The 108,542-nt window shown below is 40.0% G+C and overlaps 4 protein-coding genes across 12 annotated transcripts in view; all 4 read left to right on the top strand.

The window, feature by feature from the left end:
• Positions 1–429: 429 nt before the first annotated feature.
• Positions 430–10,215, top strand: FXN (frataxin). The gene is made up of 5 exons (XM_027634751.1): positions 430–450; positions 1,591–1,673; positions 3,010–3,130; positions 6,522–6,619; positions 9,607–10,215. The coding sequence occupies exons 1-5, from the start codon at positions 445–447 to the stop codon at positions 9,758–9,760; spliced, it is 462 nt and encodes a 153-aa protein (XP_027490552.1). The 5' UTR covers positions 430–444; the 3' UTR covers positions 9,761–10,215.
• A 17,958-nt stretch (positions 10,216–28,173) lies between these two features.
• Positions 28,174–81,456, top strand: TJP2 (tight junction protein 2). 4 transcript variants are annotated; one of them, XM_027634767.1, is made up of 23 exons: positions 28,174–28,294; positions 57,829–57,882; positions 59,796–59,920; positions 62,038–62,140; positions 62,603–63,182; positions 65,292–65,395; positions 65,557–65,710; positions 66,734–66,842; positions 66,949–67,088; positions 67,594–67,660; positions 68,825–68,975; positions 70,309–70,417; positions 71,094–71,304; positions 72,757–72,944; positions 73,988–74,083; positions 74,192–74,271; positions 74,754–74,964; positions 75,369–75,469; positions 75,840–76,052; positions 76,375–76,485; positions 78,251–78,589; positions 78,812–78,897; positions 80,534–81,456. In XM_027634767.1, exons 2-23 carry the CDS (start codon positions 57,838–57,840, stop codon positions 80,703–80,705), a joined length of 3,495 nt encoding a protein of 1,164 aa, XP_027490568.1. In that variant the 5' UTR covers positions 28,174–28,294; positions 57,829–57,837; the 3' UTR covers positions 80,706–81,456. The 4 variants fall into 4 exon arrangements, with proteins under 4 accessions (XP_027490568.1, XP_027490567.1, XP_027490566.1 ...); XM_027634766.1 differs by lacking the exon at positions 28,174–28,294 and adding an exon at positions 35,850–36,038; XM_027634765.1 differs by lacking the exon at positions 28,174–28,294 and adding an exon at positions 53,905–54,003.
• A 6,279-nt stretch (positions 81,457–87,735) lies between these two features.
• LOC113943336 (interferon alpha-2-like) lies at positions 87,736–91,036 on the top strand. The gene is made up of 2 exons (XM_027634962.1): positions 87,736–89,125; positions 90,656–91,036. Exon 1 carries the CDS (start codon positions 88,429–88,431, stop codon positions 89,122–89,124), a length of 696 nt encoding a protein of 231 aa, XP_027490763.1. The 5' UTR covers positions 87,736–88,428; the 3' UTR covers position 89,125; positions 90,656–91,036.
• Positions 91,037–98,904: 7,868 nt separating this feature from the next.
• Positions 98,905–108,542, top strand: part of HACD4 (3-hydroxyacyl-CoA dehydratase 4) — a 22,867-nt gene continuing 13,229 nt past the window's right edge. For 3 of the 6 annotated variants that reach the window (XM_027635208.1, XM_027635209.1, XM_027635205.1), the window contains exon 1: positions 98,905–99,001. Coding sequence is in view for 1 of the 6 variants with exons in the window: in XM_027635210.1 (XP_027491011.1) it covers positions 108,316–108,325 (10 nt within the window). In the remaining 5 variants the exon portion in view is untranslated. Of the gene's footprint in view, positions 99,002–106,842; positions 106,858–106,882; positions 108,326–108,484; positions 108,513–108,542 lie in introns of those variants that run through there. The other 3 variants (XM_027635206.1, XM_027635210.1, XM_027635207.1) reach the window with 3 other exon arrangements.

Raw genomic sequence — 108,542 nt, 5'->3', positions numbered from 1 at the left:
CACGGTGAGACAGGAGCAGGCGGGCGGGGGCGGCGAGGCGCGGCCTGCGGGGGCGGGCGGGGCGGTCGCGGCCGAGCACCCGCTAGGGCGGGGGACAGGGAGCAGAGGGAGTCTGGCGGCGATTCCCGGTCTGGCCGCCGACTCCGAGCAGGTTGTTGTGAGCTCGCGGCTGCGCCGGGCCCCCCGCGGCCGACCGGTAGGGCGGCGCGTCCTCTCTCCCTCCCTCTCTCCTTCCCTCCTTTCTTGTCCCTTTCTCGTGCCGTCCCTCCGCCAGGACCTGTCAGCCCGGGAGCTGTTTCACTGCCCTGCAGCCCCTTGCCAGTCGCAGCAGACGCGCTGTCCGCCCCGACAGCCACGGGCCGTGCGCTGGAGGCCATGCTGGCTATGAGCCGGCACCGCGGCTGGCAGCCCCCAGCCACGAACCGAGGGTGAGAACACACACTGATGGAGGTGGAGCCGCTCAGCCTGGACAGAACCTGAACATATTCCTGGGCTTGTAGCTTTTGATTCTAAGTGTGTGTTAAAGAATGCTGAAGGGTACAGTCAGAAACGTAGGCACCGCCGTGTTTTTTGTCGACCTGTAGCGTTGTCACGCTGTTCTCCGTCCTTTCTGTACGTGTCATGGTTTTGGATAACAGACAGTTCATCTGTAGTGCCTGCGGATAGGTGTCAAACCCCATGGAGAGAGATGGGTCTGTGTTTTGCTCTCCTGTGCTTGAAGAGGGGCTGTCATAGTTCCCTTTCAAATGTCACTTGCTTTTCAGCTCAGTCTGTTAGTTTTCACAACCTTGCACAAGTACACAAAAAGCAATCAATAATGCTCTTTTACCGTTTATTCAAGCGGTCGGCTCTGGTTAAGAAGAAAATGGCAAGTGTGCTGTCTTTCTTTCTTGGTGGATAGAATACGTGCTTCTGCTAGTATGTCTAGTCTGGGGATCAGCTTTATCATTATCCATGTATTGCATCCCCATTTTGCTGTCTTGTCTGATATTGCTAGTACGTTGATACAGCTTTTCCGTAACTTTGCTTTGGTTTTTAAGGCACTTTTTTTTTTCCCCATACCAAGAGAAATTAGAAGCTAAACTGCTTGTTTCACAGAGAGCTCTGAAATGTGAAGTAGTTTTGGCTCTTTTGTACATAAGTATTCAGTGGCTCTATTTTATATCAGTTTAATATGTTCGTAGCTTCCAAAAGAGGGATGCAAGTTGTTGATATTGCAGTGTTTGAGTGGTGGATGCTTGTGAAAATCTGGACCTAAACCAGTTGTCTGAAGTTATTCAGTATTTCTGTGGTAGACCAATAGAAAAGAAAGCAGTTCTCTTTCCTAGTTCACTTTGCTATCAGTCAAAGGATGGGGTTTTTTCATTAGGTTGTATGAGAAAGACAAGAGTGTCCTAGATTGCTTCAGTCACCCAAGGACTAAAGCTGCATAATTCTTTCCATAATAGCTCTGTGATTTAGAATATGAACATTTTACTTGAGGATGGAAAAGACTTCAAGGATCTATTTAATTTATGTGATAAATACGTAATTTCTAATTCTTCATGTTTTAACTTCTAATTGCATTTTACTTTTGCTTACTTTCAACAGCACTTACAGTATTCTTCAGATGTGAAGAGCAGGACTGTTCGGTTCATGAATTTGAGAAGTGCAGGAACTCTGAGTGACACAAGGTAAAATGTATTTTGAGATACTCATATGAAAATATCATTTATGTATTTTAAAATTACTTATATACATGTTAAGACTACCAGGCTAATGCTGATGTGATTTAAAGGACAACTACAGTTTTATCTAAAAGCATTTTGTGTGAATTTGGGAAGTCACTTAGGAAATAATTCATGTACCTAAACGTGGGTGTCTAGCACAATTTCATGTATGTCAGGGGGTATGAAGTTTCTTCTGATACTGAGAGGGTGTGACACAGCATCTGTCAAAGGCTTCTCCCCTTCTAATGCAGCAGCTGGAGACGCAGTGAAGGATTGTGTGGGTGTCTAAAGTGGCTCTTGCCATTAAGTGCCTGAACTGCATCTTGAACCAGTACATGAATCCTGCCTGATCCTAAGGCTTTCCATTGTCCATGTCCCAAGACGTTTTTGTGGTGTCTCTCACATAAGTGGCAGAGTATATTTCAGTAACTGGCTCACAAGACACTTTTTTAGAAAACATTGTTGTGTATTATCAACTGATCTATATTAGATACTCAGTCCATGTAACTGTTGTATTGCCATACCCATTAGCAAGAACTGAGATTATTTTACTGAATTGTCTGTTGGTAGAGATACCCACCTACACACTTATTTTAAAGTTGACACTAATACAAATGGAAAAACTTATGTGATTTAATTACACTTGGTTAATTAAACTGATCTAGACTTTTTTCCACTAAAGAGGATGACAGAAGCAGTCTCACAGGTACTTACATACACCTTATATAATGGCTACAAGGATGCTTTGAGACTCTCTGAAGAAGACTTTAATTGTATGTATTAGTTCAGAAGCACACTTTAAATAGCATCTAATTACTAGGCTGTGTTGGTAATTCCAGTTGAGAAAGCAAGTGCTGTACATAAACATGGCATGTGATATTGATGTTTCTTAACTCCTTATAGCTTCAGCAAGTTTTGTAGAGCCAAATGACATATTTCTAAGCAGGAGGTGGTTTTGTCTCTGTTTGTAGAGTTCAAAACAAAGTAATCCTTGCACAAGGTCCATTTATGAAAATGCCTTTTTTGGAAATCTGTCTCACCTTACTAAAACAGGGATTAGTATATCTAAGGAAAGAAGTATATTTTCCTCAGTTAAGAGGAAAAAATTTCAAAATTCCACCGCCAGTTATAAGGTGCACTGTTATCTATATCACCTTAAGAAAAATTACTACTTGTTTTATACAGTCATTTCATGGTTACTGTTTCATCCAAGGTCATGGTCTTGGTATGTTTTTATTAAAGGGAAAATGGTGTCTTCCATGCTTTTCCTCCTAATTACGGGCTTCTATGTCATTTGTAGCTCTTTAGATGAGACCACTTATGAAAAACTGGCTGAAGAAACACTGGACTCCTTAGCAGATTTCTTTGAGGACCTGACAGATAAGCCTTTTACTCCAGAAGATTATGATGTCTCTTTAGGGGTAAGTTTTAAACATTATATTGCCACTGTAATTGTTGTTGGTTGATTTTTGTTGGTTTTTTTTTATTAGAAAGAGATTAGATTTAGATTAGTCACCTTAGTGCTGACACTTAAAATACAATTAGTACTTACAGCTTGATTGTTAAAATATGGCTCCTTTTACTGACTGGGGCAACAATTCTGGTAAAAAGCAACACATACTGTTGTATGATTTGAGGATTTAAAATGTTTCATATATAGGGAAAGGCATAATATAGAATAAGTGAACACAAGAGGAGGTGGAAACTGGTTTCTAATTTCTATAGACAGTAGACTATAAATTTTTCTAAACAGGCATAGACATCTGACATAGCAATGAGTTCCCTTCTGGCGAATACTAGGACAAGCCTACATGGCATAGTACATTTACATAATGTGTAACTGTTAGAGCAGTTTCTTTGATTGCCCCGAATACTGAGAAGTAGCATTTGTCTTGACCAAATAGAGTATGTTTGTCTTAGCTTTACTGATGACAGCCTATGGTGGAGAGAAGCAACAAGATAATGCAGTGTTGGGGTAAGTGGTTGCAGAAGAGAGACCAGAGCGTAAATGGGGAGAAGGCTGCTGTCACAGGAGACATTGGGTGGCTGCTGTCCTGATAACTGGAGACTTCAGTAGGTCAGCCACCCAAATTCTTTTACAGAAATGATGGACTCAGATTAGAAATGTCTATTTTATTTGTATAGGGAATTTTTTAGTTTTTATATGAGTTCAGTTCCTGAAGTGGTTTGTGTTTGTGTGTTACAGCCCTCAACATAACTTGGAGAAGTCATTACACTGCTGTCTGTAACACACGTCTTTGATTACTACATTTTTTTGAGGTCACATAACTACTACTCCTTCTTTATGTCTTACCACAAGGAGATGGCTTTCTACTGGCCCTATCAGTTAAAGTCTTATGCTCAAGGTCGTTGAAGCAGGTGGTTTGGATTGCACTGTGCAAAATAGGAAACCAAATAATTTTGAACTTGCTTCTATGTAGCTTTGTCATCGTAATGTTCTTTTTTTGTTTCTGATAACTAGGATATAAAATAACATATTGTTAGTAGCATTCTGTTTAGCAAATACTGTTTGTTGCTTTAAGTATGTAGCTAATGTTACAGCTAATTGCTTTCCTGGTAAAAAGTATTTTTTAACCACTACTCTTCAGTATGTTTTAGGATATCAGCACCTATTAGCATGATGTAAAGAGCTTAGGGCAAAAATTAGTAAAAAGATTAAAATTTGCCTATTTAATAGACACCTCATTAAGGTGAAGGTGATGAGTCATTTTATGTAATAATTTTTTTCTCCATCCACTGTATGGTGGATTTTGTTTGACATTGACTCATTGTGAGGTTAAAAAGGTAATATTTTTACATGGTAATTTTTACCAGTGGTCCTTTGTTGCATAGACTGTTTAATGCAATTAATAATGTGCTGTCGTTTCTGTTAAGAGCAGAAGTTTTAAGTGGTCCCAGCTTGTAATTCCAAACAAACAAGACTGTTGCTACAGGAAGCCACAAGGTGGCAATCGTGATAAAGGTCTGTTGTGCCTGTCCATTATGGTGAACTTGATTTCTTCATGTCCAGGGGGAAAAAATCTCTTTCAAAGAATATTCTTGTTACCAAGAACATTCACTCAGGAGTACAAAACACATACAGCAATATTTCTTAACATATGGTAAAAGTATCTTGCAATTTAAGTTATTAAAAATTCAAATTGTATTTTCTAGTATTTCAGAAGTATTGAAAAATGTATGGGAAAATGTTTTCAACACAACAGTAGAAGTTAACCTTTGTTTATTTTGCAATGACAGAGCAACAGTACTCTCTAAGAGCTGACACACAATGTAGTCAGTACTATAAATTTTTGTTAACTCTTTGAAAACCTATTTAATTAGAGTGTTTCTGTAGCATAAAGGATACTATCATGGTGAATACTTAATATGGCACTAAAGAACACATAGAAGAATAGTGAAACCTGTATATAGCTACTCAGGCTTAATCCTTCATCCTCCTCTTATTGTGCTGTATCTCTACAACTCTGAGACCCCTGAGATATGGAAAAGTTTAAATTCTGACAGCCAAAGAAATAGCTTGTTCACATCCTTCTCTGCAGAATACTGATATCCAATAAATAAACTGGAAGGACAACCTGATGGCAGTATGAACCAGGAGAGCCTTTTATTTTTGTTGTACTGATCACAGCCATAAATCACTTAACAAGCAGAGAAGCAGCCTGTTCTCAGATTCCGAGAGTATTGTTTTGTGGCTGGTGATCCTTGAGATAAGTTAGAAACCAGTAACACTGAGTTACTTTGTGGGAGAAGGAAACTTTGAGCTGCTGCCTGTGCTACAGAGTAGCAGGCAGTAGATACTCTTATATGAAAATATTTTTTTCCCTCATAGTAAGTACTTACACATAGCAAATAGTCCTAGCAGTTGACTGTAGCTCTAGCAGTATCTTCTTACTAAAGCATGAAAAGCATGATTCCCTTAAAGAAGCTTTATTGTGCTGTGGGGCCTGAAGCATTTTAGACACTGCAAATTAAATATGACTAGGCTATTATCTAAATCATCACACTCCATTCTGTAGAAATGTTTCCCTTTTCAACTAGAGTAATTCAGACAATCTGTAAATTAACTGTAGTCCAAGTAGTGTTGTTTTTTTACTTTTAAAGTTGGAACAGAAAATATTTTTCTCAGTTGGGAGAAATGTGAATCAATGTTGTCAGTAAGAAATGTGAGCAAGGAAGAGAAAAGAAATGCTCACTAGGATAATGGTCTAAAGGTGGAATAACTAAAACAAAACCGGAAGACCTCATGGAGTTTAGAATTGGAACATTTTTGAGGTATGAATCAGAATTACTGAGAAAAAATTGTGTTTATTCCCTGCGAAACTGTTACAGTTACTTAAGAAAAGTAAGGTAAAATTACATGGCTCTGAAATCCTGCAATGACACATAAAGCTTCCTGACTTGTAACCACACCAGTTCTGCATTGTTCATGAATAGAAAAAAGTTGTTATTGGATGATGTTTTAATTGTTGCAAAATGAACTAATGGTCCTTTCAAGATGCCAAGTCAAAGCCCAAGAGTGTCATTTACGTAGTGCTGTTGTGAATGGTACAAACTAAAATCAAACTGACCAGACAGTTTAAAATGTAGATCAGACTCAAAGATATGCAGCTTGTGCTAGGTATTAAGACAAGTTATGAATACCTAATGATCATTTTTCCAAGCTATTACTGTTTAGGAAATAGTTGAGAATGTGATACAGATATGTTAAATTTCTGCCACTGCAGATGAAGTAATTGTTCTCAAATTAACAGAATGCAAATATTTATTTCTCACTTTTCTTTATCTTTTAAGAGTGGAGTACTAACAGTTAAATTAGGTGGTGACATGGGAACATATGTTATCAATAAGCAAACACCAAACCGTCAGATTTGGCTGTCCTCACCCACTAGGTAAGTTATGTGCTAGTTATGAACGTAATGTCTGCAGACTGAGTGGAAATGTACTTCCTTGTTTTTATAGCATGGCATGGATCATGTCATATCCTTTTCATAAGTAATCCTTTAGGTCTGTATATTCTCAAAACATGATATAATCTAGATGTTCAATTGTGATTTGCTGTAGAGGTTTGGGGTGCACTGCAGTACACTGACATACCTAAATTAATGCAGGAAATGTGTAATGCAGAATTTTCATAGACTGTTCCGGTCCTAAACCACTGTCTACAGGACTATAACCTACTTACAGAAAAAATACACAGCAATGATTAAAAAAGCCCAAACAAACAAAGCTTCTGTTGGAAAAAGACTGATGATGATGTTATGATCTAAACCTTTCTTTGTATTTAAACAGGGTGGCTCCTTCCCTTTTAAGCTTGAGGGATTTCCTGCTTTATATGTTTGTACTCACACTGTTTGTTTTTGTCAAGCATCTGCACTTCAAGGGAGCCCTAGCTAGCTGCTTCCTCTGGCCTTCTCTAACGCTGTGCTTTGATCCGTTCCAGGTTTTCTGATTGGTTTCAGCATGGAGGGCAACCAGATAAGTGAGAAAACATTGTAGCTGTGTCATCCACCCACCCCCCCCCCAAGTTTTTATTCTTTGCCACTATCCCTGGAAAAGAACTGAGGGAGTTGGTCAGTGTTACTGGTGAAGGAAGCAGTTTATAAGATTTTTGTATCACTAACACAAAGGTTTCAGTATTTATGAAAAACGAAATTCAGATAATTTCTGTCTGTTTGGAGCCAGCTCTAGTTGATCTAATACTGATGTGCTCCAGCATATGGAATATGGAGTGTTTGAAAAACTTTTCCTTTTTTTTTTTGTTTGTTTGTCTGTTTGTTTGTTGTGGGTTTTGGGAGTTTTCGTTCTGTGTGTATGGTTTTGTTTGTTTTGATTGCTCCAGTAGTGAATAAAAATACACAAGAGACCTACTTGAAAAGTCTCTGATGGTATTTTTCACCATGATGAAAAATTATTCACCTAAAAACATTAAGTTTTGTACTCTGTTAGCTGATATTATGGTAAACAGTGGTATTTCCTGAAATATGATGCTATATGTTCACTTGCTTCCTCACTTCTGAAAGGCAACTCCAGCAAATACTGTATGATCTGGACTGACATCCTCCCAGCTGCAATATGCTGGGAAGTGAAAGAAGCAAATGTTGCTGTCAGTAATCACTTGCATTGAAGGTTTTGGGGCATTTGTACAGTAAATGTTGTTCTTGAGTCTTTAAGAACATATCCCAAGGGAGACGAATTCTTAAGATGTGTAAGAGATGTTTTCTTGGAATTTTTTTTTAACCTTCTGTTTGGTATTGTGCATCTACACATCAAAGTAAAAAGTTTACTTAGTTGACAATTACAAATAAGAGCTGTGAGGGGATGTGTGCAACCTGCCAGCAGTGTGACTACAGTAATTTCATGTAGCTCCTTTGACTGAAAAGACTTTTCAAACTTATATAGTATCATCTTAATGTGATATTTTAATTCTTCTCTCTTACTGTTTAAAAGGGTATGCAGATTTTCCATAAGAAATACATTTAGTCTGTATTTAATTTAGTAGGCATTTCATAGAGTTCACAGGATCTTTGCCTTAATTATTAATTTTAAATTTAAAAGTCACATTTGTACAGCATTTTGGAGGTTCAGAGAACTATGGAGGTGTTTCATATGCTACCAGTATCACCAATATTTACTGCATAACATTTAAAACCATTTCAGATAACGTACATATTTCTTTGTTATTGATTAAATGGTCTGTCTTAGGCTGAGTTTCATGGATAACTGGATCCCATTCTGTCATTCTCTAGGTACAGGACAGTATAAACATACGCTTGTACCACAAAGGCTAAGAAATGAGAAATGCACGGTAAAGTAACTGGAGCACATAATCTTGATTCCAAACAGTTACCAGTTCTGATACAGCCAGGGAGATTTCAATGAAAGTGATTTCGATTTGTGCTTCTGTTTATGACTTCTCATACTGTGATTAGTGGTTGGAAAGTTCTTCATTTGGCTCTTGGGAGTAATTCAGAATATTGAGGTTCAGGGTAGTGTTTATGTTTGTAGAGAATCTGCAGGTTGTTCTCATATATATATATATATATATAGGATAGTCTGTTTTCTGCCAGACCTTGTATGTTGACTGTCTGAGTTCAAGGACATATTATTGTACAAGATATGTTTATCATCTGGTTTATTCCAGATGAAGCTTTCATTCCTATTTTCTTGGTTTCGTTGACATTAACAGTAGTGAGTACCTTTCAGTCATTGTCCTATTTCACATGTGGAGAATTGGGTGGATAGAAAGGTCTGGAATGGAATGCAGCTGTTCAAGTTTCTTTCTTGATACTTAATGTAGGCCTGAAAAAATCAAGCCAGCAACAATATGATAAAACAGAAGAAAATAGCATTTTAGGTACAAGTCTGCCACATGCCAATATATTTGCTTTCAGCTGGTAAATTATTTTGTTACATCTAAAAAGAAAGTGAAAATGGTGATCTTTGTTCTGCTGTGGTTAGAATATCTGCATGTGACTGGAGCAGAAACTAATCAGTGGCATTAATTCAGCATTATAAATATCCCTTGTGATATTTGTGTGCAAGAAAGTCATTTGAATGAGGGAAGAAGGGGGTAAAGGAAGAAATTGTGGGGAAATCAGTGCCAAAAGCAAGAAAGGAAAGAGGTTGTCTCCACTGGGAGTGACTGATGTATCTTGTCACCTTTCACGTATATCTGTTTGATGGCTCAGTAGTTCCTGACATACCTGGCATTTTCTGCTTTACTTCCCCAGACTGTCCACCAGTCATTCCCAATGCTGTCTGTTCCTTTTCCCGGGCACTCTCTGGCATACATTATAAATACAGGTTTCCAGCAAGTCTTCTTGAATAATCTGTATTTACACAGTGTATGATGTTTTTGGTTTTGTTATTTTTCTAGTGGGCCCAAGCGCTATGACTGGACTGGACGGAATTGGGTGTATTCTCATGACCGAGTATCCCTTCATGAACTACTATCAAAAGAATTTTCAACAGCATTAAAAACTAAATTGGATTTATCCTGTTTAATATATTCTGGGAAAGAAGATACTTGATGACATTCTACCTCATGGAAGTTTAAAGACTATAACATCAAGCAAAGCCCTTTCTTGGTTTCTCAAGTACAAGAGCTTAATTTTGTTGGGTTTTTTGGCATCAGTATGTTGTGCAACAAAAATGAAAATAATATATTTTTGGTCTAGTGTTCAGTCTTTCAGTTTCTGTACTGCTGTTTGAATATGTGTCCATGTAGTACAGGTGGTTGAGGTCACCCTTCCTTGTCACTTCATTCCTTGCTTTCTCTTTGCAGAAGTAAGTCATAAATTCTTACTGTCTGTAGTCTTGTTTGGATATACGGACTGACCCACCTGGTGACTTCCAACCAGCACACAAACACTAAACTTCTTTTGGTGAAACATTCACCAAAACCAAGAAATGCCTGTAAGTTGCATTGGCATAAGTTGTGGTACTGTGAATGCATTGCATTAAAATTTGTGTCTATTTCAAGTAACACATCACAGTCAAATTGAACATGTCATAATACATGTAATGACATTTTTTTCTCTTAGTATTGCAGAACTTGCTATTTTCTCCAAATTCTAAATTCTACTTTGTTTCATATTAGGATTTTTTTTGTTTTGAGCTAACCTTTAAATTACTTAGAGGTCTATGTGGTGTAACAGTTCGTTTGGATACATTCGTTTGGAATAAAGACAAGTGCCAGAAATATTCAAACACACAAAATATCTTTTATTACAGTGAGAATAATAATAATAGTAATCAACTTAGCAAGAGGAATCAAAAACTAAAAAAAAAAGGAATACAAAATAACTACCTTATCGGGTGACATTAAAACAAATACTACGAACAGCATTTAATACAGTATTAACTAGTGAAAAAAGAGGGGGTTAAAGGGATACCAAAAAAGGGATCTTAACATAATATTATGGATAACTATTAACACAATATTGGTTAGTAAAAAGGGAAATTAAAGGGAAATATTATGAACATAAAAGAGGAATTAAAGGGAAACTAAAGGGATATTAAAAAGTTTGTTCTCTCAGTTGCTTCCTATTAATAAACTCTGCTTACCCACACAGACAGGCCAGGGCTGTCAGGATCTGCAGCAGCTGGTTGGTACCCATGCTTAGTGGGCATCCCCGTGGAGCAACACAGTCTCGGTGGTAGGATGAGTATTGCTCAGCTCAGCAGCCCCGACACCCCATTTTTATCAGTTCCACATTACACTATGTAGGGCCAGTACACAGTATAAGGTGATGCCTGAATGGCAGCCAAACACTGCCTAATCATTACCTAATGGCAACAGTCTGTGCATGCCGTACCTGTGGGGCAAGGGGCCAGCGACCCCTGCCCACATAATCTTCCTCCCATCATCATCTTTCTCACCCCTATGTATGACCTCTACCATTGTGTTTCAAGGGTAGATGTATCTGTCTTGCAATATGTAGCAAAACCAAAGAAGAACTCAGCTCTGATAACAGGGGATATCATGCTGACTTGCTAAAAAGCACAATGGACCTTACAATTAGCTTGTGCCATTAAGTTACATTGTACCATACTCTAGCTGGTTTCACATCCTAATATGATTTCTTTCTCACTCCTCTATGCTCCATTGATCATCCAGTTCAAAAGTAGCCCCCTTACATGTGGCTGAATGTATCTTATGGAACTGGAAAGGCCAGTATGTGATATATGGGCAGCAATATATCTGCAAATGTTTCATTCTGTCACTGTGCATTTCTGTTTTTCTACCTTTATGTTCTTCAAAGAGTAAAAATGCATACCATTTTTTTTAGTTGAGCAAAATTAAGATCGTGGTAGCAAAAATTTGAGCTAATTTTGTTCTGTTGCATTTCTTTAGTAAGTGGTCTTAGATTATCTTTTTATCACCATGATACAGGGCTCCCCTTGGCACTGTGCTGAGGCAGAAATTTCTTAGAACCGAATATGGTATTTAGGCTGATGAAGCTGTCTTCATCAGTCTGTTAAAAATGTGAAGGAAATAAATCATATACTCCAGATCTTAAAACAAAAACATTCAAAAGAAATCATAAACTGCAAGAACACTTCATCATTTGCACTATTATATTATTACCACTTCTGTGTTTTAATTGCCTATAAAATGGAAGGACAAAGTGTTGACTAATGCATGAGGAAACAATTGCACCGTATTCGGGTAAATTGTATGAGATTTTCAGTGCAAGCTGTTTTCTTTTGGTTCCTCTGATGCTGTGGTTAGTTTTGAATGATTCTCTGGCTAGCTTTAACAGGTAGGATTGATTTTGTCACCGAAAAGCAATAGCTATAAATACTGTCACCCATTATTTTCCTTTAGAGTATAAGCATTGTTACCTGCTATTTCCCACTGCTAAATAGAGTACGATTTCACTGGAAGTAGCTCTTGGTTAATTGTGCATGCTGTTTGCATGTTTTTCAGTCAAAGCAAATTTCAGCTTTACTGGATGAGGTAAATACAATGACTCTCAACTCTCATAAGTAGAAGAGTAAAAGATGGTCCTTTTTAAAAAAAAAGCAAAGGAAAGGTAAAAACAGAAGATTTTTTGCTATTCTGAATTTAGAACACTGAAAATAGGGAAATATGGGGGATTTCATGTGTTTACTTTTATAGTATTAAGATCAATCTCCTGGTAGTTCAGATAGCCATTTAAACACATTTGTGTAGATGCTGATGACTGGATATTTGAATTGAGGATACTTCCTCCTGGTTATTTCTTTGCCTGCTCACATTTAATTAGCTTGTGTAATTATTTTTTTCCAATTGACTTTTCCAAAAATTATTTTCTTAAGTAATTTGCGTGCAACATCATCACCAACGTACCTCTGATTTATATTTGGAGGTTCATTCTCCATTCCCTTATATCTCATGCAAATGTTTTTACCAAAATAAAGTTGCACATAGAATCCTTAATTCATTACGTAAAGGTGTGAATTGAGGATGTAATGATAAGGCTAAAGACCACAGACATGCATATTGGTTTGAATTCTTTCTTAAAACACTGGAAAGGTTCTGTGCAAATTTGGCCCGTCAGGGTGGATTCTGTAGGAGCACTTCAGGTTTCACAGTTGACATGCCTTGCCCTTCATCTGTAATACTACTGCTATTTATGCAAACAGTTTCCTGGTTTTAGGTATGTGGGTAACAAATGGATTTAATCTTAACTGGTGAAGATAAATATCGTCAGCACATTAGAATGAGTTTTATCTTGGTGTATAAAATGAATCATAGGATGTGACTCATTTTTTGCTTTAATACTTGCATCAAATTGTAAGTAAGGACAAAGACTCCCATGAACTGTCACACTTGGACAGTGGAGGCACAGAATGATCTCTGATCATAATGTCAGACCTTGCCTATTGCCCCAAGACAAATAATGCTTCCATACTATTTTTTACTTCTGTAACTTACTAGAATAAGAAAATTGTTGTATGGTTCCCCACCTGACATCATGTTAATAGTTTCTTGCCTCACCTCTCCCAAAAGTAGCCGAAGGAAAATCTTTTCATACAGACCATGAACAGACAGTATCAATAACAACCATTGTGTTATGGGCATTACTTTTTTCCCACAAGACTGTTGCTCCATCATCAGTGAAGGAGAGCATACAGGCTGCTCTGGAAAGATGACTATTGGCATCTGTAGCTTTACTGGATGCACAAGCTCAGCACAGAAACTGCAGTGTGTTGTTCTTTTAGCTATATAAGAGTTTTCACCAACAGCTAATCTGATTATTGGTTTTTTTCTGCTTTTGGCGTGCTGTCTGCAAGACCTAGCATGTCTGGACTTCATTTAAAATTCATTGCTTCCTCTCTGCCGAGGAATTCTTTGGAAGTCTCAGTTCATTCATGTAGTCAAGCTTCCAGCAATTGCATACAGTCTGTATTCGTTGAGAAATGCCACATTTGGTTGCCAGGAGTTATGTGCCTAAATGTTTGTGTGGTGTTTGTTGATTCCTTTCCACTTATGGTAGTTTTTAAGAAAATGTTGCCTCTTCCCTGCAAGACTGTTCTTTGTGATAAAATCACTCCATCTTATTTCCTAAAAATTCCCAGTGTCTTTTGGCAGCCTCAAAAAATGGGAAAAAGACCTGTACTGAAGAGGAGTTAGCAGAATAAGAGAAAGGAGGGTTGCAGGGAGCTTTGTGTTTGATTTCTTTTAGCTTCTGGTTAATGGTTGAACTCTGTGATTGTGCTAACCAGCTCTGTAATGTGTGGGAGTCCTGGGAAGGAAGGCGGAGGCTTGTCAAAATACCTGGAAGAGCATTCAAAATAGAAAAGGAAGCATGGGAGGGGCAGAAGCAGAGGCTATCAGGAAGAGATTAACCTTGCCCAAGGGCTGATGTCATTGGCAGGGCAAGGAGAGACTAGGGGCAAGCTGCTTCATGTCCTGGCCCCTTAGGGAATGAATGGTGTTTTAAATTTACTCCACACCACTACTTATAATTGTAACCAATCAAACATTCCAGTCCATTTTGCTATTGACTTGCTGTTTAGTTTTTTTTTTTTAATTCCTCTTTAAAGGTAAGAAGAAATTGACTGGAGTTACATCTATCCCAAATTGTCTTTTATGTAAATTGTACTGTTGGCAGTTGTAGAACAAAGATAAGGTTAATGGCCTATACTGAGGGAGATGATCAATGGAGACTGCTTTGCTGGGGGGTAGAATAAACAGAGCTATGAACAATAGAAGTTTTTTACACAGTTACTAATTACAAACTTTTTTTGGAGTTCAGGTTAAGGAAAGACAGACAAGTTTAGAAAAGGAAACAACAGATGTTTAGAACAAGCCATATAATGTTGCTGCCCTCTCCAGTTTGCTGAATTGATTTAGGAATTGTTTGTGTCATGGTAGTTATGTGATCAATACTCAGTTGCAATGAGTAATTTTGTAAGCATTGTTACTTTCCAGATGTAGACTCTTCTGCTAGCCATGAATGTTCTCTACTGTTATACTAAAAAAAAAAAAAAAACAGTAATATATTAAATGTGACAATAGTCTTACTCCGTTTAACAAGGATTTTAGAAGCGTTAACCTAACATCCACTGTTACAAAGGTAGCTTCAGAAAAAGGAAGACATTTGGAGAACTAACAGATGAAGTTTTTAAACATTCATTAATGAAACAAGACACCCAGCACTGTGTAAACCAAGTGATCTGACACATACCTGGAAGTAAGACTAAATTTCCACTCCTTGTGCCTAGATTCTGCCTGAATGCAATATTGTATTACGTACTCATCTCTGAGCCTGTCACTGACTGAAAACATCAAGTTAATGAATTAGCCCTGAATTAGTCTTCCGGCCCCTCTCCCCCCACGTGATTTTTGCTGTTTGGGGCTTTTAGATTGAGAGAGTCACTTGAAGACTGCTCTATGCACATACATGTTAATTATTAACTATATCTACAAGCAGGCTTTTTTCATACAATGTCTGAATGCAGTTTCATATTTGCTGTCAATAAAACAGGCTCTTTCAGTGCCTCCTTCCGAAGTCCAGAAGCTGCATGACGAATACTGTTTGCCTTCGTTATCTAACTTTCTGTATGAGGCATACTGCATTAAGTACACTTATTAGGAAGAAATTTATCTGAATTAGAAACGCTGTGGGAATCCAAAATATTTAGGATCTGTTGAAAAATCATCTGCCCTTTCTCACCCACAACTAACAAGAAGTCAGAAAACTTGTAAGTAGATTCTGTTTCACAGGCCTGAAGCCAGGGATTGCACTGTTTAATTTTAGAGGGGCTTGCAAGGGGTTTAACTGTCTGCCAGATAAGAGAGCAGATAAGGAATTCCTGGTGACTTTAGTGCTTTACAATGCAGAAGAAATACGACTCCAAAGAATCCTGCCAGGGCTGTTTGGTCTTGTCTTTTTCATCTCAGCTGCAGGACAGCACTGATGCTGGAAAGCTGATACCTGTGGAATGCCAGCCTGAAGTGCAGTTCCTTTTGGTATGTTACAGTTTCAGGAACATATTGATAGAACTGTAGTAACACGAGGTGTTCCGGCCTGGAACTGGAGCTGCTCTGCCTTCTGCTAACCTTGGGTGTTTCAGCTGAGAGTGATGATATGAACACAGAGCTCTGCCGAATACACCATTTAAACGGCGCGCAGCTCTTCTCTGATAAAAAGGGCAGGGAGAAACAGATTGAGAGGCAGTGTGGAACACTGCACCATGGCGTCTCAGAGGTCTTCCCGTTAGAAAGGTTCAGATGGGCAGTGATTCCAAGTTCCAAACAAAACATTGATGTAAACGGAAAACACATCCAGGTTCTAGGCTGGGTGACGGTGCACCTCGCCGGCGGCAGCGGCGACGGGGCTCCGCTGGGCCCGCCCGCAGGTCGGTTCTGTGCCCCGGGCCCGTCCCAGGACCTCCTCGGGCAGAGCCGGAGACCAGACCCGGGGGGCACAGCCGGGGTCTCCTCCCGAGAAACGTGACAGGCAGGGAAAAGCCGGGGGGCGGGGCAGGCTGGCCGCGGTGACTCAGCGGCGCGGAGCACCGGGCTGCGACCGGTATTTCCTGTTCCCTCGCCGCCGCCGCGGGTGTCGGTGTGTGCGGGCGTGGGCCGGGGGCAGCCGGGCGAAGGTTCCCCGGCACTGGGTGGCGGCGGCCGCAGGTGGGGCCCCGCCCAAGGAGGGAGCGCGTTTCCCGCCCCGTCCGGCTGCCGCCGCTCCTCCCCCGCCGTGCCCTGCTCTCCCCATCCCTGCCCTCCCCTCCCCACCTGGGTGCGAGGCCGGTGCCCCCGCCCGTGTCCCGCAGGAGATCGCCCGACTCGGCGGGAGCGCTCACAGCGGCCCCGGCCCCATACCCGGCCCCGCACGCGGACTCGGCGCCCCCGTCGCTGCCCGCTCCGGGGCGGCGGGGCAGGGCGGAGGGCAGGGTGAGCCGCAGTCCCAGCGCCGGGCCGCCTCTGGGACCTCTGCTCCCGCTGCCGGACGCCCTCCGCGAGCAGGCGAGTATCCCCGCGGGATATCCCCGCCCCGACCCCGCGCACCGCACCGCTCCCCTCCGCCCGAGCAGGTGCGGTGCCCCTCGGCACCCCTTGCCCTCGCCGCCACTGCTTCCGCTCCCCTCCCCGGCGGCCGCGCTGCAGGCACGGGCTGCGCAGCTTCTCCCTCCCGCTCCTTTGTGTGCTTTTGGTTGTATCTCCCCCTCGCCTCAGCTCCTCGGGCGTGCTTTGCCGCCTTCGTCCGCGGGGGCTGAGGCGAGGGCTGCGCCCACCACCCCGAGGGGGCTCTCGTGGTCCGGCGCCGCTCTCGCCGCGCACCTGGGCGGCGCAAACAGCCGGGCTTGGGCCGGGGATCGGCTTTCCCCTAACGGGATTAAGCGGCTCTCGGTGACTTTTTCCGTGTTAAGTACTTTCTGGGAGAGTGCGATACTACGTGGAAAGTGGAAGAGATGTCACCGGCGAGTCGGGGCGTTTGTTTACCCGGGTTTTTCTCCGCGGGGGGGGGGCGGATCCCCCGGCCAGCGCACGCCCCCGCCGTCGGGGGCTTGGGCTGCCTTTGTTGGCACAGAGAATTCCTGAAATCTTTAAGTTGGCACATCCCGAGTGGATTCCAGCCGTGCCTTGGGCTTTGGCTAACTGGGTCAGGGGAAGTTTCAAGTTAACAGGGAACTGTGAAACAAAGGAACAGGCAGTTCCAAGAGCCAAATGCTTGATTGCCCTGTTAAAGTGCCTTGGCATCGGCCGTGTTTGCAGTGCTGGAGCCCAGGTACGTTAGATTTGCATCCTGGAGTGCCAAGGTCGATCTACCACTGGCATGCGCTTGCTTTAGTAGATAACTCTGCCCTTACTTTCCCCCTGCTTGGAACCTGTTTCTTCTGCATATTTTTTCCATCAGGAGAAAGTACATCCTGTCTGAACATACTTGTGTAAAAGTCATATAACAAATCAGAAAACTTTGTTGCCTCCGATGTTCTTGGTAGTTATTTATTTAGACGGAACCTCTGAATTATCTGCTCCTTAGCTTCGATTTTAAAAGTGATGTCATATCGCACAGCTAGGATGATACTCAAAAGCTCTTGGCCCCATAGCTATGCTCCATCAGGGGCTCCAAAGGTCTGTTATGTTTTGACCTTTGGATGTAATTATCAAGGTTACATTGTTTGCAACAAACTTACTTACCTTTTCTTTTGTTCAGCAAAGTTTCAGTTTAAAGGTTTAGAACTGTGATTCAGCTATAGTTCAGAGAAAATAATAGAGAAACCATCACGTGCTGAGACTGATAAAATTGCTTCTTTCATTTATGAATCATTCATAGTCTAAGGGCCTACCTGTAAGCTCTTCCAAACTGTGATCCTTGTCAGGATCCGTGAGTCCTGACATGGCAAGAATCAGGTACTGGAAGGCATAGGAAGTTCGCTTGTGTGAATTAATACTCATTGATAGATTAGGCTGCTTGAAGAGACTTTTAAATGTTTTGCATGTCGTAGGAATGTGTGTGCCAATTAGACATGGTCAATAAGATTTATACTTAGTGTAATGTTATTATGAGGGTTATGAAGGCTGTCATCAGGCTTCTGAGCAAGCTTTCTGCATGTATTTGACTTTTAGGTCAGTTTACTGTTATAACTGCTTCCAGACTGTTTGTTACATGCAAACATCATCTTAAGCCCTAAACATTGTATTTAAGTAGTAGCAGTGACTCCTTTTCCCTTTGCAAAGGTATATCACTTGGATTGGAGAAACTGTCTAATTGTGTTCTGCTACTGCCCTGTATCACTGTCAGTAACTGCTGAGGTGCTCAGTGCCACTACACTGGGGTTTTGTGAGACTAAAACTGAGTATTAAGAATTGTGCAGTGGGGTTAGGGTGATCCCAATGCTTTTCATGAACTATAATCTCAACATAGCTCTTCAGAATGAAGCATCAAAGTAATTAAGTGTCTGATACTTTTTTGATTGCTTAATCCCCCCTTTCCTGGTTCAGTGTCTTCTAAGGACAACCAGGAAATCTTTCTTAGTGATTAAAACAATGTTTAGGCAGTAGCATGGTTCACAAAATGGAATGTGTCATACCTTTTTAAAATCTAGATGCTTAAAAGCATCAGAAAGTTCCTGAATCATAGTAATCCTCAACTGGGGAATGGCCTAATATTTCAGGACTACTTCAAAGCTGCATTTAATTTAGAGCAAATACAGGTGATAGTGTTTGTGTGTGTGTTTTAACAGTTACCAACCCGTCTGTCAACGGAACTTCCTTGTAGGGTAGAGGAAGTTTCTTGTTACAAGACTTTGCTTTTAATTGTTGAAATAACAGTATATATGTGCTCGAGGACAGTGTAGCTTTTGTCATGCCATGGCTGTGTCAGTTTCATCCTATTGTAGTAATCCTGGAACCGGTCATTCTAATGAATGGGGAAACAAAGCACTGACATGTTTGAACAGCTACAAGCCGTTGAGGTTTGAGATTTTTAAGTCAGGTTTATTTTTAAACAGGTATGAAAATACTCATTGCTGGGAAAAAATTAATTCATTAAAGCTGATCCTTGATATCAGTTGCATAAAGCCTGTGGATCTTAATCCCAAATTTCTGTGAACTGTGGAAGGCTTTTCAAAAATGACGTAATCTATTTATAAAACAAACATTTATAGCAATAAGTACATAGGGAATAATTTTGTCGTCTGATATGTGGGTCTCGGCATATGAAGAATGTTTGCAAATGGTGTGCTACCTGCAAAGACTGAAGCACCGACGGGGGTATGACTGGTTTTGCATGGCCATGCTGGTATACATGCACCAGTACATGTCGTCTCTCAGAGTCAAAGATTCTGTTTCAGTAGTCCTGTGACCAAGTGTTCCAAGTTCATTGGGAGTCCCCAGAGAAATTAAACTTGGGTTTAATTTCTACAGCTTTCTCTCCTAGATGCTTTTGTCAAAATAGAGCCTGGGGCTCTTTTCTCAATTATCTGAACCTATTCTCTTCCTCAGAGAGAGCAGCGCTGTGTTGGATCCTTATGTCTTCTCCCTTTAAAAGTGTGCTGGTCCCCAGAGGCTTTGGAGCCTTGCATTGCTCTTTATGGTCTTTTACCAGTACTAGGGTTATCCTGGTCCCACCTCAGAAAATAAATTTTTTCCCCGAGTATGTAAATTATGATTTAGAACCTGCTGCAGTTATGTGGGTTGTTTTTCTTTTTTTGTTTGTTTGGGTTTTTCTTTGTTTGGTTTTGGTTTGGTTTAATTTTGATTTGTTGTTTGTTTGGGCTTTTTACCAGACAAATCTGAGGGCTAAGGCTATTTTTCACCTAAATATTACCTAATTTAAACAGGTACTGACTGCAGTATAGTAATTAAACAGCTACATGCAGCAGCAAAGTACACTCAGGTCATTTAATAACTTAAACTATTAATGTTTGGGTTGGTTTTGAGTTGTTTTGTTATTGGGGTTTTCTTTTGTTTTCTTTTAAAGCAGATGATTGCTTTTTGAAAGTGCATGTTGCTAGGGGATATTGTAATTTTCTGTTTCAAATGAGAATGCAGACTGTGTCAACTCCTTTCTGTTCAGTGTAAGATGGCCCTTGCAGTTGTGAATGTATTTAGGATGTTTATGACCCAAGCTTAGTAATAGCAGAGTGAGCTGTGGGAGCTCTGGTTTGATATCTGGTACAGCATCTGCTCTGGTGTGTATTCATCAGCTGCAGGCTTTGTTTTTAGGAAACATGAGCTACCCAAGTCTCCATGAATTTAGGTCAGCATTGTCATTGTGCATCTGAGTGTTGGAACCTCAGATAACCATAGCTGCTAATCTAGGAAGAAAATGAAACTCATTAGTGCTCTCTTTTCACATGAATAACGTGAAAATGACAGACAAAAGTACTGCACAGTAAAATGGTAGGGCAATAGGAAGTGTGCAAGGCAAAATATAAAGTCCTTTCGTTCTGATTTTTTCCAATGCCTGCTCCCTTTTCAAGCTTTTGTCTCTGCCTTTGTTTTATACCAGCAATCCAGAACTGCTATTGAGAAATTTCTTTTTATTTCTTAAAGGTATGCAATTATCTGGGGTGTGGTTTAGATACGTAGGAAGCATCAGATTTAGGATGTCCAGATAGATGTGGGTATGTTTTCATTGAACTAGGCATGAGTTCAGATATTTTGGGCCACTGTGGCTTTTTCCTAAGACTTGCTCAATGATACCTCTCCCAAAAGCATTGTGTTGTCATAAGTCTCTTACACATAACTATTTTTGAAACATCAGTGTTATACTGATAAACTGAGACTTACCTCAACAATGTGCAGCTTCATCAAAACCAAGGTTTACATTTTGGTTGAAGCTATTTGTTATTTGCTTTGCCTTGTTAGATTTTGGTTGATTTTTTAGACATTAGAGAAAACCCATTAAATCTCCCCTGCATGTCATTCCTAACAACAAGGCTATCTGTAGTCTGGCTTGCACTCTCTATTGAACATCTGCTTCATCATCTAGCTCTGCTTTATAGCCAGAAGATTTGACTACTGGTGTCTCTAGCCTCCTTAGCACAACTTTGTATAAGCTGATTCTGAGAATCTCCAGGAACATATGGACTGTTCAGGAAACGGGTGATCTCTAAGGAGGGGCTAAAACCAACTGCAACCCATGATGCTGTGTAAAAGAAGTTTCCAGGTCCTTCTCTTTCCGAGAAACTACTGCCCCCCACACTCCCAGTCTGATTTTCAACGCTCCTTTACCTGATCAAGCTTTACATGTGCGCTGGCTGTATTTCAAGCTATTTCTTAGCTATGTGGCCCAAACAAAACACATGTGTGTTCTGGAAGTTTAAAAATTATCTGTCATAGTTATTCTTGTCACCTGAGCAACAGCATGTAGGAAGAGACCCTTGTTTCTTTGCTGTCTTCATAATAGAATCCTTTGATCTGTAGCCTTCCACAGATTTTTGTTGAGAGATGAGAAAGAACAGGATTTTGTTACTTTCCCAAGATGGAAAGTAATTTGTGGCTGTGTTGGGCAATGGTTGTCTCTTTTGAGGTTGGGTCTGAAGACACTGAAGATGTGATCATGCTTCTGTCATCAGTTTACATGATGTTCTACATCTAATTAAGGGAGTATGACTGTTTTCATTCTGTTAAGGATTAGAGCAAAAGGAAGCTTTTGCTTTGATCTCATAAATGTTTCTTTAGTGGAGAAAAAAGCTCTGTCATTCTTTCCCCATTCCCAGAAATATGCTGTAGTTTCCAAGCCATCACTTGTGTGTTCCCAGTTAGGAAAACTATTTTCCTTCCAAAAAAATTTGGTTTCTGTTCTTCCTGGAAAAATACAAAAACAGAAAAGGGGGGAGTGGATGATAACTCCCCAGCAGGAAACAATGTGGGAAGGTATGTTTTAGACCTTTTGTTTGCTCTGCAAAAGCCATCCTTCACTAACAATGCATGTACTAGCAACTTTGAATTTCTGTTTCCAAATAAAGTTGAAGGAAGTTGATAAACTGTGAGTCAGTCTTACTCCCTCTAGATACCTGGAGATTTCATGCACCGTTTAACCGAAAGCAGTACTTCGGAGTAACTTGTGCTTATTACGTGTGCTTGGCTTCTCTGTGTACAAGACTAGTCATGGGGCTCCTTTTCTAGTCGGAATTAATTGCCTTTGCCCAAAGAGACAAAAGATGGACCAGAACTGCACTAGAAGCTTTTTAGACTTTGCATAAGACTGGCTTTGAAAAGTACTTCGGGGAAGTTTTTGTAAGAACTGTTTCTTAGATCTATAAGGGGAAAGTTTAGAGTTTAAAAAGTGTTAAGGGAAGAGGATGGATAGAAAAAAGTACCAAAACTTCATAGGAGAAAGTGTGGTAATACTGAAGTTCCTAACAAAGCCAGCTTTGAGGGAAGATTGGATTTTATCAAAACATTTCTGCTTTTAAGTAAAACAGAATATTGTCATGGAGTGCTACAGTCCAAAGGTTCTTAAAAACTGGAATTGTTAAAAACTACTCACTTCTTGTCTTTTCCTTGTCAGTGCTGCCTTTATGTTGGAGCTGCCAAAGCTATCAGAAGTCAGGATGCATGCAAGCTTAATGACTTTTGCTGTGCTTGCAGGCTTCTAGTAGTATTCTGCTTTCCTACGCTTCTTAATTCTTTGCATACAGATGTTTAAATAGTTAAGTGGGGTTTTTTTTGACCTGGAGAAGTAATTCTTTGCTTAATTTAATTCATGTGGTTTTAATATATTATTTCTCTTAACACATCAAAAATTTCAGACTACATACTTCTTATCAGCATGCAACTAGGTAGGTGAAAACTAATTTTTTAATTCTGACAGTTGTAGTGGTACTCCCTGAATCTAAAAGATGCTTGATTTTATTTTGCTCTTCTGAGATCAGTCCCATAGATTACTATTTAGTAGTAACTTGAGAGAGTTCAGTGTGTGCATGTGTGAATATAACCTCCAAGTGTCAGTGAATATTAAACACCATATATGGGTAATGCAGGATTGTAAGTAACATAGGATCTGGAAATAGTTACACAAATCTTGTTGCTAAGAGCTGAATATTTTACAGTAAAGAAATGAAAATTAGCAGTTTTCATCTTGGCTTCTAAATAAGTAGCATGTGATATGAAGTCACCCCAGCAGAAATACAGACATGGCTAATAATACTGGAATAACTAAAATGCACAGTTTACAGATGGAGTTGTGGCTCAAGGCTCCAATCTTCCTGTGACATCTGCTCTTTCTACATTTTATCTCTATTACTGCGTAAGTGCATAATATATATATATGTAAGTATATATATAAGCATTCATTTCTTACTATCTAAGAAGCATTACAACAACATTTCCTTAGTTTTGCAATCAAGTACATCCCTGAACATTGCAATTTGACAGTACTATAGCGTTTCCGATATGTCACTGATACTTCTTTCAACATGTACATCTGTCTCCACCTTTGTAGTTCATACCTGAGGTCTTTGGCACACACAGGTACTTACCTCATTGCTAGAACAATCTTGGCATGAGAAGTGGCTTCTGGCATCATAATGTCAATCTCTAGCTTTCTTAATTCTGCACAAGCCACGTAAGGAAGGGTTTCTGCATGCCTTTTCTGAGTATATGAGATAAATCCCTTGTGACACTTCCAATGTACAGAGCTTTTTTGGTGAGAAAAGTTAAGGCAAAAGCTATTTTCATCTGTCACTGTCTCAAATAGTCCCAAGTTTTCTGTGCAGATCTCCTTTATTCTCTGGATGGATTTGACAGAGAAGTTACCTAGTGCTCCATTAGCAGTTGAAAGATTATAGACAGCAGAGATTTAGCAAAGGATTAGTCAATTGGAGAGTGTGCATTATCCGGCCAGGCTTAGAACTGTGATTGTCTCTTCAATCATTTTCATTAGTGTCTTATTCAAAGATCGAATTACGTAACAATGACGTTTTGCAGAATCTGGTACGAGTTTTTCTTTGGTTTCTCTCTCTCCCTTGCAAACTGTCCTGGGAGAAGGGGAAGAGCATTATGTTTATGCTTCAAACTTGCAGCATGTTTTAAAAAGCAGCAATTCAGATAGGTGAAGAGACATGACTTCAGTTGCAGCGTCTGCGTTCGGATGATAACTTAGCGTGGTGGAACCCATGAGAAAGGCAGGATGCGGTACAAGAAATACATAACTATTTTAGAAGCAGCAATAGGTATTACTCCCCTTAACAAGAGGGAACTACTTCCTGAAGGTAGACATGCAAATCTGTGGCAACATCCAGGGTAAGTGTTAAAAAGCAATCAGTGTGTAACAATGGGAAAAACTCCTCATCTTGAATCACGCATTTTTAAAACTTGTAATCAGAAAGAGAAGAGTTATTCATAGAATAGGTAATCTTTTTTTGTAATTTCCAAGTTCTATACCTTCAGCAGTTGTGGTTAAAGATTTCATTAGAGATTTCTGTGTACTACCAGTCTTTAGCTAGTAGAATAAGTAGGAGAGGGTGCTATTTCTAAATCAGGTGTTTGCTGAAGAATAGAAAGTATAAACATGTGTATACTCATCAGAACAAAAATGAAATGGTTATTTTGTATTTATTACTTGCACTTTATATCATGTGTGTATGTGTGTGTTCCCCCTCCTCCATTTAAAAATATGCGTTTTAATTTTTGTCCATCAAAGAACATGCGGGAAGAAGATTTTCTTCTCTAAAATGGGAGAAGAAAAACACTTTTTTCTGTGTGTGCAACTTCTCTGCTAAGAAGCAGGAGTTCATCATGCTTAGGAATACTGTTTCCCTACAAGACAGTTTTTCTGATTTTGTTAAAAACAATCTGGAGGGCTTTCTTGTACCACACAACTTGAGTACTAGGCTTTGCAAAAATCTTTCTGTTCATAAGTGTTTCTGCCAAAAACTTACATTGTGTGGAAAATGGGATTGTCATTCTCTCCCACCTGCCACTGTATGAGTAGCATGTCATGGACATGGAACGTGTGGTGGATGGAAGGGTGTCTTCACAGTCTTTCTAATCTGTTTTATTTTTATAATACAATAGAATGCTGTCACCTTGTTTCAGACATGGAAGAGGAGTAAAAAATGTGAGAGCCTTTTGTTCAAGACCATGTAGTATATTTCTACTGGTTTGGAATAGTTCTGTGTAAGCAAGACTTTAAAATAAAACTTGGGTGTATAACTGTGACTGGCTGTAACTGAATTCAAATTTATCCTGTAATTTTTCCACAAAAGTGCTTTCTTTAATGGTGGTAGCAATAGTAAAAACAACTAAACTGCTGTATACCACATGATTTTTATAGGTTTTTTTTCAGATCTATCACCAAAATCACAAAAACTAGTCTAGAAAATATATCGATGCAAATGGTTTTCTGCCTTTTATCAGTACAAGTATATTTCAAGTTGGTCCCAAATTTCAGGAGTAGTGTAATGAGGCCTTTTTGTTAAACATCTACCCATTTAAAGGGGTTCTCAGTACAGTGTATTTTGACACAGGACAGTGGAGTGTCCTAGACTGTGACTTCCTTTGATTGTTCCATGTCAATCTCTTTGAATTTTGCAGCCACTTTTTATATCTTAATAAAATAGTACATGTTTGCTCATGATATTTTGAGAAGCTGCTTTGAAAAGTAATGATACGTTCTTGAAGAATTCCTCATAGTTTTGAAGAAGGTTGTTTTGTCCAGAGTAACAGATTGAACCAAGCCCTCTAAAAATGAAACTTGTTCACTCTAATGTCCATTATTTTTTCTTTTGTAATTGTAACTGCTTGGCTTTGATCTACTACTGAGTGTTAGTCAGTATCAAAGTCCAAAATACACTACCCTGTTAAAATTTGTTTTTATTTCCAGCACTCTTAATCAGACATCTCCCTACTTTCAGGGAGAGGTTTAGTTAATGTGATTGTTGTACACACTTGGAATTTCAGGCTGGTTAAGATGTATTTGGATTATGTTTGGATTTGCCATTCCAACAGTTTCAGAAAAGCAGAAAAGCTGTCACTGAACTGTAATAGGGATCCCTTTTATGTTTTCATCAGTTTATCACTCAGCTTTTAGAGGTACTCTGTCACATTCATATAAAAAAATACGCTTTAAAAGTGTGTGTTTGTGTGTGTATGTGTTAATAGGAAAAAAATGTAACATAATGAAACACTTTCCAAAACCTAATAATGAATATAGAGTTATATAGAATCCTTATCTGTCAACTCCTCACTGCACAAATTCAGGTGCACAATTAAACATTCTCTTTATTTTTCTTAATCATATTTTAAAATTAAAAAAAGCATTACAGTATGATGCTACCTCCAGCGCCATTGCTTGAAAGTTGTAAAAATTCTGCTTAAAAACTCAGACTAAGGTGGAAAAGAAAACAGGAAAGGCAAATACGTTATTTTGCTAAGATATTAATTTACATTTTAATATCAAAGATGTTACAAAGGTAAGTTTGATTTTTATAACTTTTGGCATCTTCACATAGACAGAAAATTATGACAGCATTGATAGTTGGCTTAGCTTGCTTGTGTGACTTTTCTGGAGGCTCCAGAATAGTATTTTGTGCAGAGCCTGGAACAATAAAGCTGATGTCTGTTCATAATGCACAGCATAGCCTATGTTGCTCTTCAGTCATCACATAAACTCATATTAAGCATCTTTTTGTTCTGTGATTTCCAAAATCATGCCTTGATTTAAAAGTAGTTTACTTTTACTTTTAGAAAGATGCTTTTATGCTGGAAGAGTAAGGAGAGTGGGGAAAATCACCTTCTACTTTCGCAGAGTGATGTCTGGCAGGTGCTTTCATTGTTGCAGTTTTTAAAAAGTTAACCTGAGACCAAATGTATTCTTAAAAATATCCTAGAAGTGTTAAGTTTGCTTTTTTGAACCTGTGTCCTCCTTACATTTGTGCTAAAGGTGGATGCCACACACAAGACACATCAACACTTAGTGTAGACTTGGAGACAGTTGGAGAAGTTCTGCAGAATTCTTTCAGTGTCTTTCTTATGGCTCTCCTGCTCTCTAGAAATGGCTAGTGGAATATTAACCAGAATGAAAAATATCTGTACATTAAAGGGGGGGAAAAACCCCCCAAACAACCAAACAAACACAAACCTGTTAAAACTATGGCTAATATACTTTCCTAGGGAAGTCTGGTTATATCCTTCTTAGAAGATGGAACACTTTGGAAAAATGTTCTTTGAGAGAGAGGAATGAAAATTGTCAAGTTGTGGGTTGGTTTTCTTAAAAAAAAAAAAAAAAAAGCCATCAACAAACCCTAACCACTGCGTTCTGTTTCTATTCCTGTCAAAAGTTCCTCCTTCATCTTAGTTAAACCATTCATTTTCTGTTTTCCTACACAGGATAATCAAGGACTAGGACAAGGGGTCAAGGAGAGGAAGACTGGATCCCTGTGATAGGGGTGCTGAATGGAAGCTAATGTGCTATTTGTGCTCAAGAGGGGTAGCTAAAACCTGTTGATCAAGGGAAGTAGGATAGAAAATGACAATGGGAATTGTTTCTTTCCTATCATTTTGCAACTGAAGTTGTTACCAAGTGGTGTCACTGGAGTGCATGTAGCCCATCGTTACTGAGGTTTTGCTCCAGATATAATGCTGTTACTAGCTTCACTTTGTACAGTCTTGTGCAAGCTAAGCAATCAGACTAAACCTAAATTGAAACAAAAAGCCAGATGGCTTGTGGAGAGGACCTGTGCAACACAGTGACTATATGCAGGTGCCTGTCTGTACCCTATTAGGTTGGGTTGCTTTGCGTGCACGCTTGCATGGATGCCTGCTGAGGGACAGTCCGAACTGAAGTTTGTAGTCTTGCTGCAAGTGTAACTATTGCTGAGCATCTCCGTTTTCCAAGCACTGTTTCTACTTGAATGCCAGGGAAGCTAAAGCATATCAAACTAATGAGGGAAGTATATTTTATATCCTCTTTGTCTCTAGGACTTCAGTGTTCCAGGCTTCGTAGTCACGCTTATGTGGTTGTGACTTAAATGAAACTTTGTTTTTCAGGGAGGAAACTACTGCACTGCCATCTCCTTGTGCGTGGGACTGGGAGCATAACTGTACATCAAGCCCAAAGCATCACACAACAAGTAGACAGAGACACTCAAAAACCATCATTCCTCCCAAGGTACTAGTCTAGTTGCATCAGTTAGAGTTGGCCATTAGTTTAAAATTATGTATTCTTGTCATATGCTAGCTAAAATGTATATTCTTTAAGCTATGTTTTCACAAGGTTTAAAGAAACTATACTTACTGGAGTAATACAATGAAGTCAGAACTAGTTATTTTGGATTCCCAAAGCAATTTAAAATGATTACATACACATTCTCTTGATAATGCACAACAGGCCTTCAGAAGAAGAGAGGCTTCTGCAATGAACCCTATTCTGTTAAAGTTATGCAAATAATAATGTACAGGCCTGTACTAGCTCAATTCTTAGCTAAACATTGGTAAAGAATTGATTTAATATATGAAGATTCAGCAAATATAAATATTTTGCATGGACTTGGGGATAAATAAATTACTTTAAGCACGGAGGGTAATATTAATGGGGATTGCTCAGTGACTCAGTCCTGGGAAATAGAATAGCCACACACAGGGAGAGTTGTTTTGCTGCATATTTTCTTATAGTACATCATTAAGGTAAATATACTCCTTTTGGCATATTAACCTTGCTTTTGAAACCTTTTTTCAAGTGCTTCTAAAAGGAGTATAAAAAGCATCCTTAGCGTTATGTGTCAATTGAACATGCTTGGCTTGTTTTTGTAAGTCATTAACAGATTACAATTTTAAGAGGAAAAAGTTGTTATGCCGATGTGTTCCAAAACTGTAATTGACTTATCTTTCAGTTTTGAGATGAACAGCTATTGCTGCTTTAGTTATTTACTTGGAAATGTGGATATTAGTTGTCCTGTCTTTCTAATATGTGACATACTTAACCAAAGCTAGTCATCTGTTCAGTGCTCTGGGAGTGAGGAAACTATGATATCAGCGACGCATAGCTAGGCAGGAATGTCTCAACTGAGGTCTCCAGCAGACTCTAATATGTTCCTTAAAATAAAAACTTTCGAGGATATGGTATGGAAACCTTACACCAGGGAACATGGATAGTTGCAAGTTCAACTCGTAGCAAAAGAAACTCCAGAACCATGTATCCATGAGATCAAGATACCTTAAAAGATGCATCCAGCCATCTTGTCTGTGAATTCCTAGGAGTTGTAGAACTGGCAAGTGAATGCCTGGGATGGCTGTGTCCATGTGCTTTCTCCAGGATGACAGCTCTCACTGTTCTCCCTTAGACTCTTGCCAGCTCACTTCAGTCATTCCTGAAAAACAGTACCCAAAAGTGGGCATGGTACCCTAGCTGGGACCTTGCTGTTACTGAACAGGGAAGCAGAGCTGCTTTGTTTCTTAATAAGCTCGTCAGCAGGACGCTTGCCAGTAAAAATAGGACGGGGAGGGGCAGATCTTTGAAGCATAGTTTTAGTGCTCTAGAGATCTAACTTGGCTGAAGAACTGCTGTCTGGAACTTTGTTTTTTAAATTAACCCCTGTATCAGAAAAAGTAACACATTTTTGCATGTTTTGCATCTTGTGCATTCCGTTTATTCATTTGCTTGTTTTTAATAAGCATAATGATCTCCATGAGAATGGGATCTTTGTTTTCTTCATTGCTTTGTCTTAATTAATTTAAGCCATCACAGTTGATTACCGTTGTAGAGTTTTTGATGTTGTAGGGTTTGACTTCTAGTGAGGGAAGGCAGATAAATTGCTAAAAGCAGAGGATTGTTTCACAGCCTTGTCAGGAGCAGTCAAGAAACATGGAGAAGGGAAGAAGGAAATGAGATGTAAGCAAAATCAGTGTTCAACCAGAATGTGCTCAGTGTGCCTGCTGTTAAAAATGAACAAGCTGGGGCTAGGGAAGTGATTTCCTTTCAAGTGTTGATACACACTTTTTTATGGTGTTTGAGGAGAAAAACCGTACACATTTGTGTGGTTTGGATATGTTTAAACTACACTGTTATTTCATTCTTTAGAATAACAGTACTAGCTTTTGTAGCTTCTTAAACTGATAGAGATCGAAGTGCTTATGCCAAAGAAAGTTGCTTTAAATTGCACAGTCTGTAGAAGAAGGGAGTGGTGGGTATTAAGGTAAAGTCACTGTTAAGTCCCTGTTCTACTCCTTAGCAGTGGGTCAAACTATTTCATTTGCTTGCTGTACCAGTGTAATTTTCAAGGCACTCCAGTGTAGTTTAAAACATTGCGCAGATGAAAATGTGCTTAGAGCAAGCAGGCTGTATTTCTTATTCTCCCAGCTGTGATTTTTATTAACTGTTATCAAACACTTCTGCATATTCTCATGCTGCTTTATCTACACCGTGAAATCTGCTATACATCTGTATTTTCCAATTGGCATATTCTTTGCAAATAAAGTAGCAATAAGCAAAACAAGCAGTCTTCTGGGTTTTAGCAGAATAAATTTGTAATGTATGAGATCTAGTAGAACTGTGACTAATACCTCAAACTTGTTGAGGAAAAATATACTATATTACTGTATTTCGTGCTGTTCGTATCTCTAGTGTTGTTCCTAGTTGTTCAGCATTTTTAACAGTGTTTCAAATTTTTTATGAACTTGAAATTGAGTTTATGATTGACTTAGAACAGTGCTGCTTCTTGCTCTGAATCATTATCTACATGTTTTAAATTTTGTTGATCTGGAGTGTGTAGGTAAATCTGTATGTCTAGGTTTAAAAAATATCTGTTATCTAGAGAACATCAAAATAGGTGGCCCAGTGAGTGACAAAAGATTTTCTGCTGTTTATTACCCCCTCAAAGATCTGTATGAAGTGTGAGATGCTGTTTATGTTGGACTCTGTGTTTCTTCCAGAGACATCTGTCTTTTCTAAAATAACAGCCTTAGAATTGCTGCTTTGAAACCTGGGAAGTGTGTATAGCTGTTCATCCTTACACTAGACCAGAGATGGCCAACAGACCAGATCCTGCAGCTGCATGCCAAAATCTTTACATTTCATAATCACAAGCTGTACTTTGGAAGTGGAGACAAGGGGCAGGATAATGATTGCATCATGCTGCATTACACTGGCACTTGAGTCATGCAGCAACCTCACAATGACAGGCTAATACAGGCGGAAGGAGACCTCAAGTGGTTTCTAGTGCAATCTTGTGCCCAAAACAGGGTCAGCTGTGAGATCAGAACAAGTTGCATGGAGCTTTACCCAGCTGGGGTTTGAAAACCTCCAAGAACACAGACTGTAGAGCTTCTCTGCAGTGGGTCCGTGATTTGTCTGTCCTCATGAGGAAAATTTTTTCTTCTTATATACATCTGAACCTGTTTTGTTTGAACCTTTGCCCATTGTCTCCTATCTGCTTTGCACCACTGAAGAGAACCTGGCTGCATCTCTTCAATCTCCTCCCATCAGCACCAACAGGCTGCTGTTGAATATCTTAAAGCCATCCTTCCTTCAGGCTAACAAACCCAGCTGCCCACACTTCCTCTTGCAGGGTTAGTGCTTCAGCCCCCACCATCTTGGTGACCCTCTGTTGGACTTACTTCTACACATGCTAGCAAGTGCTAAGATAGTATTCATGGCATTTCCTCTCCAGTCCGCCCAGGACAGAGATTAAGATTACTGTGCCATACATGTGACAATGCCAGTGTAGAGCTATGTGTTTGAACCATATGTAGCTCCTGAGCAGTTTGAGAGTCAGAGGTCAGCTACCTACACATCCTCTAATCCTGAAGGTTGAATCTGTTAGGGCCCAGCTTACTATATAAAGAAGCGGATGTAATTGGATTTATGAATCATTTAAGTAGGACTGGGCTGACTGATTTGTGTGATTTTGCAGGCTGATGACAAATGGCAGTCTAAAGAGATTGCCGGGAAGGGGGAAAGGCTGTTTGGCAACATGGTATTTTTAGAAACTTCTACAGTGCCTCTCATCACAGGATCATGAACACTTGCTTAAAAACAAAAGCAAACCTGATACCTCTGTTCAGACAGTTCAACAACTGGACTACCACCCTATATCCCAGTATCTGGGAACTGAAATCAGTTCCCAGCTGTTAAGGGGGTTGCCTGTGTTTGCCATGCTGTCCAGCAGCACTACCAAGTATTGAACTTAAACATTTAAAGGACAGAAAAATAATTGATTGTCAGAGGGGCAGGTTAAAAGGCTTGATGGTGGAGATGAGGCGGAGAGAACCTGAATCACAACATGGTAAGAAATCTTGGTGGCTGCAGGCATGTTGCTGAATACCCTTACTTGGTTGGCAGGAGTAACTGTGAGAGGCAACTGCTTGTTTTAATTTTGCATTCTGTAGCATAGTATTAAATGGGCGTTCCCTCTGTGGATGCTGGAAGGAGCACAACTGCTTCATTCACAGTAGCATTAGATAATTTATGGAATATGTCCTAGGTTTTGCATGACTCAGGCTACAGCAAGTGATCTCTCTAAATTAGTGCTACATGGACCATGGATTCAATCTGATTGTAGGCAAACAATGTCTGCCTTGATTACTTAAACTGAAAATCAACGGAAAATGTGTTCACTGCAAGTTATTTGCATGTTTTTCTTAAAGTTAATACCAATTAACCTTTGCATTAATTTTAAAATTTCTGCATGCTTACATAACATTTCATGAAATCCTCTGCACATGATACTGCTTTGTACAGTTATTGCAAGTGCAGAACAGCTAGTCCTAAACACTGCAGAGGACAGAGCTGCACATCTATAGCCCAGCTCATGCAATTTTGCTATGGTGCTTGTACCCAGCCTTTACTCTTCATGATGCAGTATCCCTTCCAGGACTGACTACAACTGGACCTTCACCTTCCATTTCAAAAGGAGACTAAAGAGTGAAACATGCATGCAGCAATGCCTCCAAACACTCAAAGTGTTCAGGGACCTGCATAGATAGATCAGACCATTTGTCTGGAGCTCCTGCCCCTCTTCTGACTGTTCTGCTGTCCCAGAAGAATTTTGGCTAGGTATTCTGTATCCACATTTAGGGGTCTTGTGGTGTTTAAGAAAAGCTGAGACAGGAGAGGTTATATCTAATTATATATTTAATAATGTGCTTCTTTGAGCTGCAGTTTAGGGGTTTGGTTTTGTTTTCCTTTGGATTACATGGGAAGAGAATGGAGATGCTGTCCTCCTGTGGAGTACCTGCTTGGTGAAATGAGTGCTTTGAGCACCTGTTCTCCCTTTTCCTGCCACAGGAGATGGGAACTTGAGCTGCCGGAGAAGTTTCTGCAGCTCCCATCACTGTTTACACTGATATCTTGTACCCTTACATTTTTTGTTTAATTGGTATCATCCTACCCTCATAAGGCCTACCTGCATAACCACCCTGGGAGGACATCTTGGTCAAACAGCAGGCCTGAAAAGTCTGAAAGTTTGTTCTCTGTGGTTGAATTGAAGTATACATGACTTGGAAATTGTTACTTCATTGTTACTTACATCAGTCCATAGCATCAGTCCATAGCATCTGGGCTCTTGGCCAAGCTCTAGTGTAAGCATGAGCACTAGAGGCCACTTAGTGCTCACATTTGAAGGCTGATATTGGAGGATTTATTAATTGCGGCAGATTAGCTGTTTGGTTTGGGAAGAGAAATAAGAAAGCAGGAAAGGATATCTGTCCTCTCCTCTTACAAGTGAGAAATTTTGTGGATAAACATGGGAAATATTTTGATAAGCCCACATGGATTATTTTTCATTTGTTATTGCAGGAAACTAAATGGAGACAAACTAAATGGAGGCCCTTCCCAGATGGTGATTCATGATAAGGGACTGAAAACCAGCCTATCTTGCTTGCATAACTGGAGTCAGTTCCTGCATCTCTGTTAGACTTACCTCAGGCTAGCTAAGTGTGTTTACCTTGGTTGCTGCCCTACATCTTGGGGAAGTATAGCCTCTATTAGTAATAATACCTTGTGGCTTTGATAAAGTCACAGAACATGCCAAAAGGAGGCTTTAGGTCAAGCCATAGGTTTTGTGTGGAAAAAGAAATAATCTTCCTTGGCCTTGTATGGGATAGGTAGACCCTTAGATTGCCCTGCCTGGCACTGCCTGCACTCCTCAAGAGGTAGTGTTTCGTGGGGGAATCAAGTGCTTTTGATTCAAATCAAATTGATGGACAAATCAATCTTTGGCTTCTCTCAGAGCCTGTGTGGAAGGAAGCAGCTGCAGGACGCTGGTACAATACTTTATGCTGCTACAAACTCGATATATGCGTTAAGAGACTGCAGTCACAGGGATCTGATGGCTTCTCCTGTCCCTGTTCTACCTCATGTCTGACAAACTCTCTTTTTGAAAAAGTATATTGCCATCCAGTTTAAAACAAAAGTTTTTCTTGTGTCTAAAACTACCTAGTTGTCAGCAGCAAAATCATGTTTTCATTGCGTCTTTTCAACAAATACTGGACAGTGAATTTCTCTGCTGATGCTGTGATGGAATATCCTATGATGACGTTGCCAGCCAGTGCTAGCTCTTTGGAAAGTTGCCTCCAGTTTGCACAGGTGTACAGAAGTGCGCATTGGTGTGGAGAGTGACAGCTGTTTGGCCTTGCCATGCTGTGTCTCATGGAGAAATTCTTGGTGTCGGATGCTATTGCAGGATCCTTTGTGTGCAAGGAGCCTGGCCCCCTATGTTTCATTTTTCCAGGTTGTCATATACCAGAGTGCTAGTGTTGCAGAAAAAGTTGTATGGTATCAGTCACTTGTAAAACTAACTGAAAGGAAGGACCAGATGAAAGAACAAAGTTCACAATTTGGCATTTGTCTGCCTTTTTCTCTCTTCAAATTTGAGGGTAGGCTAAACAAAGAAACAGGCTGTTTGCATTCTTTTTTTTTTTTTTAACTGTTGTTTTAAGAAAGCTCTTCCCTTACAGTTTGTCCTCATTCTAGTTTCTTCCTTCCAAGAGTTGATTCAAGTATTGCCTCATCCACCCAAAATAGCATAAATCCAGGAAGACGGCAGCACTGGGAAAGAAGTCTTTATTTCCGAATACAAGTGTGGTTCAATTTTTGCCCATCTACTCCTCCTTAGGGCTTTTAGTGACCACGCATTTCTACAAGCTCTTGAGAACAGCTACCTCAAATACGTGGGTTTTTTAGCATATGTAATTATAGCCCCAAATTCAGGCAATTTGACCTCTGAATTAGTAGCAGCTGTTTTGAGTGTCAAGACTGATGTGGAGGGGCTGTTACATGGTGATAAAGAAACCTAACCAAAGGCTGCAGACTTGAGGAATCCATCAGCTGTGATGGGGCCTTCACATTCACGACCTCCTAAAAACACAAAGACAGGAAACGTGGATGTTGCTGGTGCGTGTCTATTTGACAGAGCAGTGCTGTGGATACTGCCCAAAAGCCTCATGTCAGAAATGCTGAGCGGGCTTGGGCCACGTGCCCCATCGCTCCCGTTTATCCTGTGACAGGCGTCAGCTATTGGCCACTGCCAAGGGCAGGAACACAAGAAATATTTTTGTAAATGGAGAATAACAATTCTTTTCTTCCCAGGGAGAATGAAAATGTTTCTTCGCCTCCCCGGGGCGTTTGCAGGCATGATTGGCTGGCGGCGGGGGCGGCCGGGCCCCGGCAGGACAAAGTCTCTCTGTGGCGGGCTCCTCAGAGCCGGCTTTGTCCTACTGGGCTCCTGCTGCCCCGCAGGGCTCCGTCGCAGCCCCTCGCCAGCGGCCTGGCCTGTTCTCTCGGGAGGCGGAGGCGGGAAAAGCATTCCCGAGGCTACCGGGACTGACCGCCAGCCCCCGGGGCCGGCGATGTTACCATGGGAGCGAGGCAGGGCTCCACCGGGAGCGGTCCGCGGGAGCCCGCGGTGGGGGCGATGCAGGTCGGTAGCGTCCCGTCACACACCGCGCTCCTCCGCTGGCCGGGGTCGCCCTCCGGCACCCCCTGTCCCGGCCGTGCCCGCCGGGGGGGCAGTGGGAGGGCACCTGCGGCGCGGTACGAGGGGCGCGAGTAACATCGACGCACAGGGGTGTTTCCAACCCGCGTAACTCACCTGCGGCCGCGGCGACACCACCGAGCCTCGCCGGGACCGACCGCCCTTTGGGCGGAGAAGCCGCGCGTGTGAGCCGGGGGAGGACCCGCTTAGTGTGGGCTCCGCGTTTGGTCCGCGCTTTCCACCGGCTCGGGCTGGCCGAGACAATGCTGGAGCCGAGCGCGGGGGAATCCTGTGGGTTTTTTCAGTTAAATGGGAGCGGGAGGCAGCCTGGCCTCCGCAGTGCTGACCGGTTCCCGCGGCGCCGGAAGGCGACACGTAGCTTTGTATTTTGAATGCTGGCAAATCAGTATTTTAACCGAAAATACTCCGGTTTCTATGGAGGAACAAACTCCCGAGTTTGATAAAGAAAGTCCCCTTCTCCCTCGCCCTGGCCCTGGCTTTTTTCTTTTCTTTTTATAGTGTCAGATGCTGAACTTGAGTAATCAATGTCGCTATGAAGCGCCTAGGAGTACCACAGCATCTGTCAGAAGTGGAGGGACGTGTGGTGTGCGTGCCAGCATGCAGGAAACTGAATTTATCTGTAGTCATTTCCCCCACCCCCTCTAAAATGTGGATGTGGCATAAATACAACTTATTTATGCCTCGTACTTTGTTCTGATGCTTGTAGAATAATTAGTATTCCAGATATCCTCTTTGTGTATGAAATCTGTGTTCATATTAGCCAATGTCCCATACTGTATGTGTTAGTGGTATTTATTGGCCATCAGTGAACTACCAGTTGATTCTTTTATGCAATTATTTCCAGAGTGTGTGTGTTTGCGTTGGTTTTTGTTGTTGTTGGGTTTTGTTTGGGTTTTTTTGATTTTGTTGTTGTTGTTGTTGTTGGATGGTTTGGGTTTTGTTTGTTATTGCTTTTGTTTGTGTGTTTGTTAGGGGTTTTTTTTAACCACGAAGGTTGTGCAATTGGTCTAGGTAACTGTCTCACTCCCTCACCTGTACTATCCCAATGTATTTGACACTTCCCTTGCTGCAGTAGGTGTAATCACTTACTGATGGCTCTGGTGAGAGAAATAGAAATACCCGTAATAATGTGTCGATGACTTGCCTTACAGGGGTTTCTTGGGTATGAGGTTTACATGTGTTGACCTGAGATGGAAGGAAAGTCTGACTTGTGCACGTTTGAGGTACCGTAGTTACAGAGCCTGTATCTACAGACGTATTCTTGACATGGCTGTTGCTTAAATACTTCATTTAAACAAAATTATGGTCGGTATGGAATGGTTCCTGAAGTAAGACACCTTGCAGTGTATTTCAACAAATGTTGAGATATACTGCTAGACCATGCTGTCTCCTTCCATTTTTCTCAAATAGCAACATTTTTTCTACTTGCTTTTATCAATATTGATGGAATCCTTTTGAAGTTAATGACAGCGTTCTGTTGGCTTGATAAAAAGTGTGGGTTGTCGGGCCTCAACTGAGTATATGGGGTTTCTTCAAACTGTTTTAGGTACTGCCTTTCCTGTAAAGAAATAAGAATTAAATGGTTTGGATAAAGCTTCTTTTTGTTTCACAGCTGTGAGTCCATGCAGTATTGAAGTAGGTTGTGTTGGCTCTCAATTCAGTGCCAGCTTCTCTGTCAGCAAAAAGAGAGCTTTGGCTGATCTTTCCTTCTGCCTGTTGTGTGAGACTGTGAGAAAGCTCATGTTTCTTACGTGGACTGAACTTAAGTAGGGAGACATTGTTGGTGTAGCTACTGCAGTGATTATATTCCTTATAATAGAGTTACTAATAAGGCCAAAATTCCATTTCTTTTATAAAGACAACTACTCATTAATTTGTAATAAGAGACAGAAAAATAATCTGGAGAGGTACTACGGCTATGATTTCTAGTTTCCTCTTCATTTTTCCTAATGAAGCTGTGCAAACAATATGAAGTTTATAACTGTACTAGGAATTCTGTTTTTTACAGCTTGTAATTATTAGGACAATGAGACAAATGAGGATTCAACTGACATTGGAAACATTTTTGGAGTCTTTTTTATAACAGAAAGTGGTAAGTTGCAGTATTTTCTTAGGAAGCTGACCTCATTGATACTGCAGGAATCTTTTTTGAATGACCTGAACGGTACATGATTTATGAGGCAAATAGTATAGCATAATTCATGACTATGTTAAAATTGCAAATGAACTTAAAATAACTTTGTTTTTTAAAACCGTATTTGGAATGTACTGTTGACTAAAAGACTGAGGAGAAAAAACTCCAGGCCCAATTAGGTAGGAGATAAGATAAGAAAGCAGAAGTTTTAATGAGCCTCCAGGCTCCGGGAATACAAAAGCGTTGTGCCAGAAAGGTGGATAATTTCCTTTCCTTTTTCAAAAACTTCCTCTACTGTGTCTCTTCATACAATAGTGTCATCAATGTATTGTATGTGTTGTGGAGCCTTACCCTTCTCTAGTGTAGCCTGAATCAGTCCATGGCAAATGGTGGGACTGTGTTTCCACCTCTGGGGCGGTCAGTTCCAGGTGTCCTGCACACCTCTCCATGTAAAAGCGAACTGCAGCCTGCACTCTGCTGCTGAGGGGATGGAGAAGAACACATTTGCAATATCGATGGTGGCATACCACTTCACTGCCTTGGACTCCAGTTTGTACTGGGGCTCCAACATGTCTGGCACAGCGGCACTCAGCAGCAGGGTAACTTCATTCAAGCCGCAATAGTCCACAGTCAGTCTCCATCCTCCATCAGATTTACATACAGGCCAGATGGGCTATTGAAGGGTGAGTGGGTCTTGCTGACCACCCCTTGGCTCTCCAGCTCTCACATCATTTTATGGATGGGATCACTGTGTCTCGGTTTGTTCGGTACTGTCATCTATGCACTAAATAAAGAACTTACCAAGAATTTTGTGTGATCTGTGCTGATAGGACAGATGCGTATTGCAAATATCAGCCTTAAGGCAGAATTATGTTCCTGAATGCATATTAACTGAAGTGTACAGTGTAAACCAATGTGTACATGCAATTATTCTCGATGCTGTGTAAGAATAAAGCATCAACTAACTTACTAAATAGCAGGAAAGATGCCTTCATGAACCCTTCGGGCATCTCTATCCCGCAACCTCATAAACAGTAAAGAAGAAAATGCTCCTTCAAGACCTGCAATACTAGCAGTTAACTAAGCAGGCAGATGATCATCAACAGCTTTCCAGATGTTTGTCTTGCATTGTGCCCCATTATATAATCAGAGAGCAATATCTTTTTACATATTCAGGTGGTGTACTCTCTAGATCTGATTAACGATACTGCATGAGTGTTTCATAACTGAATTTTTGATGGTTCTTGTTAAAAAACTCACACAATATAAAAAAAAAAACTTGAAAAAAAAACCCCAGCTCTGATCTACGGCATCCTGATACAACTACAAGAAATGATACACCTATCCATTACTAATGTAGTTATTTCTTTAATAAGTATGTGCTTAGACTGCGTATCTTTCTCTTGCACGTGCATGCCTATTCTGTGATGAGAAAGCATTTCTCTTATGAATGCTCACCCCTTATGATTCTTAGTATGAAGTTTTTGGAGAGAATGCAAGATGTCCAACTAGACTGTCATTCTAGGCTCCACAAACAAAGCTGTGAGAGGCAAACTGTTGGCCTTTGAACTGAGCAGCTTGCTGCCAGGCTCGGTATTTGACACTAATTGCTATTCTTCCTATGTTCCAGCACTTGCAAAAATCTACTGGATAATGTGGGTTTCTTCTAAGTAGCCGTGGCTGAGGATTCTTCTGTCCAGCCAGTGTTTCATAAGCTTTTTGAAGAGCTGTAGACAGGATGAAAAACAACTTATATTTTTGATTTATTTTCCTAAGTAATTTTTATTCCAGAAATAAAAATTGGTCAGTGGTTTTGGTTATTCTATTCATGGAGTTGATACATTATTAAGGCAATTGAAGTGACAGTAGCATAGCTAATTGGTAGCATGTGTGTGCATGCTCCTCAGATGATGCCATCAGAACTCCTGTTTCTGTGTAGATCTGTACTTGCATAGTTTTGTCTATGGGCTAAGTAATGATTGCAGTTTGGCTGTAAATTTTTATTTTCTAGCACTTAAAGATGATTCCTTGAAGTCTTGCAGTTTAGCATCAAAGTGTTTCTGACTCAGTACTTTGGCCGGAGCTCCCTTTCGGTTGCTGACAGCTGACAAATACTTGTATGTGCTTTACCTAAGTATGATTGTGTACAGCAGGTCAGGTTGCAAAAAACCCTGGTGTCGGACTTTTAAAGACAGTGTTGGTTGCAGACAGACGGCTACTGACATTTCCAACATTTGCTATAAACTGAGCTCCCCTTTGGCAGTTGTTCTTCCCTAGCTGTTTGTGTGCAATGCCAAGTGCACCCGAAAGATTTAAGGATAAGTTAAAATGGGGGAAGAAGGCGGAGAGATCTTCAGTCATGTGCCTCATGACACATTTTTCAAGCTACTGGTAGAAGGTGAGAAGCCCTGTGCCAGAGTACTGTTGATATATGTGTCTTGGCTGTACCTTCAGTGTATGTGAAATATTTGTGTGGATGTCTTCAGTATGTTTTGTCATTTTCTGTGTGCCTTTTTGCTTGGCAGGTTATTATGATGCCTTTTTAATTTTAACGTTGCTATGGTGTTAAACTATAGAATTTAATTCATTAAATTTTGTCTGTTAACCTCTCTGCCTATTTTTATAATTTGACCTAATTTTGAGTTCCTTTTTCAAGCTTTCTTTTCCTGCTTTACCTTATAGAAGCCAGCAGATAAGTTCCTGATGTCTTCTGCAGCAATAAGGATGAACTGTAACTCTTGGATCACAAATTATTTGAAAAAAGGATTAAATTTTTCTTACCTTTTTTAAAGCTTGTCTTTCTATAGGCAGGTACATTACTTCATTTTATTTCAGATTGGAAACAAGCAAAAAACTTCATTATGGTTGTTTCTGCTTTGTGTGTCAGAAGGTTCTTGAAGCGTATAATGCTCTTTCATGTGGCTCAGACCACAAGAAGAAAACTGTCTGTTCCAGATGTGAATTGAGAATGAACTTTTAGTTGCTACCAAAGTGAGCTTTGCTTGGGATGGTAATTTAATGGAAACATTTCTAAATCTTAATGATTCTAAGCTGTTTAGTTTAATTTAGCATATGCAAAAGGATTCTCTTGTTTTTCTTTCTTAGTTCTTTTCAAAGCCTCATGTGGTTTCTGAAAGTAGCAAAAGGATGAATAAAACTTGTTCTATTGCTGAGCTTGTTCTGGTTGGCTTATTCTTTGTGTGTTCAGCTTGCAGTTCAGTGGAAATGGCACTATTTTATAGGCATGTGTCAGTTTAGTTTCATTTAATGGTTGGAGTGAAGCCTGAAGTTCCTTATGTTGATGTTACATGAATGTGAAGTGTTGACTTGGTAGAAATATTGCATCAAGGGCTCTAGTTTGAAATTGTTCTGCTGGCATCCTTTCAAGTGAAGAAAGAATGGTTGCAGATAAACTCAGATTAGTGCTTTAGGAATGAACCAGCCACGTGAAAGTTACTATCTTCACACGAAAGAAAACGGGAGCTGACTTCACCCCTCTGCCCCTTGTGTTGATTTATTGCTTATTGGATGACTGCTGCCATTAACATTACTGGTAGGAATAATTTCTACATAAATTGGCGTGGGTGTTTGAAAAGTTTCTCATAACAATGTGTTCAGATGTTAGCAAAGTCATGCATACCATGTGCATAACTGCATGGTGTACTTTGAGTTCACATCCAGCCTTGCAAAAGGATTGAGGAGAAGGAATGGAAAATACTTGAATTTTACCATTCTCATCTGCCCTTCTATTGTTTTCTTACCTCAAAGTGTTTTATCAGTATCAGGTACGTGGTGAATTTTAGTGTAACACTACTTTACGTTGGATTACAGATTGCTGATGTCCCAGAAAAATTCAGAGCTGTGGGGAGCCTATATGCTTTTTTTTTGTTTGAAAAAAACCAAAAAGGCCTTTGAAGCCTTGAGGAGGAAACTGTTCTGAGCAAAGTGATTCTGAATGTGTTTTACTGAAGTAGGTGCTTAATCCACTGTCTCATGGTATCTGAGATGTTGGGAGGGACTGGATGATAATTTGTTTGTTTCCTCTTCTTATAAATGTACTGTGAGGAGTATCAGTGTAAGACTTACAGACCTAAACCCTTCAAATGCAATCCCCAGATTTGCATTTGCATCTGTGCATGACACTGTATGGATGACAGAAAAATTACTAAACTCTCTTTTGCAACAGATTCTGTTTTCATTTTAAAAACAGGGTGCAAGACACATAAACTTTAGGAGTGAACATCAGCAATGCTCTCTGGCATGACTGAGTAGGCTGTTGAGACATCTTGAGAGGGAGAGGTGATTTGCTTAAGACCTTGAAGGCAGGATTGTGGTGGGAGAAGGAAAGGAATGCAGAGAGGTATGACTAGTGTGACTAGAAAACAGTGAAGAGGTGGCTAATAAATCGAGCTGTTTGTTGTGGCACATATCAGAATGATGCTGAATGTATAGCTTAAAACATTAATTTTATAGAGTTTTAGTATCTTTTGAATTGTCAATTTTCAATTTTTTTTAACAGAAAGTTGAATTACGTTATTACTGTTATGGACATTTAAATGCCTTTGAAGCTTTTCTTTATCTAACTTGTGTATCAGTGTGACCTTTTGTTTGACATTTGTGTTCTGTGAGGTTTGTGATACGGCATTGGTAGTTGTATGAAATGCACTGTATTGTGTGAATTTTATGGGGTTTTAGTCTTAGATGTGGTCAAATGTACCACTAAATTTTAAGCATTACACAGAACTCTATTCAGGTTTATTTCCTTCAGCCAAGAAAAGAAAGCTAATGTGACAGTATGTAATCTTACTACCACAGAAATGCTCAACTCAAAGTAAAATGCTTCCAAGAATATGTGATATCATTCTTCTTTTAGTAGAGTTAGAACAAAGGCTACTAGAAACCTTAACAGGGAAAGACAATCTGGCTTGGGATGAACCTTGGAAACTGACAATTGGATCATTGTGTGCATAGTCTCGCATTATGACTGGATGATTAAATATAAATGCTGACCTGATTGGATTTTATCCCAGTTATGAATTGGCTTTTCAAAAAACAGTTGCAGGAAGCTGTAGACAGGTACCCAGCTTGTTTATGTCGGATTCCAAAGCTACAGGTGTTGAATAACAAATAGAATAGCAGAAGTGTATTTTCTCACCAGCAATCTCTTGATGCTGGAGTCAGTCGTTTGTACTACTTGGTTTGCTATTTGAATTATGGGTGCAGAAAGACGAAGCATTCAAAAACAGTAGCAGTACAAGGTGTACCACTGAAGTTGAATGAAATTATAGTTAGAGCTTTGGACCATGCAATGCATATGGTGCTTTGGGGTTTTTTTCTTTCAATTTTTATTTTTTAAGATGCCACAAGAGTAAAAGCTATGCTTTGGCCGCAGGGAAAACTAATAAAAATATAAAGTTAAGTGTGAAATAAAATAAGTGCACCCACCATTCCTGAAGTGCCTCGTTTCATGAATTTTTTATTCTAGCTTAATGAAACTTATTATGCACACTTACTGAGTTTAATGTACCTCATCATCAAATCCTGATACTGCAAGTACACAAGAACAAACTTTTTTTTGATTATGCCAAGGAAAAACGGTCCTCTTGAACTTAGTTGTTGCACAATCTCCTGTAGCACTTTGATTCTCACACTTAATTTGTGTGGGGATCTCAAGGAGCAGGAGGTGCAGAAACAGTGTCACTGTAAAGAAATGTGTTAAGTTTACAGTTAAAGTGCATGAGGGTGGCTAAGTCAGAGATAGCCTTTAAAACTAGTGTTGACTAGGTGAACTGAAAGTCCAGTGTCTCTTCAGTAGTGTTACCCTCTAGTAGTGTGTACAAAAAAACCCCTTACTGCTGCCATAGTCTGTGTGACAAGGTGAAAGTCTAGAAAAGTTCAGAAAACAAAACAGCAAATAAACTCTTCATTTTCAGTGTGTCTATACGTATGCAACATAGGCAAGTATAACTGGTCCTTCATCCTTTTACCTGGATTAATTTTGATCTTCAACCTGAAATCGGTTGGCTTCCAGGTTTTTATCTCCTGAAGCCATGCTGAGCTTTTGCGAGACTGGGCATATGCTGTGCCCCAGGAGGTGAGATTTGTTCTTTTCTTTAGAACCCCTTCAACACCTGTTGGAGAGAAAATTGACATTCTCCACTGGACTGGTGCTGTATGTCCCAGAACACATCTAGGAAAAACAGCTGCTGGCTATCCTCTGTGAAGCAATTTGTGAAAAGTAAGAAATCTTTGATGATTTCTAGCAACTGTTAGTTGCTAGAATGTTCTCAAGAGAAACTGTTTTCTAAAATATAAAATTGTTTTAATGGGGGGTCAGGGAAATGGGATGTGTGTTGTCGGTAGTTTGTTTTTTTTCTGAAATGGCAGTTTTGTATTTCAGTTAAAGCTGTTCACTCACAAATTTTGAAGAATTGATTACTTCCTATTGGGGGAGCACTGGAACAATTTTACCAGGGCAATCACAGAACTGTTGTTGGGCAAAAGATAGTGAAGAGAACTTAATCCTGAAATAGATCTAAGCTGAATTTTTATGAGTTTCAGGTTATTGGTAGGTAAGACCTCAGAATCTTGCAGCTGTGTTTTGAATACAATCAGTTTCTTTTTTTCCCGTCCTCATCTTGAACAGGCTTTTGTTTCATTCGTGATGAGATATTGTACTGGTTTGCAATGATGCATATGTATACATATAAGCCCAGTAGAACTCAGCTGTAACAAGTGTAAACTACTCTGCTCGTGTCTTCCACGTTGTTACAGAAAAGTTTAGAAGTTTTGCACGTGTACTTTTACTTGGTATAACACATGAAGGTTATAAATTGATGCTGAGTTAGTGTTCTGAATTTATCACACCCTGCTGGGTAAATACTGCTTTTTGCCCTTTTCACCATCACCCCCCTACCCCCCACTTCCATCCGCAATCCTGATCATGGTAAATGAAGACCTCCTCCTGACAACGTCACAGCAGTTCAGGTGGCTGCTTTTGTATTAACCCGCTTCCACAATAAGTGGAGAGGGAATGGGCAGTTTTTAAAAGTATAGTTGTTCAATAAGCATTGTTTTAAAAAGCCACCACAAAACCCTTAGTAATTTTTGCATACTCAATCAAAATGATTAACTGTTGCTCTTGATCTCTCATGAGATCACATGTACTGTGAAATACAAGCGAATAAGTTTTAGTAAGTACCTCTGTGTGTGTGTCACTTGACTTTACTGGTGTAAGGAGACATTAATCTTCTATGTCAGAAAAATCAGGACCTTAAAGGACCTCATAGTTCTTTCTGAAAGCGTAAACTGCTTAAGTTCAGGTTAAAAGTAGTTTGGAAGAAAGTTTCACTCTGAAAATGTAAATATAATTCTGCTTTTTACTGTTAAGTTCTAAATTGTAGCATTGCTAATTTTCAGGTACCTATTTTCATGATGTTTTGGTGTCTCTGTTGAGTAATGTGCATGATTTGTTTTGGAGTACCAGATTTTCTCTAGAACATAAAACTGCTTGGGGAATATGTTTATTTCCTTTGTATAAACAGTGCAGTTAATTCACCACATCATCTAATGTGCTGAAAAGGCACTTAATGAAACTGGAATCACTAAAAATACAACCACAGTCTGTTTGATGATAGGATATGTGCTTGAGATGAAAGGAACAAAACAAGAAGAACCTAACACCTTGTTTTAACATCAAAGTTTCTGTCATCCTTAGTATGAAAAGAAAGTTTTGGAATAGGATTTTGTCATAATGAGAATTCTGGGATTTTTTTTTTAACTTATACAAACTATTTCTATAAAAATCACTCAAATGCCAACCCTTTTGAGGAATAAATAAATGAACATGTTGTGTATCATGGAGCCCAGTTCTCCAGCAGGAGTGGCCAGCGGCGGTGTTCCTGGAGCCGGGGAGAATTCCCTGACCCCCTCTCCCCTGCCGGGCGGGCCTGTGCGCGGCGGCGCATCGCCCCCTGGCGGCGCGCCGGGCACTACCGTGTGCCCAGGGGCGGGAGGGGCCGAGAGACAGCAGCGCTGTGGGATCCTTCTGGAATACTAATTCCTGCTTGGTTTGGTGGTGCCTGCTCTGTACTTTGACGTGCCCTGCAAATTCAGCAGGAGATGGCAACGCAGTTCCTAGTGCTTGTACGCCTTTATAATATGCAGCATGAGGCAGTGAGGGAGAAGTAGGCTTGCTTTCTGTTCATCAGTGCCACTGGGACAGATATATTCAGTGTGTATATATGTATATAAAAAATATCTTTTTATCATAGAAAATAGAATATCCTGAGTTGGATGGACCCACAAGGGTCATCAAAGTCCAACTCCTGGCCCTGCACAGAACTATCCCAAAGAGCCACACTGTGTGCCTGATAATATCATCCAAATGCTTCTTGAACTCTGTCAGGCTTGGTGCTGCGACCATTTCCCTGGGAAGGCTGTTCCAGTGCCCAACCACCCTCTGGGTGAAGAACCTTCTTCTGATATCCAACCTAAACCTCCCTTGATACAACTTCAGGCTGTTCCCTTGGGTTCTCTCACTGGTCACCACAAAAAAGAGATCAGTGCCTGCCCCTCCTCCATCCCTCATGAGGAAGCTGTAGCGTGTGATGAGGTCTCCCCTCGGTCTTCCTTCTCTCCAGGCTGAACAGACCAAGTGACTTCAGCTGCTCCTTGTACATCTTCCCCTCCAGACTCTTCGCCATCCTCGTTGCTGTTCTTTAGATGGTCTCTAATACATTGATATTTTTCTTATACTGTGATGCCAAAAACTGCACACAGGACCTGAGATGAGGCTGCACCATTGCAGAGCAGAGCAGAGCAGAACAATCAACTAGTGTATTTTCTCATAGTCTTAAGTACACTTAAAGCTACTCAGGAACTTTCATTTTACTGTCTTTTCCATTCAAAGTTTTTTAGTTTGTTCCTTTATTTTCCTGCTCCTGACTGGGTGGCCAGTCCCAAAGAGTGGTGGTGAATTGGGTTAAAGCTGGCTGGTTACTGGTTACAAGTTGTGTTCCCCATGGCTCAGTACTGGGCCCAGTCCTTTTTAATATGCTACTTAGTGATCTGGACAACAGTAAGTTGGGCAGGAGCGTTGATCTGCTGGCGGGCAGGAAGGCTCTGCAGAGGCACCTGGACAGGCTGGACCCATGGGCTGAGGCCAATGGTATGAGGTTCAATAAGACAAAGTGTCGGGTTCTGCCTTTGGGTCACAACAACTCCCTGCAGAGCTACAGGCTTGGGGCAGAGTGGCTATAAAGCTGCCTGGTGGGAAAGGACCTGGGAGTACTGGTTAACTGCAGCTGAATATGAGCCAGCAGTGCCCAGGTGGCCAAGAAGGCCAATGGCATCCTGGCTTGTATCAGAAATAGTGTGGCCAGCAGAACTAGGGCAGTGATCATCGCCGTGTCCTTGGCAGTGATCATCGCCATGTCCTTGCCACTGGTGAGGCCTCACTGCAGATTTTGTTTTGGGCCCCTCACAACAAGAAAAACGTGGAGGCTCTGGATCATGTTCACAGAAGGGCAACAAAGCTGGTGAAGTGTCAGGAGCACAAGTCCTATGAGGAATGGCTGAGGGAGCTGGAGTTGTTTAGCCTGGAATAAAGGAGGCCTCAGGGGAGGCCTTGGTGCCATCTACAACTACCTGAAAGGAGGTTTTAGCCAGGTGGGGTTCAGTCTCTTCTCCCATGTAGAATGTGACAGGACATGAAAAAATGGCCTCAAGTTGTGCAAGGGGAGATTTAGATTGGATATTAGGAAAAATTTCTTCATAGAAAGGGTTACCAAGCGTTAGAACAGGTTGCCAAGGGTGATTGAGTCACCGTCCCTGGAAGTATCTAAAAGCCATGTAGATGTGGCACTCAGGAATATAATTTAGTGGAGAACCTGACACTATTAGGTTAACAGCTGGACTCAATGATATTGGAGACCATTTCCAACTTGAATGATGCTATGATTTAAAAACATAAAATCTGGTTTTCCTATCCTTGTATATTCTTAAAAGTGAAGCTTCATCTGCTGCCTGAGTTGATCTTATATGCAGAGTTTTAGTCTTCATTTTGCTATCTTTCTTGGCCTGTCAGTTCAGCTCACAGAAATGGCAAGAGAGTAATTTAGTGAGGAAAAAATAAGAATGTTTTTGTTGCTTTAGAAAGTTGTTTTGGCTTGCTTTTAAGAGCTAAATGGCAGAATTTGCAGAATGAGTCAAGGGGCTGCATAAAACTGAGGAAGAGTGTGGAAGTTGTTATGGTCAGAAAGAATTTGTTTAGTTGATACAACTGAAGCTGTACCCAGCCTACAAGGTGGTGTGTTTGGGAAGAAAAACCTGCATAGCCACAGATGAAAAGAGGTGTTGATCTTCCGAGAACCTTCCAAAGGTGCTTGCTTCTGGAAGCAAGGAAACCTTAATGAGTTTGAGAAGAAGTAAGCCCATAGAAAGCAAGCAAGCAAACAAGTTTAAAATACCACCCACCTTGCATTTTTATAGGCTATTTTAAGGTGAATTGTGACTTGAGCTCAAAATGTTTTAAGAAAATCCTGATTCTCCCTTTTCTTCTTTTGAAAATGATTGTCCTGTCTTCTGAAAATCTTTGATATAATTGGTAAATGTTTGGCTTTAAATATATAGGAAATACAGAGTTTTCCTAGATGGTATTTTACTGGCTTAACAGAAAAAAAAAAATCCTTGAAAAACAGTTGCTTTTTTTTTTCTTCCCCAAAGAGTCTAGTGTATGCATTACTCAGATATTCATATGTACAGCTTCCCCAGTTTTCTTTAATATAGAGTCAAAACAAAACAAATAAAACTATCCAGAGACTATGTGCTTTATGCTGTAATCCAGCAAAAGGATGCCTTATGCCTCATTCTTTACTGGCTTCTTTTCATTGTCCTAGTTAGTACCTTTCTATTTTTGAATTGCAGAAAAAATAGATATTGCAGAACTCAAAACCCATGCCTCTATTTTGATGTGGATTTTTTTCCTGTGCCTAGGCAAATTTCTGCAAAAATTCTCTCAGGTGGGGATGCTGTTTCATCACTGTGAATCATTTGAAGAATGCTAGTGCAAGGACTGCTGTTATGGACATATTGTCATATCCTTCGTTACGCTTAAGCATTGTTTGGCATTTGCTGTGAGCTGGAGTATGTGATATATTTTGCATTATAAAGCACACAACTTGTCAAAAGCTGCAGATTAGTGTAGATCTCTGTGTGTGCAACCGTTTTACATATCCTTTGGCTTATTAAACAATTTTTGTGCACTGAATGATCTGAGGTGTTATGCTGTGAATGTACAGGGCTACAATGTATCAGGCTGCAATGCAAATGAGACCTAGATGTGTTTGTCAGTTAATATTCTCAACAGTGCTGTTGCCGTTCATCTCCTCAATTCTGGATAAGAGCGGATTCTAGTTCAGATTGCAGTCTGGAAGGCATTTGTTGTGTCATAGTGCTACAAGAGGTAGAAATGAATGCAGGCTCTGCCACCCCAGAATTTTTCCTCATTTGTTAGCTGGCTAAAACTCCCACAGTGGGAGAAGGTTGACTCCTGTTTTCCTGTTACAGGGGCTGTTTCGGTGCAAGGCTTGTGTTTGCCAGACATAATCTGTATTTGCTTCCTTGCACAACACAGTTCAGTGGATAGGCTACTTGACTTGACATCAAGAAGCCAAAATTATGCTCTGGCTCTGCAGCTGACAGCTTTGGCACTGCGTGTTTATTAAGACAGTATAGTTTTGCTAACTGAAGCAAAATTTGTAGTGAAATATTGCTGAGGACAGTGTCAAGTAATGACTGTGGGCCTTGTTGTCATGATGGATTCATACTCTTCCTGAAAGAAGTAAAATAAAAAGAAGTAAAACAAAAAAACAACATTATTGTTTAGTGAATACTTCTCATTTGATATTTTTAAAAGTTTTCATGAAAATTAAGAAGTAAAGATTAGTCTGTGAATGCCCGAATAGGCTTGTTGTACTTTATGCAACATTCGCCAATACTGTTTTAGATAGAATTTACAAATTATAGCAAGTGAATGATGTAACTTTTAAGTGAAATATGGTTAAGAGAAGCTTTTAACATCATCACTTCTTTTACATGAAAAATGGTTTGTTTTTCTGTGTAATGACATTCAAATTATCAAAGTTTTAGAAATGTTATGCTCAATTTATATTTTCTTTAGGTTTTTTTAGGCAGCCTTTCAGATTATTGTTTCTACATGCATTTTGGGAAAAATGTTTCTCACACAAGGTCTGATAATACACAGAATCACAAAATGGTTTAGGTTGGAAGGGACCTTAAAGATAATTTAATTAGAATCTCCCTGCCATAGGCAGGAACACCTTCCACTAGACCAGTTTGCTGATGAATATGCTTGTTACCTTGCTAGTAGGACAAAGGTATTTAGCTAATATTTGCTCTTACTGAGTGATTTGTGTGAAAACAAAGGTTTTATAATGTAGCTGGTAATTCTTGATTAGAGGGAAGGGCAAGAAATGATTGTCTGCACGGCTCATTTTTATGTGAATTTTTCTTCTCCTTAAAAGGCTACCATTCCAGTGCAGAGGTATACTTACTTGTACAGTATGTGACTTTTTTTTCCAACTTCCTGCATCCTAATAGTATAAACCATCTTGATGTTAACAACCATTTTGATTTTACTGCAGTGCGAAAGTAGAAATGATGATCTCCTAACATGAAACTGTCCCTTATGTTTCTCTTTCAACCCTGGGAGGTAAAAAAAAAGGAGCTTCTCCCTTGCAATTATATGTTACTTCTAGTGGGTATCTTTTGCAAACCATTTTTTATCACTTCTCTTTCTTTAGTCTGATCCATTCATCATTCTGGGAACCTGTTTCTATGGGAGGATCTGTTGCTCTTCTGGGAGTTGCTGTATTGGTACAGGCTATGGCCCACATCTGAAAAAGAGGAAGTGTGGACCTTCATGCCACACACTGATGTGCAGATTGCATCTCATTTCACTGGGTCTCTACTGTCTACAGAGGGCATTTCTTCTGAGTCATCCAGAAATTGAAGTGGATCAGGATCTTTGAATGCCTGTAGATATAGGGCCATCCTTTTTTGTTTGTCATAATTGCCTTTATGCAGGCAGGTGACATGTGAGAACAGTTTCTGAATCTTCTGATAGCGTACCTGGTATTTTAGATCAGGCATGCTGATGATGTCTTCTTGATGCAGCTTTGCCTTCACCTGGCTGCTCCTATCAGTGGCTAGGAAAGCTTCTGCCCTCCATCTTTACAGGTGGGTGGCTTTCAGTTAAGCTTGAAGTTCTTGATCATCTTCAGTGTAGGAGTCTGTCTTTAGGGAAAACCTAGACTCAGCTTTCAAGGTCTTTGTGCCTAAGTCCATAGTAGCAGATGAAGGGGGATGGGGAGTAGGGGTGGGGCTGCAGGGACAGAAGGAATTCTTTTGTGTGTCACTTCCATAATGGAGCCAAGAAGACCATTTTAGGTTTTCTTTCTGCTTACTTGGACTGCCTTGTGTAGATTATGTGTGAGGATACACTCTTTTTCTTCACTGTCTGGAGAGGAAGAGATCAAAATAGATAGTACTAGGTGTAAAACTTTTTCTCCTAGGTGAGTGGAGAGATGCAGCCTTCTGCTGTAAGGTTTTGTTGCAGCGTTCTGAGGTTACTCTGTTGAGTTTTCTGGGGGCTCTGTTTTTCTTTTCACAGTCCCAGTTTATAGAACAGATCATCATGCTTAGTTTTCAATTTATCTTTACTCACATGATTCACAAACATTTTATTGTCAGGATTGACTCCCACCAAGAAACAGAGTGTGTATTTGTCATTAGAGTTGAGCTTGCTTTCAAAAAGAGTTTCAGTTTTAAATGTCTGTGGATAATAAATGCCAAATAGATGTGATATGTGATAGGGTTGTAATTGGGTCTTGTGCTAAGGGTGAAGATAGGAAGAAAGTTTCCTTTAGCCTTTTTAAAGAGGCACACAGGTAAGGTGAAAAGACAGTGTCTGGGACAAAGCTTGTTTGTTACTTAAAAAATTGATTCCATCTCACTTTAAAAGAGTAAAATACCCACATGCAAAAGCTGTCATCTTTCTGCTAAGTCTTTAGTCTCTTCACAGCTCCTGTTCTGACTATGCAAGAAAATTTGCAGGAACATTCCTAGACTTCTTGATTACTTTTTAAAATTTCTTTCAGAAAAACTTCCTTTTGAGTTTTGGTGGATTCAATCCATTTGTCTTTCTCATTATCTTCTTTTAGAGAAAAATTTTGATAGTCCAAAACAAATAAAAAAGAGCACATGCTGTTATAACCACTGTAGCTCACAGACAGTGTTCCACCATTTTTGTTCTCTGTGTCATCACAGTCTTTTTTTGGTGATATTTCTGTGTTTGGAGTGCTGTTAAAGCTTTGTTAGGGCAAGGAGAAGGAGAGCAGGAAAGCTAGGGAGATAGGGCTAGAGAAGTCTCAAAGATGTCCTTACATTTGTTTCTTCTTCCTGCCCTTTTTGTAAAAATAAATAAATAAAAAACAGTTTTGGAAGCAATGAATGTGAGTCTATTAAGAGGAATGAGTTTGTTCTTTAGAAATGTTGATGGAGAATCTAAACTATTTTTACCAAACTCTAATTAAACAGTGTCAAACTACTCACATCCACACGTGCTGTGGAATTGGGAAGCCAAGCCGCAGTCAGAGACTGGTGTCAGTGTGCTTCCCCTGGATTCCCTATTGTTCACTCTTGGCAGCTCAGTGCTGAAGGTACCTCTGTTCATCCTAGTTCTGCTGGCTAGTGCAGAGATGGGGTCACAGTCAAAATACAGGATACTGAATTCAGACATCAACACGTGCTGCCCCCACCTTCCCCCCCAAAAAAACCCCAAACACCTTCATATTTTTCACCGCTCTCTGAATTCATACTCTTCAGCAGTTAAAATTGTTCTACTAGTGAAAAATGCCATCTATGGACAGGGGTTTTGGTTAGCATTGTGTACCGGAACTTGGTGTGTGTTCTTATCTGTTCACTGCCTATGAAACTTACATAAAGTCTAGGGGAAAAGTTCACTTGAGGCTTAAATTTCACAGCATTCATGCAGCATAAATGGGAGTGATAGCTTGACCTATTTTCCAATAAAGTAACCTAGCTGTTTGGCTGTATGATTAGCCTATCATTCTTACATGTATCTTACTAAATGTTTGAGGGAAAACAGAGTGTCTGTTATTTGCAGCTATTATAATTTTGTCTCTGTTTCTCTTTTGGCTTGATGGAGCCAAGTCCACAGTTCTGCAAAAACTGTAAAATATTATAGTCAACATATGAATTTTCAAATAATCTGCACTGTGCTTCTTAAGCCGTTTTTGCTTTTAAGTTTAAATTAGATTCATGGTGGGTGAACCCATATGCTTAGAAGAAGAATAAGTTGCTGCATAGTGATCTATTTCTGACACTTAATTTAAAAACAAACAAGCAAACAAAACATTACCGCATTGCATTTTCCTGGGATCTCTTAAAGTAAGAGTTAGTTAAACTCACGGTAGATTTCCCTGATGTGGTTTTGATGTGTTTCTGTGTGAAACTGACGGCAGGATTTGTTCGAGTATGTAGGCCACTATTGTATTAGAATTACATAACCGTGTTGAGTGGTGAAAACAGATGAAAAGACGGGGATGTACGGCATTCCCTCACAGATTATATCCTGCAACAATGAAGACAGCTCAAGCTCTGCAGCGAATGTGGTCACATGCAGTCAAAAAGTTGGGGATTTTGAAAGGGCACGTGAGTTGCTTTTTGTTGCATCTTGCTCTAGGTCTTTTATTCCCCTCCTCTCCTCGTATATCCCTCCCCACTCCAACTCACTTTTATAGCCAGACAACTTTTGTGACAGGTTTTCTGGTTTTCTTCTTCTTTCAGCATGAATGAAATTGTCTTCAGTGATCTCTCAGTAGCAAGTAATTGCATAAGTCTGATGAATGTCAGTGAGAACTGCAGCAGCTGCCTGTTTTCAGCATACAGGCGATTTTAGCACTTTGACTAGCTTCCTGCCAAAGATTCTGTTAAGCAGTCTATTTTGGGTATGTAGAAAGCACCTGTCATTTTAGTATATGAGCATTAGGCAGATTTAAGCAAATCCCGACTACAGTGTTCTAATTAGAAATGGACTGACTTTAGTCACTAATGAATTAAGACTAGCTAATTACAGTAACTTGAATCTACTGCAGGTAGTCTGTTGTCTGTGTCAAACCTGGGTAGATTTGTAAAACAGTTACTATTAGTAGCTGGAGGTGGGGTTCTTAACCATTTTGCCTGCCTTTCTCTCTCCAGTGTTTTGGTGTGCTATCTTACAGTGAAACTGCGATCCTGTAAGGGATGCACAAGCTGCTCAGGATCCCTTTGTGTTTCCTTACAGATGAAGTATGAAGAAATTGGCAAGGTGATGGAGGCTTTTCATAACTCATCACTTGATGCATTCAGAGAAGAATTACATTATAAAATGTGGAGTACAGGAATTTTGCAATTGGGGTGGAGACTTAGATACTAGTTTTGCTCAAGTCCCCCACTGATGATTTATAACATTTGTAGTCTCTCCCTCCCTCTCAGTCTTCTCTTTTCCAGTTATCTGCCGGTATGGGTTAACATCGTGACATAATGTTAAGAGATTATTGTTTAGAGATTTGAGGAGTACAGATGTGGTTTTGCCTTACGGGCTTCCAAGGTGACCATTCAGGTCTGTGTTACAGAGCCTGCATAGATTTATCAGTATGGCAGAACTAGTGTTGTTTTGGTTATTATGTACAAAATCAGCTTTGCAAGTACATAGTGTGCCTTCCTTCCCTAATCTAGGATACAGCAAATGGGAGACAGTTTTCCGAGGAGCAGTTTCTAAAAATGGATTACTTTAACAAATACTTAGCAAATTTAAAAGTGAATTATTTAATTATCTTTTGTTTAATTTTCAGTAACAGTTTCCAGCTAAAATCCCCAAAATTTACACAGAATGTACCTGAAACAGTCACTGATACTAAGAGGAACTTTTTCTAGGTACAAATGAGATGATATTATAGGCTCAACATCTTGTAAGACCTTAACTATATTGTCTGTAGGCAGTAGTTTTTCTTTCATTCTTACTACTTATTTTTTTAACAGGATACCATGAGACTTATTTGTCAGAGCAAAGTAAAGTTATCCTTGTTAGTTTATGGTGCTTTGATTTACTGCACAATACATCTCTCCAGTTGTGCACAAGGTTTTACTTGTGCCACTGCTCATGGGAGGCTGAGTTTTTCTGGAAGGAAATTCCTGTAAATTTCCAGTTTCATACCCTTAAATCCATCCCTGATATCTTTACTGTGCTTTCCCCCTTTACTGAATAACAGTCAGTTCTCAGGCCTTTCTTTGTCCCCATGAGTGGTAACCTCTCATCAGCTGCATTCTGCCTGCCTTGCTCTTGTGCCTTCTCAGAGCTGGGCTCAGTATTCTTGGCTGGGAGGTAGAGTTGGTAAGAGCTGTATACAGTGCAAACTGAACTTTAGCGATGTTCTTGTTACACATGCAAGTTGCTGAGGCCTTTTTTTGTGGAGGAAGGTTTTCCATCTCCCCTCCTTCTTCAAAATTTGAACCAACCTGCTTGTCCTTCAAATTTTACCCATTGTTTGATACTGACTTTCATTTCTAAAACTTTGTTCAGTGAAGTCAGCTGAAATTTAAATGTCTCGGAGGCCCTTCTTTAGCACAGACTGGTTTTTTGCAGAGCTCGAAAATACTGTATAGAAAAGCAGGACAGCAACAGTATAGCCAAGGGTCAGTACTAGGTAAACTGTTTACACATTTTCCTACCTACCAGACAAGCAAGTATGGTTGCTTCTATTTACGGCAACATCACAGCAGTTCAGGAAAAGTGCTTACTTAAGGAGGAATTTTTTACTTATAGAAAGGATTCTCTGTGTAAGGGAGTACATGTAGTGAGACAGTTCAATTTCAGATATTTGAAGGTTAAGACATATCAGCTGGTTAAATGGGAATATCAGATAAAACAATTTCACTGTGTGATTCAGCATGTTCAACGCTGACTCTAAGACACATGTTTTATTACTAATAGTTATGAGCACATTCTTGTCTGACCTAGACAAGTCAAAATTTAGAAATAATTACTTGTATGTATTATTTTTGATATAAACCATCCTCTCCTACATCTATTTTTAATTTCTTTTTTTTCTAAATTAGACCCCAGAGGTTCTGAAAACTGTAAAACATTGTTCATTTTCTGGCAGAACAGTGGAAATTTAACACTGCTCAGTGTTGTAAAATTCCTGGTAAAAATGCTGAATGTTTTGCATATTCCCTCAGGATCTTTGAGCAGGACTTTTTTTTAATTTTGTTTTTCAATACAGTGAATATACCATGGAAAATGTCAATCTGGTTGCTCTTTGGGGTGCTCAGAATCGATTGGAACAACACATCAAGGATTTTTTTTCATACGAGAAATAACATCCATAGCTTGCTAAATTGTTGTGTGCTGCCAGAAGACTTACTCTGGAAATACAGGGGATGCCTTAAAGTACAGGCATACCCTTCTTTTGTCACTTCTCTGTCTATTGTTTTGGAGTTCATTTGTCAGTAACCCCTACTAGGCCCTTAAAAAGACCATTAAGTCTAAACTAAGCTTTTGTCTGAACTTCCATTTTCTGAGCTTCACAAGAGGGAAGACCACTTTTAGCAGTAAAAACAAATAAAACTTATGGCTTGAGTATGTGGATACAGTACTTATGCAGTGCCTGGAGTTTTCTTCTGCAATGGATGCTTCGTATTTTGAAGTGTTTGCACTGTGTCAAATGTTGTGGCTCATTTTTCTCCTGGTTTTACAGGGCAGGCACTGAAGGCTGTGTACTATATGGTGCATCACAGCTGGCTGATTATTCTGTATTATATTTTAAGCTGTGTTGGAAAGGTTTAAGGTTGTATCATGTAAGATAAACTGATCGGTTCATGATCATTTTTAACTGGAAATGTGGAAAAAACACTGAGAAGCATCACAGAACTATATAGTATCCTATTGTACATACTATACATGTACTACATAGTTATACACTGTGTTTTCCTGTAAAATTTAATTTCTTGATGGGAATCTAGATACTTAGTTATGTAATTCATAATGGACAAAACATTTTGTTAAATCCACATGAACAAAAAACAAAAGATCTGAAGTCTAGTTCGTTATGAAAACCTCGGTTTCAAGTGCTAAAAGCGCTGCACAGTTGGATGGAGAGGTCTTCCATAAGTATTCTGTGTTATTTGAATCAGGGCTATAGAACAATAGTTGGTCTGAATTAAATGCTTTTGCTGAATAAGGCTTTTCTAGAAAATCAGAATGAACTGTTAAATCAGTGAAACGTGAAGGGATTCTACCACCCTGGACATATTAATGTTTTTTGCCTTTTTAAAGAAAAATCATCAGTAATTGAAATACATAGATTTCATACTAATTCTACTAAAGTATTAGAATATGCATATTTTTTTAAACATGTGTTTTAGTGGGGTATTTTACATTTTCATTTAGATAGTAAAACACACAGCATAAAACTAATTGGTTTCTGTGTGCACCAGGCCCCAGGCATGGAAGAGCTGATATGGGAACAGTACACTGTGACCTTACAAAAGGTGAGTGAGTGCCTGTTACATTTTTAGTTTTCAAGTATTCGAGCACTGGTTTAATGTAAATATGTTTTGCAGTAGATGTTATTAGCATATCTGAGTATAGAATAGGATTAATTCATTGTCCAACTCAGATAAGTTTTTTATTTGAAAGCTTAGTTGCTAGTTATTCCTACAATAGTTTAACTCTTTAGTGTTTAAAGAGTAAATTCAATTAACAATTAACAATTTAAGTGCTGTATTTGCTGCTGTTAGGTCTTTCTAATGACAGTGTATTATACCAGGTGATCAGGCACATAGCTAAATTTATTATTGAATAGCCTTAGAAATAAAGCAGATGGTTTTGCCAAGGAGTTTGTGGTTAGTGTCCAAGCTTTTTAATTATCACTGAACTGATTTTATTTTTGTAATATACTCTTATATCTACCAGCGTAGAATCTAGTGCAAAACCTCTGTCATTAAAATTTCTAAAATACCTGAACTATCAGTGTCACACAATCTCTAGCCCTTAGTAACTAGACTGCCACACCATGGTACAGGGTGTGCTCTTTGGCTTTGGTGGGAGTGGTCTTCGCAGCTGTTCTGCTGATCTGGGTTCAGTTAGAAGCCTTTACTGAGCAGCCTGGGTTTTTTTGTATGTTCTGCAATGAACTGAACTCGACAGCCCAATGTAAAATAGCGATCTTTTCTACACAACCTGTTTCATGTGCTGCATTGTTGAGAAAGGGTTGCTTTTCAGATTACAGAGGTAGACAGGAGAAACATTGAAGATCTTAGTTCCTGTAACCTTCAGCTTTTCAGATCTCAGATATCGTGTAAATGAGCATTACTTCTTTATCACAAAGGCAGACTTACGGTATGAGATGACAAAGGCCTATTGGACTTGCTGCATCAGCCACTACATTGAATTTTACCGTTATTTTGAATCAGTAATGTTTTGGTATGAAGCATCAAACTGCTTCCTGTAAAACTAAGGTGCAGCAAGTGAAATGCTGTTTAAAAAGAAAAACACATTGCTTTTTTTTCTCCTCAGAGAGTAAACTACTTAATAACATTAATGGAACTTGAACTGACATATGATGAATAACCCATGCTGAGTGTGAGCTGGGAAAAAGCACTTTATCTGGTGTATTATTTTGCCACTACATTCAGTGTAGTGGTAAATTTGTTTAAATGTAACATAATGGGTCATTTTTAGTAATATGAGGTATATGTTAAATAGCTGATAAAATTAAACCTGTGTGGTTTTGTGCATACCTTCTTGTCTGCAGTTCAGTTATGCTGACGGTTCTCAGGTCTAGCTGTCCTGTGAAGTATTTCTTTGATTTTATTAATGCCATCTTAGGACTTTTATGAATCTGTTATTTCTATGGTGACAAGTTTGACATAATTTACATATTTAAAATAGTGATTGTGATAGAGGATAATTAGATAGATGGTACAAGTTCACTACTTGATTTTTGTAATCGGCCATGATCTTGTTTAGTTTGATCAATGAGTAAGTAGTTCTTACAAACTAGTTAGCAATCGTAATGAAGATGAGATCCTGAAAAAGCTATTCCACTTTCCCAAGCATCACTTGCAAAACATATTTACCTAAAGATAAATTTGGTATGAATAAACATTAGGATGGTGAAGCAAAATGCAGGCAAAGTTAAATGAGTCCTTTATTTAATTACCAACCATCATAAGGTTATAAATTGAGGAACTTACTGTGTTGTTACATGGATTTGTAAACCCATTCTTTTTTAAATCTAGAGGTGCTGTGTATTTCTGCAACTCTCTGCATGCAACTATTATATTTTGAAAAATATCTAGTTACAGTGCCATCACAGGAACATTGATGTTACTTGTCTTTCTCCTTGTCAAAATTCCTGTCACTGGATTTGAGTTTTGTTGTATTTCATTTTGTTGTGAAGGACTCAAAACGAGGATTTGGAATTGCAGTTTCTGGCGGCAGAGATAACCCTCATTTTGAAAATGGTGAAACATCGATAGTCATTTCAGATGTTCTCCCAGGTGGCCCAGCAGATGGATTACTTCAGTAAGCACTTTCTTTTTCTCTATCTGATATTTTGAGAGGCATGGCTGCAGTATACATAAAACCTTCAGACAGGCTTCATTGAAATCTTGGTAATTTAATCCACTGTTTACTATTTGGCAAGAAATTAAATTTCAGTGGTGTTGAAAAGTTTTTAACAGTTAAGTATGTTTCTTTTACAATTAGATTTCTTTTGAAGAAATGGTAGAAATACTTAGTATCTTAAAACATCCTTCTTGTTCTTCCTCTAGCAAACACATTTAGTGATCTATCATTAGTTTCCAAGAATGCCTTAAGCCAGCCCAAAGAAGGTTTGCTAAATATTTATTTTTTATTTGAAAGAAAAATAGGTGGAAATAAAGTGTTTATGTAGTCCTTCTGATAACTTCATCCTTGGTGAGGCAGCATTTATCATGGACAAGTGATTTAAATCTGTAGGCTGAGAGTTTTTTACCCACCTGATCAGTTTGTCATCCTTTGACCTGAAATACCTGATGAGGACTAGACAACTTGGAACAATGCCAAAGTTGTGTAGTAATTAAAAAATGTAGATTTTGTCCATTTCACCAAACATTAATTTTTGGTTAGGAAATGAAATGTCTGACGTGGAAGTTGTTACTGAGTACTGAATAAAAGGATTACTGTGAAGCAAGTAATAAACCATTCTTAACATAAATTTATAAAACCTACATTTTACAGCAGTGATCCCTGCACAACACCACTGTCATACATCCTGTTCCATAATCGCTTGTGATTTGGGAATAAAATCATGTCCACAAATTATGTAAGATCATAGGTACATTGATGATGGCAAGGCAATAACAAGCAGTGTGGGCACATTCAGACAAGACACATTCCAAAGGAAACTGTATGCAAAGCCGTTCCTCCAATAAATCAAGAAATTTAACCTTCAGAATGTTTGGGAATTACAATCCTGAGATCTTTTTTAGGATAAAATGGGTGTGAATAGATGGACTTCTTGATATAATGTTACAACAATAAGTTCAATACTGTCTTTGCATGTATGGATTGTGAAGAGAGCTATTTTAATTCTCACATAAAGCCTGGATGAAACTAGTGCTGGAATATAGCATGCTGTCTGGCATACTCACTCAGTAAAAGGAATTAGAGGGATGTGAAAAGGGGCACAAAAATCATTTAGGAGTTAGAGTGCCTTACAAATAGAGGCTTAGATTTATAATCTTCTTATTGAAAAAGAAGATTGTGATGTGATTTGATTATAATGAAGAGAAAATAGTTGGTATCAAAGATTTTTTTATCTATCAGAAAGCTGCAGAGTAACCAGTAATTGGTTGAGCTAATACTCTGAGTATAAGGTTAGTAACTGAGTAGTCACCAGAATAAACTAATATGAGGAGTGGTAAATTGGGATTTTTTTAATCTCTTGCATTTTTTTGTACTGAACTGCCTTTATGAAATTTATGAGTTTTATTTAATCAGTGTTGTGGGGCTATTTCATGGGGGTGACTGAGTTAAGTCTTACTGGCCTGTTTGACATGCAGGAGGTCTGAATAGTCAAGTTAGTAATCTCTGTCAGCCTGTGTTTTAGGAAAGGGAGGACTTCCTGTGTATTATAGTGTTGTTGGTTTCTTTTCCCCCAGTCATCTTTCTACAGAGTAGATGGGACCTGAACACCAGTCTTCCAGAAACTGTACTATAGTTGTACTTGTCAATATTAGACAAAATAATGGTATGGCTGCAGCACATTGAAACTCTTGTAAAATGTTGGTGTGAAAGAAGTCTAGCATGATGTGTGGGAAAAGTAGGAGCTCTGAAAAAAGCTGAAATAAAAAAGTTTTAATAGTCATCACAAATGTTGTTTAAAAAACAATATGGCGAGGTACTTAAGCTCGACATAGTATATGTACAAAAATACACAGTGTTGCTCTAAGTCTAATTTTTAAACATACCAAAAGCTGCTTCTACTATTCAGATATTGTAATTTTTGTGTAACAAATGCAGGTTTTAAGCAGAACTCCCTGTTAAACTGAATAAAATCCATAGGTTCCCTCTGAAAAAAAAAAAAATTTTGTGGTGTTTTCATGACAACTCCTCTTAAATCCTTTTTTTTTTTTTTTAATCCCTCCTTCTGCTTCCAGAGAAAATGACCGAGTGGTCATTGTTAATGGGACTCCAATGGAAAATGTTCTACATTCTTTTGCAGTTCAACAGCTTAGAAAAAGTGGAAAAGTGGCCACCATTGTAAGTAAATTACAGATGTATTCACTCTACTGTAGTATGTATGTGTGTAACCAGTTAAAACTTGGGGTTTCTTCTATGGAGTGTACCATAAAGTCATAAAGCAAAGCAATCCTTTCCCCAATAGAATGTACAGAGTAAAAAAAACAAAGACATAGTTTCTACAGGTGAAACAGATGGAAGTTAACCAACATCACAAAGTTATCTTGATGAAAAACTGGGAATACAATGTATGTCTTCTGTGTTTATTTTACTGAGTAATAAGTGGTAGTTGGATAAAACAAAAGTTACGTGAGGCAAATGATATTCTGCGTACACAGATCTTGTCCAGTAGAACATAATTCTTTTTTTTCCTTATTTTTCCCCCCAACCTCTGTTTGAAACATGAAGAATATTCATCTCTTGAATTTCACATGTTGGCCTTTGAAGGGATTTTGTTTATTTGTTTTGTATTGTACTGAACAGGTAGTGAAAAGACCAAGGAAAGTGCAGGCTGCGGCATTGAAGAGAAGCCCCTCCATTGACTATGAGGACAGAGCTTTAGATGTAATGGATGACCATGCAGAATTTGATGGCAAAAGTGCTCGAAGTGGCTATAGTGAGAGAAGCTGGCACAGTGGTAATGGAGGGCGCAGCCAAAGCTGGGGAAACAGCCTGGATCAGGGCTATAGAGATGAGCAAGACAGAGGGCGTAACCGAAGCAGAGATCGTGACAGGGAATGCAGCTACAGCCGTGATCGAAGTCATGGTAGGAGCATTGACAGGAGCTTGGATCGAGACTATAGAAGAGATCGAAGCAGGGGAAGGAGCATCGACAGGGATGGTGTCTATGAGCGGGAGTACCGAGGAGACTACAGCCCACCTAATTATAGTCATGAATCTCAACCTGATCCTCGATATGGGAGGGAAGTGAGGAGTCGAAGTCGGGATAGACTTCATTCGCGAAGTCCTTCGCCTGAAATACATCACCAGCAGGAGTACCTAGGACCACAGGATCCAAATGCACCCATCAGTGTTCTCTTAACAAAAGGCAGACATAATGAAGGTAGGTATAGTAGGGGAGGAGAGGAACTGACTTTCCAATACAGCTTGACTTGTAATACGGCACAGTTTTTGATGGGGGAAGGAGAAGAGCTGAATTACTTTCTGCTTTTACAGGTTAAATGTTGCGTTTTCTAACTGGTGGCTTAGATTCTTTCATTCTTCCTAGTTGATTTGGGGTGTTTTTTCCCCCAGCTCCTCAGAGTTCACCTTTGAACAAAGAGCCTGTTCACCCACATAATTTCAGTCTTTTCAAGCCACTGTGTCCTTGGTTTTCCATTTTCTCTGCCCTTTTCTTCTGGTGGAAAATATGAATCTGATCATGAGTCAGATTACACTTGGCACATCTTCAAAAGGATTAGCTACAAAGGGTGAAGATGAGACTCTGACTTTAATAATAAGGATTGTTTGGTTCTGGTTGTTAAAAAATACTGAAACAGCAACAGCTGAAACAGCCTCTCTTTGCTGAGTACTGGAGTGTGTAAATGAAAGCCAAAAGCCTGACCTTTTGTGCACTGTAAAATAAAGATTTGTGCTATAAAGAGTATCTGAGATTAGGCTGTGCATTCTCTTCTGTTTGGGGTTTTTTCAAGGGGGTGTGGTGGTTTGTTTCTGGGGGTTTTTGGTGTGGTTGCTGGGTTTTTTTCTAATTTGCCCTGTTATGATTTGTAAGAATTTTCTGCTAATGTAAATTCTGTACGCTTGAGTTAACATCTTTTTTTCATTGACTTTGGCAAGGATCCTTTTCCCTCCTTCCCCTTTTTTCCCTGCGTATAAAGTTTCCACTTGTAAAGATAATGCAGATACATACACAAATAAGGAGAAATTAAGGGTGCCTTTGTTAACTTTTATGTTTAGCTAGTTACACCGTAATAATTTCTGCCATTCATATGGATACTATGCAGACTTGCTCAAATGTAGTGATCTTTTAAAGCAGAACAACATCCTGTTGCTCTAGGGTGCATGTGTTTTAAGAGTTTTTACCTATCTTTTTAAGTAGCAAATACAGTGATCCAGGTGACTTGGATCAAAGGGAAAGAAGGGTAGGGGAGGAAAAAAAAATTCCTTTGCCTGAAACAACCAAGACGTTTCTTGGAGTGCAGATAGGACAGGGTCAGCATGCAGCAACTGGTGAAAATAACCCACAGAATCACAGAATATGCTGAGTTGGAAGGGATCCACAAGGATCATCGAATCCAACCCTTAGACCTGCACAGGACCATCCCCAAGAGTCACACCAAGTACCTGAGAGTATCATTCAAACATTTGAACTTTGTAAGGCCTGGTGCTGTGACCACTTCCCTGGGGAGCCTGTTCCAGCGCCCAACCATCCTCTGGGTGAAGAACTTTTATAATATCCAGCCTAAATCTCCCCAGACACAACCTTAGGCCATTTCCTTGGATCCTGTCACTGGTCACCACAGAAATCAATGCCCGCCCCTTCTCTTCACCTCATGAGGAAGTTGTGACTGCAATGAGGTCTTTCCCCAGTCTCCTCTTCTCCAGGCTGAACACCAAGTGACCTCAGCCTCTCCTCGTACGGCTTCCTCTCAGGGCCCTTCACCATCTTCACGGCCCTCCTTTGGATGCTCTCTGAAAGCTTAATATCTTTCTTATATTGTGGTGCCCAAAACTGCACACAACATTCAAGGTGAGACCGCCCCAGTGCAGAACAAAGTGGGACAATCCCCTCCCTCAGCTGGCTGGGGGTGCTTTGCCTGATGACCCCCAGGACATGGTTGGCTCCCCTGGCTGCCAGGGCACTGCACAGGAAACTCCCTCTATGCTAGGCAAAATATGAATCAGAGAGAATGTAGCCCAGTATGTTAAAAAGCATCTCCAGAACAAAGGCATTCTTTTGCTGTTGAAGGTGCAGACTAATCATCCACACGTGATTTGGACTGTTGTATGTTCATATTCTGGTGACAGCATAGATAGAGGAGAATTAGCCTAGGGTTAAGTGGGTTTACTGGGTGTGCATGTTTTTCTTTTTTCTTTTCCTTTTTTTTTTTCATGTTGTAATGGTGTTTGCTGCATGTACATGGTGTAGTTTTTTTAAAAATACATCCTCACTCATCTTCTAAGATACAGTGGATTATTTTCTTGATTCCAGAATATGGACTCCGTCTTGGAAGTCAGATCTTCATTAAAGAAATGACCCGTACTGGCCTAGCAACCAAAGATGGCAACCTTCATGAAGGGGATATCATTCTCAAGGTCTGTTCTGGTTTTACTGCTAGCAGTTTGGTGGGCACTGGTTATAGTGGTTATTCTGAATGAAGCCATGGTATAGTCAAGTTCACTATTAAACTTGAGCAAGTTTAATAAATGAACTTGTTTGTTTACTTTCAGTGTTATTATTGCCTTTTTATGTCCAGATCAATGGTACAGTGACAGAGAACATGTCTTTAGCTGATGCCCGAAAACTGATTGAGAAATCACGGGGGAAACTCCAGCTGGTTGTTCTCAGGGATCGAAAGCAGACACTGCTCAACATTCCTTCATTGAACGACAGTGACTCAGAAATGGATGGTGAGGTTTAATGTGGATAAAAAGTTCTGGGCTCTGTGCAGGGACAAAATGGAGCTTCTTGTTTTTTGCTGTGGTAGAGTGGTACTAGGTTCTTTAAAAATAAAGAAACACAAACCTAAGTTAATAGTCAATTAAGCATCAAGCCAATTTCCTTTAGGTGAAAATAATTTTGTAGTAATCATACGATTACATTTTGGGAAGGGGCAAACATAGAAGCAGCAATATTGATCTGTCAGAATCAGTCCTCGTGGAACAAGCAAGTCAATTGCTTTAACAAGCAAGTCAATTACTTTAATAAAATTTTAAATCGAGTGCATTGGACTGGTTTCTTCTTCTGAGGTCATTAACATTCATGGCAGCATTCAAATGGAGGGAAAAATATCAGGACAAGAGGAAATCAGACCCCCTGGACATCTGGTTTCCATTCCAAGTACCTGTTCTATACAAATGATCTCTTAGAGTGTATGAGCTATACCTCTCAACATAATCTTGCTTTGGGAAGGGCTCAAAATGTTTGGGGGAGCAGTTATATTATTCACTACAAAATACTTGCTTCTCTAATGTCAGAATATGGGGTGGAACTTTCTGTAGGTTTTATCTAGGTGGAGATATGGTTCAAGTCCAAGGGTCACTCTGTTTCATTTGTCACTGAAAGGCAATTATATGAAGACTATAAATGTGAAGGTGGTCTTCTGTTTGGGAACCTCCACAAGATCTCAAATAAAAGGCTGCTAACACTAGCTAACAAGTCTGTAGTATGCTCAAAGTAGTTGTGTGGTGTGAGTGTGTTTCCCAAAGGTTGTGTGAAATCTTCCTGAAATATTTTTGGGGGGATGGAGGGGTAGAAGCACTAAAAGGTAAACAGCACTTTTTGAACCCTAGTCAAATCCAACTTGAAACCAGGAGTAGGCTGAAAGGTTCAGTGTATGTTATATTTGAAAACTGTGTAAATAAACATGATGATCAGACAAGCGAATAAGTTAAACAAATCCTACATTTCTTGATTTGCCACTCTCTTTATAGACATTTCTGAAATAGAGTCAAACAGATCATTCTCCCCTCAAGATGACAGATTACATCATTCTGATCTGGATTCACATTCTTCCAATGAAAAGCTGAAAGAGAAACCAAAGTAAGAAATGGTCTTTTCTGGTTCATTTTTCTAATGCTTGTCAAAGAAGTTCTTAAAATACATGTCATTCCCTCACTACACTTTTTTTTCTTTTTCTTTCTTTTAGTGTAAAAGATGATCCATCCAATAGGATGTCCAGGATGGGAGCAATGCCTACACCATTCAAATCAATTGGTGACGTTGCTACTCCTGCTCTTACAGTTGTGGACACAAACAAAGAGCTGAACTACCAAGATGACTCAGCAGGTCAGAGCCTGACGGTTTTGGTTGCTTCTTTTTTGTCCCTGGTCACAGAATGTCTCGTCCCTCAATCATGTTGACATATCTGGTATGCTCTTCATGTCATACCCATCCTGACACACAGAGAAGAGGTCTGTCTTTGCTTTGTGGTGCAGAGAGAAGAAACACCTGAGATTATTTGAAGGCAGTTGCTTATTAGAATTACCACCTCCAAAAAAGCAAGTACTCTCCTAGAGCATCTGCTGTTAGCTTTTTGCCCTAAGCAGTCAAATGAAATCAATCTAGCTTGTCTGAAAGAGCTATGTATCCTTCCCTTGAATTCTTTGTTCTTTTTAAGAATTAAAAAAAGAAGGGAAATAAATTAATTCTAGTCAGACATGCTTGATGTTTAAATCTGTGTTAGTCCTTGGCATGGAGGGGTTTGATTGCTATCCGATAGCTGAAAATTGCTGCCACATATAACATTTTCAATATCTCAGTAACTTCTTTTGTCTTTTTTTCTTGTGTTTAGTGTCTCAACCAAAAGCAGTTACACGGACGATTCTTAAACCCAGCCCAGAAGATGAAGCAATATATGGGTAAGATGGGACTTGCTGAGTTCTTTTGCACTCTTCCAGTGACCTGTACCTGATTCTTGGTTGCATAGGTTTGCAGGGCTTTTTCCCCATTTGGAGTGATTATAGCTTGATGCCAGAGAGAGATGACATGGATTCTGATGACGAAATTTGGAGTTCAGCTTAGTTTCAGAAATATCTGCTAGGAAGGTATAGACTTGTTTTCTACCTGGAAAGTATAGAACACCTTGTCCTTCTGGGCTTGCATGGGAACGTGCACAATAGTTTTATTTTATTGCAGAGTTTATTAAAAGGAAATCAACCTACACGTTTTCTTTTGAGAGTTTCCAAAACCAGAAATTGAAGAGAGAGGAGTGTTGAGATTGTAAGGAGAAGCCTAAAGATAAGTTGAAGGTATTTTATAGCTTGGAGTATTTTCTTAAATGGATTCTCTTCTTGGATCTTTTCTGGGTTGGACCCTGCATATGTTGTCATTGATGTGCAAATTAATCAAGTGATTATTTTGGTGAAGGGGAATTTATAATACAGGCTTAGGGTATTACTGGGAATGGCGGACAGATAAGTAGTGTCCTCTGTGTTGGAAGGTCACTCAGTCATACAGCTTTTCTGACAGCAAAAAAGCTGAGCCTAGTCCAGTAGTGTCTCCTACTGCAATGTGAAAGGGCTGATTGTAAACATACCAGTATGTTATACTTGGAAATATTTCTTATTACAAGAAAACTTGAAGACTTCTAACAAGCATGTTAAACTACAAAGCAAATAGGTATAAATTTAATTCATATTACAGTTCTCTAGAGTATAAAGGGAACAACAATGAATATGATTACTTATAACTCCCGACGGTAAAACCCAGCTGCTTATATGAGAGAGGATACAATAGGTAGGGAACTACTTGGGGACTGGTTTCCTGCTCTGTCAAGTCTGTGTATGCCACTTAGTCACTCTTCCTAGTTTAGTTTCCACTATGAAAAATGCAAATTCTCTGCTTCCTTCCGTCACTGAAGAGTTAGCTGGGTAAGTATAGCCTACATAGAGAAAGAAAGGGCATAAGAATATTATCAATATGATTTTGTTGAAGGAGTTGCAATTTCTTTCTCTCGACAACCTGTTACTGTTATATGCCTAATATCTGGCCTTACTTCCTTTTTCTGCTTGTAAATCTTATAGTCCTAATACGAAAATGGTGAGATTCAAGAAAGGGGATAGTGTGGGTCTACGACTGGCAGGTGGAAATGATGTCGGCATATTTATTGCTGGAATTCAAGAAGGGACCTCAGCTGACCAGGAAGGACTACAGGAAGGAGATCAGATTCTTAAGGTATGAGTATGTGTCCTTGAAATGCAAAGAACTTCTTTATACTTTGTTTTGCTTCTTAATGGAAATACAGAAGAAATTATGATCTTAGGAAATCAAATTATTGCTTTGAAGGATGTGTGTGTGGTAGAGGGATCTTACAGAAATGAGTTTCTGAAGGAGAGTTGTATACCAAGCTTTAGTTTGTTTGGAGTTTTGTGGAAGGAGTACTTTGAAGAAATATTAATCAAAAATGCTGCAAGATGGGACAATAAATTTTTTGTATAATGCTTCTTCCTAGTCTTAGAGGAGGAAAAAGTTGAGGGCATCATAATTTTCTTCTTTCAGCTTTCTCCAGTTTCCTTGTGTTGTGGTGATTCATTTTTCCAGTTTCTTATTTATATCATCTGTGCTACTTTTTCCCTTCATTCTCATTTTTTTTCCTGAAAATTCAAATAGGAGGCTAATGTAATTTTCTCTCTGCCTCTTTTCTCTTGCTCCTTTGGAGCCTGTTTAAGTTGAAGAAGCAATCTAGCAGTGCACGTCCAGGACCATGTTTTTTAAACAGATTGCTGTTAATAGCTGGAATAAAATATTCACAAGAGACATTCATATTGACTTTATGTGCTGGTTTAAAGGTAAACCAGCAGGAGAAATGAACTCAACTCAAAGAGAGATTATAAGTCAGAATAACAATTTAATAAAATAATACAACAAGTACGATTATACAGACAAACAATTGGTTTTAACCCACAAAACCCCAATGTATAACCCAGCACCCTGGGGTATGAACAGAGTGGTGTTCCTTGGGCCCTGAGTCCAAAGTAAAAGGAGAGGGGAAAACCTGTTGGTGAGAGTGCTGTTGCAGTCTGGTCAAGGGTGGTGTTTGCAGTTTGGTTGAGAGCGGTGATCTGCAGTTTTCCTTTGGATCCCATGAGTGGTTCCAAAAGTTCCAAGGCTCCAAGATTATATATCCTCCAGTTCAGGCAGGAATGCTCAGTACTTCCTTCAGGGTGGGGAGTCCCACAAAAGAGTGTGAGAACAGGGAGGCACCTTCTTATCTTGCAGGCCTCTTAACACCTAGTTTATAGCCTGAGGAGTCAGGCTGCTCTGGGCAGAGGTTGTAAATGGTCTATTGACAACAGTTTCTGGGAAATGGCATGGAAGGCTATAGAATACACCGTTTTGGGTTACGCCCATCCAGTGATGAACTGGTCCCAACTGTTCTAACTAGGACACTTTAAAAAAATATAATAAGGGAGGAGAATATTTAGGATCTTTTTTAGATTAAACAAAAATTTCTCTTATTGTTGATTTTTCAGCTGTTGAATTTTTTAAAAAATTTTTCTGTATATAGGTAAACACTCAAGACTTCAGAGGTATTGTTCGGGAAGAAGCTGTTTTGTATCTTTTAGAAATTCCCAAAGGTGAAACTGTGACAATTTTGGCTCAAAGCAAATATGAAGGTAAGTGCTTTGAACATAATGTATGTGTATCCATGAAGCTTTTAAGCTCTGCTTTGTCAGTGAAACCACAAATAATCTGTCTTGTGCTTATTCTTGATAGCGTTTTAGTTACTCTTCACTAGTTTAGAACACAGCTGTATTCCATCCATCTGAGGATGCCTGTGTGTCATGTTTTTCAGAGTACTTCTCCATCTCTTTCAGTATTAGCAAATAGTATCTCTTAATCCTGAAGTGGTAAGGTACTGTTTGTTTCTTCTGCTTTTCTGTCTAGCAGCTGGCAGAAGATATGCTGTTAGCATTCCTTTTCTGCTGTGCCTTGGCAGTTATAAGGGATTTGGTCAGCAGCAAATGGACAATTTTATTGATGTTAAGAAACAAGTAAAGCCTCTTGTTTTCCTGTTGGAGACACAGCCTGCTGCAATACTGTAGTACCATAGATGCCTTTTGCATTGGGAATGTGCAAGTACCTGCTTTCCCCAGAGCTGTAAGGGCTATATGCATGCAAGTATGGAACACTCTTGATAAAGTGTGTGTGGGGCAATAAATGTGAATGAATGTCTGGGTTTTTACATCTTTTTAAGTGGACATTTAGAATTGCAAAACTGTGTTCTCCAGAATCACAACCTAATCTTTCTTTCAAATGTAAAAAAAGCATAAACTAAATGTCCTGTTTTAGTCTACAGAGACATCATGGCCTGTGGTAGAGGAGATTCATTCTTCATCAGGAGTCACTTTGAGTGTGAAAAGGAGTCACCACAGAGCTTAGCATTTACCAGAGGGGAGATCTTTAGAGTAGTTGATACACTGTATGATGGCAAATTGGGAAACTGGCTAGCTGTGAGAATTGGAAATGAACTGGAAAAGGGCCTCATTCCAAATAAGAGCAGGTAAGGTAGCACCCTGTCTTCCTCCCCATTGCTATAAGCAAGATTTTTTTCCTCCTAAGTTATTTTTGCTTCTTATGTCATACCTTTCTCCCTTCTTATTCCCCCTTAAAAGAATGAATGAATTGTTTTGTCTTTACTTTTACAAGAATTGTGCCTGTAAAAACCGTAGATTTTAGAACTGTGACATTGTGTAAGGAGACAATGAGAAAGGGTGGTATTACCTACATATTAGAATCATATATTTGCAGCACAGACCTAGGGCTTCTGCTCAGCAATCAACCAAGTGTTGACCACTAACTGCTTCAGTTTGTTTTCCAGAAAATGGGTGGTGGGTCCTATTTTTGCTTTTTTTTTTTTTTTTTCACCCCTCCCATTTCTTCTTTGTGTGCCCACCACACACCAAATCAAACCAAACCAACAAACAAAGCCCCAGCAACCAAAACTGTCTACATCTTAGGAAGCTCATGACTGTGTGCAAGAATACTCTGATGATTAATCTAGAAAAACTTTAGTGCTTGAATTTCTCATGTATATCCTTATGGAAAGCGTTTCAAGAATTTATTCTGGGGCTAATATTTTTTGGTAGCTGTAGTCTGGATTTTTGTGTGAAATATGGAGTGAACCACAGCAATATTTTTGCTTAATTGTGCTTTCCTAGTTAAAATTCATGGGAAGTAATAATAATTTAGCTCAGCTGGTTAGAGCATCGTGCTAATAATGACAAAGTCACGGGTTTGATCCCTGTACAGGCCATTTACTTAAGAGTTGGATGATCCTTGTGGGTCCCTTCTAGCTGAGAATATTCTGCGATTTCTGTGATTCTGAAGTGCTGAAATGTGCACTATGAGTAAAAGTATTAAAATTAATCAGCAAAAAAAAAAATCAGCGTATTTTTAGACTTTAGCATTTAAATTCTTTAGTGTGGTTGTGATTTTATGATGGAGGAAAAAGTTCACAATTGCACTGTACATGCAAGTTCATGAAATATGGTTCTTATGTGACTCCCATGTCTCTTTCCTGGTTACTATATTCTCTCCTCTCTGTTAATTGATCTGACCAAACCAGCCTTTGTTTCTATGCTGTAGCAACTTAATTTATAAGGCCCAATGCAATAGAGAATAGTGACAGTAATTTCTTAGGCCTTAGTTCTTAGTTGCACTCTCTCACCACTTCTTATAGTTGCATTCTTTTGTTTATGCTTGTATAAGTTACCAGTTTAAGACCCCAGGACTCATTCCTGCCCAGCAATTTGTAGCTGTGGAGAGTCAGAACTTCTTCTGACAATGTGTATGTTTCAAGGCAAAGGCAACTGGACTTGTCTGTTTTTTCCTGCACTCATTTCTGTATGGCAAATTACCTGCTGCAAATTCAAAACCCATTGTTGTTCAATGAAAGAACCTTTACCCTCTTTGAGTAGTTCTGTACAATTGAACCATCTGCTTTCTCTGTCAGAGCTGAACAGATGGCCAGCGTTCAAAATGCCCAAAAAGATGGTTCAAGTGATAGGGCAGATTTCTGGAGAACACGTGGCCAGCGATCTGGAGCAAAGAAGAATCTGAGGAAGAGTCGTGAAGATCTGACAGCCATTGTATCTGTGAGCACAAAATTCCCAGCTTATGAGCGAGTTCAGTTGCGCGAAGGTGAGACTGCTGTCAGCAAACTGCCCATTTATTGCTAGCTGGTTTAACATCCAAATGTTTGGTCAGCTAAGAAAGTGGTTTCTAACAACTTCTGACAATGTTAAATTTAACCAACAGAAAGGGATGACATTTTTCTCAGAATGCACATTTCTGGATGCTATAAACTACTCTCAGAAAAAGCTTTTTATGCTTTTAAACTACTGCTGTTTCCTTTCCCTCCAAATTACACATGCCAGTTTCAAGGTTTAAAATGAAAAAAGGATGAAACAAGCAGGGCATTTTGTTGTTTCCTCAGCTAGCTCTTCCTTGGCTAGCTCTGAAAGTACAATCCATGTTCCTGAGATCAACCCCTGTCTTCATAAATACCATTTTGACATTAAATTTCTAGCAGATAGAATCCAGTTATTTTCAGTAGATTGTCCAAATATAATCACAGTTGATGTGGTCTCTCTCCATGACTCTAAACTAGCTGTATTACTAGTGATGCTGAGCTGGTCAAGATGATTTTCTGGGTATTCGCATATGACAGTACTCGGGAGCACAGCAAACAGTAAAGATTATTTTAAGGAAGCTCCCAGATATCAAGATGAAGACTGAGAAACAGAATGTCATTCCTCCATTAACTCTGAGGACTGTGTTTGCGCTTGCTTTGACATGAGCATAACATAGTTTTGCATTTCTTTCCTTCTTCCACCTGCCTTGCAGTTTGTTTAGCATCTTTATTCACACAAAATCCACTGTGTAAAGATTCATGCAGTTTGATGGTTGAAAAGATTAATGTATGTTTTCAGATGCAGAATCTTCTAAATGCAACATCATTTGAGGGAATGAGGAAGCTGCTGAATTAAAAATCTCTTTTGCTTTCTCAGCTGAAAAAAGTAGCTTTCTGCATTATCCTGTTGCACAAACTTCTGAGAAATTAACTTTTAAATTTTTTTTAATATCTTCAACTTATAACTATGCATGGTAACTTAGGATCTTGTCTGTTATACATAAAATCAGTCTTCTCAGACTTATCTTTGTTCCAAATATTTTTCTTTCAGCTGGTTTTAAGAGACCTGTGGTGATATTTGGCCCTATTGCAGATGTTGCTATGGAGAAATTGTCAAATGATTTGCCTCACCTGTACCAGACAGCAAGTAAGTGGTCCTCCTAGTTTCTTTTTCATCGTTACATTAGAGAATTGATAACTTAATAATCACAGCTGCTTGGCCACTCAGAGATAAGCTAAAATGTTGTCTTTGCAGAGACAGAACCCAGAGATGCAGGTTCGGAGAAATCAACTGGGGTGGTGCGCTTGAACACTGTGAGGCAAATCATTGAGCAGGTAGAGTATTTCTCTGAAAAGTGCTTATGCTCAACAGCATGTTGTTTGATTTGTCGCTCCTAAAACTTGCAGAGTACTCAAATCTTCACTGCATCTATTTCTGTAGTAAGCAGAGCTGACTTAATGATAAAGCTGTTTTGAAATTGTTCAACAGCAATTTTTGTAATTTTTATAGCTTTGAACGTGATATTAGAAGTTAAATTCTCCTTCCTTAGTCCATTCCAAATTTGGACAGAGCAACATCTGTCTTTTACTGTATGCTTTCTGAATTTACCATGGAGGCTTTACTGTCAGGCAGTGCTCTAATTGCTCTTACTGTCATCAGAAATGTAACATTCTAAATGTGATATAACTGTGTGAAAACATACAACAAGTTGTAGTCTTATTGGAAAAAAAATACCCTGGCTTTCCTAGGATTCCATGCTCCAGTTGCCTCCTTGTTCCCCACAAGCACCACATTCACTGGCCTTTCTTGTTAACAGGATAAACATGCTCTGTTGGACGTCACTCCTAAAGCAGTGGACCTGCTAAATTATACCCAGTGGTTTCCAATTGTGGTCTTCTTTAACCCAGACAGTAAGCAAGGTGTGAAGACCATGAGACAAAGGCTATGTTCTACATCAAACAAGAGCTCGAGAAAACTTTATGAGCAAGCAAACAAACTGAAGAAAACTTGTTCCCACCTCTTTACAGGTAAGGAAGAATGTTTGTCTAACGTGCTTACCGAGAGAGAGTAGTGGATGTGACTGTGTGAGTCTCAAGACATCTACTTATTACTCTGCATAGTAACTTCTGTTGGCTGGAACTAAAAGGGTGGGAAGATATGGTCATGAGCAATCCCTTCCTTGACGTTTTTCAAAGTTTCAAAATTCTAATGCAAAAGAAGTTATTTGTTGGTGTACCATCATTAAAAGAAAAGTGATTTAATCAGTTTGGGAATACACAAAAAAATAAAAATACCATGCTTCTGTCAATGATCTAAAAGAAATGGCTGTTTAACATTCTCACATAACTAAACCAAAAAGTGTTAAACAGCAAAGGATGGATAATGAATTGCGTTTGCTGTGTATATATACTTTTTCCTTCAATTTTTACAGCAACCATCAATTTAAATTCAGCCAATGACAGTTGGTATGGTAGTTTGAAGGATACTGTTCAGCAACAGCAAGGAGAAGCAGTATGGGTATCAGAAGGAAAGGTAAGCAGTCAGTCTTCACTCTGTGAAGCTATACAGGTATCTCAAAGTATCTCTTGCCAGTAAAAATTGTTCAAAATTTTGTTTGTCAGTGATGGATAGGCTATACAACTAGTCAGTTGATGTCTGTCTTGGTAACAAAAAATAATACTGTTTGTTGTACTTTGGAGCTTTCATCACTAATGCTGTGGGTAGAGAACGATGAGGAGGGATCAACTGCTGCAGGACTTTTCATTGTGATTCTGCATTAGTTTCTTTCAGCTCTGCAAAGTCTTTCCTAAGGAGCTGTTTGGCATGATGTTGGGACTTAACTGGACTCTAATTCTTATTTATTTAGTCTTTGTACCTTAATTCTCTACTGACTTTTCTCCAGCTGGATGGCATGGAAGATGATGCCGATGATCGTATGTCTTACCTTACTGCTATGGGTGCTGACTATTTGAGTTGTGACAGTCGGCTGATCAGTGACCTAGAGGATACAGATGGAGAAGGAGGTGCATACACTGACAATGAACTTGATGAGCCCTTGGAGGAACCAAGGATTTCATCTGTTAGCCGGTCCTCTGAGCCTGTGCATCATGAGGAGGTGAGATGATTGGATTTTTAAAAAAAGCAGAGGTTTGTTTGGTTTTTTTTAACTGCAGCTTTATCCTGCTTTTGATAGCATCTCAGAGCTACATTGTGTAGAGCAAAATTATTAGTTCTGCATTGCTGCCTAAGTTTATAGATTTCTTGATGATGTGTCATCACCTTGAACTTTGCAATTACATCTGCAGCAATCGTAGTCAGGTTGCTGACAGTCATTTGACTCCTGGTAAGTTTTCCTAAAATAGTAAACTAGAGAGAAGAGGAAAAGTGATTGAATTACTGGCTACTGGAATGATTTTATCTCTTATTTTCTTTCATAGAGTTTAAAAAAATTTACTCCTGAACCAAGGGCTCAGTTGAGAAAAGCTGGTAGCAGGGAGATCCTTAGAGAACCAAGTCCACCTCCAGCATTCAAGCCTGAACCACCTAAGGTAAATTTGTAGAAACAAATCTGAATGTAAACATCCTCTTTCTGGAGAACTCTCCAGGTGGCACATTGGAAAGAGCAATAGGAATGATCAGAGACCAGAAAACATTGTAAATGTGGAGAGAAGGAATGACTGAAGGTGTTGCAGGATCAAGCAGAGAGAAGAATTTAATGGTTCCTTTCAAATATATATGTTCATATGGAATAAGAAAGTAGACTTCTTTTTCTGTCTGTTAACAAACTTAAAGGCACTTCTTTAGCTCAGCAAAAACAAAAGTGGGCTAATCACCAGGAAAAGCATATCTGATGGCTATTACTGTGAAACACAAAATCAGCATCTACCACCTCTGCCTATCACTAGAAATTGATGTTAATTTTGTTTATTCAAACAGTACTCAGGAGTGATGTGGGGTGAAGGGGGCCAAAAATTACAGTCTCTGGACACCATTTTATTTTAGCAATTCCAAATTTCCCCCGACCAAAAAATTCTTTCTTTATGAGGATTAGTGTCCTCATATACTGCAGGTATTCAAAATACAGTCCAAGTCTGCCTTGACAATGAAGATTGGGTAGAGCAGGACATGTGTAAGGAAAACAAAAGTGGAATAAAAACCAGAAGTGGGTCCTATGCACTTCTAAACTCCTGATACTGATGTTCCACTTTAGGTAGTTCTGAAAAAATTATTTGAGGCATCAGTTTTCTCTGTGCTGTACCCTAATACACATTGTAGCTCTGGTACTCCTTAACAAATAGGACAAGCGAGTCTAAATGCCCTAGTTGTCTATAGGCTGATGTGTAGTCTATGAGCATATGGCCAAAATGTTGCAGCAGGTCAGATACCTTTCAAGTGTTTGTTTTCTGTTTTGCCTCGTGAATGAGGATGGATTTAAGGAACACAGACACTAACTTTAAAGAATAAGTGTGTAAGTTTACTGTAGTGCAAAACAGTAAAGAATTAGAAAAGAAACTGTGGCTTATGAAAGGATACACTTAGCAATGCATCTAATCATTACTACAAAGAAAGTCTTACAGTGATTAAGAGAGAGAGACATCACCAGTTACCATATATACATTACCATAATCCAGGCCACACTTCAACTGGGGAGCCCCAGTCACAGCGAACCTCTTCCTGGTAACTGGGAAATCCTATGCAGTGTGTCCACACATAGGGTGAAGCTGTGAGAGGGTCCAGCTTATATAGTGTTAAACAAACCAGGTTACATCATTTTGATTGGTGTGGAAAAAGAATTTGGCTTTATTCTCTCCTTGGTTTTCCCCTGAAGCCTGGCCAGGAGAGTCAGTTTGGACTGACTACTGTCAAATGCCCCATGACCTTGACTAGTCTCTAAATACAGAACACTATGGCTACGTTTATATCTCAGATATGAACCAGCTGCAACCATGTGAGGCCTACTGTTTTTGTGGCCTTGGAACACATACAAACCTTCCTAATTACTAATAATATGCTGTGCTAACAAGCATAAATGTGTGCTCTTAAAGCATTACTAAGGGTTATATAGCATCTTGGTTAATAAGCAGATATATGGCTAAATACAATACTAGGTTAAATATAATATTAGGTTGAAAGATTCATCTATGGGTCAACTCCAGCTCAGGGGTACCCCCAGCATTACAGTGCTACATCATACAAAGATTGATACTGTTAAATACATGTGCAAAGTGATTAATTTCAAGTTGAAGCGCTCTTTTGAAATGAAAATTACAAAGTTGCTGATGTAAAATTTGTTGGTGTGTTTTATACTTGCAGGGAAAGTTACAAAACGAAGATCTATATGACTTCCCCAAGAACTATGACTCTAAATCAAGTAATGTTGCTGTCAGCAGTGAGACTTCAACTGTTTCAGCTAAAGCAGCACCCCCACCTGTTTCTGTGAAACCTGCCTTTGGGCGTCCTATTCTGAGAAACTCTCAGCCAGCAGTTCCACCTGCAGAGGAGGAGGAGGAGGAGGCAAAGTTGGAAGAGGAAGGAGGCGAACAAGAAAACACTCCAAAATCGGTATTGAGGAAAGTAAAAATATTTGAGGAGATGGATCATAAGGCGAGGATGCAAAGAATGCAAGAGCTTCAAGAGGCCCAGAATGCCAGGGTATGAGGAAATGTATTTCCGCCTGCTGTGCTTTCAAGCCTATAGGGCAGCTTGAGTCCTGAAAAAAGATTATGTATTTGTAGGAATATCAGTAAGATGTTATCCATTTGTGCTTTAATTGTTTCAGATGTAGCTGTGGCCTGCTAGTCCTTGATCCTAGTATAGGATCCCTAATGGATAGACTTAAAAAGAACAGTTATTTTTTTCTACTTTCTTTTAAAGCTTGAAATAGCCCAGAAGCATCCAGATATTTATGCTGTCCCAGTCAAAACACAGAAGTCAGAACAGAACTGGCCACAGCTGATGAGGTAAGGTGTATCCAGTTTTAAGCATTTTGTCCTGATTGTTTGCTTCACTAGCAGGAGGAAAACCATCTTGCCAGTTTTTGTTCTTATAAATCCTCCTGCCTTGGTATAGTGTTTTGTTGTTGTGCCTCAAAAATTACTGTAAAGATGGGGCAAAATTTCAGTGAGCTCTTCTTGGGTTTGGGGGTTTTTTGTTTTTCATTCATTGATAGGATTTGAGTCATCTAGGAAGAAAACACTATACTTTTTCACTCAACTATTTGCAGAGCCAATTTTTTGCCCCAATCAGTATTATCCAGAAGCTTTTGTGCATTCAGGTCCTCTGACGTCCATTCTTCCTGTGCTAGATACTGGATGACTGGTAGTCCATCCTAACAGATAATTGTTTAAATTTATTATTACTTATTTATTATTACTTAAATGCTTATTCAGTTACAGGTGTCTAGTGTGGCTAGGGAGACTAAGGATAACACTTGCTTCAGGTCACCCATCAAGTCTCATGAAAATGGTAGTCTCATTAAAATTCAGTGAGTTCTGGATGGGTTGATCGTTGTACCACCTTACCCTACATGCTGCACATTTCTGTGACTTTAGCAGACACCTGTGCAAGAGCTTATACACTGCACAATGGATTTTGTTTTCTGCTTTTCAGGACTTTTCAGTTTTTCTTGCTTCTTAGTAACAGCCAATAAAAATGGGACATTTTTTCTTTCTAGTGAGTCAAATGCTTTGATGTCACAGTATGTAATCTAAAATACAAAAATAGAAAACTGTTATTTTCAGTATTTCTTGGCAGGTTCAGAGAAGCATACTTTTTTATATAGCCTTGGAAACTTTTAAGAAGTAATAAAAATTAATCTTTAACCACATTTGCAGAGTGTTTGCTTACATGTAGAAATCAGTGCTGTTGACTTTTTACAGGAGTGTCAGTGATTAGCCTAGAAGGGGCTATTTAAACCCTTGGTGGGGTAATGTGTAAGGAGGATATAATCTTGTTTTTTGCAGACTGTGGATTGCTAAAATTATGGCTTTTGAAACTAAGGAAATCCCCCTTCCTTGACAGATTTTATTTTTATATGTCTGCTTAATGTCACATCAAATGGGTAGCACAACAGTATATGAAAAGCAAATATGTGGGTTACTTCTGCTCACTTTGAAGGCTAAGAGCCCTAGTGAGAGCCTTGAGAAGGGCTCCCAATTTGAGAAATGTCACATAAGAGGTCTTCGGACTTTGAGACAGGAGACTGAGGGTGCAAAAGAAGAAGCAGTAGCAATGGCTTTTTGAAAACTCTTGGTTCAGGGAATAAAGTGCTGTAAAGCTATTGATGTCTGTGTATGTGCAGGGGTGTTCAATAACTTTAAATCTGGCATTCTTCCGGGTGGGTTGAGTAGATCAAATCTGAGCATTGTCCTCCAGCTTGATGGAAATAAGATGCCTCTCCAGACAGCCTTACCATGGCTATGCAATTGTTTATGGGCTAGAAGGGGGTTTATTTGCTCCATGTGACTCTCTAAGTTGTTTGCTACATGTGCTTTTCTAAGTTACCATAAAGCAAAAACTAAGTATAACTATTCTTCAGCTTTTCATAATGGAAGTAAACATTATATTTCTCTCTCTCTCCCTGTCTTGCTGTGTTAGCTCCAGACCTCCAGAACCCCAGAAACCTCCTATTAGACCTCACCTGGAGAACCGCTGCAGTTACGGCAGTGATGCAGAGGAGGAGGAGGAGGAGTATCGTCGGCAGCTGGCAGACCACTCTAAGAAGGGGTATTATGGACAGCCATCCAGATACAGAGACACAGAATTGTAGGCTTGCTAGTATGTCCATGTCTAACACTCTTTTGAGATTTCTTCCTTTGCAACCAAAGTGGAGCAATAGTTAGTCTTGAAAAGCTGTATTGTTATTGGGGGTGGTGTTAGAGTGTACGCTACTCAACTGAGACATATCTATACACTGGAACTGGAAGAGTTCGTTTTTTTGGGGATATTATTTTGTCAGCGGCTATGAAAAGAAATCACTATTGCCTGAATGCTGTTGCCTGTTTTATAAGGACCAAATCCTTAAAGTTTGTGTTAATTCTTGGTATTTTCATATTTTAACATAAACCCCCCTTTTTTCCTTTTTATTAATGCTGCCTTTTTGGACTGTTCTGCTGTGTTATGAGAGTATAATCCCAGAGATACACTTCTTAATGCAATAGAACTAAATGCAAAAGTGTGTTTGAAGAACAGTAAGTGCCTTTTAACAAGAAGCATCTGAAGCTGTTTGTTTTGACATCTGATACTTGGTGCAAAGCCATAACACACTAAAAGGGGATTGACTGTTTTACCTGTCTTTTATTTTTTATCAGTTTCATGGTAACAGTTTTCCTTGCATGTTATTTTTCTAAGTTCATAGTTGCATATGCAATATTTCATAAATACTGACTGTACATAATAAAGGTGCAATTGACTGGGTGGTGGAAAAGACAGATGTGCTTAAACAAAAAATTATGTAGAAATTCAATCACATATTAAAATTTACACAGACTGCAAATAATAAAGGATATATTCTAGACAAAGCTTGTGTATCTTATTTTTCTTTTGAACAGTATTAGTCTTCTAGAATTGCTAAGTTTCATAAATAAATTGAATAAACTGTTTCAGTTCATGGTCTCATCTGCTGTTCAAGTAACTGGGAAACGTCACTGCTGATGTGCTGTTGTAAACATCATTTTAAAATCTGTTGTGATGAAAAACTATGGAATTCCTACATGAGGTTTACCTTTTAAAGTATTAACTTCTGCCTCATCATTTCTGCTCTTTATCCTTAGTTGTGCTATATAGAATAAAAATTCCTGGAAGGGTCACAGAGAATATTTTTTTTTTTTATCATACAATATGAAAGATGGTTTTCCAATGGTTTTCTAAAAATAAAGTCCCTTCCAACCCTAACTGTTCTATGATTCTATATTAGAAAAAATTTCTTCACTCAGAGGGTGGTTAGGCACTGGAACAGGCTCCCCAGGAAAGTGGTCACAGCACCAAGCCTGCCAGAGTTCAAGAAGCATTTGGACAATGCTCTTGGGTAACTCTTGGGGCTGTCCTGTGCAGGGACAGGAGCTGGACTTCAGTGATCCTTGTGGGTCCCTTCCAACTCAAGATAGTCCGTGATTCTATAATACTCTCTTAAAACAGAAAAGGTAATATTTTCTTATTGAAGCAACAGAATAGATACATAGCAGATGAGGAAACTTATGCTGCTCAAATTAGAATCATAGAATCATTTAGGTTGGAAAATAGCCTTAAGATCAAGTCCAACTGTAACCCAAACAGTACTAAGTCCACCACTAAACCATGTCCCTACTCCATCTACGCATTTTTTGAATATGTATGTATGGAGATGGTGCCTCAAGTGCTTTCTTAGGCAGCCTGTTCCAATGCCTTACAGCCCTGTCTATAAAGAGGTTTTTTCTAATATCCAGTATAAACCTCTGGTGCAACTTGAGGCCATTTCCTCTTGTCCTGTTGCTTGTTACAGAGGAGAAGAGACCAACAGCCACCCCACTACAACCTCCTTGTTGTAGAGAGTGATAAGGTATCCCCTTGAGCCTCCTTTTCTCCACACTAAGCAACTCCAGCTCCATCACTTCTCATAGGACTTGTGCTTTCTTCACCAGCTCCATTGCCCTTCTCTGGACGTGCTGCAGTGTTGCCTAAAATGTCTGTCCTGTAGTGAGTGAGGGGCCCAAATCTGAGCTGCGGCCTCACCAGTGCCAAGGATATCCCTTCATAGTCTTGCTGGTCACACTATTTCTGCTACAAGCCAAGATGCCATTGGCCTTCTTAGCCACCTGGGCACTTTGCTGGGTCATATTTAGCTGCTGTTGATCAGCACCCCCAGGTCCTGTTCCTCCCAGAAGCTTTCCAGGCACTCTTCCCAAAGAGGAAGGACAGGACCTAGCACTTGGCCTTCTTGGACCCCACTAGCCTTGGCCCATGGATACAGGCTGTCCACATCCCTCTGCAGAGTCTTCCCGCCCTCCAGCAAATCAACACTCACATCCAACTTGGTGTCACCCGCAAACTGACTGCAGGGGCACTTAATCCCCCCCATCCAGATCACTGATAATATAAATATGTAATATAAATATTCAGAATATAAATAATGGAAATATATCGATTTAGGTGCGGTGTAACGGAGCTAAGCAGTCGCTCTCCGAGACAAGCGCTCAAGCCCAGTCCGTACCGCGGCGAAGCCAGAGATCGCGGGGCTATTCCCGAGGCGGGGACAGCGGCCGGTGCCGGCGGGAGGCGCTGGCGAGCCCCACGCGCGGGCGCAGGAGCCGCCCGGTCTGAGGGAGGCCGGCGGAACAGAGCTGGGAAGAGCCGCAGCTCCCTCTGCTCCATTCCCAGCCAGGCTGAAGAGGCAGGCAAAATATCCTGTAAGCAGCTGGGAGGAGTCTCACAGTCTCTGGGCCTTGTTCTCGTGGGTACTTCAACTTGCCAGATGTCTGCTTGGAAATACAGCAGACAGGGAACAGTGCAGGAGATATCCAGACTGTATGGAAGATAACTTTGTGACACAGTGGATGAGGGAGCCAACCAGGGAAGGTGCCCTGCTGGAACTGCTGTTTGTGAACAGAGAAGGGTTAGTGGGAGATGTGGTGGTCAGAGGCCATCCTGGGCACAGAAACAAAGAAATGAATAGTTTTCCTTTTCAGAGCACTGAAAGGGGGAGGGGACCAGCAGAACTGCTGCCTGGACTTCCAGAGGCCAGGCTTTGGCCTATTTAGGAAACTAGTTGCCAGAGTTCCTTGGAGGGCAGTCCTCGTGGGTAAAGGAGTCCAGGAAGGCTGGACATTCTTCAAGAAGGAAACCTTAAAGGTGCAGGAGCAGTCTGCATGTGCTGAAAGATGAGCTGGCTGGGAAGAAGACTGGCCTGGCTGAACAGAGCTTTGGTTGGAACTCAGGAGAAAAAGGAGAGTTTATGACCTTTGGACGAAAGGGCAAGCTCAGGAGGACTACAAGGATTTTGTGAGGTTAGGCAGGTAGAAAATTAGGAGGACCAGAGCCCAGCTAGAACTTGATTTGGCTTCTAAAGTTAAAGACAATGAAAAGTGTTTCTACAAATATATCAGCAACAGAAGTAAGGCTAAGGACAATCTCCATCCTTTATTGGATGCACATGGAAACGTAGTGACAACAGAGGAGGAAAAGGCTGAGGTATTGAATGCCTTTTGTGCCTTTACTAACAAGACCAGTTGTCCTCAGGGTACCCAGCCCCCTGAGCTGGAAGACAGGGATTGGAAGTAGATATATCAATATCTTTATCAATGACAAAGACCGTGAAATCGTGTGCAACCTCAGCAAGTTTGCAGATGAAGCTGAGTAGTGCACTTGACACCACAAAAGGACAGGATGCCATCCAGAGGGATCTGGACAAACCCGAGAAGTGGGCCAATGAGAACCTCGTGTAGTTTAACAAGTTCAAGTGCAAGGTGCTGCACATGAGCCAGGGCAATCCCAGTCATGAGTACAGACTGAACTGAACTCATTTAGAGCGGCTCTGCAGAGAAGGCCTTGGGGGTTCTTAAGGATGAAAGGTTGAACATGAGCCGACAGTGTGCACTAGCAGCCCAGAAAGCCAACCACATCCTAGGCTACATCAGAAGAAAGGGGGACAGCAGGTTGAGTGAGGTGATTCTGCCCCTCTACACTGCTCCCGTGAGACCCCAGCTGTAGTGCTGCATCCATCTCTGGGGGCCCCAGCAGTGGAAGGACATGGACCTGTTGGATCAAATCCAGAGGAGGGCCACAAAGATGATCAGAGGGCTAGTGCACCTGTCCTATAAAACAGGCTAAGAGAATTGGGATTGTTCAGTCTGAAGAAGAGTAGGCTTTACGGTGACCTAATTGCAGCTTTCCAGTACCTGAAGGGAGTCTACAAGAAAGCTGGAGAGGGACTTTTGACAAGGGCATGTAGCGGTAGGACAAGGAAGCATGGCTTCAAGCTGAAGTAGGATAGACTTAGATTAGATATTAGAAAGAAATTCTTTACTGTGAGGGTCGTGAGGCACTGCAAGAGGTTGCCCAGACAAGTTATGGATGCTCCATCCTTGGAACTGTTCAAGACCAGACTGGATGAAGCTCTAAGCAACTCAGTCTAGTGGAAGAAGGTGTCCCTGCCCATGGCAGGGGGGTTGGAACTATAGGATCACAGAATCATTTAGGTTGGAAAAGACCTCTAAGATCATTAAGTCCAACCACTGACTTATCACCTTGTCTATTAGACCAAGTGCCAAACAGGTGTTTACCATGAAGTTTTAGATGCAGTTTTTCCTTGAACAGCTCAAGGGATGGTGACTCCACCACTTCCCTGAACAGTCAATTCCAATGCTTAACAACCCTTTCTGGGAAGAAATTCTTCCTGATGTCCATCCGAACCTTTTCTGGTGCAGCTTAGGACTGTGTCCTCTTGTCCTGTCACTAGTTGCCTGGGAGAAGAGACTGACCCTCACCTCCTTTAGGTGGTTGTAGAGAGTGATAAGGTCACCCCTGAACCTCCTTTTCTCCAGGCTAAACACCCCCAGCTCCTTCAGCTGCTCCTCACAGGACTCAGAAGATGCCTTCCAACCCAAACCATTCTATTATTCTATAAGGGGGAAACTGGCAGGTTATAGCTGCGATGAAAACCATAGTGGAGAAAAAATATTTTCTTTTAGCATGGGCAGTGCCAAGCTAGCAGGGGAGGAAGCTGTCTTGTGTAGTGATAAGCCAAACCTATGGCTTGAATTCCTTTGTTGCACATGGACTTCTTAAAACCAGTGTGTTTGGAATGAATGGAGAAAAGAAACTGGTATCTAGAATAGATGAAATGGTTTAATGTGGGGTAGTTATGAGGTCAAAGCACACTATTTTGCAGGAATGTTCCTTCCCAGTGCTCCATTTGCCAGCATATGAACTTAGACTTTCCATTTGCCTTGGTGCCTGAGATAAAAGGTGGAAGCAAATATTAACGGAATTCCTCTATTGCATTATAAAATATATACAAAAATACAATGAAAAATCTGCATTAGAGAAGTAATTTACAGCATTTTAAAGGTGTTAGAAAGATATAAAATTGTGCATTTGTTTAGCTTTAGTATTTTGTAATGGATACATGTATAGCTAGATGATCTTTTAAGGTCATATCTTTTTTGCATGACATCAAAGACATGATAACCTTTCTAGAATAATGATCTGCCGCGTCTACTTGAAAATACAGCTGTGCTTTGCCAACTTTTTCCTCATTTCATTCTAGGTTAGAGTGGTTGGTCTCTGCTTCACCCACAGGAAGGGAAATAAACAACAATCTGCAGCTTCATATCACTCATTTACTTCTTCCAGTCATTACTTTTAATGAACTAATTGTTTCTAAATGAAGCAATAAGGGTAATTAGTGCAGTAATGAAGAAACTGGCTGACTGGGGATGAACAATTAATTGTTCTTTTGAAAAAACCAACCAAACAAACAAAAAACCCAAAAACAAAACCCCAAAACCAAACCCTAGTGGACTAAGTCAAGTGTAACTTTTGTGAGGAGGCAAGGACAACTGATCTGTTAACACAAGAGAATAAAACACTTGGACCAGGTGACACCCAGAATGGCATCTCCAGCTCATCATTGAGAGGACAAAACTTTTTTGCAAGAGGAAAGAAAGAACTTGTGTGTCTGGGAAATACAATGAGTATGAAGGAGTTTACCTGTTTAAATCAGTAGAAGGATTAAACTCATATAATTATTACAATTTTGAAAAAATGCTTGTATATAATTTATGGAAATACCTGTAACATTATGTAATGATTTTCTCAAAGTACATACATTTTTTATTGATTTCATGATAACTTTGATGTGTTTAACTTTAGTATTTTTTCAAAAGTGATACATCTTCATGACCATATTGCATCTAAGACAATAATGCACTTCAGGCCATTTTTCCAAAGTAATAAGCATTCCCACTAAATGAAAAGATTTGGTTCCATGTTACACATTTTGTATCCACTCTGATTGCTGTTACTTGTTTTAGTTAATACTGTCATAGGTGATAGGGGATACATTTTTCCTCACATTGGCGGTACATCTAGTCCAAGGTTGCTTAAGCAACATCAGGGCATCCAAAAAGTTTGCTTATGAGAATAACTGTGCTCAGCTTAACTTGTGAGTTTTTAAAGCCTCCCAAATACCTATCTGCTGAACATAAAGGGGACCATAAAATAGTATCATCAATTTGCTCAGAGTGACTACCAAAATGAGAATCAAGCCAACCATATAGCAATGGGTGCAACAACAGGAAAAAAATACTTTAGGAATGAGGCCTACAGCCATGAGATATGCCATGGGATATCTGGTGAAGGGATTTCCAAGAGATATGCTGCATCCAGCTCCTCTGATCTCCGAGAACCGACTGGAAAGCTGGGGGTTTATTTTCTTACTCTCAATTCAAGAAATACAGAGCCAAGTCTCAGACTGAAAAACCAGTTTTTCTGACCTCTTCATCCAGACACTGTCACCTACAGAGCATTGCTTTTACCTTTGCATATATATTCACAGGAGGCAGGGGAGGCAGGAAAACAGCAGTTTAAGAGTAGCTTGCATAAAAATATAATCAAAAACAGGAGCCAGATTTCCCAAGGTACTGTGTTAGTTCTAACCTCCTCTATTATATGGCTAGGGAAAGCAAATGGCTAAATTTTATCGTGTTTTTTGTCTTCTCTATTAATTCTCTTTCTGTAGCAAATGTGCTGTAGCAAATGTGGATAGTGCCTTCCCAAATCTTCATTCGCGAAGCCTAGCCATGATGATGATGATGATGATTAATTCTCTTCCCATTTAATGTCATAATTCAGACCTGTACTCAACTGGGGTTGATATTAACTACTGTTCAGTTACTCATATGGGAGGAAAAAGAATATGGTATCTAAGTATCTTGTTCCCCTGTGAGTGTTTGTATTTGCATGGCACTTGCAGTCTCTAAGTGAGACCAAGGCCTCATTTAATTAGCAGTGTGCATGTATTAAAACCCACAAAGGTATATTAACACGCATTTTTATACACATACACACACACATTTTAATGATATGACATCTGTCCTTTGAGTCTAAATGGTCAAGAGAAATAAAGGTGAAGAGAAGAAAATATTTTCCCTGAAAGAAAACAGGTAGAGAAAGCTTAACTGAATCTTGGAAGTATAAATTATGGTAAGGAGACAGGATGGCAGTAGCATTCAGCAGGTCCCTGTCCCATCATTGCGAACGTTTCTTTATTGCAACATGTTCTACAACTGATAGAATGTTAAGAAAAAAAATATTTCTCAAACTCTTTATTTCAAATTCTTATACTTCATATAGAATTTTTGAGGGGGAGAGAATAATCTGACATATATATAACATTCTAATATCCAGCTGAAATAAAAAGGAAAGTGGCAAAAAAAAAAAGACTGTGAAGTCATAAAGCAGAAAATGAAAGTGTTCTCAAAAGCATACACAAGGGGGAAAACCTTAAAAACCAAAAAATGATGAACGAAAACTTCTTCTACAGAATAATTAAATTTCAAGATTTTGAAGAAACAGGAGCCTACGAATGCCTTCAAAGTATCCTAGTCTGTCTCAGAATTTATACACAGGAAAGGAGGAATATTAGAGCCTGCTTTATCATGAATGCTTTTGGTTTGATACAAATTGGCCTCATACTGTTGTGCACCACCATCATCTGCAATCATCAGTGCAACCATCTTCTATTACAGCAAAGAAAAGTGACTGAAAACAGCCTGCAACTTTTGGACAAAATGGGCAAAAACTTTCCTCAACGATGTCTAAGAGAGAAAATGTCCTTCAGATTTCCTAAGCAGGTTCTACAGCCCAGACAGAAAGAGACTGTCAGAGTTGCCATTGAAGAGATCTTCCAACATATATTCTATATCTTTAGCAAAAATCTAACTCTGGCTGCTTGGGATAGGACAGCTTTGGATCAGTTCCAAAACGGACTTTATCAGCAAATTGAGCAATTGGAGGCATGTGTAATCAAAAAGCACACCCACTACTGTTGGAGTAAAGAAGTAAGCAGGCTGAAACTGAAAAAATATTTCCAAAAAATAGATTGTTTTCTTAAAGACAAACAACACAACCTGTGCTCCTGGGAGATCAGCCGTGCAGAAATGAGGAGATGTCTCCAACTGATTGATAAAGTGACAAGGAAACTTAACAACTAAGGTACAAAGATTTTAACCTCACATAAATTATAATATTTATAAAGAAATATTATGTATAATATTTATTATTGGCTCTATGATCTATCTTGTGGCATTGCTTCTAGTTCATTCTGACTGTATTTAAATAATTATGCTCCTGAATTTTATTTTTACAAATGTAATGCATTATTCAATGTAAGTAACTTTTTTCTACTCTAAATTAATCTATATGACTTTTCAGTTAGATTACACATCCGTTGTAAGGAATTGTAACTTTATGACAGATAGTGAAATCTTATAGTGTTTTCTGCTGAGAAAAAGTGCTGCTACTTTCCATTTCTATTTCACTCACGTATAGAGAATCATGTATTTGTGGATTAACTACACATCCCTTACCTTTCAGGAATTGCTAGATTTTACTGGTTGAAACTGCACCAAAAATAAAGTATTATATTGATTATTTAAGTGGTCCTGGCTTAGGCTGAGAACATGCATTTTTCTTTCAAAGTTTGTATCCTCTTTTCCAAGAATGTATTTTTTTTTTCATTTGAGTAATTCTAACATTTGCTTTGTTTGAAGATGTGAAGTAGTTCGAGAAGGGTTTGCTTACATAGGATATTTTTTGCAGTAGTTATGGCTTCTGTAGTAACTTTTCACTTGGACAGTGTTACTTGTAATTGAAATATATTTGCCTCATCTATTTATTGGGGACAAGGTTTTTATTCCTTCCTGCAATGTTTCCAATTCACTTAAACTTCTTTGAAAAGGTATTTGAAATAACTTTTCTACAAAGAAGTATCCAAAAGCCACATGTGCCGGTGGCACATCCTACTTGCTCATGGACATAGTCATCCTGGCTACTGCAATCTCGAACGTCACCATCCAGTTCTGTGCTTTATTGCTGCATGACGTCTGCCTCTTCCCCTTTGCTCACAAATTGAACTCGGAAATGTATAGCCCTTGGTATTTCAATTAATTCCCGCTCCAAACCACGCAGCTTTCAGTAATAATTGCATTATAATCAAAATCTTTAGAATAGCTTGCAATAAACTGGGCATGGATTTTACCCTTGGGAAATTGTCCCTGAGTAACTCCATTTCAAACGGTGTGTTTTCCCTGCTCACTTGTTATATGTTAGCAACGGAGGAAACAGAGCTATATCCAGGATCTTTTACCCAATGAATATTGCTAAAAATTTGGTGAAAGCCCCAACAGCTTTTTTTTTTTTTAAAAAAAAGCTATTGCCTCTGGCCACCCCAATGTACATTTGGCGCAGGCTCCTGGATCTGGCATAAAGAAGCAGAAGAGAGAGCACATCTGCTCCCAAGAGATGGTGATATTAGTCCTGGAGGGCTGAAATTGCTAGAGGTTGGTTTAAGCATCTTGTAAGGAACCACTTTAAAGCTTTTCCTGATCTCCAGCCATTCAGAAAAGTATCATTCAAAGGGGTGATAATAAAAAGATACATCTAAACAAAAAAGGACTAATATGAACAATGGCAATGGCCACTAGGTCTTGGGTACCATACTTATGACACAGGTCTCTTTTGCAGGGTGTACATGCTTTCCTGGCTACCACTCATCAATGCGAGCTAAAGAAGCAATAGGAGAGATGGGTATCAGGTATGAAGCTCAAACACTGGAAATAAAACCAGCTAGCAACTTCACCACTCTCCAGAACAACATAAAAGACCAAAGAAACAGACTGAAATACTGGAGTAATTTTTCATTCTGTTGACACCCTGTCACAAACATTACAGCAAAAAGTGTATTTTTTGGGCTTTGTAACTAACGACACTTGAAATGGCCACCACCATGGGACTGTTTCAAATCTTATTTCTGTTGCTTGTTTTTTGTACTTCTTCAAACCTGTACAATAAAAGGACATTCAGCCTACTTACCCTTCTGGTTCTGACATCCTTAGGTGGCTTCTGCAATGCAAACTGTTATTGAAATGGCCTGATTTTTACAGAAACTTGGAAGTAGCATGAAGTATTTTTCAGCTGCTCTCTCATGAGGGATTCTAGTTTTTATTGCCTAACTTGTCTGCAGTGAGAATATGTTAATTCATGGCCCACTAATTGTTTAGAAAATCATACCATTATACTTTTTTTAATTCATAACGGTCCTTAAAAATCTCATTGCCAAATAAAAAAAACCTGTTTTGACATATTTCAGTCAACATGGTACTTTGCAGTGCAGAAAAAACCAGAATGGGCAGTAGAGGGCAAAGTGAAATTACAGACAAATATAAGAGTTGTAGGTTAATGTACACGTGTTTTGGCAAGACTGTTTCAGTTCTTTATGAGCATGCTGCTTATCAGTAAAGTGCTATTGTGTTCATAGAAGGGAATTGAAAGAAAAATGAACTATTCTTAAAAGAAACAAGAAGATCTCAGAGACGGTGATGAGAGCTCAGAAAACAGCATTTGATTTCAATTACTTTTTGGCCAACTGTGAGGTAACAGAAATTATTTGTACTGAGACCATGTCTAGAAGACACATTTAAAGTTGGGGACCCTGCAACAGACATAGTTACTCAACAAATAAAAAGGAAAAACAGCAAGCCAAAATGTCTTTGTTTTATTCTTACTTTTTAAAGAAAAGTAAGGATTCTTAAGTGAAACAGAAGAAAGTTGGAGAGTCAAGAGGTCCTCTCTCTTCACCATGCCATCTTAACATTTTGGAGAAATCTGTATTTCACTACCATTGTGTTACCGGGTCAGCTGTATATTATGTCCCTGGATAATTGGAACCCTCTGGTATTTCTTCCAGTTATTATTTTTCTAGAAGTTAAACAAATGAGGCAAAATACAGTTTTTAAACATACATTATTTTCAAAAGGAAATCAATAAAATAGTGAATGCAAAGTCTCAAAAATTTAGCAGAGATGAAAAAAAATCCTTCCAAGATGGGGCTGCTTATGGGCCAGAAAGCTTCATAAACTTTTCCATAAAACTCACACACCAGTGCTGTGCAGCACAGGTCCCAGTCACAATTCTGGCAGTTCTCATGGCTTGTCCACAGCACCCTGCTTATCTGTGCTGTGCTGAGCTGTGTTGCACTTCTGGGGAAACGGTACTAAAAGTGATAAGGTTTCATCTATACAGAGTCAGTTTTCTGGAGTGGATTTATGGAACTGGGGTCAAAAGCCTTGTCTTCCAAATGAAACTTCAGAATAGCTACAGTAGAACTGAAGAATGCTTATTTCAGACTTTATTTTGGAAAAAAATTATTCACAAGGCACAGTGAACTACAGCTTCATCCATGGGTTTGGCTTGTTCCACCAGGTCTGGCTTCATAAAAAAAAACCACACCAAAACTAAACAAACGGGAAAAAAAAGACTGTGGAAATAAGTCTCCAAATAATCACACAGAATTAGCCCCATTTCTAGGAAGGACAACTGTGAACTCCTTCAGAGTAGGCCAAGGGAAGTTGCAGGAGTGGCTGTGGTGAAGCAACCAGACCAGCACTGGGGTTGAGGGGTGTGGGCTGGAGAGGGGATCAAGAACTGCCCATGGGAAGTGCTCACGGACTGCTGCATCCTGCCACCCCTCACCCCTTACGATCCAGTCTGTCCCCTGGTTTGGGGAAGATCAAGAAATGAGGGTGACAAAGATAGAGAACAAATCCTAAATGAAGGTGTTAGTTCTCAGTTTTGACTGGCAGAATAAATTTACTTTGCTTAGAAATTTAACGCAAAGCAAAAAAAGGTGAACAAAGCAAGTAAGATTGAAATTGATATTTTCCAATAAGGTGACTGTGCTTTTTAATATCCAAAAATCTTCCTACTAATCCTCATATAGGCAGGGATGAGTCATTTGTATCAATGTTTCCCACACTTCTGCTGACACCATGAAATCCTTAGTAAGGTGCAAGGGATTTTTCAGTGCTAAGAGTTTCTAGAGGAACAAACTCTGACAGAGAACACAAGGAAAATCTTTCTTTTCAGGATTGCATCCATGCCAGTGCCACAGCCCAACCTGCAAACTGGAAGGCAGCTACAGTGCTTCTGTGGGGCCACCCTGCTGCAGCCATGGACTGCCAACCCCGCCTTGCTTCCAAACACCATTCAGGCTCTTCATTACTTGTGTCCTGGATGAATTCCTTTTCTCTATATACAACTTTAAAAGTGAAATTCCCAGCTCATGTGAACTGGCAACCTTCCAGTTTAATTCCAGTGGCACTGAGGAAGAAGCAATGGTAAATGATGATCAGATGAGCAGAGGGAAATTCATGTCCTGTCTCAGTTTTCTACAGTGTAGAATGTTCTACACTGCAAGCTTGGTTCATTTTCTAAAACCAACCTTGCTGAGCCCAAGTCACTACAATTAGGATCCTAAAACCACATTACCTTCAGCAATAAGAAATTGTGTTCTAAGCAAATAATATGATCTGCTTTTGAGTGTGTGAAAGTCAACACAGTTAACACTCTCTTCTAAAAAATAACTGTTAAAGCATGAAAATGCATTTGCAAAGTCAAAAAACCCATTAAGTGTCGCAGGGGGTCTTTATATAATAAAGAAATGTGGTCTGCTCTCTGATGAGATGGTGATCAAAGAGACTTTATTCAAACCCAGCGCCCTTTTTATCCCTTAAAACCATGTGACCTTGTGACCAATGGGATTATCTATTTCAGCGCATGTCCCCTGGGCTTCCCTGCCCTGGGTGCTTCCCCTGCACCCCTGGACATGCCTCCTACAATTAAGGAGATTAAATACTGAGATTTCAAATAGCCTCTCTGCTCCCTGCACACCAGTTACCACTGCATCTATTCACTGTAACTCTTACTGTTGACAGTATTCCTCAACTTTCTTATCTTGGTAGGCCAGAACCTACACAATTTCCTCTGGACTTAGCTGGAGTAGTGTGTTCCAGTTCATTTCCCAGAAAGGAAATATCTTGATAGACGTATTTATATAAAACAGAAAGCTTCTCTTCTACAAAAAAATAAAGCACATTTTACTTCAATTGTTTTTCAAAATGTTGTTCTCTCTTTAAGCAATTAAGGTACTTTCTTTTCAAGTCTCTTTGGATTTGAAGCGTACTCAGTTCTGGTCTCCACTTTTTGGGAAAAGTTCACATTGGCTAGAACGGATTTTTTCTTGTGATTACAATTTTTAATAATTAAAAATAAGTTCTTGCTTCATGCAGTTGAAGTCATGGTGTTGTCCTTGTGGCAAGCATTAAATCCTTGCATTAAATATATTTATATTTAAGAAGGATTTAGGCTGGATACTGGTCATCTGTTACTGGTCATTAGAAGTATTTCAAGATATTAAACCCTTAATTTTCTCTTTTTTTTTTTTCCTCTTTTTTTCTTTTTTTTTGTTTTTTTTTTTTTTTTGTTTTAAGTTCCCCACAGCTCACTATTTGTGCTATTAAACCATTAAACTTCTAGAAAATGTCAGAAGCTATTGTTACAACTTCTATCATGAGTGACTTGGCAAAGACTAACACTTAAAAAAGGGAAATCTCCCAGCTCATCAAACAATAATTCCTCTTTATTATTGTAGTAACATATTCGGTGGGTTCTCATCCAGCAATGAAACTGAGAGCAGTGAACTGGGAGGCACAGATACTGTAAAAGCATGACTCATTTCAGAACTGGGTATGTCTTTGATATTTAGTTAGTCTTTTCATGGCCTTCCAAGCAAAACCTGTGAATTTCTCACTCTGCTAAAAAAAAGATGGTTGGGAATGAGAAGAAAGGACATGGTAAAGGAGCTATCTTTTTTAAAAATGGAAAATGAGGGATGGTATTTCCTGAAAGAAAATTAAAATGTAAAAAATTATTGCCCTAAAAAAATAGATTATATTGTCCATGAATATGCAGATTCAGGTTCCCTAAGAACAGTAAAACCGGGTTATAATAATCAACCTGAAACATCATCCTTTGCATCATAAAAATAAGTTCCTTTCATGTGGAAATATTTTAATTAAAAGCAGGATTAACATGTGTTACAGAAATGCAATGGTTTGCATTTTTATCCTATGCAGAGAACAGTAGCTTTCTATTGTTTACCTCAGCCTGGGGATTAGGGTAATAGCTTGTAGCCTCAATGCTTGAAATTAATGCTTGAAAATAACGAATCCCCCCAATCAACATATTCCTAAGGAGTTATGGGGCTGGTTATGAATACACAGGTCAATCTAGAGGCCATATGATCTGCTCCTTCAAAGACTCACAGGAACTGACAAATAAGGAGGGTAAGGCTGTCACATCTTCTCCAAGTGACATTTTGGGAGGTCTGGACAGAAACTGCCTGGAGGCTCTTGACTAGCTTCCATCATCCTTCCTCTTGCTGTGCTCCGGCTGTAGGGCAGCAGCAAGGAGATGCCACCAGTTGCTCTATCTGAAATACCCCTGCCTTCATTGGAGCTGAACTGTCCCAAAAGGTGGCAAATGCAAAAGAAGGATAAAGTTGAACAGACTGGCTGTGATTCTCTTTTTCCTTCAAAAGCACTTCCAAACTTCATTTTTCACCTGATAAAACTGACAAGCTAATCACACTGCCAACTCTGTGTCTGTTTGGTGGACCCTTGTGGCACAGTGCTTGCTCCCACAATACATCTCATCCTAAAGCAGTCAGGAACTTTCATGTGATTTACTTAGATGATACCACCAAGTCAGCACTGGTGAGGCAGGACCTGTTTGCAAGCCAGAGTCTCTGCTGAATTTACAAAATCTCCAGGGTTTGAGAGGTGTGAAGCTGGCACAGCTGCTGCTTCCTCTTTTGTCTGGTTTGAGAGTACAGACAAAAACACTGACACTTTTCCCCATTACTTGCTTGCAGCATGAAGATGACTTTGCTTCCCCAGCTGCCTCTGCCAAGCCTTCCTTTCCTCATTAGCAGTCTTGGCCACACAACATGAACACCATCCAGCACTGGGCAAGTACTCTGCCTGCTAGTGAGGAATAAGAGTGGGCAGTACTGCACCACATCATCCCCAGGCAGCCCAGGATTTACTCTTTAACTAAAGTGAATAGCACTGGAGTGTTTGCTTCCAGTTAAGCACTTGTTTCAGAGCTGTGAGTTACCAGCGCTTAAAATAGCACAATCCACTGGTCAACGCAGGGTTGAATTCACACAGACAAAAAATCTAATAATGTAGGAAAGGAGATATAAAGTTAACAGGAACATTGAAAATTAATTTTAAGACACATGGTTTCTTTTCTTAAAAACACATCTGCATATTGCTTTTATAACCAGGATTTGGAAACAAAAACTATGCAGATGTTTTATTGTGGCAATGTTTCCTGTTTGAAGAGAATGAGATTCTTTCCATGTCACATGAAACCTTCCAAAATTGCCATTAACTTTTCACATAAAACATTCCCTTGCAATGGTTCCTGACACAAGAACTGTGCCCAAACAGAACAGTTTTTCCCCCCTCATGATGCAGGGAAACTAAATGTGGTAACAATCTGTTTGTATTTTGAGAAATCCAGAAGACTCAGGCAGAACATGGGCTAAACGGTCATGTAGCTTGTTTTAAGAGATACCAGCACTTATATACAAGTCATTTCTTGATGCTGGTTGAGGAGTTTCTAGACTGAAGTTTTTTTGCCAAAGCAGCAGCTGGAGCGGAGAAGAAAGTTTATTTTCCAAAAATAAAAAGATAGATTTTTTACCAGGACTTATTTTATTGTTTCCATATCCAGCTAATATGTATTCCAACAGAATCACTGAATATTTGCTTTCAACTGAATGTCTTTGCAGCTTACAAAATTGTTAAATGTTTTAAGCATAAAAACCCTTCTCCAAAACCTGTGTGCCTGGAAGCATTCCCACCTCTATCTAGTCTCATAAAAGCTGTTACCTATTGTAACTGATTTTCCTTTCTCATACCTATCACACTACAAAAACACCACTGCATATCGCATGGCTGAAGAGACCTTACATGTGTTTTCAGCTGAAAATTGTACACAGAAAAAACCTCTTGTATTTCAGAGAAACATTTTTCTTGTTCTAATGTCTAGGATCAAGTTTGATTGGCCAGATCGACTACAAGCCACTGGCTGAATTGTATCTCCCAAAGGAGAAACTGAATATCCATGTAAAAATAGATTTATGAGCCCTGTACCTTGGCACTACTCTTGCAGCACATTGTCACTCAAATGGGTGCATTTTTAAGAACACTATAGTTCAGGTGAGAAGTACACCTTTGAAGTGAATCTTCTAGTCATTGCGCCATGCTATGCCTCACCTCACCACAGGGCAGGATTGGATGCACCAACATAATTAATTTCACATGGACAACAGGACATCACTCCTATCACATGCCATCACCCCAGGAGATTTTTTTTTCAGCAGGCAATGGGCATGCACTCCACAGGGCCAAGCTGCTGCCAAAGGAAAGCCTTAAAAATGCTTCAGTGGTGGGCAGCACCTCACTAGGCTCCTGCCAGGCTGTGCCATGGGTGGCCACCACCATGGACAGGAATTGGCATCCAGCTTGCAAGCCCTTGCAGGTGCCCTTGTCATTTATGTAAGCTTTAGCTTGGCAGCTGCCCATGAGAGGTGTTTTGCACGTCACAAAGCTAGCTGAGCTTTTGGTGCTTTTAGGTATTTGCCTGCTCTTCAAAAAGAGCTATTCTTCCTGCTTCTGGATCTTGTTACAGTGGTGAGCTCCACTCCTGCAGTATTAGTCACTCCAGTTGTCCTTCTAGAGGCAGGCAGCGTGGGGGCTGTTTTGCAAGAGCTCAACAGAGCCCTTCAATAGCAATTTGTTTAATTGCTTAACCCTTTGATTAACACTGATTATTTCCTCCTGACAAAGAAATAAGTTCTTTAGCCTAGAAAAATATGATGGTTCTTGAGCAGTGAAAGTAAGATGCCACACAGGCAGGAAAGCCAGTCATGACTGCATGACCTTTCTGCTAAGGTCCCAGGTGGAAGACATAATCATGGAAAACACTTTGCCCCGTGCTTGCCAGGAGATCATTCACTTGCCAGGGAGACATTTCTTACCTCCCCAGGACACCACAGGGAGTAGAGATGGTCCTGCCAGGAGCTCAGTGCCACTTTCAGGAGGGATGAGACCTGGTAATGCACTTTTTATTGCCCAGACATTCTGTACCTACACAAAACTATACTTATTTTGTCCTCAGTGACTGCTTCAGTTATAGCATCAAATTTTGAATATCACTGTAGGGTGGGATGGGGAAACTTTAGGATTGCTGTGTAGGATTGCTGTGAGGAAACTTTATTTATTGGCAGAATGGAGTTTATAAACACATTAAGGCATTCTTCTTCATCTGATTTATGATGAGATATCCCAGACACTTAAGGGCAGAAGTAAACTAGGATGAACACATATCTTTCCTGCCAGTAGTGCCCATATTTCACAGGGGCATGAAAAACCAGACATTTCTAGATAAGAAGTGGAAAATTCTTTCCTCTATCTGAAATAATCTAAAGTTCTCCTTTTATGTTGTGCTCCCAGTCTTCCTTGTCATTTGATAGTGTTGTTAGCATCATTGTAGTGATGATGATTTAAACATAAAAGAAAAAATTTTAATTTCGCATTTATTCTCTCCAGTAATCCTTCAAAATATTGCTCTGGGTTAAGGGATAAGGTTAGTGGGATTTGCAGACTAGCTTACTAGTACAACAACAACAAACAATTTAGGTTAGGTTAGGCTTGGCTAGGTTAGGTTGGGCTAGGCTGGGCTGGATGAGGAGCAGACCAAATGGAATGGAGACATTTGGGTTTAGAAGCTTCTTTCTCGGGAAGTGCAGTGTTGTTCCTGCTTAGTCTACATACAGTGACGTCGGTGGGTGGGGAAAGAGGAAAGAGGAGGGGTGATCTCCTAACAAACAGCTGTTGCAGCTGCAGAGAGGAAAAAGGAGGAAGCTCAGGAGCAGCAGAAGAAATTTGACCCTTGCAACAGGTAACATCTCTTGAGCACAGGTGACTTATACTGCTCAAATGCAAAAAAGTAGGGGCGTGGAAACAGAGGGTGGGATGCGCCTGTGGGAGAAAAGTATATCAGCTATACTAGTTCTCAGCAGCTCTCTTCTTCCTGAGCTACAGAACTTGCAGCTTGTCACAGGGGTGGGAGGGGGAAGGAACAGAAGATCAGACCAATATGACTTATTATGACTTAAAAGGAAATGGTGTCAGCAGAGGGGCTTTTCTAGCAGATCTTTCCTGCTGAAATAAAAAAAGGAACATTACTCTCTAGTTTCAGCCTGAGGGCTGGTTCCTCATGTGCAGTCAGGGCACATGGGAAGATGACCAAGTGCAATGGCCCTGACAGCAGGGAAGTGCTCAGTGCATGCAGGCCCAAGTGGGACCCTTGGACCAAGGGTCCTGGGATGCCCCCTGAGAGGGACCTGAGTGTGGCCTTCATCCTGGCACTCTGCAAGGCACACGTAGCTGGGGCAAAGGGATGCCCTGAGCTGAGAGCCTCTGCTGTGCTGTTACCTTAGCTCATGGGGAAACATGGTCCTGACCACCCTTCAGACAGTGAGGGCACCTACCTGCATGCTTGCCTTGGATCATAGTTGTCACAAAGCCATACTGGAGACCTTAATGATAAAATAATAAAATGTAACAGTAACACTTATATGATATTTCTGCCTGAGGAAATACATCAGGCTTTGCAAGCAAAAATGGTAAAATCTCTGCTAGTGAATAGAAGGGAAGGGAGGCTATTTGGGACCATGCTGCTGTGTGTGCTAGTTCTGATATTTCTAACATTTCGTCTAGTTTTTTAGGTTTTGAGCCTAGAGAGAAAGCATGTAAAATTTTCCACTAAGCAAAGCTGATACTAAGTATGATAACTGCATTCCCAGCATTTCAATGTGTTTGGCCTAAAATCAGCCAGGGTAAGGAGAAACTGACAACTAAAATAGCAGATAGTAAATCTGGCCTTCTGTCTCCTGCAAGACCCATGTTTGTTTGTTTCTCCTGTCATCGATGCAAGCAGAGTACTGAAACGTGTAGCGATCCCCCAATGCCTTCAAAGGAAAGCAACTTGAAAGTCTTAAAGCACATCACTCTACAAGGGAGAAATGCAGCAGCAAATCAGGCACTAGTGAGGCAAAGTGAGGTTTGGAAGATTAGCCAGTGAGACTGAACAGCTACCTTGTGGATTGCTAGTCTGTGTTTTGTCTCCAGTGGTGCTCTAGAAGCAGGTTCTGTGAGGTAAATGTGGAATGATTGCTGCTGTGAACCGAGGGAAGCAGGGAATCTAACTAAAGCCCATTTCTTCTGCTAGTGACTTTCGCAATTCAGCAGATGGCTGAATTTTGTGTTGTGATACAAAACTATTGGGACAGTGAAATAAGTTATTGTCAGCCTGCTTCTGTTTCTTTAGATAAAGAGATCAGCCTTTGGATGAGAAAGACCTTAGAGAGCAGCTAGATTTCAGCTTCTTTTTATTACACTGAAATCACCTTTTATTGTCTGCAGATTATTTCACCTCTGTCAAAGGCTTCTGTTTGCGCTCATGTACCTGTTGTGCAGTGATCAACAAATGGATGAAACATTTTCAGATCAGGCTGTTCCTTCACACTGTTGAGAATATCAGCAACTGAGGGAGCTGTGCTGCTCGCGGCACTGGGGCCAGGATCTGTCTGCCAGGTAACACCAGCATGCTGCCTGCCAGCACATCTCTACACTGCACTGGGAATATGTAGCACGCCTCAAACGCCAACAGTGTGTACACATTTCAGCAGTCGCCAGTATGTTTTAAAGATGACGAGTTCTAATATGCAACAGCTGCCACATTGCAAAAACACTAATGTGAGGCTGCACTTACAAATGTCCTCTTGGTTATTCCCTGTTTAGTCAAGCTCAAGTAGTTTAAGAATTATAAAAACAACAGTTTTCTAGCCAGCCAATGGAGAAAGGGTCTGGAAAATACAACCAAATCACTGAAAGACAAATTCTGAGGATGACAGACAGATGTAGCAAACCAAAATTCAGATGAGAGAAACCATATGCTCAGCTTGCATCCAGTGCAAAGCCCAAATATCAGACCAAAGACAGTGGTGGAGCTGCTGGCTGGAAAGCCTCAAGGTTTTTATGATTGTTCCTTTAACTTCCAAACCCATTACAGTAATTCCTATCCATCCAGTAATAAGATTGTTTCTTAAATCAGAACAATGTTCCTAATTTTCTGTCTTTTTGTAATGTACAGTTTCCCATCCTTTTTTCTTACCACAAGATAGAAAAAAGTGTCACTCAGTAATTAAAGACATGGGTCAATATTTATAGATCTCACTGGACTTTAGTACAATTCAGTTGTATCATACTTTTCCCAAAAGGAGGGTATAGGGAATACATTCCTTTGTTATATGTCTTATTTTCATAGTATCCATGGGCACTGATGTCTCCTGGGAGAGATTTTTTTCTGACAAATTTTTTGTGCTTATAGAAGTGTTGATATGAATAGCAGCCATCCTGCATAACTAGAGGAGAGGAAGACAGGTATTTTCTAAGATCTCCCTGGGACTTACTTAGAATAAAAATTTAGAACGTCAGTTTATATAGATCAATTTGTATAAGTCTGTATTGTTATTTTTGGTCTTGGTCCAGTGCTGGGAATGAAGTATAGGCATTTATCAAACTTAGATATTTCTAAACAGAGACATTTCCTACATTTGCTATTGTACAGATATAAATGAAATAAAGTTTGATGGCAGAGACTGCACAAACACACAGGATCAAGGGGCAACTTAAAGAGAGTACTACTTCTTGGGGTAGGAAATCAGTAGGTCAAACATAGGAGACACAGGAGATAAATTCTAGTACAAAATTAACAAATAAATTTCCCAAGAAGGTAGATAGTCCTTTTTATAGCTGGAAGACAGGCAAGCCTCTCTTTTCAGAATAGGCCAGAAGAAAATACATTTATGGGAAATTAAGGACCTGCAGAGCTAACAGAGTTGATTGCTAGTTGACTCCTTGCTCACTGCTTCTCAGAGAGGGTCCCTGTGGTGTGATCCCCCTTTACCAGGAGGAAAGGACCACGAGGTTTCTTCTCTGGATTCCAGTGGCAAAAAGCAGTTTATTCAAAATCCCATGGGCTTTTAAAGTCTCCAGGGAAGGGTATAGAAAGGGGAATGTGATTGGGCAAGGGTTCAGGGGAAAGGGAGTGGCTTGAGGGCTCTGCTAGCCAGTGGGGGATACAGGAGGACCAAAGTCCAATAACAAACCAGGGATTGGGGAGAGACAGATGAGACAACCAATAATGCTTGTGCAGGGGCGGGGACTGGTTCAGGGAGGGGAGAGAACATGGTGCTGTGCAGGGAGACCGTGTAGGTAAAGGAAATTACAGAATTTGGGGCAGAACTGTACAATAAAAATGCAAGTAATCGGGGTCTTTCCACTCCACTCGATCCCAGAGAGCTGCCGCCATGAGGGACCTGTTCCTATAGGCATTCTTTCCATGACTCATAATCTCTGTATTCTCCCGCAATTCCTCCATTTTTATTTATTAATGAAACATAAACTTGGGTAACGCTGTGCATCACAAGACCCTGGAAACATTTAGCTATGCACAGGAGAATGTGAAGGATTGCTAGCACAAACAGACCTAAAAGGAAAAATAATAAGAATTTTTTCAGGGGCAGTGAGAGTCCTTTCAGGGAAAGCCAACCAAACATATAATCCCAGCTAGTCTCATCTGATTTTAGGATTTGTTGAATGAGGGAATGGAGTTCATTTATGTGAGAGTGGATGGATTGGGAATGGTCAGAATAATTTAGACAGCACAGCTGCTCAAATTCATCGCAGCCATGTCCATTAACCAGCAACAGAAAATCAATGGCTGCTCTATTCTGTAAAGTGGCTTTCTTAATTTGTTGAGAATCCAGTAACAGGTCTTCTAGTGCTGCACTAGTTGCATTTGCCTCCTTGGCTAACCAACATCCTATTTTTGTAAGCAGGTCTAGGGCATGTGTTGTGTCAGTGGCTGGAATTATTATGCTGCTATCCTTGCTATGTGACCAGAAGTGAAGGTTAGAGTCATAATCTTGGGTGAATTGTTGCAAATTTTGATATTTCAAAAGGGGATGTTACTGAGCCGGAGGGTGAGGGGCTTGTTGAGGGGCTCTGTTTGTGATAATTGGTCCTTCAATGAATGGTTTTCCACTCTCTTTAAGTCGCTGGAATGCAAGTGAGTCCAGCTTTTCAGGGTGGACGGTGATATCACGTTTTGTGATTGTTTTGGGAGAGTTAATACCTAGGGAATGGATTACCTTTGCGGGATTATAAAGTGATAATTGACCAAAGGTGCAAGGTCCCCTGACCGCCTCTTTAGGGATTGATTTCCATACCCGAAGTCCACAGATAAGGAACACCGCTTTGGGGAGGGCAATGGATAGTGGGGGGGGGTTCAATTTTTTCCTTGCACCAGAACTCAAAGCTAGAATAGGCTCCATCAGATGTTACATTAAGCTGATGTTTACTTCTTTCCTCCATTTTTATATTAAAATAGTAACAGTGTGCTGAGGGGAAGGGTATCTAAAATTTGTAATTCTTCAGGATAACTGTTGAAATATTGAGGATCTGTTTTGGCCTTTGGGGGTTGGGGGAAGCAGGACACACTTTGGTTTTTATTTTTGTCAGGATCATTGCACAAAAGGGAGTATTGATTTCAGAATCCTGTCCATTTTTGAGGGGACCAGGGGATCGCAACCAAACATGTTTTTAATGGGTTAGAGGGATCTGAGACTGAGAGGCACAAGGAATCGACATTTAAAGACTTAGCTAAAGAAGACCACATTTCCAGGGTTAGTGGCAACTCAATCTGGAAGAGGAGGAGTTGTGGGAGAAGACTGATCTGATGTGATGACAGGATGGATTAGGATGATGATGATGATGTAGATCATGGTGGTATCTAGTCGCTGTTGTAAAATTTCACCAGGTGAGATGGAACCCACTTGGGACCGGAATCTGTGGAAACACAAGCATGCCCCCTCCTCCAGGTGATAAGAGGAACAAGACCAACTCATTCAGCTGTTATAACATCTTTATAAGTAACCCTGGCATCAGTACGGACTTTGTTTCAGTGCGCATTACAGTGTCTTTCTATGGGTGAGGTGCCCCGGTCTAATCTATTTAAGAAGTTAGTAACACATAAGGCCTTATTTAATTTTTCTTGTGGCGTGAGTCCAATTGTGGTGTTTTATTGTTTGGTTAACATATTTTTGAGTGTCTGATGGGCATGTTCTACCCCAGCTTGACCAGTGGAAGAGTGGGGGATCCCTATAACATGTGAAATTCCCCACATGTTGAAAAACTCTTTTAACGATTGAGAGGTGTAGGCCGGGCTGTTATTGGTTTTAATAGTTTTGGGGATGCCAAGGATTGATATTGCAGACATGAAGTGTTTTTTGACATGGTGTGCCTTTTCTCCTGATGTGCTGTTGCTGCAATGGCACCAGAACATGTGTCAATAGATACATGGATGTATTTTAACTTTCCAAATGGTGAATAATGTGTTATGTCTGACTGCCAGATGTCAAGTGGATTAATTCCACGGGTGTTTACTCCCTCAGATGGTAGAGGAGTGAGTCTTTGGCAATCTGGGCAGGCAGAAATAATTGCTCTATCTTGAGATAGTGTGAGTTGGAATGTTTTTGTGAGGGATTTTGTATTCTGATGAAAAAAGCTGTGGGACAGCTTTGCTTTTTCAAAATTATTTGGAACCACTGCAGTTTGTGCCAGGTGCCCTGTGTCAGCTACATGATCTGCGACATGATTTCCTGCTGCGATGGGCCCTGGGAGAGAAGTGTGAGAATGAATGTGGATTATGTGGAATTTGTGTTTGCGATGACTAATTTCATAGAGTAATGGTTTGAACATGCGAGCTAATTGTAATTGGGAGAGATCCTTTATGTAAGAATTTTCAATTTGTCAGACTACCCCAATGACATAGGCCAAATCGAAAACAATGTTCAAAGGCTCTGGAAACAGTTGAAATGCACGTATGACTGCAGAGAGCTCCGCTATCTGAGAGGAACCTCTTACCTTGTGCCTGTCAAATACCCACTTCCCCCTTTTTGCTAGGTGACTACTGCGTTAGATGTCTTGCCAGAACCATCTGTGAAAACAGTTCTAGCACTTGTTAGTGGGACAGGTGAATAATTATTTGTTAGCTCTGGTTGGGTAAGGGCTAGTAGCTGTAAAAAGGGGATAGATGGGAGGTGCACTGAAAATTGACCCTTAAAATCAGCAATGGCTAGTAAGTCAGTACTATGAATTAACAAACTGAGTTAGTTGAACAGTAGACAGAGGAACACAGATGACATCTGGGTCCCTTCCCAAGAGCTCCCAAAGCTGCAGTCTGCTTTTGTGGCACACCTTGGAGAGCATCTCAGGATATGTAGTAACAGATTTAGAAAACTGAAAACTTAGAAAAACCCATTCCCATAACAGAAAGTCCTTGTGTTTTACATTTAATTGTCCTAATACAGCATAGGGTTGTTTGATGCCTTTGAAAATTACTAACACAACAGGTAAGCCACACACTTTTCACTTAGGCTGACATGAACTCAGCCTTTGATTTATCTCCTGCAACACTTCCAGGGCTTCTGGTGTTAAGCGTCGAGGGGATGTCAAGTCTGCCTCCCCTTTCAGGAGTTGAAATAGTGGTTTCAGGACATCTGTTCTTATACCTAAGAGAGGTCTAACCCAATTAATTAAACCTAGTAAAGATTGTAAGTCATTCAAGGTGTGGATGTTGGTGGATAAAGCTACAGTCTGAGGTTGAATAGTGGTGTTATTAATTTGAAATCCAAGGTACTTCCGTGTAACTGTCATTTGTTCTTTTCCTGGTGCAATCTCAAGGCCATGTTTCAATAGTGCAGCTTTCACAGACAAATGTACTTGCGTGAGCTGTCCCTCGGACCCCACTACCAGGAGGATGTCATCCATATAGTGGTACAGAATGGTATTTGGAAACTGTCGACAGATTGGTGATAAGACATCTGTAACAACTCTTTGGCAACGACTCTTTGGCACACTGTTTCTCATCCCTTGAGGAAGGACTGTCCAGCAATAACATCGAGATGGTTCTGCTGCGTTGATGGAAGGCACTGTAAAAGCAAACCTACGAGAGTCTTTAGGGTTTAAGGCAATGTTAAAGAAGCAGTCTTTGATATCTATAATAACAATAGGCCATTCTGCAGGTATCACTGTTGGTGATGGGAGTCTGGGCTGGAGAGCTCCCATGGGCTCTATGGTTTTATTGAGTTCTAATAAGTCCTGTAGTAATCTCTGTTTTCCATTTGACTTTTGTATGGCAAAGATGGGGAAATTCTGGGGACTACCATTTGGTACAAGGTGTCCTCTTTCTAATTGTTCATCTACCAGGAAGTTGACTTGTTGCAATTTCTCTCCCTTTAGAGGCCACTGGGATACCCAGCGTGGCTCATCCAAGAGCCATGTGAGGGCAGGAGACGGCAGCTGACCAGTGGCCTTTAGGCTAAATTTGATGTGGTTAAGTGGATTCCCCATTGCACTATAATATCTCTCCCCCAGAGGGTCATTGGAATATTAAGGACATAAGGGCTTGTAGAGGCTGTTTTACCTTCAAGTCCTTCAATCAGTAAAGTGCAAACACTTTGGAGTGGTGCCTGGGCTTCTCCTACCTCTTTGATGTCAATGCAGGGCTGTGTCATGTTCCATTCTTTTGGCCAGATGCCTTCAGCAAAGATTGTGACGTCTGCTCCTGTGTCTATGAGATCTTTAAGTTGAACACATGGGTTAGTATTGGGAAAGAATACAGCACAGGTTAGCACTGGGCGATCAAGTCAAATTGATTGTGACCATTGGACCAAAGGCATAGAGTCCAAAGTGTTTCCTCCCACATCATGGGGGTTAGGTTGGCAATAAGCGTATTTGTCTCCAGCTCCATGGGTGGAAATAGAGCTTTGACATTCACTTCTACTACTTTCAGGCTGTCTACAGTTATCAGTTGTGGGACAATTGTTAACCCTGTATGAGTGGACGTAGCAGTCCCTGGTAGAATGTATTTTCCAGCAGGTTAGTTGTTGGCTTCAGGAGAGCTGTCTGGTAGTTGTCATTGTTTATTGTGAATTGGTGGGGAGATGCCAGCTCCACCCTAGGGATACCTGCTCTGGTTCTCCATCCGTGATCGAGGGGAGCAGCTGAGTGTGGTTGGCTTGTGGGGCATTTTTTGTCATAGCGCTGCCCCTCGGACTCGGCTCCCCGTTTCCCGGAATTGAAGCTAGTTTTTGCACAGCTTTTGGTGAGAGCAGCCTGCCCTCTCTGTCAAAGAGTGATCTACAGTCACTTGCCCAATGCAATCCCTTTTTGCATCGGGGGCACAAGCTGGGAGGTACTGTAGGCGTTCTTGTTTTCAGCTGAGGGCAATCTTTTTTAAAATGTCCAGGTTGTTTGCAATGGTGACAGGTAGCTTCCTTCTGCACTGCCAGGACTTCGGCTAGGAGAGATTTGTTGTAATTTCTGGATCCTACTTTGCGACATGCCTTAACTATGTCCATTGGAGTGGGATCTTTAAGAGTCCTTAATATTTATTGGCAATCATCACTAGGTTGCTCTATAGCCAATCTTAGAAATAGTGCATCTTGAGCTTCTTGGTGTTTAATTTGTTTTGCAATAGCTTTCTTTAACCTTTCTGCAAAGTCTATAAATGGCTCTATTGGTCTTTGTTGTACCTGGGTATATGAGGGTATTGGCTCCGCTGCCTCAGCAACAGCTTGAATCGCTTGAAAAGCCAGATTCTTTGAAGTGTCCAATTCATTCATAGGAATTCTGGCTTGAGCCTGATTGGAAATATAAGGCCTCATCCCATAGAGCCTATTAAAGGATTCCAGGACTGCGGTACCTGTGTTGGTGAAGGCTCACTCTGCATGTTGCCGAATGCGACCTTGCCATTCATCTAAGAAAAGTGTTACCTGTATGTTAGTGAAAAATGTGTTTACCAATTCTTTTATATCATTTAGTGTAAAAGTGTATGCAGTGAAAAGTGAACTTAATACCCCTATTATGTAAGGTGAGCTCAGTCTATAATCTGTAATAGCTTTTTTCGTGTCCTTAAGAACCAGAGACGGATAGGTTCCCAAATGGGACGATTGTTGGGGTGGTAATATACAGGGAATGCTTTAACCAAATTTAAATCATCAGCTGCTGATACTTGTTCTTTGATGTAAGACCATCGGCTTCTCTGGCATTGGCTCCGGAGAGACTGGGACTATAGCCGCAGATATGTTGGCAGGTACCCACTCCCAAGAAAGTGAAACTAGATGGGGTATGGGGGTGAAAGTGCACCTTGTGGAGGACTACCGCCATCTACTGGTGTGGAGGAATAAAGTGCCTCCACAGAGTGGTGCTACGGAAGGGGCGACAGCACCATCTATCAGGGTAGTGGGATGAGCAGCGCTATCATGAAGGGTGGAGTTTTGGTAGGCGTTGCATGTGTGTGTCGGGGGGGG

This window comes from Corapipo altera, unplaced genomic scaffold (genome assembly GCF_003945725.1).
Source record: "Corapipo altera isolate COAL_440 unplaced genomic scaffold, ASM394572v1 61411, whole genome shotgun sequence".
In the NCBI taxonomy this organism is placed as follows: domain Eukaryota; kingdom Metazoa; phylum Chordata; class Aves; order Passeriformes; family Pipridae; genus Corapipo; species Corapipo altera.
The sequence above is the reverse complement of the archived record's forward strand: the minus strand, read 5'-3'. Positions and strand labels throughout refer to the sequence as shown.

Excerpts from the sequence above, each read along its gene's own strand:
- FXN (XM_027634751.1), top strand. Across the intron at positions 3,131-6,521 it reads ATTATGATGTCTCTTTAGGG|AGTGGAGTACTAACAGTTAA; the intron begins GTAAGTTTTAAA and ends TTATCTTTTAAG. Across the intron at positions 6,620-9,606 it reads TGGCTGTCCTCACCCACTAG|TGGGCCCAAGCGCTATGACT; the intron begins GTAAGTTATGTG and ends TTATTTTTCTAG.
- TJP2 (XM_027634765.1), top strand. The coding sequence starts at position 53,932 with ATGAAGACAGCTCAAGCTCTGCAGCGAATGTGGTCACATGCAGTCAAA. Across the intron at positions 54,004-57,828 it reads TGGGGATTTTGAAAGGGCAC|GCCCCAGGCATGGAAGAGCT; the intron begins GTGAGTTGCTTT and ends TGTGTGCACCAG. Across the intron at positions 63,183-65,291 it reads AAAAGGCAGACATAATGAAG|AATATGGACTCCGTCTTGGA; the intron begins GTAGGTATAGTA and ends TCTTGATTCCAG.
- LOC113943336 (XM_027634962.1), top strand. The coding sequence starts at position 88,429 with ATGATGAACGAAAACTTCTTCTACAGAATAATTAAATTTCAAGATTTT.